This window comes from Falco biarmicus, chromosome 7 (assembly GCF_023638135.1).
Source record: "Falco biarmicus isolate bFalBia1 chromosome 7, bFalBia1.pri, whole genome shotgun sequence".
NCBI classification, from domain to species: Eukaryota; Metazoa; Chordata; class Aves; order Falconiformes; family Falconidae; genus Falco; species Falco biarmicus.
In genome coordinates, this window is record NC_079294.1 from 19471386 (window position 1) to 19615021 (window position 143636).

At 42.4% G+C, this 143636-nt stretch overlaps 3 protein-coding genes, 1 long non-coding RNA gene and 1 other non-coding gene across 12 annotated transcripts; 2 read left to right on the top strand and 3 right to left on the bottom strand.

Moving 5' to 3' along the window:
- Positions 1-5923: 5923 nt before the first annotated feature.
- On the bottom strand, positions 5924-42967 carry GPR176 (G protein-coupled receptor 176). 6 transcript variants are annotated; one of them, XM_056346887.1, is made up of 4 exons: positions 41686-41821; positions 13890-13961; positions 10596-10848; positions 5924-8940 (listed from the first exon to the last, which is right to left on the bottom strand). In XM_056346887.1, the coding sequence occupies exons 3-4, from the start codon at positions 10838-10840 to the stop codon at positions 7833-7835; spliced, it is 1353 nt and encodes a 450-aa protein (XP_056202862.1). In that variant the 5' UTR covers positions 10841-10848; positions 13890-13961; positions 41686-41821; the 3' UTR covers positions 5924-7832. The 6 variants fall into 6 exon arrangements, with proteins under 6 accessions (XP_056202862.1, XP_056202865.1, XP_056202863.1 ...); XM_056346890.1 differs by lacking the exon at positions 13890-13961 and adding an exon at positions 35869-35960 and having other exon boundaries at positions 41686-41794; XM_056346888.1 differs by lacking the exon at positions 41686-41821 and adding an exon at positions 14417-15160.
- A 3664-nt stretch (positions 42968-46631) lies between these two features.
- Positions 46632-84348, top strand: EIF2AK4 (eukaryotic translation initiation factor 2 alpha kinase 4). 3 transcript variants are annotated; one of them, XM_056345205.1, is made up of 39 exons: positions 46859-47101; positions 48872-48987; positions 50031-50133; positions 51485-51658; positions 52452-52532; positions 53040-53188; positions 54912-55027; positions 56000-56157; positions 56568-57103; positions 57467-57576; positions 58152-58309; positions 58650-59062; positions 59831-59900; positions 61011-61091; positions 62316-62438; positions 62928-63032; positions 63248-63305; positions 64021-64100; positions 64819-64920; positions 65508-65558; positions 66366-66602; positions 67227-67302; positions 68853-68974; positions 70204-70253; positions 70347-70515; positions 71010-71126; positions 71839-71904; positions 72452-72622; positions 73204-73338; positions 73484-73591; positions 74348-74476; positions 76067-76153; positions 77473-77585; positions 79080-79138; positions 80267-80364; positions 80724-80792; positions 81353-81397; positions 82495-82619; positions 83829-84348. In XM_056345205.1, exons 1-39 carry the CDS (start codon positions 46949-46951, stop codon positions 83881-83883), a joined length of 4968 nt encoding a protein of 1655 aa, XP_056201180.1. In that variant the 5' UTR covers positions 46859-46948; the 3' UTR covers positions 83884-84348. The 3 variants fall into 3 exon arrangements, with proteins under 3 accessions (XP_056201179.1, XP_056201180.1, XP_056201181.1); XM_056345206.1 differs by lacking the exon at positions 46859-47101 and adding an exon at positions 47341-47421; XM_056345204.1 differs by lacking the exon at positions 48872-48987 and having other exon boundaries at positions 46632-47101.
- A 700-nt stretch (positions 84349-85048) lies between these two features.
- Positions 85049-88552, bottom strand: SRP14 (signal recognition particle 14). The gene is made up of 5 exons (XM_056345207.1): positions 88412-88552; positions 87990-88062; positions 87507-87619; positions 86313-86345; positions 85049-85944 (listed from the first exon to the last, which is right to left on the bottom strand). Exons 1-5 carry the CDS (start codon positions 88433-88435, stop codon positions 85855-85857), a joined length of 333 nt encoding a protein of 110 aa, XP_056201182.1. The 5' UTR covers positions 88436-88552; the 3' UTR covers positions 85049-85854.
- A 14813-nt stretch (positions 88553-103365) lies between these two features.
- On the bottom strand, positions 103366-106999 carry LOC130152790 (uncharacterized). The gene is made up of 3 exons (XR_008823111.1): positions 106898-106999; positions 105582-105655; positions 103366-105036 (listed from the first exon to the last, which is right to left on the bottom strand). It is a non-coding gene; the product is annotated as an uncharacterized LOC130152790 (long non-coding RNA).
- Positions 107000-108327: 1328 nt separating this feature from the next.
- Positions 108328-108440, top strand: LOC130153324 (U6atac minor spliceosomal RNA). Its single transcript, XR_008823328.1, has one exon. It is a non-coding gene; the product is annotated as a U6atac minor spliceosomal RNA (small nuclear RNA).
- The last annotated feature ends 35196 nt before the right edge of the window (positions 108441-143636 follow it).

Here is a 143636-nt window from a genome sequence, read left to right on the forward strand (position 1 = left end):
AGAGAGCGTCCTTGTCCTCCCTCCTCCCCGCAGGTAGTTGGGTGGTGCTGGCACCGCTGCTGAGAGCGCCCGGGTCAGCGCGGCGGGGCCGCGAGAACAGGGGAGCCGGTCTCGGCGCCCGGCTGAGCGCGCCGCCTGGACGGGACGCAGGGGGATGGCGCCCTCCCTGCGGGTGCGGGTGTCGGGGCCCTGGGGAGGCTCGGCGGGGGGGCGCGGGAGCAGGAGCGCCTTCAGGCGGGGCAGGTTCAGTGAGCAGCGCTGCCCGCGGAGGCTGAAGCACGGGCTGCCGGGGGGCGGGGCGTGCTCGCCGGGCTCGGGCCTGGCCGGGGCGGGGGGCTCAGCAAGGGGGGCCTTTAGAGTCGGTGTTAAAACCTGCGGGTGTTTACAGCCGTCAGTTGCAGCCGTTTTCACGGCAGCGTAATTCTCCCTGCTGCTGCCTTCCCCCTTCAGTGAAAGAGCCGGGTTTGAAATGTCTAACCCGACAGAAGGTGGTTACGGTACTGAGCCTTGTAAAGAAGGTTACCTGTGCTGTTACTGTTGCTTCTTTTTGGTCGTCTGTCAAGTCTCCTGCATACATTGTGTCGTGTTTACTTGTAAACAAGGATAGCTGGATGACTTTTAAATAAACTCATTAAAACTTTAATATTGTGGTCACCATTTTTTACCTGAATACTTGCTGGTAATAGGGAATTTAATTAAATTTTTAATTAATTAAATTAAGGAGAGTGTAATTACCTTCACGATCCCATCCCTTTTTATTTCTTCATTTAAATAGGATGTGGGGATTCATTCCTGTGTTCTGATTAACTTGTAAGAACTGTAGAGAGAGTTACTGGCCCCTTCAACTTCCTGATACCCATATATGTTGAAATCAGGTTTTCATTGGTGGTAAAATTTTACAAGAAAGTTTAAAGAGACAAATCTGATCTTGTTCAAACTGACAGATTTTTCTGCTAAAATAGAATTGCTGTCTGCAGTAGAGGTTTTTATTGATGCTTACAGAGCACGGCATTTTACTGTCGCATTAAGAACAACTTTTCCTGGTATTCAGTGTACTAACGGTGCAGTGTGGTTTACAGGTAAGAGCTGAAGACAAAGATAGAAAATAGACCAGTGAACCACGTGTGTTTTTGCCTCCTCCCTAAGCATGCTGAACTCTAGGTATGTTAGAATTTTTAACATAAATCCTGCAATTGCTAATGCAATACCATAGTGGTGTCTGGAATGTATGGTGCTTTCCAGGTGGTGCAGACCACGAATTGAAGCAAAAATAGGAGACTGAATGTTTACACCCACAAATTGAGTATTTAAGGCCAGTAATGACAGTGAGAAAGCAGTAGAATGGACAATATAGCTCAGAACTCCCTAAACTAAAATCTGGCTTTTGCTGTATTAGGAACTATATTGGCTACGAATAATGATGTGTGGAAAGCAGCTAGGTATAACTACGCCAATATTTATTTCTACAGTAGAGTGTGTATGTTTAATAGCTGACAGAGTTTGACTTGCTATCAGCTTCCCATATTGCAGATTGCCTACAACCTCAGAAGAGCCCAAGAAAGGAGACTGTCCAGCTCTGCATTTGGTAACAAATGGACATAAAATGACTTTGAAAGTGGTGCAGGAACAGGCTCCTTACTGCTGCTTGTCCACGTGGAATCAGTGAAGGTTTTCTATGAGGCTGTCACACCCAAGAGTTAATAATAATGGCTTAGCAGGGATATCTCAAACCATAGTTGATCTTACGATCTATTGGTGTTACGTGTCCTAGAAGACCCAGAGAGGAAAAAGAGGAGGTTCGTATCTCAAACCCTGCATATGAGGCTGTAAGTCTCCATCTCCAGTAAGAGGACTGAACTTTGTAAACATCATTAAATATGACAAAATCTCAAATATTGTTACAGGTGGTAGGTATATTTATAATTAAGGTTGAACTAGAAAAGCAAAACAAAGGGTGTGATTTCTTTTTGCCTTTCTGGGAATAGGTCAGTTTTGGTTCCATGATAAACTAGATACTGTATGATGATTATTAAAAAAAAAAAAACAAAAAAAAACAAAAAAAAAAACCAAAAAACCCACAAGCAACTAGGGATGAACTGGAGAAAACTTCTATCTAGGAAGGGCACAGCAGGAAAAGCATTCCAAGAGCTGCCTTTCATCCTAAAAGACAGGTTACAATATGGAGGCAGTGCATTTAGACAAGTTGTCCTGATACTCAGAACACAGTCGCCGTAGTAACAGAATTCACGTATCCAAAACACTTTCATTGCTTCATACAGGTTGGAGGGCAAATTATCAAGAATTTGTTTAATACTTATTTGTCTTTGATATTTTTAATATTCTTTTGTATACTCACCCAAAGTAGCTTTTCTTTACGACAGACAATATTTTTAATGCAGACAGTAGCAGTTCTAGTACTCAGATCAGGACAAGCACAGCTAATTTTCATTTTATTAATTCCCCTAAATGTTAGGGAAATAAACTGAACTTTTTCTTGCAAAGGACAAATAGATTATGTATGAATATCTTCTGATTAGCATATGCCAAGTCAAGGGCAAAAAGCCAAGAATTTTGGGCCATATTCCAACTTTTCCAGAAGCCCTTGGTGAGGATGAGTAGAGTTCTGCAGTGTGCTCCATCAACAACAGTGATACAGCATAGTAACCTGTCAGTTGAGGAAGAAACGCTGAACTAAAATGCAAAGTCCAGAGTCAATGGTAAAACTTCCACTGTGTTTAATAAAAGCCAGGTTTTCATTCTTTGACTTGCATTAGGAAAGGTCCTGCCTAGACAAGACCATCTTCAATGCTGCCACCACCTCCTTCTGCTGAAGAACACCAGAGTTCAGGAAGCATGAGCTCAAAATGGATTGTGCTGTGCTGAAATGTCTCAGTGCTGTGCAGTAGTGTGTTGGGAGTTTGCTACTGGACACGTGCAAGGCGACCAGAAGAATGAGATCCTACAAGTGTCTAAGGACCTGCTGTGGCTTAGGATATGATACAGGCAAAAGTAGAGGGTTTAGTTTTACAGAAGATGAAGGCAAAGAAGATAAAATGCTGCTTAGGGAAGTACTGTGCACAAAAAATCTTTTTGGAGTAAATCACCATCTCAGTGCATTGTTTTAGCCACAGGGAACCTCATAACGCAGAACAGCAGCAGTGTAGGGAAGCCCTAGTTTGCATTAACAAATGTGTATTCAGAAATTGGATCTAACCTGATATTTCTTGTGCTTTCTTTAAAAAAATGCCCACTTTTTCCTCACAGAGAAGAAACAAGAGAACTGCTCCTATGCACATGCAGAGAGGCTTTCACTGACAGGAAGAATGCTTCTACCTCACACTTTTGTATTGTTGTCCCTGAAGAAAGCAATCAGAAAAATCAGCCTCTACATACTCTTCACCACCTTTGGCTGGTTTAGCAGCTTAAAAACAGACGTGGAACAAAGATCACTTTGGACTGGTTCCTACTGTTACCACTCTGAGTCCTCCATGGGATGGGAGGAATCAACTTGCTCATGAGTGCAAGCATTTGCATCTGGAGTTCTGCAATTTTCTGCAAGATGTGTTTTTTTGTGTTGCATTGTGTTTTCCTAAACTGTCCTTGAATTACAGATTACTAAAGATTGCAGTGACTAACCTTGTGGTCCCAGTTTGTTGGTTAAAGACACCATTATAACTCATTTAGAAATCCTGCTAATATCCCTATGTTGCACATAGAAAGTCACTTCAACTAAAATAAGCAGTCTTTTGAAGAGGTAAGCATGTTTTAAGTTTGAAAGCAATGACTTCAACCATATCTTTTTCAAGGGGCGAGTCCTTTATGGCCCCAAAAAAGAAAAAAATCCTAAAACCATAATCTCATACAGACTCCTACGTAGGTTAACACAATGACACAGTAACATATCAAATAAGATTAGAAGGCAGGGATTTTGCTTTTTTTATGTTTACATTCTTTATCAAGTTATGCAATGCAAGGTCAGGTGACAAGAATGAGAGGAACTACCTGAGTTCTGTCGGATGTATAATCACTTCCAGAGCTGGTTACCTTCACAGCAACTTATGGGACAGCTCCTGTTTAGCTGGAATGAGCTGCCAAGTCCCAGTTCTATGGATCTGGAAAGACAGCCTGACCTTCCTCACCACTGATACAGGAATATTTTCCCAGGAAACAGGGAGCAGAATAGAAGAAAACTCACTACAGAAATCCCGCCAGCCTTTTCTGCAAAGTATTATCTGTATGTGTATTTTTAAAACCAGAACAAATGCATTCATTAAATTACCGCAGCTTCATAACAATTAGATCTGTTACACGGTAGAATACTTGGAGAGTTTGTAGAAAACAACTGCTTTTGTCTGGAAGCTTATCCTATTGTGCAAAATATACTGTTGCCAAGTAGCCAACAAATAAAGCATTATTTGGTGCTGAAGGACTGTGGGGTTTTTTCTTCTTTTAATTTTTGTATATTTTTTACATGATTTCTTGAGGATGTCTAGGAACAGTAAATTGGCATTGTCTCCATAATAGTATTTTCATCCTTTTTAAAGGATTTCTTCCTTTAATAGGAGCTCCATTTTCTATTTTTCTCCCGTAAGTGCCTGAATAATGAGTTTTAACTTTCCTGCAAGTTTTCCTCCAATAGTAAGATTTAGCTTTTAAATCTATTTGCACAGGCTGAATTACCCCAGGCTTTCACTTCTTCATTTCCCATAGCTTTGCTTTGTACTTTTACTTTCTTTTATCAATAATCTGGAAAGAAAAAATTATCTTACCAACACCTGTGGTGGTTAAAAACAACCATCTAAAAAAACCCAAACACACACCACTTTTGCTGATGTTTAAGGTGATGATAAAGAAGAAAAGTCTTGAGATTTTTTTTTTTTTCATATTGGATGCTGGAGAACAGTTTGCCCAGTAGAAATCATTTGAACAAGTCAACAGACAGCAGTAATGGAAGTTACCACTGTCTTAGATGAAGTCAAATATTCCATTTTGCATAAAGAGATTCCTGAATTAGTGTTTTCTGATGACAGTTCTAGCACAGAGCCTGTACTATGAATTTTACACAGATTATTTTTGCTATGCAAAGATGGGCTTTTGTGGTTGTTTTTTTTTCTTATTTCCCTCAAACATTCACGTGGATAAAGTGTTGGAAGAGGGACTAAAATAAACACTCCCAAATAATTGTTCATATATGCAAAACCACCTTAGTTAATTTCTTGGTGAAAGGTTTCAATGTCTTCAGATACAATCTGCTAAAAAAAAAAAAAGCAAGTTTTTACATGTGTCCTCTTTAAAAAAAAATACTTGCCTCAACAGTCAAAAAACATTACAAACCCTTTGCTTTCCAGACATGATAGAACTAAATTCTATGAGATCTGGCTTTTTGAATTTATCATTGGCATTTCATTCAACATGAGATTTGAAAAGGACAAAACTAAGTTTGCTTTCCTCAAAGGAGTTCAGATCCGAGTCACCATTTATCCACATTCATTAATCACAGAGACTTTGACCACTATCCACATGTAAGTGGGCCATAAATATTAAATTTAATCAAAATTCTTAAGGAAACTCTAGCTCCTACTTTGTTTTTGAGGTTTTCAGAATTTATGAATAACATCTGTTCTTTCAGTAACTTTGGGAAAAAAACCATTATTTTTTATCAACACGTAACGTGTCTGCTATGGTACTACTCTGCCTCTGCCACAGAAGGAACATCTTTTCCTGGAATATTTCTTCTCTCTGATTTCAGGCAAGCTATGTCTGCCTTCTCATCTTTGTATCTAAGGACCATGGTGGCTGGGGTTCCCACCACCCGTGTGGACCCACTGAAGACTGCTCCTCACTCCCAAGCTGAGTTCTTGAACTAGCACCAAGTACACTTAAACTAAAGAGGAAATGGATAAAAACATAGTTTACACAGTAATTTATAAACTTTTAAATACATTTTTATTAAAACATTTGCTTTTAATGCCTTGTAGAAATCTACCACCTTGGAGCCATCAGAAGCTGCTGATGTTCTTCAAACATAGAATCATAGGATGGTTTGGGTTGGTAGGGACCTTAAAGATCATCTAGTACCAACCCCCTGCCATGGGCAGGGACACCTTCCACTAGACCAGGTTGCTCAAAGCCACATCCAAACATGACAAAGGAAGAACAGGTACATCTCCAAATTCTGCTTCAGAAGAATTTTTTCTCACTTTGAACATTAACCAGTTGGATTCAGTAAGTTACTGGCAACTTGGCAAGATTCTTCTCCTTGTCCTTTTAAAAGTATGCTTCAGAGAAAACTACTTTCATACACAGAAGTTAACTACAGATACAGGTTCAGCATATACCAAAGGGCTAAAGCACAGGAGGAACCACAAGGAGTACATAGATGTTACTAGATGGTGCTTTTAAGAAACTACCCACAGAGACTACAGTGAATGCAGATAAGGAAGAAGGAAAGACTACTTGCAACTAACTGAACAAGGATTAAAATGCCAGGGTTACAGTAGCTTCAGGTCATCTAACAGACCAATGTAATTTAAAATTCACACTCAGGACAAACGAGACAATATGCCCATGATGACGCAGAGGAGCAAGCTGCAGTACAATGCCTGAACTCATAGAAAGGCTGGTGTGCTCATACCAGGGACGGCATCACTGATTCACTCAGGAGTCAGGCACCAGATTTGAAAGTCTCATGTTCATATACTGGCTGGTCTACTCTGTGAGAAAAGTGAAGTAGGACGGTTGGTATCTACATCTGTGACGGTAGAAGGGAAACCCTACCTCTGACAATAGTGAGCAACAGCATTAATAAATCTTGCCTTTTGGGGTCTGTTATCAGGTTTCTCACTCAGCAGTTCAGTACAAGGCTACCAGGATTTCTGACCCATTTCTTTCTTTTGCTAGCTTTCCCATAAGAAAACAGCAAAGTGCACCAGCAGATGAGTCTATTTTAAGGTTGACTGCTTGGTTAGTTACACAATACACACATTACACTGTTGAGACATTTGTATATGCTCTTTATCACAGGATCAAAGTGTTCTATTTATGCCCTTGGCACATACATACTTGTTTACTGGAGTCAGGATTTGTCCTGTATGGTCTCCAATCCAGTTTTTACTTAAAACTACAAGAATATATGTTTTTTTAAAAAACCATCTTTCTTGTGTTTGACACACGATGATTTGGGTATCCTTGGCTTTGTGGAAGTTTAAGCCAAAAACCAGTGGTTTTAGCTTTTAAAAAACTTTAGATGTTTGGCAGATACTTGGTAACTAATTTGTGTAAAAAGCCCAGCAAGTTTTATTTTTAACACTGATTTAAGAAATGATCTTAACAGAAAATAGATGTACTTAATAAATAGTCCATCTTACTTCATTAATGAAATGTGCAGAACCCTGCTGTGTCTATCTAAAAGTGGTCAGGACTTACCCATTTTGCATGTCTTCTACTCCCTACAGCCCTACACTTGTCCCCACTAACTAAAGTTACTTTGATACCCACAGTGTGTTTTAATATAACTTGAGGCTGCCCAGCAAACTGACTGCCATATTTCCATATTTCAGCCATAAAAAGTGTCCCCAAAGCCATATATACTTTTTGAAAGTTAATCAGGCAGGTATCATTGTAGGAACTGCACACATAAAACTAGGAAACACCATCTTTTGATACATTATTTTCATGAAAACATATTAATAAGGAACACTTGTATATACGCTTCCCTTTTGTTTGTTTAAATTATATTTGGGACAAAAAAAATCAGCCTGTAACAAAGATCCATGGGATCACACAAATAATAGAAGGGGACCTTCCTCTGTCACTTAAAGCTCCTGCTCTTACTAGGAATCCACCTTGGGAAAGATACTGACTTTATTGTTTCTGCTGATTTTTCTTTCTGCTTTACACTTAGGCTGTTTTGTCTGGATTAGCTCTTCGGGGGTATTCCCCAAAGGAGGCAGGAGTCGCTTCTTACTGTTTCGGTTTTCTGAGAGCCACTGTGGAGGCAGCTCAAAGGGCCCAAAACCAAACTGCATGGAATACTTGTCATTTAACATATCAGCTTCTGTGGGCACTACTGGCACCACCTGTGCTGTGGAGTCTGCAGTCATCTGTGGTATAAATTTGTGAACCAAAGTCTCTCCTACCTCTAAACTGGTGGTGGGAATTTCTTTCCGTTGAAAGTCACCAGAGCCAATGGATTTGGTCTCATTCTCCTCATCTTCCATTGGCTTGAAGATCTGTTGTTGCCCGATATGAAACATCTCCAGAAGCTGGCTCCCTGAACGGACACTGGGCTCCAGATTAGTATCTGTAACACCACCCGAGTTGACAATGTTTCTCCTGCTATACCTTCGGTGCAGCTGTACTATTGTCCCCACTAAGCACTTCCGTACCGATTTGTTAACAGTTAAAAATAACAAAGGATTGGCCAGCAAAGAGACCTTGGGCAACCAAATGGCAGTGAGAAGCAAGAAGACTGAAATATCTGAAATATTGAGTATGGTGCGATAAATCACCAAAGTCACATAGGGAACACTGCAGAAAATAAATATCATAACCATGGAAAGCAGCATGGCATGAAGCTCAGCTTCTCGCTGGGAGGCATAAGGAATAGAAATTGTATTCTGAGGGGTCCTTAATGCAGCTATGATGACCTTTTTCTTCTGGCTGGCACTCAGTGCCCTGCGAATAAGGATCATAAAGAGGAATACCACAGCCACTGGTACAATCACAGTGGTGATGTTATAGATAATGACGTATATCAGGTGGCCAAGGGAGTAACTCCAGGATTCAGAACATGTGGACATGGCATAAATATCAGAAACATTGGTCACAGCAAATACTGGAATGCTGGCCACTATTGCGTGGGCCCAGATATAGATAACTAGGTCTCGGGATTTTGCATCAGATATTTTTCTTTCCAGAGGGTACAAAACAGAATAGTACCTGTCAAAAAAAAAAAAAAATATTACAAAATTGCAACTGATACAATGCAAAGGGTGAAGTCTACAATGAGCATACTGCTTATGAGAAGCCTCTCAGGAGCTGTCTGAGCATAACGCCCCAAATTTCTAACTGGGTTGCCAAATGACTACCTGCTTATGAGAGAAAAAACCCCACCCAACGGCCTGCCTTTGCAGGTCTGTCTGTAGAAAAAAAGCTGACTATTCAAACTTCAGGATCATATTATTAGTGGTGAACAATTCTTTCAGTAATTGGGACTATATCACTTTGGCTGATGTGTATGAACACTATTTTGAAGATTTCATCATTTTCTTGTAAACTGGACAGTATACTGCACACAGCACAACATTTCACAAAACATGATGGAGGTATAGGTATGTCACATTGAAAGGCCAGACCCATAGTTAATTTGAAAAGCTGCTTTATGATAGATTTTTTTTCTCTGGATATTTGGAAAAAGCTGTTGGTCACAAATTACATGTATGCATCTACTGGAAGTACAATGGGGTTTTGTTTTGTACAAGTTCTGGTTGGCAGGGCCCTAAGCAAAAGAGTAGTCAAACACTGAACATTCTGTGAGCACCAAAAAAAAAAGTGCATCTCTGACATGCACTTCAAATTTCAGGCACTGATTCATTGTCTGCTTACTAGTATAGACTTAAGCTCACCGAATTTTCACGAGAGACCTATCCTTTTACACTTATCATTATTATCAGTAACCATTTGCACTTTTTGTGAGGAAAATCACAAATTTTACTGGTGAAGGGGAAATTATATGCTGTTCCAGCAGCAACACTGGCATGCATTACAGATGGTGATACTGCATTTATCGAGACGTTAACACTAAAGTAAGGGACATATCACTTTATTAGGTATACAGTTTCTTTTTGTAGAGATAATTATTCTGTGGTGAGACACAATAACAGACTAACAATTTTATCTAACTTGTATAAATCCACTGTTTTACTGTATTAAACCAGTATGTACACTTCTCTAAAAAGATCTGACTTTGTTACTGTCCAGATGATAGAGCTGTGCATTTAGGTGGGATCAGTGACCACTAATGACAATAAGCAAAATTAATGGAATCCAAAAACTTAAGACAGTCCAAAGGGCCACTTTTGGTTTAGACTTATCTATGTACAAAACCTCTCTGAATTCATTCTGGCTGTATTAATATTGTTTGGGGTTTTTTTAAACAAATCTACATTTGAAATTTGAAACTGACAGACAATCTACCTCAGGCATTGGTAAATTCTTCTAACAGGCAATGGCTTCCACAGTTAAACTTCCACAGTTAAAAAAGCGCACCTTGTCTGTAGTCTAAAGTTGTCTGCTTTCAAATTCCATTACTCAACAAAAATTACTAATGGGAAGAAAGAAAGGACAAAAACTTCTCTGAAGACAGATCTATTGACTCAAAGTCCTTTAAATGTCCAGAGATACCAGAGTAAACTGAAAAATAAAGGCTTTTAATGTTAGAGAAGAATATAAATCCCAATAAATTCTAGAAAGAAGCTGTACATTGTGAGCAGAGCACTGGAACAAGAGCAAGACCAATATGAAAGGGAGAAAACGGTTTCAAAGGGAGAAAGAAGAAAGAAAAACCAGGGATATAGGCACATTTGCTCTCTTACCTGTCAAGAGCAATGGCTGGAAAACTAAGGATGGTCACTGAGCAGAAGACTTTGTGCAGGAACTTGGCAATTCTGCAGAACAGCATCGTATAGATCCACCAGCAGCAGTGTGGACTGGCACTAAGAGCAATGTCAAAAGGCACACAGACTAGGCTGGCACAGATCCCCGAGCAGGCCAAATTCTTAATGAATCGGTTTGTTACAGATTTAAGTACCGATGTTCTGCAAGTTGACCATAGCACCATGATGTTACCTGCAAACAGAGATAGGAAGGCTAAACAAAGCAAAAAAATAAACAAAAAACCCCAAACAAACAAAGAAACAACCAGCCCCAAAACACAACAACAATTTTAACAGATCTGAATGTTCCCTAGGACTGCAATTTAAATACTTCTTTGTGCCAGAAGTCACTGATTTGAACCATCACACTACTCAAAAAGTCTGTAATAGCTAGTGGCTTTATAAATCAGATGACTGGAAACAACTACTTCCCAACTACCTCCTCCCAGCTTAGAGGAATGAATGAATTCGGGAATTTCAGAGGCAAATGCCTAAGCAGGATATCCAAACAATGTCTTTAGATGCTTATGTTGGCTCCTGTGTAACTTTTTTTAAAGTTTAAAAAATACTGTAGGCAAATATAAGTGTAAATAAAACATAAATATAAATAAATGGGTTTAATCTGTTTGTCTTTGTGTGTACATGAATCACAACAGCTTGCTCTTCTTTCCACTGGCCACTTCATTGGCACAGACAGGCCTGTGTGAAGCCACATCCAGAAGAAATTTGTCTTTTGGTTTTAGGGTTTTTTTCCCCAAGAGATTCTATATATACATAATAACATGTAATTAAACAAATGGGACAGGAAAAAAAAAAAGACTCTATTCACATAACTTCACAAAAGTACACACAGAATGCAACCCACTGTTTTGGATATTCAAGCCCTAAACATATGTTACAAATAGGGTGAATGGATGGCAGTGAAACAGAAGTACAGAGAGAAACCAGCATTAGCTACGACAGTATTTTTCCTCTATTGTTGTAGCTTATTCTAGCCAGATCTCAGAAAGAAATATCCTATCACAGAAACAAATTTTCGATCACAAATTTCCCTATGATTTTAACTCACACAGCAACAGCACAAGAGTAAATGCAGCCATCTGTTTTTACTGCATGCAGGTCTGGGCCCCTTCTAATGTATACCACGGTGCCAGAAAACTCACACTCAGAATATAGGATTCTTTTTCTCTTTAAAAAACTGTCTTTAGCAAAATGTTTGGGGTTTATATTTTTTTTTTAAAAAAAAAAGTGCTAGTAGGGAAAAAAAGGCTTAACAGAACTGAGCAAAAATGAAGGTTAACTGAATATTAAAGTCTTATCTTGAAAGTCATAAAACACCCACAATTGTCAGAACTTTTGCCACTTCCAATTAATACTAGTTAAAGACAATACTATAGGTGAGGGAAATGTAGGCATTCACTTTATGACCGCAGAAATGCTTCCTTGTCCAAGTGCAAGTCCCTCCCAAAGACAGGTCTGCCCACAACAGCTGGCAGTGAAAATCACACCTCTACTTAATCACTTACTGCAAACTGCCTGGAGTATAGTGAGCTCCATGGACCTGACATACGTGGAAGTACACCACAGGCTATCTCAGCAACAGCTCTTTGTTGGTCTGCCTTGGTCTGCTCAAACTGAAAATCCCTTTCCCCTGTGTCTGCATGGGCAAAGGGGAGTGATCTTAAGGAGGGAGAGGGCACTGAGAAGCAGACAGCCCATTGAGGCTTCCCTGTTCCATCTTCTTGGCTCTGGCTTCACCCTCCCAGGGCAGGTGATGCCCAAGAGGCAACAGACTTACACCGATCAAACACTGTGGCAGACACTTGCTGTGGCACCCAAGCACATGGAGACAGTGCAGAGCTAAGAAGGCAGGAGGATCTCTGCTAGCACACACATTCTACATCACGTAACCCGGTCCTGGCTTTCCACCCGTGTCTCCGCAGGCACCCTTTTGGCTCAGGCTCCAGCACCTAACACTGGAACATTTTAGCACCACCTTTGGACACTGAAAGCGATAGGAAATATAAACTTTCAAAGTGTGTTAAAACTGGAAGGCAGCAGATGAATGTTCAAGGCAACCAGAGCAAGTTAGAAGCACACTTTTTAAAGATACACACAGATCATCTATTTCTAAGCAAGCTGCCCAACTGAAACTGAAACATTCCTAATGTTTCAGCTAAATGTTTGTCGCATAAAAATAAAACCAGCACAAAAACATGAAAAGTTTTCTTGGAGGTTTCACGAGTATTCTTTTTAGACTTACAAGGCATCAGAGTTATTTTCAGAAAGCATTCATTCTTTTATGAAATGATCTGACAAAGAAATGAAAGCGAACATACATTACAAACTTCCCCTAGTAGTTCTTCACAGGGGTTTTAATGGAGAAAAAATTCTAGTGAAGCACATATCTCTTGATTATACTATCCCCTAGCTCAGGAGTCCTCAAACTACAGCCTGCAGGCCGGATACGGCCCCCCAGGGTCCTCAATCCAGCCCCCGGTATTTACAGAACCCCCCGCCACCCCCCGCCGGGGGTTGGGGGGGAAAACCAAGCAGCCGCAGATGGCTGCCTGCCACTGCATCCGCGCACTGGCCCCTGTTTAAAAAGTTCGAGGACCCCTGCCCTAGCTAATCAATTCTAATGTCATTTATTAAATACCTCTCTTTCCATAAGACACTAAGCGATAGACAGTCATTAAATCATCTTACCAGACAGCAAATCAAGATAAGAATAAAATGTAAGAGCTCAGTGCATGAGACTTGATTAAACTATATTTAAATTTTCATACTGAAGAGATACCACCATCATTCTTTGTTATCCAGTTCACTGTGCACCACACAAAAATTGCCCTGAATAACAGGTATTAGTGAATTAATAAAATTCTCAGCATTAACCAAATTACGCAGCTGTGCTGGGTGCCTAACTCATGTGTGAGCTAGTTGTTTTGCACTAGCATTAACTACATGGTAAAGGCCAGTATGATCTTAATAAAATGTCATTCTCCTTTATTTTATTTCTTCTGAAGACATACTGTGCAGTACCTCCAGATCAACCAAAGCATAGCTACCAACATAAAAATATTTCTTGACAAGACCACTCCATTTACTCTGTTGCAGCTGGACAGCATGCAAAGTAGAGTTCAGCTTCCTGCCTCCAAAAAATCTTATGTTGTTGTTACTGCAGACTATATCAACAACCACATGTTGTTGATACTATATATTGTTGACACTTACCAGAAGCTCTTTTGAGTTGAAGTGTAATTGATTTGTGAGCCAGTCAGATCTGTTAGTGTTTTTGTAGGGTACCTACAAATATACACAGTGAGAGAAAACAGCATCTTAAGCTCCTGATAAGAGTTACGAAAAAATCACCTGCAGTCCCTGCCACTTTCCTCTGTTGACACTACCAGTCTTCAGCTTGATTTTTCCTCTAACCAATTAAAAAAAACTAAACTTTTATTTGCCAAGTAGTGTTTTCCCAAGGCTGCCCACATAAAATGCTAGCAAGATCGTATTATTGATCATATGGCCAATATGTATACCAAATGGCAAGTACCAAAAAATACTAGAAAGTCAAGTTTAGCTTCTTGATAAAACAGTGCACTGTCTGTAATAATGCAGCATTAACTTTAAAATCTACCTCACAGATGTACTACTTAGGTCTGTGGTACTTGAATGTCACCTGGAATTCAATTTTCTATATATTGTGTCATGTGTCTTATGCAAATTCCTTTTAGGTAGGTGAAAAAATATTGAGTTACCTATTTACTATCTGATGTGTTTTGAAGAATGGAATCATCATCTGGTTTTGGCAGGTGCTTTGGGCTTGATGATATTTTCCACAGGCAGTATTCAATCAGTTGTATTTAAAGCTTCCTAAGTTGCTAGGAGATACTCAGTCAAACCACTTGCTTTCAAAAATATCTCTAACTCTCCAGTTATTAAAGTATTTCTCACATAGCAATGATACATTATTACAATGCCCTGGAGTAGGGGAGAAGCTGGGACATTTTCTTTGGTTGGGTTTGGTTTTGTCTAATTTAAATCTTTCATCTGGTTTGAATTGCATTGATTTTATAACCTTACTTCCAAAGCAAGTTTCACCTCCATTAGAACTAATATAAATGAAGAATGTAAAAATAAAATAAATCAGAGGGTTTTTCATAAATACTTCAGAAGAGAAGCTGCTAGAGAACTTCTGAACTATTCTTCAGGGTCCTACAGAGGAACTTCATTCAAGACTCCAGGCTCTCAGCTGTTGAATTGCTTCTACAAATTATGTCATATTGTCATTTATACATCAGCTGACTGATACTACATGCAAGTGGAAAGAATGAAGCATTAAAAAAAAAAAACCCCGAAAGGTTCTAAGATGAGGAAGAACTCTTTAGAGAGACAAAGTCAGAGCCTGAAGGGGGAAAAAAAGGATAAGCAGACAGAAATATCCACTTGGAACAGTGGAAAATTAGTGAGTGGATATCCCTCAGGGAAACATTCTTTTTCCACTTGCAACTATCAGTAACTTGTGTATTAATGAGCTACTCTATGAACCAGATCAGCTTCAACATAGACTGGTAGATCTTTCTACTGATGCCTTCAAATCAAGTATTTCCCTTCATACATCTCAAAGTTACCCACTCAGAGAAAAATTACACCAGAAACTTTGCACAGCATTAAATATTAAGAAGCTTCAGAACAAAACTGTATACATTTCCCATTTCATTGCTACTCACCTTTCCCCAGCACCTCCTTTCCTTGGAAAAGGATAACAACATTCCAGGCAACAAAGTAATTCAACAAGCATTATAGCAATTACACTCTGAGTCTTTTCACAATGTCTAGAGGCACTTTTATGTTCTGTACGTATTAGTCATTCACTGTCCAACCCGTGAAAGACACTAGTCTAACACCAGTATCTTCCTTGGCTTAGAACTGTGCTAGGCTGTTGCACATCCTCCTGGTGGGGCAAAGCTGTCACTTTCTACCATGGGTTAGGTTCTGAGGTGTTTCTGTTGGATAACATCTCTTGGGCTACAACCTTGGATTCAAACTTTGTAACAGGACTGGGAAGCTAGGAGGCATCCAGGGAAGTTGGAGTGAACTAGCAGCTGGAAAGTTTCCTGTAAGTCAATACTGCCTGGGACATGAGTGTCACATATAAACAATCACATGTGACAAAGCATATCCCATACTGGCTGCACAGAATTCCATCATTAAAAGCAAAAGATTAATTGTTTTTCATTTAAGAAGTGTATCTTTGGTCTTCTCAGACAACAAGCTATGTTTATGTAAAATCCTTACTACAACTGACGTTAGTTGACAACCTTCTCAGTACACAGACTGAACGAGCAGGAGATAAGTATTCAGCTTGTCTGTGCCTCTGAAAATTTCTCCAAGTAATATGAGGAAGAGGAAATACTAAAGGTAACCACTGCATGAGTAGCAGCTCTTTTCACGTTAGAAACAAACATGCTTAAAGCCTGCTAAACAAGGTCAAACCGAGTTCATTTTATCCTCCTTGCCACATAGCAATTCCACTGTGCTCAGATGGAAGGACAGCTGTTTCCAGTCATCCCCTACACTATTTTTAATTGAGAGAAATATCACAGATAAGCAGCCACACAGTACATGAAGCTGCACAGAAGTACATTGAGAAAGTAAATACAACAGTCCAACACTGCATGCTGCCCAGATGTTCTTCTAGCCTTTATGGTATTTCAAGTTCACTGTACCTGCAAGGAGTAACACTCTCTGAGCATGAAATGTTATCAGGCTGCATTAGCCTGATTCAAACAAGCAAAAAAAATTTTTGCTCCTATTCCAAGTTGTACCCTCCTCAGATTTCATTGCCAGACACAAAGTATTGATGTAGGCATCTACAGCTGAGATAGTTTTAAAATACTAGCTCTTAGCAATAACTCAAATAACGTGAAAGATTCTTAATAGTACCTTTAACAAGCAGAAGGACGATCCCCATAGAAACCAGAGACTGTTACCTAAAATGAATGCATGTGCTATGCAGTCATTAAAATAAAAAAAGAAGAAATAGTGCTCTTTGTCAATTAACTCATGGAACCCAATCCATTAGCTGGGCATGACATTCATCTTACCTTTTTGTTAACACTAATTAGCATGTAATTGAATCAAAACAAGGTCCACACTCTAGCAAAACCCTCCTCCTCACAGCCTGCCTTCCTTTGCTTGCTGGTTTCCCTCCCATCCAGACAGGGGTTCTCAGGATCCAGCCAGCCTTCCCAGCAGAAAGCCTCTGCGTACCCCACTCACGCTTCACACAGTGTTACAGGGAAGGAGCTGGCAGCCCTCTTCATAAAAAAAAAAAAAAAAAAACCCAACCAAAAAAAACAAAGCAGGAAGCAATGAAAAAGATTAGAAACTGGGCTTTAGCCATTAAAACTTTCCATTAAAAACAACTGAAAGTCACAGGTTCTGTCAATACGGTAAACAGAAAAAACTTCTCTTGTTGAAAAACCAGGATTATTACATTCCTAACCCTCAAACTCTCTCTTTTTTATTATTTTCTGAGGTATTTTGAAGAAGGTGTTTTCTGCAGAACTTAACACTTTTAAAAGAAAAACCTCACTCAAAAAGCAGTTCACTGGAAACATTTTTGGCAACCTATGATAGCTAGCTATCAAGTACCCTTAAGTTTAAAAAGTATAGTTATCAGACTGACAGAATTGCCTGTATAGATAAAAAAAAGCCACAAAACAAAAACAAGAAGTAAACTTCCTGAAACCAAATCCAATCTTTCTTAACATTCTAGCTACCAACTTCAGAATTCAGTGATAAAATAACAACTGCACTCCAGTTAAAAAAGACTGGGCAATAATTTCATTTTTTGTTTTAACATTTCTTTCATTTTTGGTTTGTGCACATGTGCAACCAAACATTTTATATCCAAGATGAAGTGTCTGCTGCAAGAGAACTACCTTGAAACAAGGTTTGCTATATACCAAACAATTTTCTCCTTCATAAAACAAGTGAGCTTAATTTTAAGGTAATGTTTCTCACTCCTATTCTTAAGAGTTCTCATTCACACGTTCCTACTTACACCATAAGTATTGATTTAGAAGTATAATTATGTAAAATATTTATAAGTATGGAGCTCTGGTCACCAAACTCAGCCCAACTGAACTACATCAAGCATGAATTTGCCCAGTACAAAGTAGTTACCTGTAGAGCGTTTCAGCATAGATGTAAATTATATTGCAAGTCCTTTAGAGTGTGATACTTGTCTACATGTTTCTGTTCACAAGAAAGTGTACAGTTACAACGTAGAAAACATTTTAGGGAAAAAGCTAGTTATGCATAGCAGCTTAGTCCCTGAAAGTAAACGTAAGATTTCCTTGCAGGAACAGGTAAGTCATTGACTTTTGTTGCAGTATTGCCTAGGACTAGTCCAAGGCCAACACCTGCCTACACAATCCACTGGCAGCAGCTACCATGAAGTGAAGTTGTGAAGATGGAGTGTAGTTAGAAAACATGTATCATGTAATATAAGAAAACATAAATAAAACACAAAACTTTTCTTACAGCAAGCCTAACTTGTGTGATATGATGGTATTTGTAATGTCAAAATTACTATGGGAAATGATGATTAACGTAATTCCATTTGTGATGTTTTTTACTCTTGTCCTCAGTATTTTATAAATCTACTGTCTGTAAGCAGATTCTAAAGTAACTGCACCATGCTAAAGTCTTGGATATATTGTTTCTCTCAGATATACCTATCTGAATGGAGATAAGAAAGTGCTGGGCTGATAATTCTCCAGTTCTTCATACCCACTGCCACTTTCTCCCACCTCACTTTTTGTAGTTACTATCTTGTTAAACGGACAGAATTTCTGGGCACGAACAATAATTTTCTCCCTTTCAATAAACTACAGTCCTTCCAACAGCCACCATGATCATTTCAGCAAATCAAGGAAATAACTAAACCTGCTTATTTTGAAGTACACTTGACTTGTTGAATTCCTTGCCTCTAATTTAAAACCAATGTCCTCAAAGACCCTGAAACTCTTTAAGCTCCTTGGAAGGAAAAAAGTTTAAAGAATTTACATCTGCAACATCAGGACCTTGGACTGTTCCCATTTCAAGAAAATGTGACCACTGTATAGCATTACCTTTGGAACCTAAGCTAGGAATGTCCACATTTACTTCTGTAATCATAAAAGGAATATAAATCTTTTCAGTTATTAACTTTTTAAATCACAGTGCCTATGGGACCAGCTTGTTTTACTTACTGAAAAAATATAACCGAAAATTTTTAAACCCAAGGACTTTACGTGACCCCCATGATGGTTTTATATGCAGGAAATTGAAATTAAGGAAATAGATACAGAAGAGGTAAAAACACTGGATGTCCACATCATCATTAGCAGAAGTACTGGATCCTACATCTCCTTTGCCAACCAAGTATCACATCTGGTAAAACATGTGGCCTTTCTTACACCAGGCTTTGTGCCAGTTCCCCTGTCCAGGTTTCAGCTGGGATAGAGTTAATTTTATTCTTGGTAGCTGGTACAATGCTGTGTTTTGGATTTAGTATGAAAATAACGTTGACAACACACTAATGTTTTTGTTGTTGCTGAGTAATGCTTACTCTAAATCAAGGATTTTTCAGGTTTCCCATGCTATGCCAGTGAGGAGGTGCACAAGAAGTCAGGACAGCTGACCCAAACTAGCCAAAGGGATATTCCATACCATGGAATGTCATGCTCTGTATATAAACTGGAGGAATTTGGCTACGGCCTGCCAATGGCTGCTTAGGGACTGGCTGGGCATCAGTCAGCAGGTGGTGAGCAATTGTATTATGCATCACTGGGTTTTTTCCCTTGGATCTTACTCCTGTCTCCTTTTCATTATTTTTTTTATTTATTTATTTCAATTATTAAATTGCTCTTATCGCACACCACGTGTTTTACTTTTTTCCCTGATTCTCCTCCCCATCACACAGAGACAGGTACTTAGTTGCTAACTGGGTAGGGTTAAACCATGACAATCCTCAGAGAGCAAATCTGATGTCATTACTGAAACACTACAGGGCCTGTGATGCAAGCAAAGCAGGCAATTTTTCTGAACAGCCCATCTCTCTGTTCTTCATCTTCCTTAGTAGAAGAGGAACAGCTTTTGTAATTTGTTTTATAAAGAAAAGGGCCATTTTGAACCTGTATGTCAAGAAATGACTGAAGGGATGCAATAGTGGTACTTCTTACACAAGGGGATGTCGAGCAACACAGCAACTGACTTCAGCTTCCCTGACTGCTGTGCTGAATCTAATTGTAAATAGCAGTCTTAACACAAGGAACAAGTATGTTCAAGATTCGTTTTTAAGTAGCAATGTTTATTTGTAAAAAGCCTGTAGCCACTTCTGTTGGTAGCCTCATATGTACGTCCAGACAAATGCTTCTGTTTTGTCTGACTTTGCCCACATGCACCTGCAATTCATACGCAGGCGTGCTGGTGCTGTTAAGGAGATGTGATTATTAAGATGTGACTTTTCACATCACAGATGTGGCTCAGCTTTGCTTCATTTAGAAGGCCAGCCCCAGTCCCTACTAGGTTCTTCCAGGAGAAACCTGAAGGACCCCTGTCCTCTCTGCACAACATGCCAAGGTCAGATCCAGGAGGAGACTTGACAGTTTTGCAGTTGTGAGGCTGTGGAAAAACTTAGGTCTTTTACAGCCACTCCAGCATCTGCCCTGAGCTGTAAGCTGCTCCAGCATCCACAGCAGACAGGAATAACTTTCTGCCTTCCACTCTGGTCCTGACAACCTCCTGTGCTGTTCAAGAGTCCTACTCCCTCCTGCCTTCACACCTATACCCATACAAAATGCTACCAGACCAGAATGCAACACAGACATAGCCCATAACATTGTAGTTGTGCAAAATTAAGTTTTTTCTGTGTCTAATACTTTTCCAGTTGTTCACTCAAGATATTAAGACAAAACATAAAATAATTTAGTTGCTGTGCTGTATCGTATTATAGTGGATATTTAAGATCTGTACTGTCTGATAGTATACAACAAACCGGACAATTTGACTAAATTACTAGTTAGCTGATTTTCCCTGGCTTATTTACTCAGGAAAAAAGCAGAAATACACACAACTTAAAACGAATGATACTTAACAGAGGAGCACAACTTTAAAACCCTGTGGTAATTACTAGTAGTTGGAAGACAGACTTTCTATTTCCCTTGGTAATTGAGGCCATCTTGCACACTTGATTAAAAAAAATTATTCCTCTCCATTAACATCAATTTTCATCCTCTGTTGCAGCTGAAATTATAGAGTTTGTAGCTGAAAGCCACCATAATAACAGCTATTTCATAGAGCAGAAATTATTTCTGGCCTACCCCACAGTCTTATGGCACTTTTTCTCTTTTTGCTTTATACAAGTAAGAAATAGCTGATGTCATTTCTGCATCAGTTTGACTGTGCTTCCCTCTCTCCAAAGTGCCAGGTTATCAGAGATAAAAGTTTATTCTTTATACAATTTTGCCATGTAGCCATTCACCAGGTCACCTACTGGCTATATTTGCTCTTGATTCTTTATACACAGATGTCTTCAGACAGAAATTACATATGCTTAATATGTCCTGCACAGTGAGATTAATTTACATTATATTTGGAAATAAGCTTTTTTCCCCTCCCTCCCTCCACAGCTGACACTGTAATGAATGGTTGTCTCCACTCCTCCCAGCCCTGTGAATGGACTGAAACAATACTTGCTAGGAAGAAGGAAGTAGAGCTCGAGACTCTGACACACATCTGAAACACCATGAGTTATAACCTGAAAAAATCAGTATGACCGTAAATCAAATACTATAAAAAATAAAATTAAAAAAAAACTGTCTAGTTACCAGAGTGATGCATTTTACTGAAGAAATATGAATTTACAGAGCCAAATCAGATTTATTCCAACTTGCCAAAGGGAAGAAGAGATGTGTTCCCACGGGATACCTCAGGGCAGGCAAGGTGCTTCACTGTCAAGATCACATTGACATTTCTGGCCTTACTGAATACAAGGGGTGGTGTTTTGGTTTGGGTATTTTTTCTTAAAACTTACCCAGCCCCGAAGTAAAATTTGAGATTTTGTTGATCAAGCACTTGACTTACAAAAACTGTTCTTGATTAAGACTCTCCCCAAATTTCCTCTCATTTTTCTACAGTCCCCAACCTATAACAGAACTCCAGTATAGGTCTTTTGTAGTGTCCACTCTCCAGTCTGCTTTCTTTTACTCCTGTAATACTGCAGTTCCCTTTTCTTCGCTAAAAATCCTCCCAGCAAGAAACGCTGCTGTTTCTAGGCCCATTTTCTGCAAGAAAGCACTGTTAAACCCAGAACAGCATTAGGCTTAGTGAAACGGGCCACAATCGTTTGTCATTTGAATCCCTTTACAGAAAACACTATGAAAAATTAGTATTATTACTCACCCCTTCCCTTTTATTAAAAAAAGTTGGAAATACAGCTTGATCCACGTTTTGTATCTCCTCAGCAACACCAATGATCACCTAATCAAGACTGATGACTCAAAATCTAGAAAGACATGTAAGTGTCCAGGATTGACTGAAGTAAAGCAAGCCAGATTCAGTTACACAAACTGAAGAAATACTGACATTTTTCTGACATTTAACAATAAGAAAAGGTTTAAAAATTCTAGGTCTGAACACCCTCTAGCAACAACATAGTTCAGAGGGTAAGACAAGCTATAAAACTGCACAGCATTCACCCCAAACATACCCCTGAATGTGTGGAAAGAATTTTTAAGCTCTCTTTTAACCTTCCAAGAATCCAGATGACTGCCCTACTAGAAAAGGAAGATAAAGGAAACTTACAGAAAAACAACCATGTTAATTCCCTAGTGTTAGACATACAATTAGGCCATCCATATTTGGACTTCATAAGTTGCTGGGCACAGCAGAAGATACGCTACCCTGAAACCTGCCATAACACTGCTAAGACTTTGCCATATGTTTCCTTGCACACTGATGACACAAAGTGCCTCATCAATCATCCATATGCCGCATAAAATTTTAAACTTGTATTTTGCTGATAGGTGCCGCCAAAAAGAATCTTTTTGCTGATATATGGGATTTTCAGGTCTATTAGCATATTAAAAATTCAGTATGATTTTTCAATATGAAAAAAATTGGTTCAAAGCTGGGACAACATAACCTACAATTAGGTTTTAAGTTTATTTTCTGAAACTAAAAAGTTATTTCATTGCCTTGCTACACACATATAACCTGATAAGGTCTACCATGGATTAACCATGCACATACAAAAATTAAATGAACGTAAGACACATGTAGCATACAACTAACCCCACTAAAAGGCAGCAGTCACCATCAGAAACAAGAGAGAACCATGTATGTATATCCTACCTCTTCCACGAAAGAGAACTGCACCCAGGCAGTGACTTGCTTGATTGGGGCGAATCAGCATCTGTATCAAATGACCTACAGCTTACTGTGTTTTCCTATACACATATACCAATACATGCTCATTAGCAAAGCTTGACAGGGTTCTTATGTCTGTTCTCTGCAGTCATCTGTTAACCAACATTTCTTGTTATGATACAGCCAGTAAACCCACAAATAACCAAGATGTTAGTTGCTCTATTGTTGACCTCTGCTTATTAAACATACAACCCACCTATTGCTACAAATCAAGGCATGTATTATTTCAGCAGTTTTCTTCTGCATTTCTTACTTCTCACCCACTAGACATTCTCTGAATGTATCCTCTTTCTGCCAAGTGTTACTTTTTTGAACATTATTAACTCAATTTACTGACTAATTTTCCATTTTTACCCTATTTGAATTGTTTATGGTTGTTTGTTGGGTTTTTTTAAATACATTTGAAATATTGCTAAAATTTTATTCCAGTAGTCATGCACATTTCATGGAATTGTTCTACAAGAGAAGTCTTTGTCTCTTTTCAGAGGATGAAGCAGAAAAAAAATCTCATTTCGTTACCATTTCGGTACTACAAACACCCACAAGAACCACAGCTCTGCAAAGTAATGAGAGGCAAAGACGGTACAGGAGGCAGTATCTTATATTAAACCAGCTGCAGAAGTTGGGGGGGAATAGAAAAAGAAGCTTTCAGGCTGAAGACAGACCTCTCTTGTACATCAGAATTGTTCATTACTCTTTGATCTCTATTATTATTTACAAGAGCTCTTTTTTATCTGGTTTAGCACAAACCTGGAAGGATATTTCTTACATTTACTGAAATGCAAGTAAACAAACTGCAAAATAAAGCAGAGTTTATGACAAATGTGAATACTAAGTGATCTTCAAAGCTAAGTTTTGTGACTCTAATGTGACTCTTTGTGATGCTGTTATTGAGACAAATACTGTGTTAACACTGTAGCATGTACACAGCTCACCTGTGTTGCATGGAATAATATTACTCAGCTATTTTCATAGGCACTTTCCAGCATATTTACTTAAAACCTTTACTTTAAAATCCTTTAAACTTAATTTTATCTATTTGGATTATCATTGCACTTGCTCCACACAGTATTACGCAGCATGCAATCAGAGCAGGTGAAGGTAAAACTCCAGTGCGATTGCATTATTTTTGTTTAGTACCAGTGGCAGGATCATCTGGAGTCCTCTATTTTTCTTTTTGTGGAAAAAAGTGATTTACACTTTCATGATCTTTAGCAAAAAACACATTTAAAAAGCACAAGAGAACATATAACAATCAAATTATTAGGGAAATCTCCCATATTCTTCACTCCACACCTTTCAAAATAAAATCTTGCCATATTTACTGGGCCAAGAAAGGCTTAGTTCTGATCATGCTAACTCAACTGAATTAAGAATAAGACACTGAAAATAAACTAACTTGATTAAAGATAACCTCTAACCTCCTTTTTACCCTTGAGAAGTTGAAAATACACAAATTGACAGCTTTAACAATGTTTTCTAAGAACAAAATTTCCTTTATCATTAAAAACCTATACAAACACAGAAAAATGTCCTAATAATGCTAGAAAGGCAGGTTGACATTGCTTTTTTTAGAAACTTTAGGCCACTCCAAACTTCATTAACCTGCTGGAACATAAGATCCTTACAAAACAAGCCCTCTCAGTACTGCAACATGATACAAAGATATTTTTTTTTTGCAAGAAACAGCCATGAGGAGTCTAAACGCTTGGTTCTTAAGCACAAATCACATCTGTGACTTCATACTTCTGGATGCAAAGGATGATAAAACACTTTCAGCATACTTCCACTCTTCTTTGAGTCCACACAGATGGGGGACAGTAGTCCCATTGCTCTAGGCATGACAGAGTTTCTTGACACCTACCCATTTTTGCAAGGCAAACCAAAGCAAACTCCCATACTTCGTTACAGTTCTGAGGTCCAGGTTGGACCCATAAAGGAAAACTCAGATCTGCCAACAGTTCCTGAGCTCAGATGTTACAACAAAATATCAGCTGCTGTCCTTTTTAGAAGCAGTAAACAAATGAAAGGTTAGCCAGTTATAAAGTCACATTTATAACTTTTGAGCACCTGTTCTATTCTGTTCTGAAAACATTTTGCTCTGATGACTGACTTCCCTATAAATATTCCATGAAAACCTTCATGAAAAGTAACCAAGGCCTTTAACATGAACCAGACAAACGCATGCAAGAACATAGAACCTGGTATAACATCCCATAAAATAGGGTGGCCAGCAACTTTATTTTCCTAAGACATTGATTTGTGGTAATAGCTGGTAGTAAATCAGCAAAATGTTTCTTTTCCAGACATAACAAAAATACAGGGATCTCCCTCATTCCTACTGAAACATCACCAATACATTCCAGCTCCAAATAACAACCCCATCCGGTCTTCTGCACGTACTTCTATTGCAGAAGGAGCCTCTCCTACTTCAACACCCTTTCTCTCTGCACCTCACCATAACACTGCTCTTTCTGTGTCACTTGTTAGCCAGTGTAAGACTTCTCTTCTTAGGTAACAGAGCACAGAAATCTCTCTCAGCCCTCACCGTGATAAATAGTGAGAAAGCAAGCCATGTGGCAGGCGCTGGTTTCCTCACCCATGCACGGGGGATTCAGCACCCACATCACCTCTTGAGCCGTGCCAGCCCCGGCTCAGCAGTGCAGCTTGTGCTAACCGCTGCACTGAAATTTCAGTTGCTTTCTTTTACCAGCTACTAGAAGGTACAAGATGTTGCAGAGAGTGGAGAACACTTTTTTCCTTATCGGGCCTGAGTGACCAGAGCAGGGAGAGGCAAGCATGTTACAGATCTGGGTGCACTGCCTGATGAGTTTTCAGCAAGCTACTGCACCTATCACTTTTCTTAACTTTTTAAGTAGGGACAGAGTCTGGGAAAGATTGGGCAAGAAAGGCAAACAGAAGGCCATCCTCTACCAGCCAGAAAGGTGTTCTAACCACTGCCATTAACACTCATAGTAGGGTTACACATACCTTCATACAGACATAATGTCATATATTAACATTAACCTTGCTTATGTGCTTTTTGCACATAACTGTAAAAGTAAATTTCACCGACTATGAGGGCCTTTAGTGGCCCCAACTGGCCTCATGTGGGACCCCCAAACCCCTGCCCATGGCTCCAGCAGCTGTATTCAAGCTTTGACCTGGGCACAGAGTCCTGCTATCAGCTATGCTACAGGTGCACCTGTCTCCCATCTCTTGCCCTGTCTCTCGGTGGATCTCAGACCTACATCACTTCATCTTCCAGTTAAAAAAATAAAACATTGCATGCTGCCACTTTCCTCCTCCTTAAGAAAGAGAACATTAAAAAGATGGCAACTATCTCACACAGGATCTACTCTTAACCTGTACATAGCTTAATTTTTTGGTTTGACCAGACAAGCTCCCTCTCTACTCCAGCTGGGGTAGCTGTCTCTATGGCAGGTTTCCTAACGTGAAAGAAAGCTAAATACAATAAATCAAAACTCCTCATTTATATTGAAGATCAAACCCAGGTTCCCCACTGCTTCACTGAAATATATAGCACTTTCTAACACATGTTTCTTGGGTAAGTATTGCTGCAGTACAGGTCTATAATTTCATATTCCCTGCTGACTGCTAACACAGTACTAGTATCTGTGACTGCTATTACATGCTGCTATTGCAGTAGTTACCATGCCAAAAAGATAATTATCAAAAAAATATCTCTGATTGTACTCAGAGGGTTTAGCAACAAAACAGAGTCAAAAGGTTACAGGGAAAAGGAGACGTGAGGAAACTCTTCAGTCTGACTGCTGTCCTCTCCATAGAACAGAGTAATAGCCTATAACTTACGTCCATAACAACAGTCAGATTTCAGTCTTTATTCCATTTTTTATAGGCTTTAACTGTCAGAGTTCAAAACGCATTGCATAATTTTTGTTATTGCATGCTCCTGTGATGGTCTCAGTTCATAATCAATCTTTTGGGAACCCCTGAGCAGCAGCAAATTGTTCAAAAGACTCCCCCAGTCGTGGCAGAATTATTCCACACAGTGGTAGTATCCAATTAATCAGAACAACTGAAAGTACTCAACAGCCAGCACGGATTTTCTAATTAAGACTCTTCCATGTAGTGAATCATTTTGCAAATCGAAATTGATTTTAAAAATAACTTAGCTGAAGCAATATAGAAGTGGGGAGTTTTTTGTGTGTGGTTCGGGGTTTTTTAAATCAAGAGTACAAGAAAATTTGATTTCCAGAGATTCCAAAAGTACAGCCTGGCCACTGTCTAGTGAGAGACCAGAAATGAAATTAAGATCACAGGGTTCCTTAAGTAGCCACGTTACCTTTGGAATTCACTTATGGCCCAATTTTGCAAGAGCAGATAATGATTCTGCTGCTTCACATCCTAAGCCTGATATTCAGGAGATGGTGAACACACATCTGTATGGCTTCTCAGGGCAGACAGCCAAGACTCACAATTTCTGACCATTTCAGTTGTATGCACATATATGCACATCACAACCATTGCTCCTTCTGCTATAACCATCACATGTTCTAGCTTCTTTTCCTGCTTCCTTTGCTCTTTGGACTTTAGAAATCTAAATTACAAGTTCTTCAGACAACTTCAGGCAAAATGAAAAGTAACTTATACAGACATGTTGAAGGCTTCCAAACGTAGAGGAAGCACAATTCCAAATACTGATCTATAATGAATAATACAAGCTCACCTTGAGTTTAAAACTTAACTAAAATTATTAAGTCAAGGAAAATCAAAAGAACAGTAAATTAGTTCAAGACATAGCTAAGGAAACCACTCTAGAAATCAGAAGCTTTAGAGACATGAAGCAGACTGTTACAGCAAAAAGCAAAGTTACATAGTCTTGACTAGACTGAGCCTGGCCATGTCTAGAATGAGAGACCAGAAATAGGTTTGGAAACTTTGTGGTGTCTGAGCAGTTTCCATTCACTGCCCCAAGGATGTTGACACTGGCTTAAGTGCACAAAACTTTATTCATGGTGTCCACAGCTGATGACATACATGGACTCCAAAGTTAATTTGGAGATTAAAAAAACAAAGGCGAGAAAAAGAGAGAGAAGGGTAATACAAAAAACTCTGCCCTGTGGTGACATGGAGGGGAAGCAATGGGGTCTCAAGACAAATGTCCTCCACTTGTTGCCCTTGCCAGTGCAGCGGGTGGTAATGGTGAAGATGATAAGGCTGATAATGACTTTCACCATGCTCTTCCCTAGTAAAAATAGTACTTTTAATCAGGACCAACTCAAATGCCCTGTTTCCCACACATACAACACTCAGTGCTGCCTGGAGCATACCTCATCAGGTGTAAGAGCTGCACAACACTCATTGCCACACTTTGTCTACATAAACAATTGAGAGATTCTTATCAGATATTTAAATAGCTATTGCCTACTTGGATATTCACCAAGTCTTGTTCTTTTCTCAGTGTTTAAACTAAAGGTTACAAAACAAGAGGTTGGAGAAGGCAGAGGAAAGAAGGGGAGATTTTTTTCTGTTGGTGGCAATCACTTGTGTGTGTGAAATTGAAGATGTTAAACAAGTTTAATGATAAAGGTATCAAAGTTCAAGAGCAATGATTGTGCTATGAGATTAAACTGATTAAAGCACCTGTCACTTAATAAAGCCAGGCACCAAAAAAACTCAGCACACTATGCCAATATGCTTGTATCCAAGGTGTGGTAGTTTCGTAGCTCAGGTGCCTCCCCACCACAGGATGGTTGGTACTTCATCAGGTGTGAAAGACCATTTGAACATTAATTTCATTTTAATCTGAAGAGAGGTCCTGACACTGAGTAAGAGTGATCATTTAAAGCAGGTTTATGTAAACGAATGCAAGTAAACATGGGCTTACAAATGAGAACATACAAATTACCTAGCATATTGCCTGAATAAGAGACACCAGATAAAAGCTTTGCTCTTAGATATGACAGGTAATGTATTAGGTAAATAATCTCAACTATTACTTCGCAAAGCAAAAATGTGTACAAAGATGGATACTGCTTTTTTTTCTTTCTTTCTTTAAACAGCAAATTATCCCAAAAGGCCAACCTTCCTATCTCCCAGAAAACACATCTTTAAAAGACGAGTAGATAAACAGATTTCATTTGCTGCACAGCAAAAGTAGGTTCTTCTTTAGTGTGCCTGGATAAGTCAGTGGTAGAGCCCAACACATCAAGTCCATGTCTAAAATAAAATAATTTGATAAATTCTATTCCTTAAATAAAATAAAACATACTTCATTTGAAGAGCTGCTGCTACCTTATACAGATCATGCTGTACTTTATGCTAGTAACTGAGAATATATGGAAATGCAATACCGTTTTTGCCACCTGAGGCTCCAACACAGACTGCATAGAGCCATTTATTTGCAGCATGGTATGTGCAGTATCAGTTTATGTTCAGGCTATTCTTATTGCTTGGGTTTACCCATTCTTTCTACCCTGCAGCAATGTAAGACCCAAAGCCATCTCACCCAGGCTGCCACACCAGTCTCAGAGATAACCTGCTTTCACACTGTAGCTGGATATACGGGTCAGAAAGCCCACAGAGTCAGTTTTCAACAATTAAAAAAAGGAGTGGTCTCATTCTTCCAGACTAGTATTATGATATATATATATAATTATATATATTAGACTTCCACACAACATATGAAGATGGCCTTGACTGAAGACTGAAGCAAACTCAAAGACCACCTGTCTTCCAGTCCACAGAGAAGCCTTGCAGACAGCCTGCAAGCAGCCTAACCCACCCTAATTCACCCAGGGACAGACTTGAACCAGGTCTCCCTCCACCCCTCCAAACAAAAATCAAAGAAATTATCTTTCAGACATCAGAGTCTCAGAACTGTGAAATTATCTGCTCTCTCAACATAGCAGAATGTAACAAGAGTTCATCAATGATGCAAAGATACGTAATTGTAACATTATTAACAGCCTACTATGCAAATAGCTAGCACCTTTGTTAGCTCTCTACATTGTATTAAATGAAGAAAAGATCACTTGGTAGCGACATTGTAGTGCGTTTGCATGGCAAGGTTTTGGTAGCCAGGGGGCTACAGGGGTGGCTTCTGTGAGAAGAAGCCAGAAGCTTCCCCCACATCCAACAGAGCCAATGCCAGCCAGCTCCACCACAGACCCACCACTGGCCAAGGCCAAGCCAACCAGTGACAATGGTAGCACCTCTGTGATAATATATTTAAGAAAGGGGGGGAGGGGAAATCTGCACAAAAAAACTGCTCTGGAAGAAAGGAGTGGGACTATGTGACAGAAACAACTCTGCAGACCTCAAGGTCAGTGAAGAAGAAGGGGGAAGGAGGTGATCCAGGCACCAGAGCAGAGACTCCCCTGCAGCCCATGGTAAAGACAATGGTGAGGCAGGTTATCCTCCCGCAGCCCATGCAGGTTAACAGTGGAGCAGATATCCAGCGGCAGCCCATGAAGGACCTCATACCAGAGCAGGTGGGTGCCCGAGGGAAGCTGTGACCCCATGGGCAGCCCACACTGAAGCAGGTTTGCTAGCAGGACTTGTGGACCCATGGAGAGAGGAGCCCAGGCTGGAGCAGGTTTGCTGGCAGGACAGGTGACCCCACAGGGGACCCATGCTGGAGCAGTCTGTTCCAGAAGGGCTGCACCCCGTGAGATGGACCCATTCTGGAGCAGCATGTGAAGCACTGCAGCCCTTGGCAAGGACTCATGTTGGAGAAGTTCATGGAGGACTGCCTCCCATGGGAGGGAACCCCACACTGGAGCAGGGGAAAAGTGTGAGGAGGAAGGAGCGGCAGAGACAACGTCATGACCTGACTGTAACCCCCATTAAGGAGGTAGAGAAATCAGGAGTGAAGTTAAGCCCAGGAAGAAGGGGGAATGGCAGGAAGATGTTTTTTCTGATTTGACTGGTAACAAATTAAACTAATTTTCCTCAAGTTGAGCCTGTTTTGCCCATGACAGTAATTGCTGAGTGATCTCCCTGTCCTTATCTCAACCCATGAGCCTTTTATGTTCTCTCCCCTGTCTAGCTGAGGAGGGGAGTGACAGAGCGGCTTTTGTGGGCACTGGCATTCAGCCAGGGTCAAACCACCACAAGCGTATATAGATACCAGAGGTTGTAGGACTCTATTTGCCATTCCTAGACATTTCCACATATAATTTCTTTGGTTTAGGCCCTATCCCACAGAGATATCTTTGACCATGTAACCTGCGTTTTTGGTCAGAAAGCAATCACCTCTAACCATCGGATTAGCCTCAGCAAATATTAAGGTATTCTGAGACAGCTACTTGTTGCGACGGAGGGAAGACACAGTCGCTCAATATGAGTGATCAGCAGACTTCGTTTATTGTCCCTTACAGTCACCTTTTATGCCTTGTTATAATTAGCTCATACATATTACAAAAGTTAAGCTCATTATTGGTTAGTTGCCTAAATACCAAGCCCGCCCCTTGTTTCTCTTCTGTAGTTTTCTGTTCCCACCTGCAACATTCTTTTCCCACCAAAATCTTCCTGTTACTGTGTAACAAGGACAGCCAAAGACAGTGTATTTTGCTTTACTTCAGATAAGCTGAGAGCGATGTGCATTTTTGTCCAGCCAGCTGGACTATGTCTATGTGACCCTTTTCAGCTAGCCAGTTATCCACAGCTACTTATTCAGATCTGTCCACATTATGCTCTAAGAAATTCTGGAGAAACAGAATCCAAAGAGTAGTTCAGTGTTTTTCAGCTCCTTTGGAACCTGAAGTACAATTTTACATTCTTAAATGCTTAAAATAATCAATATAAGTCTCCAGAGGCTGGTACCACATCATGCAGTATCAGCCTTTGCCAACTGCATGGGTGTTTTAGTATCTCCTTTAACCATATTCTTCTCTTCTGCTGATGGTATTTTAAAAACTGAGTAAAACAAAAGATGTCTTTGCTGTCCTTTACAGTCAGAAAAATTTTAGTGTGATGGCAATTTATTTCTTTGTTCGAATTAAACTGCAGACATAGAATACTGAACTTAGCCAAAGCTAGCATGAACACCAGAGAACTGTACTGGATGAAAATAAGGATAATAGACAAAAAAAATTCTAAGTGAAGTAAAATAGCATTCTGTAATACACCTTTGAGTTCTGCAGCTTTTCCTGTAAGTATTATAGTAATTCTGCTGACCTGTACATTATGTTCTTTGCAATGTTCCATTTTTGTATTAATGCATCAATGTTTAGGTGGAGTGGGCAACATAACAACTGTATCTTTTAAAACATGCTCCAAAAAAAATATGGACATGTTAAACAACAGTATAAGTCACAACATCCCACTATAATTTCCTGATGATTCGTAGTCACATACCATACACAGTGTCACTGTACACATACGTGTGGTTTCCTAGACTTAACCCACACAAGATGGAGACACGATGTATCAGCAAAAACCAGATGGATGTTACATCCAGCCATCACAGGGTATCTGTGCACTCCAAACAAAATAGGATGCTTATCTCTCTGTGGTGGGAGTACATATAGCAAAAGGCAACTGAATAGGACAGGTGGCACAGCTGTTTTGCCCAGGAAAGACAGGAACACCAGGAAGGCAAGCAAGATTGGTGAGTCTGGGGCTGGTCTGTTTCCTTTGGTGGCCACATGCTTTGGCTAAGTGGAAGTTTGCTGAGGCTGCTCTGAGTGTTTGCCAGGCGACTGCTGCAGAGGATGTGAGAGGGTGTGATGCAAAGAGGTCTGCAAGGTAGTCCCTTGACCTTGACAAGGGGGCTGAGTGTACCTGGGATGGAGGCAACAAGAAGACAAAAAGCAGAAGCTAAATAACCAGAGGAGTGTAGCAAACAGAGGCAGCCAAGATGGAAGAGTGCACTGGAAGCCTGCACCGACAAAGATACAGAGGAGTTTGCTTCTACACACACACTCACATGTGCACACACTCACTCAGTTTACCTCGTATAGGCTACATTTTACTTCACTGCTAAGCATCTTACAAAGGGTACAGTACCACACTGGAAAAAAAGACAAGCTAAACTAATAATTTTTTAAAAAATTAACATGTTTAGCTCAACATGCAGTCAAAGTTCAGGAACAGACAGACAGTGCTACTGGCCACAGCACAGCACATGTGACTATCTATTCAGGGACCAGTTTTCTGGGGGTAGAGGTATGTGTATAGTACAAGGAGTTCCTGGTCCTCATACTCTTCAGGTGGGAATGGCCAAACAGGAACAGCAAAGAGAAATAAAAAGGTCCCAGATGAGGCCTATAGGAACACTTTTGCATAGTCTCACCTCCACTGCAGCAGCTCTTGTGCTGGGGATGCAAGTCTCAGGGAAGGACAGCATCCATCTGGGCAAGAACATGCTCTTGCAGACTGGATGCATCTGCAGTAGAAAGGACTCCAAGGACAGAAAGCAGCAGTGGCAGGAGGTTGCTTTACTAGGCACAGAGCTAGCCAGCTTTGAGACACTGGAGAAGAACTGCGCAGTAACTTACATGTAAGATGTGAAGGAAGCAGACCTGGGATCTCCCAATAGCTCACAAGGAAGAACAGGGTCAATAGTCAGCCTGTATCAGCACTGGCCACACAGGGAAGTGTCAGAGGGGTGTTCTGGAGGCTCAGTTCAGATGACCAACTAGGATACTGAGGACCAGGATCTTCATAACCACTGTCATTAAGAGACTTATTAAGAGCTCTATATGCTAAGAGCAGGCAGAAATCTGGAGTCTCAACATATGAATAAGATGGTGATGCTGAAAAGGGGGTTTTAATTAAGAAATTAAGAAATGGGGTACCTTTCGGGATAAGACAGATCTGTAAAAGGAGGACAGGCTGGCTGTACCTTCACCAAACTGGAGTCAGGCTGAAAATTACAGGAAAACATTTAAACTAAAAACTAGGGAAAGCCAAAAGGCACAAAGGAGCACCTGATTCAGACTGACACAGTCCCAAAGCGGTTACAGCTAATGCTCCTCTGAAAAGGCTAAGGGAAATAAACAGCTTAATACAAAAAAATAGAAAAGGCAAATCAGACATCCAGTCACTTAGTTAAACAGCTCTGGTTCCCAGCTGTCATTAAAGTGTCCACACAGAGACAACAGACAGTAAAATGACTGGTACCCATCAGTTTCATCCTAAATAGCCATCAGTTTTAACATCCTCAACATACACAATGTCTAAAGACACTGGTTAATGCCCAAGCACGTGTATGAGGAACGCTCTAGCATGCAGTATCCCCAGAGCATCAGGCTCTTGTATTTCAGGTATAAATCACTGCATTATTTTCCCAGCGCCTCTCTTTTAAAACATGACGGCGATATCCGAGCAGCCCCTCAGCCGATGCCAGACAAGGCGCCTCTGCAGAAGCACAGGAAGAAGAGAGGTCTCCATAGCAACAGGGGCCACGGGGGCTCTCACAACCCCTCTTCTGCACCCACTCCCCAAACTCAATTTTTCTTCCAAAGAGAATTGCTTAGTAGTTCACCTGAAAACACATAAGACCTATTCCAGACAGACTTCATCAAGACTGCAACCTGAACTGGGTTTACTGCTGAAGGGTCCATTATTCCTGAGGCTTGGAACCACACACACAAAAATGCAGGAGGAAATTATTTCCATAATGTTATTATACTGTAATATGTTATTACTATGCAATCATTACATGCAAATATTACCACTCATATAATTAAATTTGTCTGATGCTTTTTATTAGACTTGTTTTTCAGTCACTTTTTGCTTTGCCAAACTGTAACTATTCCAGCTAATCAGCAACAAAGTTAATCTATGCAAAGTGCCTGGTTTAGAAGATTTCATCTAAAACAACCCAAATTTTTCCAAGGATGACACCAGCAGAAACAAAACATCATCCTCCCCATCCCCAGACCTTCCCCCCCTCCCCCCCCCCCCCAAGATGGTTCTACCCTTTTTGGGGGCAGAGCTACAAATTTTTGCTGGAGCTGTTGCAGACATGCCCCTCATTCTTTAAAAATTCTCTCAGTCCAGTCTTTAATCATGTACCTGCAGTATTTTTTACTGCAAGATCTCCTGCTTCATTCTTTATAGAAGATGCCTGTGGCAAACCTCACTGGTAGCTATTCCAAGCTACAAATATTTATTCCTTATGCTAGTATACATTTATCTTTACAAACACATTACCTAGACTGCCAGTTACTTTAGGATTGTATCTTAGAAGGGACCTATCCCTTTATAAATGAGGTGCTGTAACAATTCCATTTTACATCTCTGTGCACAGGTGTCAAGGCAGGGAGCTGAAAAATCAGTTTCAAGGGCAGGGAGACAAACAGCTCATGCGAAATCCTCAGGAAAAGGGGTAAGCCTGAAGCCTTTCCTCTTCTTGTCCTGCAGGCCACTGGGAAGCCAGCACAAGTTCACTTTTCACTTGGAAGTCTGGTACCTGTTTAAAAGCGCACTGTTTTCTTTCAAAGGACATCTCCCTTTGATATCATCACAGCATGGTTAGAAACCAGGAGGTGACCAATCTAACCCACAGCTTCCAAAAAAGTACTATAACCACTAGAATAGAGTTCAACTGTATCAGAGCATCCTCAGCCTTTCCAGTAAAATTTCTGTGTAAGACAGATTTGGGAAGACCAAAGAGCAAGTAATAAATAATTGGGGTTTGGGGAATGAGGCTCTTTGAGGTGCTGATCTACAAGGTCTGGGAAAATTTCCTGGATTTGGGGTTATTTGGGAAACTTTCTGTGCATTTTTTACTCACTGTAAGAAGCATATTCAGTTTAGCAAGTAGGCACTGGCACTGTAATTGTAATTTTCATCAGGTGTCTAGTGTGGGGACTTCTTCCTAGAAGCCTGAAAAGAATGATTTTTTAAAAGAAGAAATTCATTCATTTTTATCTACATGGCTAACAGGAGCACATACAGACTCTCAGACCTGGGAAATACAAAATACGAAAAGAATAGAAACTACAACTCACGATAACAGGATATAATCTCACCTAAGCCTAACATGACATGAACTACATGGTAGCACATGTACATCAGTAAAAGCACAGCTCATATAAGCTCTGCCATTTAACTACAGTCAACGGTATGTAAATAAATGAACTGTGGAAAAATCCATGTCAAGAGTGACAGCTAACATTCTGATTGCCCTCAAAACTCTTATTCCTGGTCTTCCTTCCCCTTCTCCTGAGAATAACAGGAGGTGCTATTGTCCATTGCATTTTGCAATTTTATCCCCCTTTCAAGCTAAGCTCACTGTGCACACTGGCTATAAATCCTTGGGAGATCCTCTCCTTCATTTCCAGGATGCCCTCCCACTGCTTGCACTCAATTGAAAGCAGCTGCAGTCACCTCTAGCAACCTTTCCCCACCAAAGCTCAGAAGTAATACTCCCTCTTCCTTCTGTCAAAGGTTTGGTTGCTGTGCTAACATAGTAATTAGTCTCTGCAGATTGATTACCTCTAATGGCAAGAGAAAAATATCCTTTGTGGAGCAATATTGTTCTATTCCTATATTCACTGCTAATCTGATCTCAAAAATCTTCTTTGATAAAAACAATGCTATTAAAAATTTACTCACTTTTGACAAGGAGCCCTATGTCATCCCCAGCTTTAAAAAAACAAAAAAGCATCTTCGAATTGCCATTCATCAGTCTGTCACCTATTTAAAAGTCATTGTCCACGTATATCCTATTTCAAACTAGTGACAGCCACACAAGTAAAAGCAGTAACTCGTATTCTTCTGATTCAAATAGCTCATTTTTTTCACAGTTACCATGTTCAAATAGTCTATTTTCATAAACTGTTTATTTATTTTTGAATAGCAGCCAAGAATATACTAGAGCTTTCTGCTGTTTTCTTTTCATGCTGGAGGAGGGGGTAGAGGGAAGAAATTATTTGAATTAAAAAATACTGTTTCAGGTTAAATCCAATGAAAAACAACCTGTAAGCTTTGCTCTACCCCTTTGACCTCAGACTGAAAGATCTGAAGCCTCTATTTCTTCTGACTGTGATGAGTAACACCAACAGCATTAGTGATCCCCCTTTGCAGCCTGGCTGCTCTACTGTGCATTACTGAAACACACTGCAGTGCTAGTTGCAGTCCTACCATACTGTATTTAATCCACACAGCATGTTTTCTATATTAGAAGCCCAAACAGCTTGAGATATGCCCCCAAAAATGGAATTGAAACCACTGCATGAGCTCCATCTCACTATATGGTCATCATGATAAAAGAACGAACCAGAGAAAATTTAGAATGCACCCAGTTTACACAGGTCTCAGGAGGGGAAGAACGGAATTAAAACCCAAGAAACAGTTTCCTAGGGTAATATAGCAATTTCTGTGCCGCATGCTTCTCAAATGGTGGAAATTTCTTTGCCTTAGGGTCCTCTTATCTGTAAAGCTAATGCAGATACATCCACACAGCCCAATGTAGCTCCCAGTCTATTAGTCACTATGGGAGAAGCCAGCAGAGCCTCACTTCTCTGGCCCATGGATCTCAGTCAGCCAAATCAGTCTTCTCTTCACCCCAATAGCAGGCAACAAAAACTGGTTTCCCCTTGAATGGATCCTGAACTTCCTGGTTTCTGTGCTTGCCCTGTGAGAACAAGCAACAAGCCCTACCCATACAGAAAACCTAGCACAAGAGCGTCATGGGCACAACCATCAGCAGCCTGCATTGCTCTGGGACATGCTGACCATTATGGTAACAACAAATCATCAAAAGCTGAAGTTTAACTATTCTCCAGCAAGACGAACCAACTTCCCATGGGCATGAGAACACCACAAATTTTCCTTCTCTACCATTCCAATGGTACTTGTCAGTCCTCTTCCAAATAAAACCCTACACAGTCAGCAAAACCCATCAAAACTCTTTCTTTGATTTAAAGGAAAAAAAAAAAGAAGAAAAAAAACCAAGCAGAACTTCACTCCTGCTTAAAGAGGAGCAACTTCAGAAACTGCACAAAAACATATGCTTTTCTTATGAATTTGTATCACTGATGGCACTCTGCTATTACAAGGCCTTCTAGCCTCAAACATACTTGGTACCTCACCTTGTGCATTTGCGAAATAAGTTCACCAACCTGTGCGAAGCAATTACGAAGGTCCCCGAATCGATTCCCCAATTCATGCGCTCAGCTAAGCACCACAGACAGAAATGGATTGCAAATCCTGAATAAACTGCTAACTTTTCCTTCACAGAGGCAAACGGAGCTGCTGATCAGGATAACTGCATTGACCAAATTCCTCTCTCCAATGCCTCGTCTTGTGCAGAAACCTCACAGTAGGCTACAGCCAAAGGAGCATGCAACAGGTAGTACTAGTTGGGTTCAAAGTACAGAGATGCAGATTTACCCTCTTTTATTTTTCAGCCTTTCAAGATTAAAATCATAAGTGGTCTGCCAAACGAGAACTTCCACAGAAGCAGTGGAAGAGCAACAGCAGGAAGTTTGTGCAGACTCAAAGTCACATGAACAGCTATTTAAAACTGTAGCATTTAAGCACTTTATAGCCTCATTAACTCCGTAACTCACGACCAAGTTATATGAAGAACTCTCATCCCTAACTGCCCTCAATTATAAGAGATTTTTACACTCATAATTATGTTTTGTCCATTCCAAACATGGAATAATCTGATTCTTTACAAAATCAGCAATTTTTAACAATGAATAATTTCTACAAATTAGGACAAAAAACAATAGAAAAAAATCTGCCGGTTAGAAGCCTCTTCTTGATACTTCTGGTTGGTTCTACCAGTCAGATCCTCTGAGGCAGGTGTTAAGGTCACACCCTGGTTCAAGCTCTGGCAAACTTGTAACAACTGCATAACCCCTTTCAAAGACAAAAATTCTAGAATCTAGTGTTATCGTTATTGCTAGCTAAAATAAATAAATAAATTGAGGATGTGCTTTCAATATATTGTAAGGTAACCATACAGAACAGTTTGACTCTTTCTTGCCTCCAGCAGGTATCATGAAACACTCACCATAGCACTGTCCTTTCACAACTTAGTGAAAATTAACACAAAATTTCTCCTACTGTTACAAGCCTCCCTAAAAGTCTCTAATAATGGTCTTAAACAGGAGGAAAAAAACCAGAGTGTCCATCTCTCTTACAACTATCACTATCACATTCTTCTGCGCAGCAGAAACCCTAATTAAATTCACAACCCTGACTGTGACTCTTCCCTCTTGTAGGACCTGGAACTCTCCATGCCATACACTGCTGAGTACTGGGGTCTGACATAAACATTATCCAGACTGAGGCATATACCCACACATCCTGCCTCCCCTATCTGTGCTTCAGGGGGAAGGAGAGTCCTAATTCCCCTTGAAGGGTTTCCCCTCTGCAAAAAGAAATCTGAGACTTCCTGGACCAAAGAACTGCTATTCCTCCACTCAACTGCAGGGCTCACCTGATGGAGAAGAGCTGGATGCCACCCACGGCTCTAAGGACCATGGCAGTAGAACAAATGAAGAGGAAAACTTTAATTAATGGCCTTTGTGTAAGCCTAAGTGTGAGGTAAATATCAAGTTATTCTCCCCTACTGATGCAGAGATAGTGTGCAGCATGCCCACAAGCAAAACTTCTGGCACATATAAGGGTTGAGCATGCAGGTACCAAAACCCTAAGACCTTCTGAAGAAGGGGGCTTCAGCTTCTTTGTGGCTCTGTTTCCATTCAGTAAAGAGGGAACAGCCATACATTCATAGGGGTGATATGGGAAGACATTTTTAAAGACCTCAAATTTTCAGCTGTTACAATAGCATATCATAAATGTTCTTAAAATAGTGTTTCGGGGCAGCAGGGAGACTGGAAAAGAAGGTAGTTTGAAAAAAATAGTTGCTTTCCATCACTGTAAATTCATGATTTTTCCATCACATGTAAATTCATGGAAACACTGCTAACATCTGTCATTGATCTGCTGCGTTTTCATATTTAAAAAACAACATGATTTCTCTCCTGTTTTGCTCTTTGATAGGCCTGAAGAAATTACTGATCTGGAAGCTTGATCAGCCTCCCAGCATCCAATCTGCTGATAATCCCCCTGTAACAGGTCCAAATCTTTTCCCAGAGTCCACCTCTCAAAAGCAAATTGCTGGAGTGCCAAACCATGACTTACAGTAGTCTTGCAAAATTTATAGCTATGGTATTTTTTGGTTGGTTGTTTTTTAAGAACTCCTAGCTGCTGAAGGCATGACTACACAAGAGCGTGTGCTTTCTTCTTCAAATAAAGTTGGAGGATCCATGCTCATGAAAGTAAGACTGGACATATGACCCAAATGACTCTTAAAGCTCAAAACCCAAAAAGTAAAGAACTACAATTCTGACTTTTCTCATCCAAATTGTTATTTTTAGGACACTATTTGCTGGCTATCATTTTGCGTCAAGCACTACCCAACATACAGAAAACAAGAGTCATTTCCCCACACTACCTACGTGCTAAATAGAAAAAAAGCAAGAACCATGAGGATTACTCCCACTGTACAGAAGAACAGCTGAGGCCAAAAGTCTCAGTGATTTACAGGAATAATCAGTTTCGCTGACTGAGCCCAGAGCTCAATGCTGTCCCAAAACTAGGTTTACCATCTTCTTAGCAACAATTTAAGTGATAATAAATATTACCAAGAAGAAATGGGTATTAGAATTAATTACCATGACTACAGAAACAGATTCTAGCATTACTCAAGATCAGGGAAAGCAGAAACAAATCCTTGATAATAACAGCCAGTGACCATCAGCAAAGTCCTACTGAACTCTCCTGAGAGAGCTGGAGGCTTTCCCAGTCAAGCCTTGTGTGGAAAGCCTCATCATTTCCAGTAACCAGCTTTGAATGATTTAGATAGTAGTGGCATGTTACTGAAATCTGCTCATTGATCTCCCAAACAGTGCTAACTGGAATCACCATAAGGCTTATTTTGCATTATTTTTTTTTTGTAAGAAATGCACATGTATTCATAACAAAACTACATACTATAAGCACCTTGAAAGCAAATGCACACACGCATTTCTAAAGTTATATGGCAATATATTGCTAGTTTACTACAACATACTTAAAGTCAATGATTCCTACTTTAAGGCTAACAAGTAGACAAGATTGGATATGGTTACGCATATTTACAGCATAAAGTACTTCCAAAGAATTAATTTAAATCTGCAGGACACACAGAACTAGTGCAGTGTGAAACAGAAATTCAGTAAAACTTGTTTAAAACACTCCACACCCTTTTCTATAGTAAAGAGAACAGATCCCGTTACAGTTGAAAATAAGGAGGTAAGCAACCCACTTAATTTTTGCTTATTTAAGTTCTGGTAGAAAAGTTTGCTAAGTAACATATGCATGTAATGTACCAGTTCTCATCTGTGATGAATAACATTTCACAGTAATAGCTTTTTACACATCAAAAACCCACAAGGAACTTGAAATCATACACCTGAGGACCTAAGATGCAAAAAGAAGAGTCATTAAGACAGACAGAAAATCATGCTAGTTACTGTTTGGTCTGCAGTCCCTGACCACAAGGATAAACAAACCACATGAACAAAAAACTCCGGTGACACACACTCACCCAGCAAAGAGCCTACGAAGATGACAATTTGCACCGTGGTAGTGAAAAGCCTGTAGGTCTGCTCTTCACCGTGCTCCTCACGCTCCACGGCGCCAGCCTCGCTGCCATTCCCACCCTGCCACACCATTTGCCCAGCCGAGGTGTTCCTCAACTCCAGAGCTCTGGTGACAGCCTGGTATGGGGCGTGCTCGCTTCCGTTCCTCGAGATCCAGCTTTTGTCGTACCCCATGGCCAAGTTCCTGCCTTCCCTGCTGCCACCTAATAACCACAGGTTATGGAGCCCTTGCCTTTAATGACTCAGTGGAGCCAACCGGCAAAAAGGTGCTTCTAAGGATAAAGCCCCGTCTCTGACACTCCGTGGCACCTTCACATTTCTGTGTCCCGGAAGGCAGGGCTGGCTTTTCACATTTCTACCTTACAAATCGTGACAGCCGGTACAGAAAAGCAGAAAATAAAGCAGGCTCCTCCTTGCAATTAGCTGTCCCATATTTCTCACTTCACCACACCACAGCGTTTCCTTTGCACGTTTTACTGCGATAAGGGTGAACGAGGACATTACAGTCCCCACGGCAGCTCGTCTTCCCAACCCCACCAGAAGGTCACCTCACGCCCGCCGCGCACACGCTCGCGCGCTCACGGACTTACTATACGTTAAATCCATTTTGGAAAAGTTGATGGACCGCAAGCTGTGTCCCCCCCACGCCACTCTCAGCCTTGGCGCTAGCCGTTCTCACAGCCCTGGCAGAGGACGGACACCTCTTTCCCCGCTGTACATCTCCTAGCGCTCTCCTCCCTCCTGCCCACTCCTGTGGTGAGACATGGCTCCGTCCCGCGTCCCTCCTTGCTCTGCGCGACGCTGGACGCCCAGAAGACCCTTACACAGCGTCCAAGGAAGTAAATGACCGCTCAATGGCTTCCACTGCACTCCAGCTATTTCTCGGGGAAAATTAATTTGGTTTGGAATCCCAAGGCGGGGGGCACTCGAGCCCCCAGTCAACCAAAAAGCCTCCGTACGATCCCGCGTGACCCGCTCTGCGCGCGCCCGGCACCGAGCGCGGCTGGCGGTGGCAGCCCCGCTCGTACGTGAGACAACATCGCGGCCCGACCGCACAACCGCGCGCCGCCGCCGCCGCCCGCAGCCCCGCCGCTCCACACTGCGGCCCGCCGCCAAGCCCCGCCGCCCGCGGGAGGCGGTGGCCCGGCGGGGCGGGGCGGGGCGCTGAGCTCCCGCCTCCGCCGCGCTCCCCAGGGGCGGGGGGGCCGCCATCACGTGGGCGCGGCACTCGGAGGGGCCGGCGGGGCCGCCATTTTACTGGGGAGCGGTGGGGTGGTCGCGGCTGGGTGGGCAGGGCGCCCGCAGCTTGGCGTCGGTGGGCGGGTGGTGTCTGGAAGTCTCGAGTTTCTAAACCGGTATTGTAAAACGGGTCCGTAATTCTGAGGACAGAATTTCAAAAGACCGTGCTAGCTTCTAGATATATGTATTATTTGTTAAAATTGAGATTTTTTAAAATACATAATGCGTCGGAAAAACGCCTTCGTATGCATAATGGGTTTGGGCTTTAATTGTGTAAAACGTGTGCATCCGTATAGTGGGTGCACATTCGCCTTTAACCTGAAGATTTTAGGAGGATGGCTAGTTAAAAATTGAGCCAGAAAGGGGTTTTCAGCTTTTGGCCGGCGAATCTGGGAGCGCCCCCCCGAAGAACGGCTGCCCGCGAGCATCGCCCCTGCACAGCAAGACCCCGACCTGACAAAACATACTTCTGTGAGGTGTCTTGTTTCCTGAGATGTGAACTGGGATGATAACGGGGAAGGGCTGTGTATTCTGCCACAGGTTCAGTGCTGACCTCAGGGGAATGGGGACTGCCACTGCCCCATCCCACCACAGGCCCTGGAGGCCGTTGGCCAAACAAACCTCCACCTGCACCTCCGTGTGCTTGGGCCCTGCGCTTTGCAGCTTCCTCTGTGGGTGTGCAAGTGTCAGGTCTTTGCTCCAGGCTCTTCTCCAGTAACTCATGTATTCCCCACTCCCAGCCTGGCCCCAGGCTTACTCACCCGCCTACCCTTCCCTCTTGCCCCTACTCCCAACCCATTCACCTTGTCCACCCAGTCTCAGTTTTTCCCACATTTCCCAGGCAACATTCATCAGCTTCCACTGTGCATTTCCCTCATCTTTGTTTCCTGGGACTCCTCAACTGGCTTCTTCCTCCTTTTGGTTCCCCCAATGTTCCTGTGGCCATTTTGGCCAATCTCCATGACCAGACTGACCTTCTCCCAGCCACCTGCAAGGCACTTTTCTTCACAGGGCCACCCCTTTCTGCAGCTCCTCCCTCTGGGACCCTTCCCCTCTCTTCTGCACTTCCCCTAGAGAGACTCACCTCCCCTCAGCTGTGCACGGGGGGGAAGTGAAAGCATGCTCTCACATCGTTAAATTTTAATAACTAGAATTACATTTTAATGTTGTGGGATATGAGGGTTTGAAATTTTCTCTTAAATTTTGGCAGGGTAGCTTCTGTCCCGATGCAGTCTGGCACATGTTTAAGGCAGGTGGCTCTCCGGTAATTGTTCACTGTAGTCCATAAATCTGTGCAGAACATGTGAATATTCACTCCCACCCCCACCCCAAATAATACTTGGTTTACTTTATGCAGGTTTTCACAAGGCTAGCTGAGCAAAGCCACAGCACTGAAAAAAGTTACCTCTTCCCCCTCACCCATCAGATTTTCACACTTCTGCTAGCGTGCAAGACTTCTTAAAAGAAATTCTCAGAATGTTTTTATGATGATATTTTTCTCTGGCTTTCTTCTTAGAAACATCATTGTAGAAGAAATTAAGAGAAAAAATAAAACAGCCTGAGGTAGACATCTGGTCTAGAACATTTAATCCCAACTCGTTAAAATTTTGCCAAGTCAACGAAGAACCAGAACAGTTGGGCAGCTATAACAAGGCAGAGTTACCTGACCCACCCATTGTCACACAATGTAACAGGGGAATAGTTTCCCATGTGCTGGGCTGTGTGCCTTACGCAGAGTGCTTGGAAAGCATAAACCCATCAATTCTGTTAAAGAAAATTTTACTGAAGTTTCTTAATTACTTACTGCATCATTATCTCAAAATTAGCCATCCTTGCTGTGTCTTTGTGTGGGAGAGAAGATGAGTCTGTGACCTAGAAACTTTTCTTTCTAGTCTTTAACAGAGAGACTATTTATACAAATTGATAGATGAGCATACCCAACTGCACCAGTGGATCAACTGTAGCAGTTACTTCTAAGAAGGTGCAAGAAACTCTAGTGGACATCACATTTGACTGCGTAGAAGGAGATCTCTCTTGTTGCTAGATAAACACTACACAGCTTTGGTCACGTTTCCCACACACACTCAACACAAAAAAAGATAAGACAGAAAAGTGCTGCTGCTAAAGGTACATTCCAGGCCCCAGGCATGGTAAGGAACAGAGAACAGAATCAGAACAGCGATACAATTTAAGATTTGGGTTTTGTTAGATACTAATGACGTTATGAAACTACCAGTTATTAAATAAGTTATAATCCCAGATGGGACCATAAAAATTCAGTTTAACTGAAGCTGAAAAATAAACAAAAGTATGCATGTAAGAAGCTTTCAATTTCAGAAGATCAAAGAGAGGTCTATAGAAACTATTCATTAGACTAAGTCCCTCCTTAAGTGGTCTATTTATAACAAAAAGTCAGTTTCCGAAGGTCAGGGAGTATAGTAAAGATCACCAGAACTCCAATGATCAACAGACCTTGTCCGTAAAATAAAGAGAAGCATCAGAAGATTTTTCATGCAGTTGCAAAAGTAAAGAAAAACTGAGTCCATTATACTGTAACAGTAGAGATTTAAAATAATGCAAGTATGGCTGTGAAACCTATTTTATTTGTTATCAATTAAGATGATGGAACTTGATCTTTAGGGAAAAGGTAACTAATGGGGATCCTGGTATGGACATGACTAGGTCTAAGGCAGAAGGAAAACTCCAAGATTAATTTCATTCCGTTTCAGCAGTTCACACTGGTTTCCTACATTTTATAACAAATGAAATCACCTAAGTATAGTATATGGGTGCATGACAACAAGCTGCAGACTACTGGAACATTTTTCTTTGCCTGGAGGTTACACACCTAATTAGATAAGCATGTATGTATGAATGATCCCAAAACTTTGAAGGCTACATCATCCTGTGACAATCCTTCTGTCCAGTAGATACCACACGAAGTGACTGAAGAAAAGCACGTTTTTGCCCTGCTCACCTGTACTCCCCTCACAGCCCCCAGCTGCCTCCCCCCGGCAAGTCCCGCCGGGGGCACCCAGGGGCTGATGGGGCACTCACAGGGTCTGGCCTCACTCAGTGTCGGCGGTTCAACCAGCCAAGGACTAAGGGGCTGCTTGTGCTCCACCTCCTGGCAGTTATTAAAGCGATCACTGGTGGAAGCATTTTTTAGTTTCCACATGAATTTGCAATCTCCCCCAGCTCTACATGAAATCCATTCTGAATCTTGTGGCTCTTTTTCCCCTTTACAAATCTTTCTCAAGGTCTATTGAAAAAATCTATACTTGCATGTGGTGCGTATCTCTGCATTTGCAGGTGTACCTGGAGGCATGTCTTGGGAAAGGTCAGACTGGACATTAGGAAAACATTCCTCACTGAGAGGATGGTTGGTCAAGCAGTACCAGCTCCCCAGGGAAGCGGTCATGGCACCAAGCCTGTCAAGAGTTTGAGGAGCATCTTGGTCCCATGGTCTAGTTTTAGGGAGTCCTGCAAGGAGCAGGGAGTTGGACTCGGTGATCCTTGTGGGTCCCTTCCAGTGGCGCTACACTATGGTTCCATGAGGTACAGCTACTGGCCTACACAGCTGCGAGGCCGAGGCGCCGGGGACAAGGCGGGGGGCACCGTGAGTGGCCGCAGGGGCTGAGCGGGCACGCCGGCAGCAGCGGGCGGTATGCTGCGGTCCCTCACACGGCGGCAGCGGCCCTGCGAGGCTGCCGGGCCCACAGCCCTGCACGGCGCGGAGGCGAGGGCTGCGGGACCGTCCCCGCCTCTTGCCGCCGCCGCTAAGCTCCCCACTAGGCCCCAGGCGGGGCTGGTCGACCCCGGCCGCCCGGCTCCTCCTCTCGTCGCCGCGGAGGCGGTGCCGGGGCGCAGCGGAGCGCGGCCCCCTCTGGGCCGGCGCCGCTTCCACGGTGGCAAGTGCCGCGGGGCTGCCCGCCATGGCTGCCGCCCGCCCCCGCCCGGGGAGCTGACATGGCCCGGGCGAGCGGCGCGCAGCAGCTGCCGGCGGAGGCGGCCGCGGAGCCGCCGGAGAGCTACCAGCTGCGGCAGGAGAACGAGCTCCAGGTGCTGGAGTCCATTTACGGGCAGGACTTCCAGGATCTGCGGCAGAGCCAGGCCTGGAAGGTAGCGAGTGGGGCTGCCGCAGCCGGCCGGTTCCTGCGCGGAGCCCGTGGGGCGGCCTAGGGGCGGCGCGGCCCGCAGGCACGGCGCGACCCCTCGCCCGGCGGCCGCTCCCCCGTTGGCGCGGCCCGCAGGCGCCAGCGGGGCAGAGCCGCTCGCAGGCCGGCCCCGGGCGGGCGGGAGCAGCAGGCGGCAGAGCGGGGCCGGGCGGTGGGAACGCGGGTGCCGAGTCCCGGCGCGGCTGTTGCTGCGCGCCCATGGCCCGCCCCGCCCCGCGGCGGCCCGGTGACCCGCCGCCCGCGCAGCTAACGCGCTGGGCCGAGGTGTGTGCGCTGTAATTACAGCTGTGCCTGTAACTTACATTGCAATTAACTGTCAGATTTTTGTAAAATTGCCTCTTAATTATAATTCAACCCTTAACCGGCTAATTACGTTACCTGCTTAATTTATTCATCTCGTCAGTATACATGTTGCTGATCTTCGCATGTTCATTATATGTTGTGGTTTACTCGAACTGTGGCTGTTTCCGTAATAACATAATACTTTAGTTTTCGGATTTATAGTTGGCTTTTATTAATTACAGCTAATTAGTGCTCAGATCTAGTACTCTTTTTTTTTTTTTTTCCCCATTTCTCTTTTGTGTCCACAATGTCTAATTAATGTCTTCCATCTGCGTCCGTGGCACTGTTGTCCTGTACCTGGAGGTACTGGTCACTCTTTTCCATTCCCCACCTTCCCTCTACTGTCGTTTCTTCTAAAATTCTTTCGTCTTGAGTTTCTACAAAACGTATCATAGCCCCCCTGCTGTCATTTTGCTGCGATAAACCTGAATTTCAAATTCTTGCAGCAACCTATAACTTCCCCCCTGCCCGGGGGTTGATGTGACCACTGTGTAACTTGGCTGGGTTCTCAGCAGTGTTCCAGACCTCACTCCCTATTAAATCATACCTGACATTCTTGTGACTTAACCTGTTCTTGCCCCTGCTGGAAATGCAAAGGGAAAATAGAGGGGGCAGTGACCATCTTTTAACCTGTTCCTGTATTTATTATTCCTTGTCTTATTTCCCTACTTGTTTGTCATGTCAAGGTCCTGTGTTGGGTTTTTTCCAAAAAAATCAATTTTCTAATTGAAAAGAAAAAGTTTAAAATGTTTATATGGGCATGTTTTTCTTTATTCTGATTTTGAGTAGGCAATTTGAACAGGATAAGGGGGAAGGGCAATTGATAAAATTATTTTTTAATGCCAAAACCAAAAATGTAATACCGAAAAATTACTATCCATTTGCTTGGCCACACAAGGTGTGTATATGGATGTGATGTTATAGTCTATTGCCATGTCAGAAAATAAAATACTGACTGGTGTGTGTTGGTGATCTAAAAAACCCACGAAATAAACAGTATTGTTCTTATAATGCTTTAATTTGTGATATCATAAATAATCTGTTGGGTTTTTTTCCTACTACTAGCCTACAATAAGCAGAATACATGGGTTTTATTATAAAACCTCATTTTTGCTCATCCTGAGTCATCTTTCTAACAACTGTAACTACACTTATCTGAAGACTTTGTAAAAATACACTGGATAAACTGGATAATCAGCGAACCAGTTCACGCTCATTGAGCAACGTCAATACCTTAATAGATTTTTTTTTTCCACAGTTTGGATGGTCTAACCTGAATTCTGCCATAATATAGGTTGTGAGAGTTGTGTGCTTCCATTAAAACAAAACAAAAAAACCCCTTTTAAATCAAAAGTTTTGTTTTCCATTTTAGGTACGACAACCTCCTGAAATTAATTTAGTTCTGCGTCCTCAGGGATTGACTGGTGATAATGAAGTATATGCCAAAGTTGATCTGTGGGTCAGGTGTCCACATACTTACCCCGATACGTGAGTGAACATTAAAATCTAACCATTTTTCTCTGTTTTCCATAGTAAGTATAAGTTGAATAAATGTTTAGTGTTATTCGTCACTCTTATTGTTGCTTTCTGCATGTCAGTATTTGTTAAGCCTGTGGTATTTTATAATAGGCAACTGTAATATTTGGCACCTGAATTGGATGTAGTCTTTTGTGCAATGGAGAATAATGGGGATGCATTTGTCAGTTCAGGACTGCAGCCCCAGTTTGTTGTTTGGAGAGACATAAACACAGGTGTACCTGCTAGCATCTTGGTGCCCTTTTTAAACTTCTTCAGCTCATGACTTGCTGAGAGAGGGACTGAATCTTCATTTTTAAAGCGATATGCTGTCTCAGTTGTATCCGCTGTTCCCGTTTTCTCCTGGATTAGCCTTTTGAAAGAGTTCGCCACAGGGAATGTGAAAAGGATTGCAGATGATCCATTTGTGCTATGGCACAAGCAGTGTATGAGGGAAGTGCTATTCCTTACCAAGTGATAGCTCAGTTATAACCTGTAACACAGGATGTTAACAGCCACTCTGATTTTTTCTGATTTAAGGTAACATAGCTACAGACATTTTAATTGTTTACTTTGATGTTAAACATTTTAAAAATATAGCTGTTATTTATTGCATATATTTCTTTAGGTTTGTGTAACTTCTGTAGTGATAAGTAAATCTTAAATACCTAAATGTTATGCTAGTAATATTTTTAAAGGATTGTTAAGTAAATTACTGGTTAAGAGCTGAATTATGAGTCTGCAGGGTTTCTTTCATAGTTCTTCTGTTGAGTATAACTGACAGGTAATCTGCAGCCAGAAGGTTTGCTGGTAAGGAATATAAAACAGTATTTCTGGCTTTATTCTATATTGTATATGTAATATTTATGTACTGCTTATTAAGCATTGACTAATTGCCAAGTAACTATGAACTCCATTCCTTTTCCCTCACCCACTGTTTTTATCAACATTGTGTTGCTTTTTACACTCAATTTTTCTAAAGAGGACATTCAAATGTTTTTGTTGCTGTCCCCCAGTGTTCCTGAAATACAACTAAAGAATTCAAAAGGCTTGTCAAATGAGAAAATAAATGAATTAAAATCCAGACTAGCTGAACTGGCAAAACAGCGCTGTGGAGAGGTAAGAGCTTTTCACTTCTGTGAGAAATATACTCTGGACCCAAGTAGTTCTAGAAATGTGTGTGGTGTAACATAATGGAACACATGGACATTAGAAGTGTAAGTTGCCGTTCTCTTAAGGAAGGAGAGACTTTCTTGCTTAAGAATGTTTTAATTAATGAAAGTTTGCAATATGCATGCTCGTAATACAGTGCATGTATAAATAGTGCAAGCTTTATCCCTGTTTATAGGCAGATTTAAAAGTTCATGTTATTCTTAGAGTTACTTCACAGTATGAAAAGCAATACTAGCACTAAAACTGAAAGCTTTCTGCACCTTACAGATAAATTTGAATGTTACAAGTGGCTATACCTGTTTGGGCAGACAGTGATTAACACGGGGAGGTTTTCTGTGTAATCTTGTTCATTTAATGCTGAATTGATGGGCAAGAGACCTTAATTATAACACCAGCTGAACAGTTGACTTGTGTGGCTGTAGCACTGTCACTCAATGCCACTGTGCCTTTTCTCCTGCTGTGTTTAGGACTAGCGATACTTGACTTCCTCCCCAAATAGGATAGAAAGAGAAAGATGGGGAAACACAAGAAACTTAGAACTTTGATCTATTTTAAGGGATTTTATAAGTCTGCAGGCATGTTTGGTATTAAAGATACTTTTCCATTGTTGCTGAGGGCTGAAACAATTCAAAGAATTACTGGCAAATATTGAATTCTTGGTGAAAGCAGGTTTTATGGTATGTTTTTTGTGACTATTTGGAAATGTTACATGTGTACGCATTTGATCCGCTCCATTTCTCTTTTAAAAAGAAAGAAGTGCACAGCTGTGGAAGCTGTTATATGCTGAAATGGAATCATAAATACTCTGCTTTCAGTTTCCTAAGCCTGTCAACTTTACATGTTTGGAAGGGGTTGCCTGTTGTTCAGTTTTGCTGCATCAAGCCTTTTTTTTCCATTTCCTGCAGATACAGTAATAGACAATTGCAAAGGATTTATTCTGTTGTAGCTCATGTGTCATAAACACGTATCTTTGTGAATAGAAAAATACGCCTAAAAGAAGATGAGAAAAGGAACGTGGTTTAGGGTTTTTTTAAATAGAAAAAGATTATGTTTGAAGTTGGCTGTCTTTCAGTAATACTTGCCACCTTTGTTACTGTGGTCAGGGATTTTTATGTTACAGTTTATTAATAAATAATTCTGACAAAAAATTAGTGAAATACGGTAAATTCTCCCTGATAAGTAACAAAATCAGCAGTTACTGTGCTGCTGTATTGCTTTTTCAAGTTGGGTATTATTTTACTATGCAATCTACTTGTTCTTTGAACTTCGCGTGTCATTCACATTTATTTTCTTTCAGGTGATGATATTTGAACTTGCTGACCATGTGCAGTCATTTCTCAGTGAGTACAATAAACCACCTTCCAAGTCTTTCCATGAAGAAATGCTGAAAAACCATCAAAAAGAAAAAGAAAGACTGGCTCAGGAGGAATTGCGTAGAGCACAAGAAGTTAAGAGAAGAGAGGAGCAGGAGGTAAGAGAAGTTAAAATATGAATAACCCTGTATTCTTAATAAACTAAACAATCATTATTTTGTAAGTAGTTCTGCATAGCAGTGGGTTTTTATGAATTATTAACTCGTCAGGCCTGTCAGTATGAGTTGATCAGTATGTAGTACATGATCTGCTGCTGCAGTTGTAATATTTTAATAATGTGATTTTGACCCTGAGAATTACTTATGATTGAAACAAATTTTGATTCCTGATCCTATAAGGATCACTTACAAATACGTCCTTATACAAAAGTGTAAGCAAATATATATATGAAGTGCATTCCATCTTAGTGACTGGAACGTTCGCTATGACAGACTTCTCCAGAGCACAATAAATTTAGTCTAAAGAGACCTTGGAGCCACATACATTCTTCATTGGAAACGAGGGGATTCATCTGTGTCTTGTGGAGACTAGAAGTGTGGAGTCTCCACACTGTGGGAATGTGGATAGAATAAAAAAAAAATTCTTTAAAACAAGGAACGGTTTAGCTTATTTCTCTGTCTTTTCTGTGTATGAAACTTCATTGTTGCGTCTTGTCAGTAGGAGTAATTTTCTGTTGTCAACAGCTCTGTACTCCTGTATCATACAACTGATGCTTTTAATTTCCTCAGGAGAGCTAATGTGACTCGTATTTTTTGATTCTTGTGAGATCCAAAGGTCCTCTTTAACACTTTTGAAATCATCATAGCTTTTTTTTTTCCCTAAACCAGGGTAATGTTAACAGTTGTATTCTGTGTACTGTTGCATCTCTAACAACACCAAAATTCATTTCAGCAACGTGAAATCCTTAATGAGATTCAAAGAAGGGAAGAAGAGAAAAGAGAAGAAAGAAAAAAGAAAGAGATTGCCAAGCAGGTATTCTTTCTAAGCAGGTGTACCAAACCCATCACAATAGCTTATTCCCAGTACGGTAGCATATGCTTCTGAAAATTTGAGAGGTTTACATGACTGAATTGTCCTGGACATCTTTTCTCGTCCAGTGCTTCTAATAGATCTGGGTTACAATAGGTTCTTGATTATATGGGATTTATTTCTGGAATAAAATCAACTGTAAGGGAAAGTAGTTCAATATATTATCATCGTAAGTGTACTGAGATGGGTATTTTCAAAGAGACATAGAAAAAAGCTAGTATGTTAATGTTCCTTGTTCCACTGTAAAGAAGCTTTACACTCTTGCCCAGGGACAGCAGTGAACTGTACTTTCTAATCTCAGCACTTCTTCCTCAGCCTCATATGTAGATTTCTTGTGAAAACCTGTTTCTTCTGTGGTCTGGGTGATTTTGTAGAATAGTAGTTAAATACTCGCAAATTTTAGGATAGGAGCCATTGCCATACTTATTTGGTGTTTTTCATCACTCATAGGAACGTTTGGAAATAGCTGCTCTGAGAAGTCAAGATAATTCTCACAGGAAAGATACTGCAGGATGTAAAGTTGTTTCCAGTGTAAATGGGAGGTGTTTGGAACATGGAGTGACTAGTAAACACCGACCAAATTCAGCTGGACGTTCAAAGTAAGCATGTCAGGTTTGTGTGTGGATTCCCGCACACACACACACCTGCCCACCCCATTACATCTCAAAGTGAAATTTGAAGGCGAGAGAGCAGTGTGCTGTGTTGCTCAGCTGAGTGTTTTGGTCCTGTCCCTCCACTTCCCCGCTTTCATTTGGCATGGTCCAAGTAATCCATGTGTTCTCAAATTATCCATAACTTTCCCATTAGAAGAGTCAGCTTGGCCCTTAGTTTAACTTAGAAAGTATTTGGCAATCATTGGAAGGTATATTCAGGGCTTACTTAGTTTCTTAAAAGTATGTTGGAAGCTGCAGGAAAAAAAATGAGTTGATGAATGTTTTGGAATAGCACAATAGATTAAAGCTCACATTCATGTCAAAATGTTTTCTGTAAAGACGCACCAGTGTAAAATTCCCTGTTGCAGAGTCAGATAATGCTGATTGCATTTGCAGAGCAACTTACTGGAGGGAAAATAAGAATTATTGGAGGGTTCTTTTGCTGGTATATAACTCATTTGGGTTAGGATTGGTGATATACAGGTAGGTTGGGGGTTTTTTAGGGTGGTTGTTTTGGGGTTTTTTTGTAACCACTACTACCCTCACCCCTGTTTCCTGTGTTCATAGCTGATATAACTGTCAAGGACAGTGGAGATGTCCTGGTTCAGATTGTGCCAATGACTTCTTTTTTTGACTGTTGTTTTAATGGAAATAGTGTATTCCTGGGTTTTTTGTTGTCTGTAGAGTTAAAATTTATTTTCACATTATTTATCAGCAACGCTAGATACGTGACCCTTGCTGTCATCTCTTCCATTTGCCTATTGCGAGTCATATCGGCAGTTGTTTCTGAATAGCGTTTGTAGTCTGTAAATCTATCTCTTGCTAATTGTAATATAACACAAAGAGGGACTCTGTGTGTTGAACAAGGTAAGTGTCTCCCAAGTTTGTTTACTGTGTTTTAACGTGGAACACATACAATGGACTTAGTAATTTTCCACGCAAATTCTTAACATTCTGTGTTATTATTATTTAAAAAAAGGTCAGTTAGCAGTGGTGAAATAATCAAAAAGGATTTTGAAACATTGAAACTTCTTGTGGTGCCATGTTTGTAGAGCTAAACAAAAGCTAGATGTGTTTAGCTCTCTGAGGTCTCTTTATGCAAGATATATACATATGTGTATCTTACTTGCTTATATGTAAGCATACTGACTTTGAAAATTTTTTGCAAAACTTGCCTTTTCTTGAAGGAGGAGTTTAGAGTAGTAAAGGAGGCAAATGGGGAAACACATTTTAAGTTAGGAAAAATAACTAAGTTAATGCTGGAATAAACTTCCAGAATTGCATATATTTGCTTTTTGTAATGTTTTGAAAGAGAACGCTAATCAAGTCAAACTGACATATTTTTCAGAGCTGTAGTATGTTGACTGTTGGGTTTTTTTTCTATCCACCCCCCACCCCACCGCCTCAGCATGCCATCCTAAGATGCAGAACTTCTAAGGTTCCTGGCTTTAAATAAAAGAGACCAAGTGCAGTATGATGTTGCTACTGAAATGCTGGATTTCTAATCAGATGTGTATCTGCACTAACTCAGTATTTTTGAAACATGGTTATTATCATTGGATACAAGTCTCTGAAAGCTAATGCTGTTGCAGAATTGGTATCTTTAGGGACTGGGGACTGCAACAATACTACCTTTTTGTTGGGGAAAAATGTTCTGTTCACATTGCAGACGAGAACGCCAGCTTTCTGTTAGTAATAATGAAGAGTCCTCTAGGAATCACGAAGTTTTGAACTTCAGCACAAGTGGTGCTGGACAACTTACTGTCCATAAAGGGAAATGTCTAGGTAAGAAAAATAACAATTGTTGCTTGAAATACTGGGTGGTTTGGTTTTTTTTTTTGAGAGGGGGAACTGAAGCAATGTTAACAAGCAGCAAGGATGGAGAGAATACTGTGAATCATGAAATAGCACAGTCAAGAGTGGGAGAGAGTAATATAAAAAGTTACTTTGTGATAAATATTTTATATTTTCTTAGGACTGTTTTAAGTAAAAGTTTGCTCCTGCTACAATTGCATAACTGAGTAGCCATAAAAAAATAACCCACCCCACCTTCTCAACACTGTGTTCTCTACATAACTAAAATAATACTGAAAACTGTATGCTTTCAAATTTAAATAGCTAGCTTGTCAGCTATGCAGGCTACCAAACAAGAAGTCATTTAGCTTTCAGTGAAATCTGAAACCGGTAATAAGCACGGGGTTAGAAATGCATACTTAGTCTCCTTCCATTGCTGCTGATAGCAGTGGCATAAAAGCAGTGGGTTTGGAGAGAACAATACAGGCAACTATAGGAGACGTTCAGAGCTGAAAGGCCTCCAGGATGTGCCCATATGTATGGGCCATCAAATGTTTGTATTGTTAATTTTCAACAGAGCACTTCCTCAGTGGAAGGGTGAACAGCCTGAAAGTCTCTGGAGCAAAGAGAATTTTATTGAGGAAAAACAATTATGTTACTGTGTGTAGAGCTCAGCATTTGCTCCGGAGGAAGACTGTTTATTAAAACCTGAAATTCTTTAAAATGTGCAGCAATTTTTTGCCAATGTGCTGTTGCTTTTATTTGCTGCTACATAGCATTCAGTCTCATCAGACTTGATAATTTCCGTATCTGTCATGTAGGTGTGGATCTTGTTGAGTTGTAAGTAGGTTTGTATTTCTGAAATTGTAGAAAGCAGGCTTACTGGTGTTCTTAGAATTTGCAGGAGCTCTTGTCAAATCATTAGGAAACAAAAGAAGCTCTGTTCCTCTTCTCTGTATACAGGCAAGGATGAACAGCTTGGTAAATCAGTCTACAATGCCTTGGAAATTCGCAGTGGAGACTTTGTTTTAATATATGAGTGGGTACTACACTGGCAAAAGAAGATGGGAAGGTTTCTTACCACGCATGAAATGGAAAAAGTTGAGAAGTGTAAGAAACAGGTAATGCCCTTATTTTGCATTTAGCATAATGAAGGTTAGGTGAAGCTCAGTGTTTTCCCTGAGGCTGCTAGTTTATATTAAGCTTGGGAGGGTGGTGATGAGCTAGAAAAGACCGGTGTTTTGAGTATCTGCACCACAGAAGATGGGTGTGTTGGAGTATTCAGGAGTTCATTTACAATAATACAAATGCAAGAAAGTGCATTTGCAAGTATGCATAAACAAAATACTTAAATTCTGAAGAAAGAGGGAATCATGCTTACCTGGCAGAGACCAAAATTGTTCTTGTGTACAATACTTCCTTTTTAGCGAAGAACAAAAATGTTATATATTTTGTATGTGTTGCATATTTTAGTAGTGGTGTGTTCATGAGATATGACACAATGCATGTTATGTTGTGTTTCTCTTAACAGCTTCAGGGTGCAGAAACAGAGTTCAGCTCACTGACGAAGCTAAGTCACCCAAACATAGTGCATTATAAATGTATGAACCTTAAAGAAGGAGATGATTCAATTGTGGTGGACATCTTAGTGGAGCACATAAGTGGTTGCAGCCTTTCTACATACTTACACAAAGAGACTCCAATTCCAGTTGAGCAGTTACGCCATTATGTGACCCAGATCTTGTCAGCTCTCGACTACTTGCACAATAATTCAGTAGTACACAAAGTTCTTTGTGCTTCCAGTATCCTGGTAGATGCTGAAGGTAACATTAAGGTGACAGATTACAGTATTTCCAAGCGCTTAGCTGATATCTGCAAAGCAGATGTTTTTGAGCAAACCAAAGTTCGTTTTAGTGAGGATGGTCTTCCCAGCAAACCTGGAAAAAAAGGAGATGTATGGAGTCTGGGCTTGCTTCTGCTTTCACTCAGCCAGGGCCAAGTAACCAAGGAATATCCAGTTGCTGTTCCTACCAATTTACCTGCTGACTTCCAAGACTTTCTGGAAAAGTATGTTTGTTGTGTTCCTGTATATTTTTCTCTTTTATGTTCTTTTTTTTGTTTTTAAAGTCTTGAACAGTTTTTTGAAAGAACTCTAGATCCCCCGTGTCACTAGTTAGTTTTTAGAAAAGAGGTGGTTGCTTCCTCACAGCTCAGGCTGCTAATCTGGGGTTCAAGAGGACAGGTCTGGTGCTCTCTTCTCTGCCCTGCTGCAAACTGTGTGTTACTGTGGATGTCTAGTCTGTGTTTTGCTTCCGGTTCCCATCTGAATGATAAAGGTGGTAGTTTCTTGACTGTAAGGAGACCTCTCTGTGCATTTAAGCCTGATACGGAATAGATCTTTGAACAGTCCTGTTCTTGGTTTGCTAACAGATGCATTTGCTTGGAAGATAAGGAAAGGTGGACTCCTCAGCAATTGTTACAACATAGTTTTATAAACATTCCACGAATTAAAACACCTGTAGCTGAAGAAAATTTAGATGGTAAGAAATTTGGTTCTTTCTGTATTCTGCTAAGTGGAATATGTGCCTGCAGTAACAGAAGAATGGAGCAGTGCTAGAGCTTCATAAGACTGCATGAGTGTTTTATATTAACTAACTTAAAAGCTAGCATGGTCTTTAACTTCTATATCCATGACTAGCTGGGGTGGACTGACTCTTCAGTGGAGCTGTTGTCTCTTCAGTAGAAGCAGCTGATGCTTTAATTAAACCTGTAAACTCAGTCCCTTCCTGCATCGTGTAAATGTCAGACTTAACTTGGTCTGTGGAAGATACTGTTCCAATGAGACTTCTTCCCCCCTTACATTCTCATTAGAATGAGTTCCTTTGCCCAGCATAATTGATGTCAGTTATTAAAACTATATTGAGGTTTATGCTTGTACCAGAGCTGAACTCTACACCTTAACTCTACGCAGCAGAGCACTTGTGTATTTTAGGTTTTAGTTGTGCTTGAAGTTATTTAGGTTTTATCTTCTTCCTGATGCTTATTTGACAGTCCCTTGTGCTTTGTCCCCATAACCCCATGCTGCCATCTGTGGTAACTGATATCCCTGTTACAGATTTGGCAGGTATAGATTGCATCGAGACAGTTGTACCCAGCAGTCAGATATCCAGCGCATCATTCTTCACAGAAACACAAAGACAATTTTCACGCTACTACAATGAGTTTGAAGAGCTAAAATTACTTGGAAAAGGGGCTTTTGGAGCAGTTATCAAGGTATGGTATAAAAATTATTTCCCTCTGTGGAATCATTTTTGGGGATGTGTTTGTGTTCTCTGAAGCAAAACAATATATTCGGTGTATGTGTGGTTTTACTTGTTAAATTCTAGTGTTCTGTGCCTGTGTTGTGGGTTTTATCTGGAATTGAATAGGCTGGGAAGTTTTGTGAGAGGCTGCTGGGAGCCTGAGGAGAAGGCTATCAGTATGGGGAAGCTTGCATTTCAATTGTAGTCATTTCCCAGGTGGAAGGAAAACTTTCTCTTCTATGAAATTATTCTGGCAGTACTTGATAAGGCATTTATAAGCATTTGACTTTAGATTTATTTGAATTTTGCAGGTGAGAAATAAGCTTGATGGTTGCTATTATGCTGTGAAACGTATCCGCATAAACCCTGCCAGCAAGCAATTTCGGAGGATTAAGGGGGAAGTAACATTACTTTCCCGCTTGAACCATGAGAACATTGTGAGGTATTACAATGCTTGGATAGAAAAACATGAAAGTCCTGTTCCCACTGTGTCATCATCTGAAACAACCGAAGAGAAAAGGTTGTCCGCCAAAGCCAGTGTCTTCATCCTCACCACAGAGGAGACAAATGATGTGGAAGCTAATGCTCCTCCTCCGGTTTTGACAAGTTCAGTTGAGTGGAGTACTTCATGTGAAAGATCCTCCAGCAACAAATTCAGTGGAGCTGATCAGGAGTCCAGTGATGACGACGATGATGTTGATGGGGTGTTCTCGCATTCAATTTTGTAAGTAGGCTTCAGGATTGGCACTAAAGGAACCATGAGCATAGTGGTTTTTTCCAACTGTGCTCTATCATTCTCTCTTCCTTTGTCAGAAGTAGTTTACCATATTTTTGTTCTGTCCCCTGGTTCAAAAACAGTGTATTTGCCAGCAGCCAGAAAGCCAGGGAGAACAAAACGTGTAGCTTAAAAACTGTCAGAGTAAGAGGAAAATTTTGGTTTAGGCTTCTAGAAGTTTATTCCCATTTGTGTCTGAATGTGTGACTGTTTATGTTGGACTGCCTTTTCCAACTTTGAGAGTGAAGTTTTTAATAAACACTAACAGGAATACTACAAATCCTGGAAAATACCTTAGTTGTCCTCTTTTTTTTGTTTGTTTGTTTGTTTGTTTGATTGATTTGTATTAGCATACTCACCTACCTGCCTCTGTGTGGAGTGGTGCTTGCACTCATGTTTGTTTGTTTGTTTGTTTGTTTAAGCAAGTAAGTCAACTTATCTCTGATTTGCTTATTGAATATAGAAATTAAATTTTATTAATGCACATATGTACCTTCCCTTTAAGAGACTGGGCTGTCAAAGGAAGTGTTGCTTTGCAAGCAGGATACTTTTTTGAGTTTGATTTTGGTTTGGTTTTTTTGTTTAAGGCGTATGGAAGGTCTTCAGCAGAAACTTAGATTTTCTTTTTTTCCACAAATAGTTTCCAGATTTCTTAATAAATATTTCTTGGTACCCAAAACTTTTGTATTTTTTTTTTCTTTCTCTCTTTTTAAACAGGCCAACCACAGATTCTGACAGTGAAATAATTTTTGATAACGAGGATGAAAACAGTAAAGGTCATCCTGTAGTAAGTATAAAGATAAAGCTAGTGAAAATGAAAAGATTGTAAAATAGTCTTTGAAAAGCAAACAGGTCAGCTGGGAAGTTTTGTTTCACTTCAGATGTAAGTACAGAACCATATAACCTTACGTTCCATCAGAGCAAATATTGTGCCATCATGAACTGCATTCCATAGAAACAGATCTGATACAGCTAACCTGGATTCTGTTTCCCATAGTGTTTATTGAGCTAAGTGTGAGTTGCACTTTTTAGTCATGAGCGTGGTTATTGCAAGTTTAACACTTTATGTACATGATTTATCAGTTAACCATATGGATTGCCTAATAGCCTCTGAAAGCTGAAATTCTGTTCTGCTTTTAGATGATATAAAACAATATATTTGCTCATCCTAGCCACTTCTTCAAAGTGGTGACAGTGCATATTGCTAGCAGTCAGAGACAGGAAGTCAGAATAATGTGTAAGGTTTTAGTTGATTTTAAGTTTTTTGTATCACAGCACTTGCACTGTATCACTAAAAAGTATCAGTGCACTGTATCACTAAAAAGTTAATGCACAGTTTTCTACAGCATCTAGAATCTGTCAGTGCCAATCCTGATGGTCTGTAAAATGCTCTTACTAAAGCTTCATCTTCTTCCTCTTTCTGTTGTAATGTGCAGTGGCATGAAAAAGCTTTCAATATATGATTTAATAATAGGGCGGTGCATTTTTGTCACAATATATACACCATATCAGAATTGTTTGTTGGGGGCAGGGCTTGCATTATTAATTCTACTGAGTAAGCTTTGTATATTTTCATTTCAAATTTTTTAAAATGTGATACGCTTTGATATTTAGGTTTCATCCAGATCTGGAATGTTTTTCCTTCAGTGTCTAATTGTGGCAAAATGTTACTCATTCCCACTTAGAAAATGAGAGTCAGGTTACACCTGTTTTTATAGTTTCTTTAGAAGCAGTGGCATTAAAGAAGTGGCAATATATTATTTTGCTGTTATTCAAATCTAGCCATAGAAGGCGAGTTTTCATCAATGTGTTGCAGCTGTTAAAAAATAGTTATATGCATAAAAAACCCCTCTGAACAGCTTCCTGTAACTGCTCTATGACTTTTATTGTGACAAAGGATGAAGAAGGCAATGAAAAGAATAGCCACGGAGAAGACAGGGCACCAGTCATCCAGACAGTGCATTACCTGTATATTCAGGTACAAACATGCTTGCAATTTCAGCTGAAATGATACTGTTCATTCCAGTCTGCAGAGGTTAATTGCTGGTTTTCATGAGAAAACTAATGACCTTTAAAAAGTGCAGATGGACTAAGTTCGATGTTGTTTTTGCAGTGGACTGGTTTTCTGAAAGGCTTGGCTGGTGGAAGGCACTGTGCAGTGCACACGGCTCGTTATGCTTTCCAAGCATCTGTAGTTGTTCCTGGAGAGAACTACAAAGTTTTGTAGTGCCATAATGTGAAATGGGACCATTGTTGCTGCTTGTGTATCAGTGAAAGTTGGCAACTCCTGACCTAACCTTAGAACAATCCAACCAACTAACCTTTTTGGATGCATGGCTTCCAAACTGCTGTCTTGCCTTGTGCTTGTCATTTGTTTAGAATATTCGTTCCAACCCCCTAATGCTGTAGCTGGTGTTCTTGGGTTTGGTTGTTGTGTTAATTCCCAGGGTGGAGTTGAATTGTACTGTATGAAGTTGTATTTCGCAGATGTGGAAACTTCCTCGTTCTCTTCAAAGATGATATACTGTGTATGCACTTTCTTTTAATGGAAAACAGTTACCTGCAAAGCCATTGTATGGCCCTAACAGCAGACACTGTTATATAAATAAAATTCCTGCAGGTTTGCAACTTCAGGCTTTACTACTGACAATATCTCCTTTGTATTAGGAGTTAGACTGTTTCTGGGAGAAGTCAGCTGTCATAGCTAACGGCACTGTGGTGATCTGCGGTTTATTTAGAGTGCACTTAATGCTAAATCTTGTCTGGAAGGAAGATACAATTAGATGGAATTGGATTTTAATAAGCTTGTTTGCATGTGTTATGTGTACTCATAAGCAGTTAAGACACCAAGTGAAATAAAGCCTGAGATTCTTTAAAGTTTAAGTTAAACATATATTACGGCTTGACTGGTTTCACCTTGGTTTTGACATTTATGTTAGAGAATATATTACTCTACAGGCTTGTACCATTGTTCCAGAAAATGGGATAGGACTCATAAGTGAGTGTGTGCTTTCTCACTAAAAGACAGCTCTTGGGGAAAATTCGAAATAACTGCATGTTTTCATGATACTATTTGCTCCTGAACTGAGTATTACAGAACCAGGCATTAGTATGCACACAGATGCATATTTCTGATGGTCTGTTTTCTTGACAAAACTGCTCATTCCTCCCCCCTGTCCCCTATACATATGCACAACTGAAGATGGAGTACTGTGAAAAGAGCACATTAAGGGATACTATTGACCAAGGGTTATATGAAGACACCAGTCGGCTTTGGAGGCTTTTCCGAGAGATTTTAGATGGCTTAGCTTACATCCATGAAAAGGTTAGTAAATATGACAGTTATACCTGTATTACACCTCTTTCTCTATGGGTTTCTTAATATTCTATTCATTTTGGGGTGTTTTATTAGCAAGGTTTGTTCCTTGCCCTTTCCAATATTAATCCTTTCTAGGGGTTTAAAATGTTTTATCATAAACTTGAATTTTATAATGAACCACTTCACATTTTTGCCTTTGTCACTAAAATCTGGCCACCTTCTAAAAGTGCTTTGTTAGGTATCTGGTAGCACTGGAAACTGTTTCTAGATCCTGGGCTACATACTATAGTCTTAATTCAGAATAATCATCAGTAATGTTTACACATAATACTTAATGCATAGACTTCCTACCATAATAAAAGTACGTAATACAATTGATTAGTCTATTATAGAGTTCTATTTTGAATTGTGTCTATTGTTTAATATTTATTTATATATAATTATTTAATGTATGTGGGGTTTTTTCTTTTTCTTTTCTTTGTTCTGGTGTAACAGGGAATGATCCACAGAGACTTGAAACCTGTAAACATTTTTTTAGATTCAGATGATCATGTCAAAATTGGTGATTTTGGTTTAGCTACAGATCATCCAGCAAATGCAGTAAGTACAGCTGAAAGTGAATGAAAAAAACTTGAATTTGGTGTTGTAGTAACATGAAAGATGAAAATAAAACATAAAAGCATAGTGCTCATGGGACTGAATATTGTGAATGCCATAATTTTTTTTTATTTTCTAAGGTTCTAGAAATACACCATGTACTGCCAACCAAAGCATTTCAAGTGCCACTTACAGTATGTCTGTTTTCCTGATTTCAGGTGGTCTCTAAACAAGAAGGAAATCACTCTGATGGTTGTGCTATGTCTGACCCATCAGGTTAGTTTATATAGTAGCTTATTCTAAATGATTTTAAGTAAAGGCTTGTGTTCTGCGGTCTTGTATACTCTTAGAACTTCCATTCATTCTTTGAAAATAAAATCTTTTTTTGCAGGGGGGTGGGAACAAACCAGCCAACAACATTTGGGTAGATATGTTACATGTAATCTGGCAGTTTTGACTGTTCCCTAAAAATCAGGTTGCTTCCACTGCTAGCCTTCTGCCACAGATCATGATTTTCCCATGGTGAGGTATATAGAGATCCTGTATATCTGTTCCATCTGCACTGTTCTCTTGCCTGTACAGGACAATTTCAAGACTTCAGGGATTTTTGGTTGGGTGAGTTTGGGGTTTTTTTGACATTTTCTGTAACAGGCTGAATTTTGTGTTCTGAGAAGATTTTACTACATTGTCTGTCTTAAGATGGGTGTAATGGAAGTGAAATTTAGTTGTATCATTTGTCTGCTGACCTACTACAATTCTGTAAGGTAATAGGTTTAGCCACTACAGATAGACACAGGTACTTGACATGTGAAGGTAAGAACTGTCTGTTTTGCATACTCGACTGTTTTTGTTCCCAACTGTGTCCCTCTTAATAAGGACTGCATTCCCACCTGGAAGAAATGAGGACAGAAGATGAGTGAGATTTTTCTTGACTTTGCTGCATTTTTCTCCTGCTTTCTTGAAATTGGTACTCTCCACTTTTGCCACACAGGTAATTTGACAGGGATGGTTGGCACCGCGTTGTACGTCAGCCCAGAGGTCCAAGGAAGCACTAAGTCCACATACAATCAGGTACGATTACAGTAGACTTAATAAAGAGGTAGCATGGAATCTAAGATACCACATACAATTTAGGTCATTCCTGCTCAACAAAGGTGAATTCAAAGTGGAACAGGATGTGGTGGAACTGCTGTGATAAGCAAGGGAATGAGAAATTCTCCTTTGAGAGGAGACCAATGGTTAGAAGGATGTGGGTAGGTGAATTTTTCTGCCTGTGCTATGACCAAGACTAGGTGCAAATGAGTTGAAAGTAGGTAATCATAGAGGACCTTTATAAATTATTAAGACAGAAATCTTACAGGCTTTAGTTAAGGTAAAATGTCATCATTGGAAGTATATGTTGTTCTCCTGGATTCCTATACGGTGATTTTTGGGAGGTGGGGGTGCACTTCTTCATCAAAGAGGAACCTGTTTACCTGCAGAGACAAGCTGAATTTCAAAGCAAGAATGTTTTCAAAGTAAGAATGTTTTCAAAGTGGGAGTTTTATGTCATGGCAGTGCTGTGATGATAGAAAGCGTTGAAGTCTAACAAATCGTAATGGAGTCATTTAACAGAAAATTAAATGAAAAAAACAAAAGCCAAAAACCAGACTCACAAAAAACCCACCCTTCTCTCCAGCTGTAATACACTCTAAAACTTAGCGAAAATATTTTTTTCTCTGCTGTCATCTTCTGCAGAGAATTCACAGGTACTACATTTAAGTTTCCATTTATTTTTTTTTTCCTTTAGAAAGTGGACCTGTTCAGTCTGGGTATAATATTTTTTGAAATGTCTTACCATCCCATGAGTACTGCATCAGAAAGGATCTTTGTTCTTAGTCAGTTAAGACTGGTAAGTACACAGATAAAAAAGATACTAATTCTGTGCATCGATTAGTTTGTTAAGGGAAGTACAAGGATGCAAAACATAGCAAAAATGTTTCCCCAGGGAGTATTTTAAAAAAAAAATGTTTATAAAATACATAATGAAAAGTGAAGAATAAAATTGGAGCTGGTACTGACATTCCCTTAATGCACTGTGGATTCCCTTAATGGTATTGCCATCCATCAGTGTTCTATCTGTGAAATTAATTTTTAGAATAGAAAATATTATTGGTGTAATTGTCAGATAAAGGCATCATGGCTTTAGTGTACATCTAGGTTTAGACCTGGTGGGTCTTTCTCAGGAACCAGTTGGTATTTGTAGTTGGTAAATGCTTGTGATTAGGGGTTGTGTCTTCATTGTACAAAACCTCATAAAAGCATTTTGGTGACATCCTTTTCCTTTTAGCTCTTGGGGGGTTTTTTGCTTGTTTGTTTGTGGTTTTTTTTCCAGTGGGCAGTAAAAATGCTTTGTTTCAGAACTTAAAAATAAGACTAGCCTGAGCCAGCTGGACTGCCTGTTATAATTCAAATGTGTTTTTTGTTTGTCTTTAATAGCCCACTATTGTGTTTCCTAAAGACTTTGATGAAGTCAAGCATGTGAAGCAGGTAATTTTGAAGACATTTTAACTATTAGGTATTCCCTCTCAAAAACATTAATTACTAATTTAAAATTAAGTGAGCAAAAAATACAATCTCTGCCAAGTTCTTACTTTGTTCTAATGTCATGTAATAAGGAAAAAAATAATCTTGGAAGAATATACTAAGTTGACATGGAAATACACTTACTCACAAAATTCCCTGTGCACTGTCATGAAGAAGTGCAGAACTGGCATACCTCTTAAGGTCTGAGGGACAATTTTGACTACTGAAGGCTGAGACAAATGGCAGCTATGTTGTTTAAATCTTAACTTAAACTTCTGAAAGAAATCTGTCACAGAACAGAATGTGCAAGCTAAATTGACTGTAATTTACCTGTTACTAGTACCATAAAAATGTTTCCATCTTGTTCTGTTTACTTGAGCATGCCAGGAAGATTCCCACTTCTTTAATATCTGTAACTCTCAATTCTTTGCTGTTGTGCATGTGATTCTGCTTTCTCTTAACTTGGATGAAGAGACGCCAGAACTAGCATAACATGGAACAAAAAGGGATACTACGTATTTTGTCATCCCAGGAGGCACACTGCTAATATTTTTTGTGCTTTAGTACAATTAATTCAGGTAATAACACAATGAAAGTTATTTAGAATTTAGTAAGCAAAGAATATCTAACCCAAAGGTTCAGATCCTGTGTATTATGTACCCTGTAGAGTCTCATAGTTTTTTTATTAATGTGATATGACTATGAAGTTTGTAAGTATTGTTAATACATAAAATTTTTCAATAAACTGTAAAATTTTGATTTAATTTGTAGAGATCGGTTATTACATGGCTCCTGAATCATGATCCCGCAGCACGACCAACAGCTGTGGAGCTGTTAAAAAGTGAACACCTTCCACCACCACAAATGGAAGAGTCTGAACTCCATGAAGTACTCCACCATACCTTAGCAAATGTGGATGGAAAGGCCTACCGGACTATGATGAGTCAGATATTTTCACAGCGTATCTCTCCAGCTATAGACTATACCTATGACAGTGATATGCTGAAGGTTTGTAGGTGTTTAAGGGATGTGTGGGGGTTTTTTATCCTGTTTTCATGTTAAAAAAATGTTTATAGGGGTAAACTCTTTAACATGTTTGAGAGAATTGCATTACCTCTTAAGATTAACCTTCACATTAGTTCCCATTTAAAGCTACAACCTGTACTGCGTGGGCTTGAATAACCACTTCCCATATGAGCCTTAAATTCATTCTTCAGTGAAGAAACAAGCAGTGTTTGATTGTGGCAGCTAAAACTTTAAGCTTGTGTCCAGATGATCAGTTTCTTTACCCTGAATTTCTGTCAAACTAATGTTACTTGCATCTGATTGCCAGCAGAATGTGTTGCCTCAAGCCATTTTTTTCCCCTTTCTTATCATGGCAATCAAAGTAATCCTTCTCAGTTTCTGAACTCTTAAATCTTTCTAAAGCTAAAGAAATACAAGATAACACAGTACAATAATGCTTTTTGTAGCTGTAGTTACTTTTTTGCTCTGTAAGTGTTACAATTTATTATATTTGGACGAGATAGGAGAATGCTTATTGCCTATATTACAGGGAATGATCGCCTATATTACATGGAGTGTTCATCGCATATGAATTATATATGTACTTTTTATTTGTGATGGTTTCAGGGTAGTTTTTCTATTTGGGCAGCCAAGATACAGCAGCATGTATGTGAGATTGTCAGCCGGATATTTAAAAGACACGGTGGGTGTGTTTACAAAAGTAATTTGTTTCATTTTTCATGATTGAATGGAATAGTTTTACTGCTATCACATGAGTTAGAAAGTACATTCAGTAGTTACATGTCACTTGAAGTTTTACGTTGTTTTTTTGCTGTTATTTCATCATTCCAGTAATAGCTGATAACTGCAAATCAAAATTATTTACGTTTTCTACAGAAAAAAAAGTGAAAATCTTAATTACACCTCCAAATGTATTTGCTTTTTATGATAATTCTGTATGAGCTTTTAGAGGGAGTGTTATGTAGAATCTAGATCTGAATATAAGGGTGGCTCTATAGTGAAAGACCAAGCATCCATGTAGTATGGTAACCTATCTTTGGACACAGCCAGAATGGGAATAGCCTAAGAGCGAGCATGGAAACAGAGCAAGTGTATAGTGGTATTTTCAGTGGTACTGCTCATGGCAATGATTTGCTGTTAAGGAACTTCTTGAGCCAGAGCAGGTGTCATGGTGGCTATTCTTTGATGTTTTTTCTTTCCAGGACTCTGTCCAGTCATTAGTAATAGTATTTGCTTAAAATGAGTTATTAAGAGAGGAAGAAAATTTATACATCCACAATCACATTTGAAATGTTATAAATTGTATTGTTTTATAGGTGTTCAGGATACTATTTTACGTAAAAATAGACAATTTTAAAATATAAAGTGGGAGATTTCCTAATATAATCTGATTAAGCATGATCAGGGTTTGGCAATACAAAAGAATGAGGAAGTGAGCAATGTGAAGTCAAGTAAGGAGAAGTTACACACCCTACCCCCATTTAAAGCATGACAGACTTTGGAATGCGTCATCATTTCAGAGATAGAAATATTTTCATTCTTTTGGAAGAAAAGGGGGTGTTTAGTTATATATTTTTTTCTATTAGATTGAAGCATGTCCCTGTATTTGGGACTTTTTTTTTGTCCCCGATTTAAAAGGGTTTCTGTTGAAATCTAATAGAAGATGTGAGTAAAACTATAATGAAATAACTATTGGAGAATCAGTAGAGAATTTTAAACAGGAAAGTGTATTTCAGTGATGCTATTGTTAATAGTAAGGCTTCAATGAAGATTGGATTCATACGGATGAATGGTTGCAAAATATAGCTGGAAAAGAGGTATTTATGAGGTTTCAAAGTGAGCCATGAACGTTTCAGGCTGCATCCTCTGTTTCAAGATTCTGCTAATCTCAGCAATACTTGTTCTCTATGGAAGTGCCTCTAGACCAAAACAGTACTACTGGTATGTGCAGAGTTTCTTACCTTAGTTTCGTATGCATGCTGTTGTGAAAGACACTCTGTTTCTCTGTGGGCTGCCTACTGAGCCCAAGAGTGCAAGACAGAACATAAAAGTTTGTTTGATGGCTTTCTCTAAATGGTGGAAGAAGAAAGTCTGTTGAGGACACTTAAAGTAACATAATTTTTAAAAGGTATTGATTGAGATGATCATGCCCTGCAAAGTTGTTCATGAGCTTGTAAAAAGCAGATGTTACTTCTGAAATGGGAGATAACAGTATTTACTGGTTTTGTGCAGGAGCTATCAAGCTGCATACTCCACTGCTAATGCCCAGAAATAAAAAGTTATATGAACATAATGAAGCTTCATATTTCATGGATCACAGTGGGATGCTAGTAATGCTTCCTTATGACCTCAGAGTAAGTAGTATCATCTCACAGGCAAAGCTGGGTTTGAAGAGTGCTGTGGTGTTTGTAGATAACTTTTGATTCAGTGGTCACAAATTTGGTTTAGCTTTGTACTACTTCTGATTGCTGAAGTAGTGTATCTTTCAGTGGCTGTTCCTTTGTTCCTTAGGGCTGTACTCCTGGTCTCAGGGCGGAAACAGACTTTTTTATCCTCTTTATTTTTTCCTCTCTTTTTTTTTTGTTTTGTTTTTTTTTACCTCCTGCCCCCCCACCCCCTTTTTTTTTTAACATAGATGAAAATAATGCCATATTGTAAATGTGATAGATCTCACTGCAGGGGTTTGGGGTTGGGGTTTTTTTGGTTTGTTGGTGGGCTTTTTTCTTGCTTATATAAGAGATAAGACTTTTTCAATAACCAGTGAAAATTCTAACATTCCTACCCCTTTCATATTTATATGTCTATTTTATAGAGTATGTGGGTAACGGTCGGTCCAGTTTTATGTTTCTCAAACAGGTATCAGGGGTCATTGTACTCGTGAAAGGAATTGCTGTTTGCACAGTTAACATTTTACTGTCTGGGATTCCTCTATAATACCCAATTGTGTGCAAAGTTGGCCTAATTAAATTACCTTGCACTTAAATTTAACATCTAAATGCTTTAAGTTTTTTGGGTTTGATTGTTGGTTTTTTTTAATTATTGATGGTTAGAGAACCTGATGTTTTGTATTCCATTTCACTAATTTAAGGTCAGTTTGACTTATTTTTCCTTTGCATTTATAACATCAAGCTATACAATATGATTCACAATTGAGGACTTGTGCAGGATTTACAAAATTGATCTTTCTTTTGGAATTACTTGTTTTGGAAAAATGTGTTGACCAAAGATTTGTTTTTAAAAATACTCCTTTATTATCTTTATGTAAACAGCAAAATACCTGCTTGTACATTTTAATACACTCATAGTCAATTTATGATGCATTTTGGATGTGTTAGGGCAATTATGAAAGGTCCTTGTGTCCCTCTCCAAGCCTTTCTAAGAACTTGGCAGGGGGATGTTTTTAGTGAAAGCGTGCAGCAAGGGTGATTGGATTAATGCTGCTTGGGTATGGCAGATATTTAAGGCACCATTACATATGTGAGAGTACAGATGTTACTGCATGATAGTTACTAATCTCCAGTTTCAGAGCATAGTTAAAGTGAATGTTTTGTTTCAACAGTGTTCATGGATTTTTGTTTTTCAGATTCCTTTTGCAAGATTTGTAGCTAGAAATAACATATCAAATTTGAAAAGGTAAGGGACATGGAGATAATGTTTTGCACAGATGCCATGCTTTACGACGGTGACCACTGAAGATGCTGATATGTTCTTCAATGTTTCCTTTAGATACTGTATAGAGCGAGTTTTCAGACCTCGGAAATTAGACCGCTGTCATCCCAAAGAACTCCTAGAATGTGCATTTGACATCATTACGTCTACTGGAAATAGCTTTTTGCCTATAGCAGAAACAATTTATGCCATTTCAGAAATCATTCAAGAGTTTTCAGTGCTGCAGGTAGATTTGCTAATCATCCCCTTTGTTCTCTCTTCAGTCCTAAAATTTTAATCTAAGTATTTAGTCTGATGTGTTTAAAGAGGATAGTTCCTTTAACCTTAACAAGTACAAAACTGTTTTAACGTTTTAGTGACAGTCAGTTATAGAACACTGTCATTTATATCAAAAATACATTCTGTAGTTAAACTTCAAACGAAGCATAGGTTTGTGGGCAAAGGAAATATTAATTGAATCCTTCCAGTGCCATTGAAATGATATCTGTCTTCTGTCGGGCAAGTGATGATTGTAGAATGGGACAGGCCTTACCATTCTTTAGTTGTAGATAGAAGGTAAGTGGTGGAAGGAGAGGTCTGAAGCTACCTTTGAACTATTAAATGTTTAGGAAACTTTTTCTTTTTAAAGCAAAATGGCATCCAAGTAAAACTTTTTTTTTTCTTTTTTTCTTTTCTTCCTTCTTTCCTTATTTCCTTCCTTTTTTCTTTACCCTTCATTAGGAAAGAAATTACAGTATTTACTTGAACCATACTGCCTTACTGAAAGCTATACTTCTGCACTGTGGGATACCAGAGGATAAACTCAATCAAGTCTACGTCATTCTGTGTGATGCTGTGGTAAGATGTTAGTTATTAATCTCTGTAATCATCACTGTAAAGTATCTTACTTTATGGAGCCATCTCCATATGTGCAAATACAGCAGTGGGCAAAGATGCTGTCTCATTGCCAGCATAGCCAGGAATATCCTGTTGATATATAAAAAAAGCTGGCTATCTTTGGACTGTAAACTTAGATGAATTACTTTTCTGTTACTTCTGGATTGGGATGTTTTAAGATTATTCTTAAATGTGTGTTTATGAGAGAATTATTCATATGCATAATTAAGAACTGCTAGGCTATTCAATAAAAACTTTAAAATCTTAATATCATGTTCATCTTTTATACCTTATAAGCAGAGAAAATAGATGAAATCAATTTGAATAATTAAGGTAGTACTTAAATCCCAACAAAATGTCTTTTTTATTTCCTTTATGTAAATTAATAAACAAAAAATTAAACGTTTCAGTATTTATGAAGTGCTTTTTAACAAAGTTAGTATTTTTATAGATTTTGTTGTGTCATGAAACCAAGCCAAATATGGCCTTCCTACAAGATTGGTGGAAAATGTGTTATTTATTGTTTTTGTTCTTTTACAGTATTATTGCAGTTTGTAAATGCAGCCTTTAATTAAAGGTATTGGAAAGTTGTGTTTTAATTCTTCTCGGCAATAGTAATTTATTTTTTTTGGTAACTTGAATTGTTGAATACATTTGAATCTTTCTCTTGTAGACTGAAAAGCTAACTAAAAGAGAAGTAGAAGCCAAATTCTGTAATCTTTCTCTCTCATCAAATTGTGTAAGTAATTTTAATTCAGTGTTAATTTCCCTGTAACTTGCCATAAGTCAGTAATACTTTATTTACTTTGTGATTTAATCAACCAGAGTAAGAAAAATAAATTGTTACATCTACTGTTAGAAATAGATCAGTCTGCCTGGAAGTGGTCTGATTTTGTTCTTTGTTCTTTCTGGGAGTCAGAATTGCAATTGTCCAAGTTTCTTTCTTTTAAACGTATTTTTCAGACTATAGAAACAAAGGGTAAGTAGAATACTGCACAGTGGTATTTAGTAAAACAAACTGAGAGAAACTTCTTTAAAAAATTGTCTACAAATATTGATGAATGCGCATAAGGAGTTCAGGTTAACATTTGGACACCCTGATCATACTCTTACCTGGCCATTCCTTTGCTCAGCTCACTAGGTAAAAAAAGGCCGCTAGGCAAAACAAGCGGAAAAAAGCAGGTATTTTACTCACACCAAGTCAAATCTTTTTCATTTTTTTAGATGTGACCTATTTATGACCACTGTCAGTGGTGCTACTTACAGATATTTTTTTTTGGTTTTAGCTTTCTCGATTGTACAGATTCATTGAGCAGAAAGGAGAAGCAAGTAATGTATTTGCATTTTTAAACACAACAATAAAACAGAAGCCGGGTGTCACTCAGCTGTTGAAGCATGGCATGAAGGATTTAGAGGAAATCATTGGTCTGTTAAAGCAACTTGGAATAAAACTTCAGGTTTGTAAAATACTCTGTGAATAACTTAATGGATTTATAGACTTCTGGGCCTTATAATTTGCTGGGCAACAAAGTAATATTTTAGAATAGAAAAAGCACATCAGAATGTCTTTTGATGGCAGATAATAATACTGGCATTGATGTTTGGTTTTATTTGTTTGAAGACTCATTTTAAGAGTAAGACCTTTTCCAGTCAGAAGTCTCTGGCTTAATGTCTAATGACACACAGACTTTCCCCCACAACCAGGATTGAAGGCATTACCTAAAGCATAAACAATTTGTAAAATTTTGAAACAAACTAGAAGTACTTTAAAAATGCAGAAAACTGGTGACTACTAAAAGCCTCCCCTGCTCTACCTTCTTTGAGGCTTGCTGTTTGGGTCTTGTGCTGTAGGTCTGTTGAGATGCTTTAAGATTAAAGTATCATTTCTGTTTTAGATTTTTGGAGGTAAGGGGGTGTTTCCATATGTCTTCCTTATGTGAGAACAGTGTTTTCCATCCATATTGCTAATAGGAAATTAATTACATTAACCAGTAGTACTGGCAACAGTCTTGTACACATATTCATTTTTATTTTACAGGTTTCTATAAATCTGGGGCTAGTTTACAAAATACAGCAGCACAATGGTGTTATCTTTCAGTTTATAGCATACATCAAAAGAAGGCAAAGAACTGTACCTGAAATTCTTGCTGCAGGGGGCAGATATGATCATCTGGTATGTGCCCATATCTTTTCCATGCATTTAGGTGTGGTTTTGTTTGTTGGGGTTTTTTTTAAATCATGAAAAAATTAAAAACCTTTTTGACATTTTGCAGAGATAACTATATGGGTCTTCTACTTTCTTTTTGTTTTGTTTTGAGATTCCACAATTCAGAGGGCCACAGACGGTAGGACCGGTTCCTTCAGCTGTTGGAGTCAGCATAGCTATAGATAAAATAACTGCTGCTGTTTCCAGTGTGGAGGATTTTGTAAGTCTGGGGTTTTGGGAGGTGGGAGGTTTTGTTTGTTTGTTTACTCCAGACAGTTCAGTAACCTAACAATAGCCACAGATGGGCAAAAAATAAGATGGTCAGATGTGTTCCAAAATAATACCATACTGAAATAGACCGCAAATGTCAGGATGACCTGTTTGCTTCTGTGTTTCTCTACACAGAATTATTTAGTAGAGTAAGAATTAGGGGAAGAGAGGATCTTCAGGCTTATACTGTTTTATTTTTAATTTAAATGGGACATTTTTCTCAGCCTGTGGATTGTTTCAGATGGAAGAGTACAACTGTAGATATTTAGTGAGTGTTACTTTGCTGCTGCCATTTCTCCCTTTATAAATAGAAGATGAGGATGGAAGGAAGCTTAAGAAAATGGACTACTTTGTACAGTGTGACACAGTTTCACTTGGTTGTGGCATGTGTATTTTATTAACTTTGCTTTATAAGAATTAGCAATGCAAAGCAGCGTGGGAAGGAAAGAACAGAATAGGCTAGGATACTTTGCAGGCTGAGACAGTACAGATGCTTTTTGCCAAAGGTTAAGCTTTAGTGACTTTGAAACATGCTTAGGTAGATTATAGCTCTAAAAAGATGTGGATCTAACCCCTTTTTCCAGCTTGATGAATTTTGAAAAACAGTGGTATATTCATCCTTCTTTGTTACTGTAACTGCCTTCTGAAGGGGGAAAAGGTGGTCTTGTGGCTAATGCTGTCCCCCTTGTTTTTACTTTCCCTTCAGGTTTCTGTCAGCTCATGTGACCTGCTGGTTGTAAGTGTTGGTCAGATGTCAATGGGTAGAGCTATCAATATTGTTCAGAAACTCTGGACTGCAGGAATTCCAGCCGAAATAATGTATGACTGGTCCCAGGTAGAATTTCCGTCTCTGGGTGTTAACTATATTACTGTTTGCTAAGATTAGTGCAACCTGAGACCATCCTTTTTTTAATTTTTTTCTATTTTTTACTGAGTTACAGACTTACAGAACTGAGCATGTAGGGTGCCGTTCAGCACCTGCAATGTTAAGAAAGTCTCACTGGCCTTGCAGCACTCTTCCTCTCTACCTCCCAGAGTATTTTAGTGTGATGGAGGATCTTTATGCATTCCTCAGAGCACAGAGGAATTAAGTGACCATCCCCAGTTGTACACAGAGTGTGGAGTCCAAGGCCTATTGAAATCAAGGGGGAAGTCACATAATGAGTTTAAAACAAGGCCAGTTAGCTCCAATTAAGTGAAGTGAGGATGCTTCAAAGCAGAAGCATATTTTCTACCAGTAAGGCAATATATTTTTCTTTCGGTGAGGGCTGCAAGTAGGATTCCTGAATTAATGATTCAGCCCTTAATAAGGGGCACATCTGGAATGGAACAGTAGCACCAACTTTTAAATGTATCTAGATAGCTGAAGGCTATCAGATACAGAGGGAATACTGACATCATTCTATTGTTAGAAAAACAGTTTAGTCAACTGAGCTACTAGACGGGCTGTGGGGTCCCCATGTAGTCCCTGGTGAGATGTGTGATAAGAGGGAAAGTGGCAAGATAAGTTGTGCCCTTTTTTCTCCAGTTGAAACCAAGCAGAGCTTGAGCTGCAATCATTTGACTGGAGTAGTGAGCCACACAGCAATGCTGAAGTCCCTCTTCATAGTGGTAACAGTTACCTGAGGAGTGTGACCGGTTCACCTTTTAAGTATGCCAGCTGGTGACTAACAAAAAGAAACACTGTGCAGTTGCTCATTCTGAGTTCTGCTGCAGGACATTTTGAGCTCGCTTACTTAATTGCCCCAACTTTTTTGTAATCCTTTGCAATAACTTTTCCAACAGTTTCAGTTGCTCAGAATTTAAAAAAATCCAGATTATGCTTTTCCTATGATCACCCTGGGTTCTCTTCTTGCGATTCCTAAAGAATGAAGATTTGGGTAGCTCTTGCCTCTGTCTAATGCTGTCCTGCAACCCACTGCTGAGATCCCATAGCAAGCTAAGAGCCCCATAGCAAGCTCAGCACTGAGAGTGACGTAAGTCAGCCTCAGGTTTACGTGAAACCTAGCTGCAGTCAGCTTTCATGATGGGTACCAGTCATGCAGAACCGAGCTATTGCTGAAAGTTGCAGACAGTGGGGTGTTAACTGTTTGTTTGATGTTACACGGCACGTTTTCACAGTTATCTAGATGTTGCTCTTCTAGTTGGCACATGGAAGGGCTAGCTGGATCCAGGACTGCAGGACTAGGCATTCTCTGTCTCGTGTAGACTTAGACAGATCTCAGATTTTAAGGAGCATTAGGTGGATGCATAACAAAATTTCACCACCTGGACTACTTAAAGCTTTCTTCTTGGAAGCTTATATAATCAGTTTAATTGCTGTATTTCAAGTTAGTTTAAGGATAGGAGACTTTGATTACTTAAGTGATCATTTCATAATCTGTCAAATGTCTGTCCCATTCCCCTTCCCCTGTTCCCATTTTAGTCCCAGGAAGAACTGCAGGAATACTGCAGATGCTCTGGGATTACATATGTGGCTCTTGTGTCTGATAAAGAAGGAAGTCACGTGAAGGTAAGTGTGGGACCAGAGGATACTTGATGATGTTTCAGATTCATAATCTGTTGTTCTACCTTTTTTTAAAAAAAAAAAAAAAAAGACCATGGTTGTTTTCAATTAAATAAATTTAAGTAATTGAATTCAGTTGCTGTCATAGAAAGTTCTTCTGGAGAAGCCTGCTTTTTATTCCTCTGTAACACTTATTCACAGGCCTCCCTTCTTCTAGCACAGTCCAAAAATTAGTGCAAACAATGCTTAACTTTGTCATTGATGTCTTTACATAGAAAAAGGTTTCTCTTGTTTCTGATTTCTTTGAACCTACAAAATTAATTAGTTGACTTGGTGATCTTTCCAGTTGGCAGCTTTCCGTGTTACAAAACAAGTATAATTAAAACCTAAATCTAAAACAATCAATGTAGTTCAAACAGGCAGAGTCTGAACCACACTCCTCATCTCTGTAAGCTAGGGTGGAAAGACTGGACTGTGTCACAATGCCGTCTGTGCTCCACAGCCTGTGGTTCTGGTGCCCTTTTAGAAGTTAAAACTTCATTCTGGATCATTAGGAAAAAGATCGTTACTCTTTGAATAAAGAGTCATCATTTGACTGAAAAAACCCTAACCATATGACAGCATCTGGCGTGGCCATGTTACTTACCTAGCCAATGTATATAAAATATTTTTTGCTTTGTTTTTTCACTCTCCTTGTCATTGTAACAGAGTTGGCTAATAACTGTATGAACAAGTAGATTTTGATTATGAGAATACAATATATCAATGTCTTCCATAAGACTTTACAGAGTGTTCTTTTAAATATGGCTTTATTGAAGCGAAACAAACAAAGAACACGCCAATGAGGCAAATGGTATTGTTAGTGACTAATCTCTTGCCAGTAAAGATGGAGCAGATACTTTTAAGTTTTCAATGTTTGAATCTAACTCCTGCAAACTGAAAGGCAAGCCTTATTCTAACAAAATTCCTACTCACTAAAAGAAACAAAGCCCAAACCCATATATGCTATTACTAATATGGTATTTGCATCTACAAACCATTCTGTTAAAAAAAAATAATTATCACATATTAAATACAAGTAGCCAAGCTAGTTTAAGCTTTGGGAATGCAGAGAAAATCAGTTGGGGAAAAAAATATTTGATATTTAATTGGTAGTGATTGATTGGTAATGATGATAGCTTCCTTTGAAGAAGGAAGAATAATGATAGAAACCTTTGACTGTTTCACTGTTAATGGGTATGATCCAGTTTGGTTTTGATTAAATTTGATAAGTTTATTCATATGCCATTTTAAGAATTAACAAGAACCACTGAACTACATCATAGGTGAAATCCTTTGAGAAAGACAGACAGACGGAGAAAAGGATTTTAGAATCTGACTTAGTAGATCACCTGATCCAGAAATTGAAAACTAAAATCTGTGACGAAAGGTGTAGTAGGTAAGTAGCATAACATGTCAACCTGAATAGTCAAAGTCAGAAGTGAATGTATATTTGTTTTAATGAAGTAATTTTAAGATGTGCCTAGTTAAACCTCAATTTTATTTTATAAAGAGTAAGAGCTTTGCTGAATTTCTTTGGAGGGGAAAAGAAAGCAAAAGGCTTGGTTATAGAATTTTACTGAGATTAAGACGGAGTGATTTCCCTAGCTGTTGTTATATTCAAATATCCATAGTGCTTCATAGATTAAAAGGCCATGCAGTTATTCGGCTCAAATGCTACTAAAACACCAGTACTGTTTGCGTGGCAGGACTGCCTGCAAAGTCCCTGTTACTGACCAGAAGTCTATTACACTCATGTGTAATCAAAGAACTAAAGCGGCAGATCCCTTTCATTCTGAGGCATTGTTGATATGGCAGAAATGAAGACGTAACTGCAGCACACCGGTACACTTTGGCTGTCACAAGTGAAAGTAACACCTGGCAAAGACTTCAGGTACACAGCAACACCCAATCATCCTGTCTTTGAAATTACTATTTATTGTCACCAACAGAAACTAGTATGGAAATCATAGGAGAGGCCACAGTGCCACCTGTGTGCATAAGCAGGATAGCTGTTACTCACACATATCCCTCTGTAAATACATAATTGTACACACATCTATAAATAATACATGTGTACATATATGTGTACGCATGTACTGGCAGCAGGAACAAGTATGGTCTGGTCACACAATCCAGAATTCAGAAACTTGACATATTTGACATCCATAGTACTTCTGAATAGACTTAACAACAAAGGAAACTGTTAAGCTGGGAAATGCTTAACTTGAGCAGTAGTTTGTGCAGGTGGTTAACATCTGCTGTGATCCGCCTCTTCCTTCTCCTTTTTCTGGCCTCAGCCAGTCTTGGCATTTAACTTGGCAACTAACCTGATTCTCATATGTTTTATGACAGACCTACAGGATCTATTAGAAGCTGTGAAAGAAAATCATTCTTTCTAACAGTTAACCTTATTTCTAGATCCTGATTTCTTTGTTAATTAATCCTGAATATGGAAAGGGTTCCAAACTTGCTATTGAAAGATTCTTTGAATCTGTGTGATCTGAAGTGTAAATATTACTGTGGTACTTTAGTATTATCTCACTGAAACCTGTAAGAAGTTGCAGATTAATAATATAGAGAGAATATTCTCATAATGTATTCTAGTATTAGGATCTGAATCACGCTTGCGTGATGAGGGAGTACATTTTTTTTTGTATCCATAGGAAGCATAAAGATTGCTTCTAGATCTGATTTTGTAATGTAATTTTGCAGGGTTTCCTGTCTGTTCCAGAACAGAACTTAATCTGCAGATAGGTGCTGGGAAGTATCCATAAATTTCTCTGTTGGAATAAAATAAGTATGTTTGTATAATAATCTGAAACTGTGTCTTATTACAGTATCTCTTTGTTATTGTAAATATGTTTCCCTAACTGTCTTCGTTTATTTTTAGAGAAACCTCAGATAATCTTTCAGTACCAAATCAGAAGGGATCATTTACTAATATTTCAGGTATGTAGTCTCTAGTTACAGCACAAAAACTGTTTCTCTTTCTGCTTAGAAACTACTTTATAAGAAAATATTGCTGGAACATAAACTTTAGAAGTATTACCAAAGACAGAGCAAGAAAATGTTTTCTAGCAGTGCCTCTCGTTAGAGACACTTCCTCCTAATCTCAAATGTTATTCTAAGCAATCTGAACATGACATTTTTTCCAAACTAACGAAACAAGTGGTCGGATCTATAGACAGAATATTCACATTCAAGCTTTAATGCACTGTAGTGATTCAGGAGGGTGGAAAAGGAAAAAACCATGAAGATTTCCTAACTGAGGAGAAACTAAATGTAATTTTTCATCAAAGTGACGTGGTCTGTGATTGTTACAGTGTTGAGACCCATGTACATTGACCTACTGTTCTACTAAGATTTTTTTTTTTCTTCACATGAAAATGCCTTTACATTTCTAGCTACAGATTTCCACTCCTTAATCTGATAATAGAAGTTTGTATATAAAGAATAATGTTAAGTACTTGTTGTGTGGATAAAGTTTGGCTTTTTGGATAATTATTTGAAGTACTGATAGAGTGTGTGGTGATCGGTGAGTGAGGTGGCCGTGCTTAACTGGGGGTTTGGGGGGGTTGTTCTTGTGTGTGTGATAACAGAAGTGACAATCCAGATTTCAAAACAAGCCATTTCACACTTTAATTATTGTTATTTGGGGAAGCTGAGGACTGGGGTTTATTGTTTGTTTTGTCATTGACTCTGCTGTGGGACTGAGCATTAAACAGTTCCCTCATTCTTGTAATCACTTTTTCTTGTTTTGATACTAGGTATGCTGCATTCCTCTAAAATTCTGCAAGCCGTTTGGAACCTTTTATTAGTTTCAGGGAATGTTGATATAAAATACCAGATTTCTTTGTCTTACCAACCAGTCTTTCATAGCCATAAGTGAGCATTTGAGAATTTACATGAACATGTTTTCACTGTCCTATCGATTTGATTGACTTCAGAGTTTGTTAGCAGCTTTTTGAACCCTGTACTATACAGATCTTAGCTTATTAATATCTATGAATTTTCTGTTTCTTCCTGCTTTTTGTATAAGGAAAGAATATAATCTAAAACTGTATATTTGCATTTTAGGTGTATTTGAATCCCATGGACCTCTTGTAGTGCCTAATGTTAGTGTTATGACTCCTGAAAAATTATCTGCCAGTGCTAGGCGTCGTCAAGAAATTCAGGTATACACACATCAAATAAGTATTAAGAAGTGATTCTTAAAAGTTAAGGAATGGTAGAAATCATATTTTCCCTGTCTCCTAACTTAAACAAATATATCCTGTTTGTTCTTTATTCATAGAATAGACTATGAACAACACAAAAGGTTGAAGGCAAAGACCACCTTTTTTTTAGATCTTGGGGATTATCTGTGACATTGTGGCTGAGCTGTCATTGTACATACATATTAGAGTCTTATTTTATTAGGTGAAGTGTGTAAACAGCCTCTTCTGTTCTCATCATCTATGAAATACAAAATAAGTGTTCCCAACCTGTGTCACAGAAGCAGTGTAGTTTACTTTCGCTCATCTTTTGTTGCCAGGTACAAACAAGACTTCAGACATTTGTTTCTAGCCTGCAACAGAAAACAAATGAGATTGAGATTTTAGCAGTAAGTATTTGGCAGAAGCCTGAATAAATTTCAAATTCTTAATTAAATTGGAAGATGCAGTTGCTATCTAGAACAAGCTATTGGCAATAGAATTGCTTTAGAGATACCAAGTGAACCAGACTTCTGGTTAAATAAGACCCATGGCATGTTTCTTTAATACTTGAAAAGTATCTCGAATTGTGTAAATTCTTAAGCTGTACTTATGCTAACTACTATGGTAGACTTAATAACTTGTTCCTGCTAGACTTGCTCTTACATTTCAACTAACACAGCTTTTGTTTGTACATAGCTTTTAGACTTCACTGACCATGTCACAAAGGACTTTTAAAATGGTGGATGCTTTTCAGGAAACATACTGGCTATTTGCCTACGTCCATTTGGAACTTTCCGTAATGGAATCTGTCATGAACAGTTTGTTTAAAACCTTGGTAAATTCCCAGTTCTGTCAGCACAAGTGCTTCTTTGGAAATAAAAAAGTCCGTCTCCCTTCAGTACAGCGAATACCCAGCTGGCGAACTGAAGAACTGTTAAGTATTGATTTCTTGATTATGTTTTTACAGGTAGATCTGCCAAAAGCAACTGTGATACACTTCTTATCATTAGAGGTAAGCAATTCAGTATTGTCACTGAAACTTTAATTGAACAATAGATGATAAATTCTGTTCCTAATGAAGTGGAATTTAAAATTCACCCATCGTAGGTTTTGTCCTTCAAGGAGTTTGAATTAGGTTTTAAAACTTGAAAGGATTTTTTTTACCCAAGAAGCTTGACTGAGGCTAGAAAAATCTTTTTGTCAAATGCCCAAGTTACACAAGACACCATTAGAAACTCCTAATACAAAGCTCTGTGCTTTTTCCCAAGAGCAGTTAACTGAAATTGTCTTACTGCTCGCTTTCAGAAACCAGTAAGCATTAACAGTGGTTTCAATGAAGTTGTTTCTTGAAGCTGTTAATGAAGGAAGACCCAAAATACAGAGGCAGTTGTTTCAAGTACAGTAGCTGAAACGTCTCCTAGCGAAGCCAAGATAAAAAGGGGTATGACACCTTTACCAACTCAAACTGCTAGATGTGAGGGGGAAAAACCCACCAAAGACAAAGGTCTCTTCTTTCTTCCAGTGACAGTAGTAGCTTTAAAGTCCGGATATTTTACTAGTGAGAGGGTTATCTCCCCACCCCACAAAAGAAGAGGAATGGCATCCTCCCTGAAAGTGGGTTTAGCACTTTCATACCTTTCATTTGCTGCTCTGAAGCAGTGCTAGTCTGGTAGTCAGACCCCAGTGAAACATTTGAAGATATTTCCAAAATATTTAAGTTTATCCAGTCTATCCAAATGACAGAGATTATTTATTTATTAAAGGTGATAAACTAAGACACACAATCAGCTTTTTGACCACCGTTATACCACGGTTCTCATATTCTGTTCAGCATTGCAAACCGGGTAGAGTCCTCTTTGTTGCTTACACCTTTTTATCGTTAAATCACCTGTGTTAAGAAACTGATCACTAAATTGTTAATACATTTTCTTTAAAAAATTCTAACAAAATCAAGTTGCATGTTACGTGAATTTTGTTTGAAACCTTTTTAATTAAAGGAACATGAACATTACACAGTGTTCAGAAAACTGAATCCAATTGGGAGAAGTATTTCCTTCATGAGAGAATGTAAGACTGTATCATAGCCTCTTGTCATTTTTTTTTTCTTAGTTTGATGGAGATAGACAAGCCTTTGATGCTACCGTGAGACAACTGATGTCACGATGGCCAAAACAGAGATGTTCATACTTGCAAGCAATTTGTGATGAAATTTACAGTATCAAAATGGAAAAGAGGTAAATTTGTTAAGCTCTTACAAGTGGTACATAAAACACCTCAGTTATGCTTTCAAACTTGACTAAATAAGCTGGTTTTAATTTGTCCTCCCCTTTCCCTCTCCCTGAGGAAAACAGAAATATTCAGGAAATGTATATAGTTCCCTGAGTACTATGGGAAGAGATTACTGGTCGTGTAATCATCACTTGTAGTAAATCGTAAATTCTTGGCCATGTAAATTCTTCATTTTTACAAGCCTTTACAAAAAATTCTAAAATGTACTCCCACTGTGCTCACTTGCTGCTTTGTTCATAACACTGAATAGCAAACAACTACATATATTGAGGTATACTGCTATTCTATATATGCTATATAGAGAAGAACAACCCTCTTTTCTCATGGGAGGGACTCAGCTTGCATTGTAAAACTCAGATGCATTTAATTCCTCCTGCTCTGAAGGAATTTGATGGGAATCTGGCACAGCTGACAGACTACCCAGCTTTAAGCAGACACAGTGTATGCTCTCTCAACATGTACAGTGAAGCCCATTTCTACTTTCTAAACAAAAACATTTGTTTGGCTTGTAGTGTCCTTATTGGATTCTGGCAAGGCTGAAACACAGAGTCTGGGCACATCCAGTTTTAAGCCTCAGATTTTCAGCTGTTGCATGTACTGGTACAGTTAAGTGAGAGCTGGATATTTATGTCCTATTGTGGGTTTCATTGGTAGTATGTTTTCTAAAACCTATGTTCAGCTTGAAGGTACTTAGCATTTAAATGAGTCTAAAAATTGACCGATTCCTTTTTCTTAGAGATGCAGCAAAATTGCTTCAGTTTCAGTTATGTTTACTAACACAACTAAATAGCAAGTGAAGTGGGTTTTTTCTTCCTGTGGCTTGCAAGGCTCTGAGCGACAGAACCCAATTACTACATACAGATAATATTCCATACAATGTTGGGTGTGAGCATGATGCAGTCCCTGACAGCGTCTTCCTTTCCCGTTTGACACCTGCACACAGAGCACTGCTTAGCCGTAAGCCTTCAGATCACTGCATAAAAACTGAACAGGCTAGGTAAAGGGGAAAACTGCAGTCACAGCCAAAGGCACTAAAACTTCCTGCTTTTCTGCTTAATCTTTGCAGTTAGCTTGTTGCCAAGATTTGCGACAGACATTGTAGCTTTTGAACCTAGTTTCAAAGTTTAAAAATTCTCTTTTCCTTCCTTCTGCAGGGTTCCTGCACTTATCCTGTACAGTTACCCAGATGAATACAAGGTTTTGTTTTAGTGCTTAAAGCAGCTTTTATGGAATGCTTGTATAATAGGAACAGTGTTTTTGTCAAAAGGAATTTCAAAGAGCTGCAATGCAAGACAGGCAACTAATGCCTTTTTACATGTCCATATTGAATTTTATGTGTAATATGAAACTGTAAATTTATGTCAAAGTGGAAATGTGTTTTATAGACAATTCAGGAATGTCTGACTACCGCCACAGATATGTATTATAATGTAATTCTTTCCCTTATGCCAAGAAAGAGATTACCAGCTGTGCAGGTGTAAAACTTTTTTTTAAAAATAGTTTCAGAATGCCTTTTACGTCAACATGCAACAGTAGTACTGAAATGAGAAACTCAGCTCAAGGATTAGAGGATAATTTATCTTCAACTGTAACACAGTTTTAAACTTTTTTGAAGAAGGGGTTTTGTGTAATAAAAGGTTTGGCTACTGCGCCTTCTTGAAATACCTGTTACAAGCTTTTTGTGGTTTGTGTTTGGTTTGCTTTGCTTTTTTAAACCTACTGTTTTATACAGTGATTAAAAGATGGTAGATTTCAAGCTGAGACAGTCGCTGCAAGCCTGGCTGCCTGCCTGTGCTTGTCCTGCCTCTGCTTTTGCATTCAAGTCAAGCAGAGGCTTCCTGGGAGATGAAGTAAGACTGGTACAGGAAAGGACCTAAACCTAAGACTGCTCTCCTCACATGCATTGTTGGCTTAAGTTTGAACTTAAAGCCATAGTAATAATGGTAAAATTCCCATGATCTTCTTGAAGCTAATCAGGAAAAGCTGAGCAAATCTGAAGGTAAGTTCCAGCAGCCATAGTTATTTCACATCAACCTAATCAAAATACTCAAGTGAATATGCAGAAAAGAAAATACACTGGTGTTTACCCTCCCTCCCTCCTGGGTACCTTCTGTTTCTTCAACTCAAATGACTGCCTTTAGTGCTGCAGGCTTACTGCATTAATACCTACTTCTATTCTGCCCTTTGCCCCCCTCTTTACTATGAGAAAAGTTAAAATATGTAAAGAGGTAACTAAAAACAAACTCAGTAACTTCTCTGAACTGTGAATTGTTCCACCACCCCAGGAAGCAGCATCAGGGGAAGCAAAGGCACAAATAACCACACCATTGCTAGCAGTTCACCAAGACAAGTCACATCAGTCATTGCAACCAAATGCATTTCTTATTGTGTTTAATAGGAACAATTAAGTATTCACCTTTTACATCTGCTCATACAAAGGAGCTACTTTAAGATGTGAAGTATGGGGAAATTCAGATCCCTGAATATACTGAAGGATGAAGCTTTAAAAAAAAAAAAAAGTTTAGGTAACACAAGCTAAAAATTTTCAAGCCCTGTCTGAAGGGAACATGATGCAGAGTCCTGCCCTCCCCCCATCCTGAGCCAGGGTCAGCGCAGCTGGAGCAGCCAGTGGAACAAGGACACAGCTGCCTAGCTCTGTAAAAGCTCACATGCTGTGCTGGCTGCCTTAGGGGTATCTGCACTGCATCACATAGACACCTCCCTCAAACTAAGAAACAGGAAAGCTGCTGTTCCTGATAATACATTGGCACCCATTTTCCCTAGCACTACTGCGGCTTATCTGTAAAACTGAACACCTGTCACCAGACTCCTGCTCCAGTCTTGGTTTGCTCCTGGTGTATAGTGCATTTCTCTTCACCTTGTGTTACCCCCCAAACAGGTTTTACACTGCCCACTTGTATAATACAAAACAAACATCAGTAAAAGTACAAAACTAGTTGGCAGCTGAGTGTAAAGCTATTTCGGTATAACCCTGTAAATACTCCTGCCATGTAAGAATCCACAGAAAGCATCTTCTGCTCTCAGTTTAAACACAAGTACTGATCACATCCCAGTATCCTGCTGGAAGGAAAGCCAAAGACAAGTGGTAACTCAAAAAGAAATGGACTTTGCTTTGAGCAAGGGTCAAAGTCTGTTACAGTGATGGCAGGACACGTTCTGTCACTGTGTTGCTTTACTCTTCTTGTTTTTGCTTTTCTTGTCTTTTTTCTTCAAGCCATCCATGTTAGCTCTCAGCAAATTTGAATATGCCTGAAACAACAATTGGAACCATTAAAAGAACACATACTTAAGTAATGATATACTAGAGATAACATTTTGCATATTGCTTATGGATAGATACCCGCATTTTCTCAGTTAGAGAATGAATCATGCTCTTTCCAAGTGTAGGCTGTAACTAGTGTTTCTAAATCAACACAAAAAGTCAGATAAAATACAGTGGGATTTATTTATTTATTTATTTCCCCCCACAAATAGAGATAGATGGATAGTTTAAGGTTAATCTGTATGGCAGTTCAGTACTGAATCAACCCATTCACAGCTGTCCAGTGCTTCCTACTGACCACTGACCACTCCCCAGTACCTCCAGAAAAGGAAGATAGAAGGCACACAAAACTTACCATCTGGAATTTATTTACTTCCTTTGAGCTCACCTACAAAAATAATACTGGAGGTTAACCAAGGAAACACTGGTTTCTATTACAGACCAAGTATCAGTATGTGTTTACCCACCAGTGACCATCAAGTCTAAGTTTTAACAGCAGCTGGATCAACTCAATCACATGAAGTGGTAGGTAGGCTGTACTGACATGTCATAGGACTTCACTGATTCAGAAAACTGAAAACATTCCGTATTTAACAAAATCCTCTGGAGGCCGTTTGTCCTAACTCTGTGTGTTTTCCAATGGGAAGAATGGCAAGAAACATTCTAAGGAAGGTTTTATTTACTTGTAGGGCCATAAAAATGTTGCAGCCCAGATTCTCTTCAACTATTTCTCAAAGAAACGTTTTTCCTTGGGTTACATCACAGAGGACAGCTGAAGTCAGCTAAAGCCTTTCCCAATCTCTCATTCCAAATAAATACACATCAGGTTTTCAACTTCTACTTAACATTTCCTGAAATACTAACAGCTCTGTAGAGAAAAAAATAGGTATGCTAAGCAAAATCAAGGCTTAAAAGAGTCTACCCGCACCTACACATTCTTGCCAGCAAACGAGGATCCTGTTCCTACTGTTTCAGAGTCTGGGAACATTCAGTTCTTCCCTGGGTTGTAAGAACATTCAATAACTCCATCAAGGTCTACAGGAAAGTACTTGTCACCCGAGTCTTAAGTGTACACGTGCAAGACCTTTCTTCTCCTCAAGCCACACCATTTGTCCTCATACTGCAGGTTCCTTATTTGCCCTGCATCCTCCTGCCCATGTCTCTATAGAAGCAGTTTCCCCTTTTCCCTCCAAACAATTTCACCTGACTCAAAACACAACGGCCAAGGTTGCTGAAACAAGCAGAGTTGCTTTCTGCTGTCCCACATCACCATTCTGAAATGGATTCCAGCTTACAGAGCAAAACTATGAACTATTGTCCCAGCTGTAATGCTGAGTGTGAGCGTTAAGATTTCAGGTAAGGGCAATACTTCAGCATCCCAGCTTCAGCTGTGTTTAGCTACCATATGGTTTTTCTGGAATTAAAAGGTCAGTTCTCATGAAATTAATATAAAGACACATTTCACTTAAAATATGGGACATTAAATAAAGATATGAAATAAAAATATAAGTAGGGCCACTAATCTTTCTAACCGAAAGTTGTCACTTACCACTGTGCTGATTTTCTTCTTTCCATCAGTTGCTCTCAGAAGACACTTATTGTCTGCTGGTTCAAAACTTTCTGCGTGGCCTTTCCGCGGGACTGGTTTTGTTCGGCCATCATCTGTATGGAAAGACAGAGAACATTTATTCGTGTTTCACTAAAACCACCAGATGCCTCCTGACATGAGATGTTCAAAATTGCTTATGAGGTCTGTAAAACACCTTGAAATTCAAGGCTGCCTGATGTGACATTGCACACATTGTTCCCAGAGCCCCTTCCCTGTAACCGCAAAAGGACCAGTTCCATAAACTACATCTACCAGGAAAAAAAATGTAAATCCTTGCCCCGAACCACTTGCTTCAACGGCACGGTTTTAAATGCACACCAGGCTGCAGCACAGGGCACCTGGCTTTTAATGTACGTGCCAGCAACGCGCCAGCTCGGTTTGGCGGCACAGCCTCCTCAACCCAGTCACGGGCTGACAACTTACATTTCTTCAGCGTTATGAAAACGCTCCCCGAAGTCCTGCACTTCTGAAAAAGCCTGGTAAGCTCCGTCAGGAACTGCAAGAGAGAGAGACCCCGTGCTGAGCCGGAGGCCGCCACAGGGGCATCGCAGGGGCACCCCGTTCTTCCCCCGGCCCCTCCGGCCAGCAGCGCCCATCTTCCCCCGGCCGGGGCGGCACGGCACGGGTCCCACCCACGGGCGGCCCGCGCTGCTGACTCCGGACAACGCGGCCTGAACCCCCCAGGCCCGCCACGGCCCCAGCGCTTCCGCCCGCCGGGTACGGCGATGCTCGCCGCCGGGGCGGGCGAGGGGGGCCGGGGCGGGCGAGGGGGGCCGCGGCTCTGCGGGGCCGCCCTGTCCCGGCGGCGGGGGAGAGCGGCCCCGAGCCCGGCCGCGCGGCCGCACCTGCTCGCTCTCCAGCAGCACCATCCTGCCCCGCCGCCCGGAAGCGCCGCGCGCAGGCAGCCGCGCACGCGCGCCAGGGCACGAGGCGAGCCCGCGCACGCGCCAAGGGGCAGGGCGGGGCGGACGGCGCGCGGCGGGGGCGGGGCGCGGCGGCGAGGCTCCGCCCCGCGGGGGAGCGCCACGTCAGCCCCGCGCCGCCACCGCCAGCGGCCCGAGGCGGGTGGGGGCGTGGCCTCGGGGCCCGGCCGGTGCCCGATCCGGGGCGCGGGGCCGGCCGGCGAGAAGGGCCGGCCCTGGGTGCCGCCGTCACACGCCCCTTCCCCCTCCCTGCCGCCTCGCACCCCCGGTGGCGGGCGTGGTGCGGGGCGTTCCCCGCGCAATACGCGGGAGCGCAGCGGCAGTCTCAGCCCCTCTCACGGGCCGCCTCGCAGCAGCGGGGCCGGGAGGCCGTGGGCCGGCCCGAGCCCCGGCTTCCCGGTCCCCGGAGCGGGTGTCTCCAGCCGCGCGCCTCAGCGCCCGCAGGCACCGGGAGCCGCCGCGCCGGCGCCGGGAGGCAGCGGGGGGCGGCGGCGGCCGCCGTGCCCGGGGTGGCTGGGGCGGGGGGTCCGCGCTCAGCGCGCCTCGCAGGCGTGTGGCGGGTGAGGGGCGTGCGCGGGGAGCGGGCCCCGGGCCCCGGGGCCTGCACAGGCGGCCGGGGGGGCAGCACCCGCGGGGCTCGGCGCGCCTGAGGGGCGGGCCCGGGAAAGGGGCAGTTGGCTGCCAGGCCCGGGTCAGCTGGGCTGGGAACACGCAGCAGCAGCCCTTGCTCTAGCGCCTTCTCTGCGCCTCGCTAGGAAAATTCGTTTCTTTTTCCTCCGTGGACCTAACAAAAGCGGAAGGTAACGCCGCCTGACACGCAGATAAGAGGCAGAAGCTGCTCTCGGGCCCGTAGGTGCTTGAGCGCCTGAAGAGTCCGTACTGCTGGTTTAGGAGCTCGGGGCTGCGTCCTAGACAGAACTGAAATACCTTCTGGCGGTTTCATTCTCGCGGTGGGGGTGTTTCATATGTAAAACACCACTTCATAATCGGAGAGTCTCGAAGTCCTTTTTAAGAGTTTACAACCGGTCGGTGTGCTTTTGCAGGTTGAGTGAGAGGCGGTAGAGGGAGCTGTGATTGCACACACAGACATGAAGTTGCCTGAAGAACGAGGAAACAAAATACCCGAGAAGCAGATCACCACAACACCGCCAAGGTTTATCAAAGTCTTATCAGTTTATTAAATTAACTCCATTACGTTGGAGTCAAAGGAAGTGCAGAGATCCAGCACTGCCTTTCCCTACCTGTGGATGGTATTATCCTTCCGATGTTTTTGCACTTACATTATTTGCAGTTGAGGAGGGCTAACTTCAGAGAAATAAATTTAATTGTTTCTCATAGCATTAGAAACCGCATACAAACTGAAGTGAGAAATGCGTGTAATTAAAGTCTTCTGAAACGGGCATTCTAAGGGGACATCATCAGTGCCGTGGTCAGAAGTACTGATGGGCCAAAGCCTTGTACAATTGTAGCAAGTGATGGTGCCTGCCCCTAAAAGCCTACAGTCAGTCGGTGTCCACTGCAAGCGAAGACAGGTGGACGTAAGGAGTCGTTGCTGACATACTTGCTCTAGCCCTGCCCGGTTGCAGGAGCAGTCATAACAAACTCCTAATTACAAGAGGTTGTTTTCTCAGGGATCAGAGTAGGGCTGTGCTTTCAAGAGATCTCTGAACTAGGACGATGCAGTAGCATTGCAGATTTTCATAGGCAACTTGTGAAAGAAGAGCAGAAATGGAAAAACTAAAACAATTGCAACATACCCTCCTTTGGAAACTACCATGGTCACAGACACTGGAAGGCAGAAGAAGTGCATTTCCACTCGTGCCTGCCAAAAGAGATGATGGGTGGTCTCATAGCTGCAACACAGGGACTACGACTCTCACCTGAATTCTTGCTCTTGAATTCACCAGAGAAGTCTTATATTGCCTTGAGCCAGTCCCATAACTTCCCTGTAGCACTGCTCTTCTTTCATAAACGTGGAGAAAGATATGTAGTTATTCTCTGTACCTTTTACACACCAAAAAGCATCAATGCCTGCAAGATGAGCACCATGCAGTTTTTTTCTCCTTTTGCAAAAAATTCTCAACCCACTATTAGAAGCTGCTTCTCTTGCTGAGGTGTGCCTTTGGTACGCTGTGGACATAGTCATGCCCACCTTAATGTACCTGAGGTAGCAGTAGCAGTGTAGCTATAGCATCAGAGACTGTACAAAGATGTTGGGTGTCTACCTGTCTGGGTAGGTTCCTTGCAGGAACCAGCTTCTAGTTCTGCTGTATGCTGGAAGAAGAGACAAAGGGGAAACCAATGTGAAGAACTCCAGAGAGTTGCATAAGGTTTACGTTTTCCAAATCTGTTGTTTTATCAGCAATTTTTCTGCAAAATATATTTGTCTCACTGCTAATAAAAGAAGTGGCTCCTCTGAACTGTTGAATTTATTTCCATGAGAAAGAAGGAGGATTTTTTTTGTGTCTGTGTGTGTGTGTGCTAGCTTATCTTCGTATCTTGAAGTTGTTTTTCAAGCCAGAATGTCACAATTTAATTGGAGGAGAAGGCTTCATCACAACTTGCAAACAAGGTGAAAATGGAATACTTTTAACGATTCTTTTCCAAAAAATAGATGGAACAGGGGAATGCTGACATTGCTTTACTTTTGCCAGAGGCTGCCAACACTCAGGGGGAATAAGCTATTCAGCTGGTGAAAAAGTGCTGATCAAACACTGAAGGAGCTAAAAGGGATACTCCCAATCATGATATACTTGCTTTTCACTGTATCTCCTGCCCTGGTCTAACGCCTTCCCCCTCACCCCCTGCCCTCAGGCAAAAAGGGGGGAAAAGGGGAAGAAAAAATAAAAGGAAAAAAAAAGAAAAGACAGGTTCGATTAAAACAGTAGCAAGAGGAATTGGTGGATCCTGAGAGTTGGCAGGAGTATTAGTATTTTGTAACCTGATCTGTCATGTGACTAGAGCCAGGCAATAAAAATAAGTCTCCTACCAGCCCTCCTGTTTGCTCAACTTTATTATATGGTGTCAGTAGAGAACTACTTTTTTTTGGCAAAAACTTAGCAAATGAAGCCACCTGAATCATTAAATCCTGAAGGAAATCTGGCAGAGAACTGGAGGAGGTTGTTGCTGCGTTTCCAAGTTTTCCTGGAAGCAAGCATGTACTGAAGAGAAAAAGAGAAGGTGAAACCTTCTCCTCTCCTAAATGTGGTGGGAGGGGCAGGAAGCAGAAAAACAAAATTATTAGAAGTAAATTAAATTCTAGATCAACCTTGGTAGATGTTGGCAAAGATCTATTTGAATTAGCTAGCAAAGATTACTTCTCGTTAAGGACTACCACACACACACACACATTCAGCTGCTGCACACCACAGTGAGCAGAAATGTAATAACATACTGAAAATTACAGTTTGCTCACCACAGTGCTCAAGATGAGTTAATAATAGATAATGGCCCACAATTCACAAGTGCATCATTTTGGTAATTCTCTTTGATCTGAAAGTTCAAGCATACCACGTCAAAGTATAGCTATGCACAGGAAAAAGAGCCAGTGTTACAGCAAAACCCCAGTAACAGCCTCCCCCCGCTTTACGAGTCTGTCATTAGCACTGTAAAACCAAAGATGTGCACCTCACTGCCTCACTGGCCTCACCAGATCTGAGATTAATGGGCAAAGGAAAAGCCTTCAAGAGCCAACATTTAACAGCGGCAGGTTGGGCATAAAGACTATTAACCCCGGAACAGCTACCAAAACACCCCGGAGCTCTGTGCCAGGGAAGCGATGAAGAAAAGTTTTAACAAGAGCAATGAAGAGTTTTCTTTTTTTTTCTAGTGTTAGGTGGATTTCCAGCAAAGCAGTCAGCAGGTTACATGGGTACAGGTGAATGCCAGTCCCAAAATCGAGTCTTAACCTTCTTTGTAAGTGGCCTTTGTGAAAAGAGATGAAGGACATGTCAGGGGACGATGGTCAGAGAGCTGTTGAACAAGATAGATACAGTGCCACAAAGCAGTGTTATTTGCCTGATCAGCCTGATCATGGTAACCATGAAAAAGAGAAAGATTCTGAAAACTTTATAGATTCATACAGAAAACTAAAGAAGGCATTTTGGAAAGATTGCTATGAGACCAGGATACGTCACCAGAAAGCTGCTGAGCCCCTGGTGAGAAGGCCAAATTCCAGAGAGAAGCGCTCTACAAGAAGCAGGAGGTCATCTCGCATGTCTGAGGAACCAGTTCACGTACCTTGAGCTCTTTTCCTAAATGTTCCTGTTAATCTTCATTAATTCCTCCAGTTTTATTTAATATTATTTTTTATTTACACAAAATTAGTTTCAAAGATAGGTCAAGTGTAACCTTGAGTTCAAAAGGCGCTGACTTGCATTGTGTAATAGCGATGTTAACAACGATTTATATTTTGTGAGGGAGACCAGGAAATAGATGTAGATATGTTTCTTAAAACTCTAATGCACCACATTATTACTGTGGTGCAAACCAAAGCCTATCTGGAGTGAGGCACAAAAAGATTGTTTGTTGGATAAAGGGCTTCATGGGTTTGAAGTACCATCCAGATTTTAGAAAGCTTCTCTGTCAGGAAAGATAAGGGATGTATATTTGCTGTATTGTTAAGTGTCCCATACACACTCAAAATGGCTTTCTGACAAACCCCCATCTCACAAATAAATGGGAAAAAAGGCCAAAAGAAAGGCAGCCCAGATGTGGAACTGGTCATCTATAGAAATGACAGTGTTGTCTGTGCTCTCCAGGGAAACCCTGTGGCACAGCTCACCCTGTGGACGATGCAGCAGAGAGAGTGCATCCCCCCAGTGACATGTATGTAATGAATCTGTGACTAACGCTGTAGTGCATGACACACTTCTGGGAACAGTGAAATTAAAGAGTCACTTCAGTTAACTCCCAGAGTATGAGGAAGGGCCTAGGGAGAGGCAGCAACATGTCACCAGATGTGTTTACTTTTGAAGGACAGGGCAAACAAAACAGTCTCACAGACCTCCAAACCCAATGCAAAACACTGCAGTAAAATGGTCAGACAAAAAAAAAAAAAAGAGAGAGAGATGCAATGTGGGCACCCACACTGTGTTTCGAAGGTACATTTGTCCTGATAACTTTCAGTTGCGAGCACAGCAGAGGGAAGTGTGAGAACAGCCTGTTCTTACTCTGAAGGGGTGCACCTGCGAGGTGACACAGCTGAGCTGTCCCCACTGCTGCTCTCCTGTGGCGGCCTGTTCTTGGTCCGTGGCTGCCTGCACTGTACCACATACATGAGCCAGAGACTGTGTGGCCAAGAGTGCTGTACCACACGGCAGAATAGGTCTTTAGAAGTGACTTGGCAATAGCATCGGGTTTGAGTTCAGATAAAGGAGACATTCATACAGAAACAAACAAAATGTATCAGAACGTCCTCATATCCTTACAGCCCAGAGATGTCTGCTGTGGTTGAACTCCCAGTTTATCTTCTCCATGGCCAAAATGATAATATCTTGGTAGTTCTACCTCATATTATTTGTTACTTTTAAAAATAATATATTTATTATTTATAATACATTATATATACTATATATACACTATATATATACACTAAATTATTTAGTATTTTAAATTTTTAGGGGTGTGAAATTAATTTTTGGTGTACACTTCACATTTTTTGAGGGTTACAGGGCTCCTCAAATGGTGGATCTTGGTCTGTGTTTGAACCAGGAGTAAGTTTTGCAAGGCATTCAGGCACTCCACTTTGGGGTATGAACTTTCACACAAGAGACTCAAAGACTTTCTGGAAATAAACTATCAAATTCTTCTTCCTTGCAACTCCACTGGCATCAGTACAGTCGTAGTGGTATACAGGAGGTCAGAATATGGGAGCTGTTAACATAGCTCTGTCTTTGGCGCTGTAAACTATAAACCACAAATTCATTTGGGTTAAAATCTTTAAACCAATTCTGTGATAGGAGCGTTCAGAGTGGTGTCATTGGGTCTTTGTAAGTCATCTGTGAACTCCAGTGGTACAGAATCAGGCCTGTACAATACAATGCACCTTATGGGTGCTCTAGAAATTATATTTACCAAACCTTACAGCTCATCTTTCCAGCAGGAAGAGTATATAGTCATCACTTCATTTTGTATGGTAGATTTCTAAGCAGACACAGAATGTCTGGTTAAGAGCTGTGCAAAGCATCAGGGAGGTAATTAAGTTGGAGCTCAAGAGTAATGAGGTGACAGAGATTGGGTTGAGCATCATTTCTTTCACATCGATGTGTCCTACTTTCAGAAAGACAGAAATGCAGTTGTGAAAGATTTCCACCAGACGCTCCCAGTGAGGTTACAGGATTATTTTTTTTTTCTACGTATGTATCGAAGAGGCAGAATGAAGAATATCACACCACGTTAAAAAAACAAGTCAATGGGAATTCTAGGTCAGCAGAACCACCAGGGAGGACAACACTGTCCTTGATACCAGAGCACACCAGGGAATGTGTGATTAGAAAAAGAGCCACAAGGTCTTTGCTATCCTCCATTTGCAGTCTCCTCAGAAGGGCAGAATCCCAAGCAGTACATATTTTCTTGATATTGTGGGGTACTGGTGTCTCAGGAAGAAAAGGGTCACCTACCACCTCACTTGCACAGTTTCCTGCCTTTGCTGAGGCCGCCCAGTGAAGTGAGACCTGGCTGGACTTCTGAGGTTTAAGGATCACAAGACAAGATGCAGTGCCTGTAAAACAATGGTTTCTTTGCAGCTCGAGTGAGGATGTCTGATACAAGAGCAGCACGGCACAACAAAGAGACAGTGAAGTTAGTTACCAGATGAGTGAGGTGAGAGAAATTGGCTTAGGCGTTATTGTTCTGCCTTCCATAAGCCCTAATTATGGAAAAACAGAGACAACTTTGACCGTTACCACCAGATATTTCCAGTATGACTGCCTTCTTGTAAAAGCTGCCAAGTGTACCTGCTTATTCAAGCTTTACTGGTATTTCTTGCTCTTTCCTAATGCTCTTCCAAATGTCCAGACACTTTCTAGGAACAGGGTGGTGTGGGGAGGCCACAGTGCACAGCCAGCAGCTGGGTCAGCGGCCGGAGGAAGCGGTTTCCTGTTTTGCTGGTGCTCAATGCCACTTAACAATAGGGGGAAAGAAAAAAACTGCAGGATCTAAGCATTGCAAAACTGTTTTCTACATGAGCTGTGCGCCTGCCTCTCTGCTCTGCCCCAGCTGCCCCCGACCTTGCACACCCACCCTGGCTGGTGGGCGGCAGCAGGGGAGGCAGAGGCAGTCAAGGCAGAGGTACGCAGGGCTTGAAGGCATCTCTGCCATATAAACAGCCTCGACCCCTTGGCAGCTGGTCTGAAACAGCAGGCTGAATATTACTAGTTTGTATCTTTCCTTCTGCATCCCGTGAGAGAGAAAATGAGATCCATGTGCAGCACTTCTGGAGCATCAGTGTCAGCAAGAGTCACTCATGCCTTCTTACAACACCTAAAACATCTCGTCTGCCCTAGCAGATGGTTTTCAGCACTGTCCTGAGATAACCGTTTCCAGCAGTGGTCAGTTCATTAGGGTAGGAACAGCACTGGCAGAGATTCCTTACTCTGCCTTTCTGAGCAACATCCTTCTCCGCTAATGGTTTGCTCAGTGCCAAATCCTTAATCCACTCTTATCAGCTCACAGAGTGCTCTTACTCTCCTACTCCCCCTACTACTGCCTGCCCACTCAGGCAGCGTCCCTTGCAAACATGCCAGAGTTTGGTTCTCCTGATCCCTGTCCATACCCAAATCCTACCTCACTTACAGGCCTTGCTTTGCAGAAGTTTCTTCTGAGATTAAGGATTGCAGGAGGTAGCTCTGTAAAGCAGATTAAACTAAGCATTGTAACTGTGACTGGAGTCACTCAGAAACAGGAAACACAGGTACCCAAACTGTAATCTGAGTTTGTTGCTATCCCTGTCCCTTTATTTCTGCAACCCCCTCTCTGTTTCTGAATACATGTTGTCTTCAAAGGCACACAGAGCAGCAGACAGGAGCCCCAGGCAGATTGGAAGTCACAGACTCTTTGTTAGGGCTCAGGCTATAGAAATCCCAGGTGAGTCACCCCTGCTTGCAGTAGCAGGTAACTCAGCCATTGCCAATCAAGCTCACAGAGCCTTAAATGCAATCCTGCCAAGGAAATTCTCAGAAGCAACGCGGGTATTATAAATGAAATTCCTCTGTTATGGCCTGTAGCCTTAAAAACCTGTGATAATTGAGTTCTGCAGCTTTTAGAGTTCAGGAGTGGCATTGCTTGAAGATATGGCATCCACGTATTGCACTAGGTTTACAGAATTGTGTGCCAGAAACCTCCACATGGAAGGATTTCTTTGTTAATTTTTTTCTCTTTTTTTTTTTCTTTTTTTTTTTTTTTTTTTTTTAAGAGAAAATGCACATAAGAATCCCACCTGTTGATTTTGGTTTGGGTTATTTTTTTCAGACAAGTTATGATTGGATTATAGTGCCGGTAAAAAGCAGGAAAATTTCCAGGACTTAAACTGCCAAGCATACAGTGAAGTTTTGCATAAAATTCAGTCAGTGAGACATAGTAATGTAGAGCATCTATCATGCTTAAATCTTATAATGACCCAGCAATGTTTTATCATTATCTGAACACAGCAGGAGGGCTAAAACTCCATTGAACTCCACTGGAGGAAGAGTACTCTAGGTCTTTATGAAGAACATCACAAAAAGGACATGTTAAGACCAAAAAAACCCTCCCACAAATCCTAGGATCTATGCTAAAGGTTTACCTAACATTATTTTGCAATCAAGGTATGATGTTCTCTCATCGTCATCTTTTCTTTGTCTGTTTTCCCAGACAAGATCAAAGAGTATCATTAACACAAGTTCCTCAGAAGGCATCTGTCACCTGTCATACATGTTTATATATCCGTGCCTACTGTCTGGGAAAATCCCATAGTGGTCTTGAGGGAGGCTAAAGAGCACAGGCATGAGCAGTGGCATGACACTAGCTACACAGGGAGCAGCGTTGTCTTGAATGTTGTGTTGCACTCAGTGCTTTTAGGACAAGTTAATTACCAGGTTAGAGGAAGGTAATCAGCATAGGAAACAACATCATTATTCAGCAAGACATCAAATGCTATCTCAGGTGCCTGTTACTCTTGCTTGACCAGTTCAGTTGTTACCAGTGTATTAGTCATCTGACCACACTGAACATCAATCTTCCACTCCTCATTACGCACTCAACTACAAGCTACAGTATAGGCTTGCTCTATCCTGTAATTACAATATATAGCCATGCTATAAAATCTATTATGTCTAGAGGTCAGACTCAGAAACAAATTAATTAATTGCACTTTCTCCACTTCTAAACTAAGATAAGATTTTTTTTGTTGCTTTTCAATAGAAGGCTCTGGTTTTTCCATAACACAAATGGTTTGCCATAATAAGCAGCTTGTCAGCAAGAAATGCTTCACACAGAGGCAAGCAACAGGCATTTTATCATCGCAGGGCACCTGATTATCATTATTATGAAGTTATCTCATGGCAGAGAAGTCTTGGCAGCAAACAGCCTCTTCAATCTGACAGAGATTAGCAGCTCTGCACCAGGCCAGCGCCGAAGTGACAAGTCAGCCTCCCAGTGTGTGCCGTGGTGGAGCGCTGTATGGGGTATGCACCCCTCTCCACAAGTCAAGTGCTTTTCCATTCGACTTCGTGACAAGGGCAGCACTTCATGCCTTTCAAAGGCGTACAAATTGAAATGCTGGATTTAAATCAGATTACATGATTTGTCAGATGGGAAACGCCAGGGTGGCCTTTGGACTGTTTGAACACAAGAGCCTGGAGAAAGCGAGTGTTTTGGTGGCTCCATAAATAAGGATTTTCCTGCTCTGTGGAAGACAGGACTCCCAGACCAGTTCCCCAAATTCTTACTGCTTGGGGTTCAATAGTATGATCCTCCTGGGGACTGGGACTGCAGCATGACAGGAGAATGCATCTGCGACAGGTCTTGCACTCGCGGGTGCTTTGGTTAGATGGCGTGGGTTCAGAGGGGCACCAGAGAGACAGCCTTGCCCCAGCTGAGGAAGATGCTTGTTCTCCCAAGAATGATTTTGCCTTTTCTTTTCCTATATACATTTTTTTTTGGGGGGGGGGGGGGGTGGTGGTGGGGTGTTTCACTTCAGTATTTCCTTCAGTTTTTCCCCTCTTGTTCCCCTCTCCCTCCTCTCTCTCCTCCGCATCAGTCACTCCCCTGTCACCAGCTGCCATTCTTCGCTACCCCCTGCCATGTACCTGGCTGTCACCTGGGATGGTTTTCGCTAAGCAGGGCAGTGACTTCACCAACATGGGGGCTCGCCTGCCACTACCCGCCAGCACGAGCACTAATGCCAGAGCTGGGATAGCCATGGTGCAGTTAAGCTTGGAAGGCGAATCTTCTTGCTGTCCAAGATGGGACAGTTCTTACATGGTAGTGACGTGAGAAGAGGCAGCCGTTGCTGAAGGGCGAGCTGTTGTGCTGCTTACGGTGCAGCATGGAGTTGTGGTGCAGTGGGCCTGGGTTATGGCAGGAGCCAGCAACGCCTATATATAACAAAGGTTCCCTTCCCAAAGTACTCAGTTTAAGTGACTTTCATAAGCCAAGAGTGCTCAAAATCTCTAGCGAAAGCTGCCGTGCATTCAAAGAGCAAGCTGGGGAAGTCCCACACTCCGCAGAATGAAAGTCCCATCTCCCCAGGTGAGGAAGAAGACATATATCACTTTCTCTCGTTTTCTCCACTGTTTTGCTGCTACTTGTAAGCTACAAAACAAACCCAGGATTGCAGGGAACATTCAATCTGCAGCTTGTTCTCAGCTGATCCTGTTGCAGGGAGCAAGTTCCTGGCTGATTCACGAGCAGTAAAAATAAACACAGTCTGGGGAAGGCAGGGAGGAGGGAGGGAGACTGGTGGGTATGAAGGAAAAAGTAGGAGCTACAGCAGCTGGTGTTTTCTTTGCTGGTTCTTTTCAGGGGATTTAGGCAGGTTGGAGATGTAAGTGATTAATGGAGAATGATAACACCTCACCCCCCTCCTCCTCCTGGAAGGAACATGAGTCTTTATGCGTATCACTGGTCTCTCAGCTTTAACATTTCCAAGATTTACATACTCCATCCACTCCGATGCAGTGCTGTGGGGCTGACAGCACATCTGGGTGTATTAACTGTACGCTCTGCGGTTTTTACAAATGCTTAGGGTTTGTTCTCAATGTTTGGAAATGCTGCACTCAAAGCCCTGAGACTTCCCCCGTGGAGTTGACCAGACTGAAGACGATGAACTGCCACACAAGCTCGAGACTTTTTTTTTTTCTTTTCCCTAGCCTCTTCCATGCTTGGAGTAAGGGACACTGATAGATATTGCTGAACCCCGGTAAAACATGCCTCCACAGTGGCTCCCAAGGCACGTATGGGAAGAATGCACAAGTAACAGAAATCCTTTTCTGTCCCCTCCATAGGTTTGTCTACTGCTTTGCCAAGTACATGTAGGGATCCTGCCTTCAGCTCTGCTCCGGGGTGATCACATCATGGCATGCTTCTGTTCTCTGCTGCATGGTTAAGAAATCTGTTTTCCTCTTGCCTTCCTTGTGCTGGAGAAAAAGCATCTGGCAGAAATAGACGGGCAAAGGTGCATGCATAGCTTCTGCCACTGATGAAAACGAGTTGCAACATAAGTTTTGTGTTATAACTTAAGGAATGAGGTTCCCACCACAAATAGCATAAGGCGAAAGTTAAGGAGCTTTTATTATCATTTGTCTTAAGCAGGGCTGATGGAGGCATAAAAGTAGTAGTAGCAGTAGTAGTAATAATGTGCTAATGAAATTTACTGAAGATGAGATGTGTCATTAACAGAGAGGATGAGTAAAATAATCAGGAAAAAAATCTGATGACTTCAGAAATTCACAGTGCAAAGGTCATACACCTAGGCAGCAAGAGTTCCTGCTGTAAAGACAAGGGGCACAGCATTTGGAAGAAACAGTGGTGAAGGAAGACCAAAATGTAGTCATCCATTACAGGCTAACAGCCACCAGTGTGGCACAGCCATGGAAGAGGTAAATGCAGTCACAGGATGTATTAGACAAGATACTTCAGCTGATTAGAAAAGCATTACTGCCATTGCTTAAGGCAGTATCAAAATGTCATCCAGATCAACATATATGGAATTTGTCACCCATATTTACAAAAAAAGACAGACCAGAACAACTGATGATCAGGGCAATGAAGAGTCTGTCTTAGAAGACTTTAAAAGAAAATGACTTACACAGCAACAAACCAACAAGAATGGATAAGCAAGTACAGAAGCCTTTAAATATGTCAGAGGAGAAAACAACAGGCAAAGAAAAGTAATTATTTAAACTAAACCATGACCTTAACACAAGAACAAGATGGTATAAAATAATGACATGGGGAACAAGCTTATATAAAAATATTTCTGTTAAATTTAACAAGGGGAAAATAGAGAGCAAGCCTAGGATGAAGCTTCGCAAATTATTAACAGCGTTTTATGATGTGGAAGGCCCAGTCAGACCCTTTCCAACTGAAGTCCTGGCGTAGACTTTATAGACGTGTATGCATGGATGGTTTACTCATGCGGTGATTTAATGTTTAAGATCAGGACAAGACACTGTGAGGTACTGGGAAAGAACTGAAACCTGTCATATCTTGGTCCCCAGTTGAAATCCGGACTGGGCTGAGTGTGGCTGAAGGAGAATTAGTGCTTTATCACCTGACTTGGCTGGTGGCTTCTTTGCAAAATGAGCTGCTGTGCAACTCCTAGTGGGTGGGTTTCTGTGTCACAAGATCATCACCGGCAGAAGTGATAGTGGTAGGTTTTGCAGGCAATCTTTCTAGAAATGCCAAAGATTGCCTGGACAGGAAAAGCAAACAAGCCAGTAGCTGGGTACGGTGTAGTGGAGGGTGGTGGGTGGAATGACATGGCCATCAGCTGGTGTTACCTGGCCTGAGTACAGGGAAGGACCCAGGACCCTACAACTTCCAGCAAAACACTTGCTCATTTGATTTCCCCACTGAAAACACAGATGAAGACCAGACTGAATAGCAGTGGCCTCTTACTGTCCCACAGCTGGTGGCGTCAGCCGCGATCTGCCTGTGGGGCGCATGCTTTACACAGTAACACTTCCCATTGCAGGGCCCTGATTTACGAAAGCATGAACTACGTGCTTGCAAGGCAGCCACGTGGTGCTGGGTATGGATGCCCCTCGCTTGCATCTCCCCAGAGCACACCACCACCACACCACCACACTGCCACCTCCTCCTCTCATGGTACGGGCTGGGGTGGGCGGAGAGGAGGCCTGGTGAAGGCTGAGCTAGTCACGAACACACTGGAGTTTCCTTCAGTTTTAAGATCCAAGACTGGCTTTTGCCAAGACAAGTGCTGGCACACCCCGCAGCGAGAGGGAGGAGGAGTGCAACGGAGCTGAAGGAGCCGGGTGGAGAGGGAGACCAAGAGACACAACCAGTTATCTTTTTTCCCTACTATGCTGGTCCTGTGAGATAGGGGGAATTTATAATGCATGTACATACTCCAGGTTTTTCAAGGGCTGTCTTTAGCTGCATATCATATTTCCAGGGGTCAAATGTTTATGCATTTTGTCTACAAAAGTAAAAATGTGTATTTTTAATAGGGAGTGACTGATCACATGGGCGAGCCAAAGTGCAATACATTACAACAAAGGCCAGGCGCTTCGCTTCTGCTGTACAGTTAGCTAAATGGTGTAGGCTTTCTGCCCCATCTGTACCAGCGCTGGTTTGTCACTCAGACCGCAACACCTTGACTGCATTGTGTTCTTACTTCCGAACAAAACCAAACCACCTTCAGCAACACCTGATGAGACTTGTTTATTAGGTTTATACTGGTTTTGAGAATTCTTACATCTTTTGATATGTAAACGCTTTCCCTCACTCAGTCTGCCCACATCACTCATTTAACCCACAAGATGCTGCAGTTGCAAGCAGCACACCACTTATCCATACAACACACGTGCCAGTGATGCTGTAGCCATGCTGGTGAACTCTGTCACACTGGAAGGGCACTCTGCAGAGAACATCTGGAACACAACTGAACTAACTGGCTATCTATAAAAAGTGATGTAGCTTTTCTAAATAAGTTTTGAAGGAGTAATGTAGTCAGATCTTCAATGTTGAGAGGAAGAGGGGAAATTAGAAGATTACTGCATAGAGAGCTTTTTACTTACTTTTGGAAAACAAGAATTCCCAAGCTCTGTTTGAATGCATTTAAGACTATCACTACAGGCCACTGAACACAGGGTATTACCCAAACAGGTTATGCAGTTCCTTCTCAGGAGTCACATCACCCAACCATCCCTATGTAGGGTGAAGGAAGGATCCTTGCTTCAAAACATAAACACTACTTATGACTCATCTCTGTTGAGCAAGTTTTAGGGAACAAGGTGGGACTTCTGCTAAAGCCAGAAGTCACGTTAACAGCCTGCAGGGAAAATGAATAAACATTTCTCACAGGGTAAACTAACTGCTTCTTGCTGGGCCTGCTTTATTCACCACCTCGAGGGCACACAAAGATAATTTTGTTATTGTTTATTAACAGCCTGTCTCAGAGCTGATGGGGAGATGCTTCCCATGCAATGGAAAGCCCTGCAGCCCTTCAGGCTGCTCAGTCTTCCTGCACAGATCAAGCATGCAGCAGACTCAACAAGCCTTGTAGCGTTGCCCATGCCAGCTCAGCTGTCTCCTCCCGACACCCGGGCTGCCTAGTGCTGCTAGGCATTTGTTTTCCATGCTCAGCCAGCTCAAGCTCTCTCCACTCGGAACTGCAATATGTGGGGCCTTTTTGTAGCTGCCCTTAAAACAGACTCATGTAGTCTGTCCCGGCTTCGCCTCGAGTATCCTACTGGGTGACCTACTGCATGCTACACAAACACAGGAACTTGCCAAGCTATCAGTTCAGCAAAGAGCAGGCTGAGGTGTGAGCTGCTAGATGCAGAGGACTGCAAGAGCTGACAAAATGCTTGGCACAGCACAAGGCACTAAGGAAGACAAAGCCCAACCTCAGTGTGAAACCTAACCCAACTCCCATGTGTGTTTGTATAAGGCAGGCAGCTCTTGAGGACAGTGTCATGCTTTCATGAGTGTTTATGCAGTGCCTAGCACAACAGAGTCCTAATCCAAACCGGAGCTCTTAAGTGTCACAGTAATGCAAATTAAATAACACTAATAATATGCTTTCCCTCTGTGCTCACCAGGTCAGGCATGAGGGAGGGACACTTATTGTCCTTGTTGGGAAGGGCCAGGGCTTCACACCAAGCTGAGACGCACCTTCAGGCTAACCTCAGTTAGCAAGTTACTGCCCACCAGCTGAGCTGCAATGCCTGACCTGCAGTCGCATCTCCTCCCAAGAGGTGAAACATGTTAGTTTATACCCAAGAGAAAAGTTAATGTCATTTATCTCGTTCTTGCCTCAGCTAAAAGCACGTGTTTGTACAATTACCAGGGTTCAGCTAACACTGGTATTTTAGCAAGCCACAGCAACTTGGCTGTGTCAGAGTCTATAGGCCCTTTTTTTAGAAAATAGATAAGATGGAGTTGGTACAGAAAAGCTTTCTGCAGACAGTTGCTGGAAGTGTTTTCCCTAGTGCTTTATAAAATAGTGTGAGTTGTCACAAAATGTAATGAAAATTTTAGAACTTCTAACAATATTTTAGACTCTAAAAGAAAATGTTTTGGTAATTTGCACCTATTCTTTAATACAACTTTATTAGTTGGCCCGTCTCCCACAGGCAGAGTGCTGTATGGCAGGTAATCCTACAGACGTTAAGCTTGTAACAGAGTTCACCACTTGCCATGAAACTGTATTATAGTGAATGAAGAAACTGCATTATAGTGAATGAAAGCTAAGGATCTGTACATAAGTGTCCATTTCACCTCTTCTAGTTACAGGAGGCAGGGAAGAATTATTAAAATAATTAAACATGCACATCTACATTGTTAATCAAAACCAAACTTTTTCTAGACATTTGACAAACAGTATTTGACCACTCCCTGAACTTCAGCTGACAGTAGAAAGCCACCTTCACAAATAATATCAATGCCAGAAAAACATAATTAGATACCTTATCCCCAAGTAATATAGAAAAGAATATATATAAAACAAATGTGCAGCATTCAGATAATTGCATCCAACAGATGTCTTCAGTTAGCTGTTCACATAAGAGAGATATAATTTGAGAAGAGACTCCAGACACTATAAGAGATCAGCATTGTGCCTTTTAGCACTGCAGAGTTTTAAATAGGGAGGTTTAAGAAGGGAAGCAAGATGGTAGTTTTTCTTCAGTAACAAGTAACAGCTTTTTTGAAGGGGAGAAAAATGAGCGATGCTAGGGTACGATTAAAAGTAAGTATTCTGGTAGGACATTTGCTGATAAGTTCTGCAGGTAAATGCGCTGGGTTAATGGTCTCTTTCATATTGTAAGAGTATCCTCAGTGGGATTTGCTTCCTTGGCCGCTCTCGGTCCCCTCCCCCAGCACTGTGAAATGAGAAATGCAGTGTTTTTCGTGACTGGAGCAGGAGGGATCTTGTTATTGTGGCTGCATCACCCCTCCAGGACACAGTTCAGTGGAAGTTTGTCATGTGGCTGAGCAGAAACGATGAATGCAGGTTTTATGAAGTTCATTCCCCAAATACAAAGGAACAGGGGGAAACCCCCCACCACCACATTCATGGCTACAGGCTGCGAGAGCACACAGTTCACAGCCTGAGCTCTACATTGATCACTGTCAAGCTCCTGGGCTGCAATGCACCTGCGAGCTCTCCCCCGCTCCCTGAGCACAAGCCTTTACCTGCACTCCCTCCTCCGCTCACAGCACCCCCACACACACAGCTCCTTCTTTCTAGCTCCTCTCCTTTTCTAGCTAGGGGCACTGGGTGCTTTAGTGTTCCCCTGACACCTAGCCTGGATCTGGGCAGAACTGAATCACCCCTCTACTTAGAGGCAAGTGGATATTCACTAGTTAACACACACACACACCCCTCGCCTTGTTTCTCGACATCTCTGCTGCCCTTGCCCCTTACCTCGGGTATTGCTTCATTTCCTGTTTGCTTCCAGCAGCCACCTCCTTTGCTGTAGCTGTGTGCCATTATGCAGGCTAATATCAAACAGGTGGAAGAGGTAAACATTAAAAAAAAACCCAACAACCCAACATGTCCTTCCTCTCCTCAATGGGCACGATGATATTGTCAGGAAATGGGTAACAGCTGCAGGTGCTAGAAACGAGCTACATGTATAGGAACGCCTGGAGTTTGCGTGTCGAAAACACACAGGCAGCTATTTACTGTGAATAGGTTATTTTCAACGGGTAAGCACCAATACAACGTCTCCTTGAGAAAACACCCTGTGCACACTCCTACTCTAAGAACAGCCACCTTGCACTGACCAAGCCCCCTGCCCCAGGGGTCTGGCGCAGCCCCCCCAGCACACAGCATCGCAGAGCTGACACCTGGCATGGGAACTGCCACCCCACCACTGCCCTGGCTGCAGCCATACCCTGACCTCCCTTCAGTGTGTTTCTCTCTGCGGGATTTTGGGGCTTGGTTGCAGGAAGGAGGTGGCAGTACTGGGGAAAAGTAAATGTCCTCCTGCTGTGGTGGGTCCGTACACAAGTCTGCATGTACCTACATCTGCATGCACCAGTCAGATCTGACCATTAGAGGTTCATGATTGCATCAGATGCTGGGCTTTATAGACTAGGCGCTCCGCTTAACAGTTTTGCTACATGGGCCGGATTATTCCATTTGTTGACATCCATGTGACAATAACTAAAGGCACTCATCTTCTCTAGGAGGAAGGCAAGCACAGCATGGTGATCTCAGGACTCGCTCCCTTGGCTTTACTTGTTCACTCAAGTCTGGGAAACCATATCCCTGAACCCATTTCACCAGCCTCTTTTGGAAATCAGTATCATTGTCAGCTGTCAATAATTCACTCCATTTACTGCTCTCAGCTGCTGAGGAAGGACACAGCAGAGCCTAAGTCAGGTAAGGTTACTGCGTGATAACAGCAATTCTTAAGTCAACGAGTATAATGAGGCTCTCCCTAGACAGTGACAAGCTTTGGATTTCCTATAGAAACAAGCGATTGTGCCTGTGTCTGTTTGTGCCTGCTGTGTTGCGGACTCCCCCTCCTCTCCTCCCCAGGTCTGGCTCCCCAGCGCCAGCCCCAGCCCCAGCCCAGCGGTGGTGAAGCTGAGCGGCTGTGGGCACTTGATGCTGATTAAATTCTGCTGACTGAGGAAGATGTCAAATTCTACCCAAAGCAGAGAGCCGCCAAGGAAAAGCTGCTTTTCTTTGCTTTTGACAGCTGGAGCCATGAATTTAAGCAGAGGTCTCACCTTCAGGCAAGTCAACAGCTGGGCAGGGAGCAGTCTTTCTTAAAGAGACAGTGTGCTGCATTTTCTGGAGTTTAGTGCTGCCAGGAGGTGAACGAGTTGAAGTGGAAGAGAATATTTATGTAAAAACCCAGGTGCAGCTGTTTTTTTTGTTGTCTTTTTTTTTTTCCTCTTTTACTAGAGGAGGACCAAGTAACAAACAAGAAAGAGGAAATGAAAACACAGTCTTAATTCCCACCCTTGGTGTTTCTCATCTTCCATTTCCCCTGCATTACGTACAGGGAGGAGACGCAGCCCACATCTGTATGGGAAGTTCCCAAAGTCCTTTCCCTAAGAAGACCATGCACTGCGTCACATCTACTTCTATATTTGTGTACCAGCCATGCTTCAGGAATCAGTGGCTCTGTGGACCAGTAATGGGGTCTGTAAGACCTTTCCCTGTTTTTAAACCTGTCTGTGTACAAAAGCCATCCAAACCTCCTACTGCTGAGGAAGTGCTCGCTTGCCTTTGTGATGTGACACCTGAGGACAATGGTCACACAGTGGACACTGGACAGGAGTCCCAATAATAAAATATCGCTGCTATAACTAAATGCCCATCACTGCAGTTCTTACTGGAAGTATCACCTAGAAGACTGAGGACTGAATGGTACCGAAATATAAGCAGGCTACACTCCCACACTGTACCTGCTGGGTCCAAAAAAGGAACTTTTTCACTACAGGGCCAGGCTTTGCAATACCAAATTTCCACCCCAATGGAGCAGAACATTGAGGAGGTTCAGACCGCCTAAGAGGCAGGGATAGACACACAGAGCTCTGATCTAAGTGCAGAGGGAAATAGGTAGTGCACAGTTGCATGGCCACTGTCACATCACGTAATTCACGTGTGTGGAATCTGAGCAGCTGCAATTGGCCAAAAGTGTGAAATGCAATGAAGCCTTGCTGTTGCCCTTTCCTACCCCTCTGCCCCCCCCCCCCCCCCCCCAAAGCCACAACTGCTTAGAGTACTTTGGCCACTAGACAAGAGATTTGGGGGTACTCCCAAGGACTCTTCTTGGAAGGGCAGCTCTGGGAAAGAATTAGAAATTAGCTGGACCAGAAGAAAAGTATGTAACTGTCCTGGGCTCTACATGTTGATCTCAGGGATGTTTAGGTACTTCATGCAATAGCTGCTTATTGCAAAAGCAATTCTGAGGCCGGGCAAGGAAGCCAAGCCAGCAAGTGCTCTAGCCAGTAAGGCATGATAGCCATAACCACTGTTACTCTCTCTGACAGTGAGTCCAATTTTCTTTCCCTTCCCTGCTGGAAGACCTACAAGAGGAGAAACATCCTACCCCAGTCTCTCCCCTGATCATTATAACATTTTATAGGGAGGTGCGAAATGTGAATTTCAGGCCCTTCAGAAAGGAATTATGTGCATCTCCCCAGTACCTTAGAAATACGAAATGAGAGCAGGACAGCACTCCCCTTGGTTAGGATGGAAGAAGTCCTAACGGACTAAACCATGTTTAAGGCTGGCACTTACTTTGTGGCATCTAATGTATGTCCTGGGAAGATTGTCACAACTGCCAAGCTCTTGTGTGAAAGCACAGGATCATTGTCATCATCATCACTGATGCTTTGAGAGGGTGGTGGTGGGGAAAGGCAGCAGGTATCATCATCCAACCCAACCAGGAAAGGGAGGAAGGGCTGGAGAGAATAAATGTTTTCTGTCTGTATCTCCATTGACCTGTGATACGCAGTAGAAGTCACACTTCTCTGACCTGCAAACACTGAAGTGCTAGTAAGCATGTGTAGATATAGAACTGTAAGTGTTTAAATGGGATTTTTTGGTGTTAGGAGTTGAAGCACCTATTGAAAGTAGGTATTTGCAGAGTTAAGTAGTAGCTGAGGTTACCAAAGCTAAAATATAGGGTATAGGAAACAAAACTCCACCCAGGCCGCAACCTTAATACAGGCAGGCCTTCCTTGGATTTAGCCAATGGATTAGATCCATTCAAGCAATTTTTCCTAAAATTTTTCATCTTTACTTTAGCTCCACCAGTGGCAGGAAAAGTGGAAGCTCTTGAGGGTAAGTGATTGTGAATGTCTCGTCTTATTTATCAAACAGACAAGAAAGCAAATATATAAAAAAGTTTTCATAACTATTTTATTATCATGACATAGAGGGAAGATAAAATTCCACTTCTGCCATCATTCCAGCTACCACCCTAAACCACTGCTGACACTTGTGCCAAATGTAAGCTTTCAAATGGTTGTAAGTGCAAAGGCATTTGGAAAACCTGCAGAAGTTATATTTCAAGTAGAATTGAAAGACAGAGGCTAATTTCTGCTCTGCTTGAAAGCAGAAGGCATGGAAATCTGGTGCCAGACTTCTTTCTTACTGGATTTTCTGCCTAGTTTTACAGCCTCCTACTGTTCAGGTGGGGCTCTGTAAGAGTGGAAACTTGGATGGCTAAGTATTTTTCTGAATCCCATTTTTAAATGCTTAAAGAACATCCACCATCACCATTTCAAGTAAGAAAGATCCTGGGTACAGTCAAGACCAGCCAAAGACATGAAATGAAAAAGCACAGTTTGTTGTGAGCGTGGCAGCTAGAACTGACAGCTTTGTGATTTTAGAAGAGAAACTTAACCGTCAGCACATCATGACATTTTTGGTGTGATGCATGATGATGTGTGGGTGGATTGCAATGCCACATGTTGTTATTTTAATGCATTATCATTATCAGGCTTTATTGGAGCATTGCTGTGTTTCAGCAGAACTTCATTATCTCCTGCAGCAGCTTCAGCTCAGCCAATCCTACTATAGGTTAAAAGATATTGACTGTATATAAAAAAAAATAATCTACTTTGCCTAGATTTGCATCTTGGTATTCTAGTGAACCAGATAACTGGAAGCAGTTTCATAGAAAATGATTTTTAAAAGTAGTTTATGTATACATTCATACTGGAGGCCTGATTGTCACATCAGTCTTTTCAGAGAAGGGAAACATGCCTTCTTAGTTTTGCAAATAATCATGCAGTTTCCATTTCAGACAATAATTGTAATTAAATAATGTTAGAAGAAACAAAACAGACAATTTTCTTCCAAAAAGATAGAACTCTCCTAAAAAAGCATAAGTTGTGAATTATTGTTCTAATTCCCAGGTACCTAATGGACCCAAAGAATGATCCTGCTGCAACTTTTTGTCAAGGAGAGATGCAAATAGTATGATTAGCTTGTTACAAAAAATGGATCTGATCTTGGAATACTGGGGTAAATATCAACTATGCCTTCCAGACACAAAGCTTTAAACTAGCACTAATGGCAGTCGTAGGATGAAAAGTCGTAGGATGAAAGCTTTCCAGGCCACATGGAAAATACGGGACATGCAGTGCACAAATTTAGCTGAATCTGAAGGAGAATCCAGAATATTTAGTCTGTAGCCATTTAAGCTAGGATCTGTTAAGCACAGTTGTGTATTCATTTGGATAGTAGCTTCCTACACAGGCTGTGTGTCCTGAACTGTGCTGAGATTATTTTATCTGCCTGAAGGACCTCAGTGTCCCTATTACCAGGAAATAGTTAATATTCTTTCCTACTGGGGCCCACATGCACCTGCACAACTGTGGTGTGTGGTTTCTTCTTGCAGCTGCATCTCTGACTCCGCTGCTGCCTGTGTAGAGGTTTTAAAGTGTAAATGGAGAGTTGGTGAGGCTACCCTTCAGTGGTAATGCAGCCTCAAGGGCTGCTGCCGAAGCAGCAAAACCACTCTCTGAGTGAAGAAGCAGTTTCAGCAAAGCGTGTTTCTCAGTTGTTAATATTATATCCCATCTTACTCTGGAAAATTCAACGTGTATTATAAATACCAATTAGTGATATATCCTCACAATGCCATTCTGGAGTCACTGTTCTTATCTTGATTTTTCCAGAGGAAGAGAATGAGGTTGTGAGACCTTAACTTTTTTTCCTAAGGTCACTGAGAGCAAGCCTGTGGCAGAGCCAGATACACGATGCAGATCTTTCCCAGCCCTGTAGTTTGGCTGCTCAGCCACCCTGCTGCTCCCTTAGTTTGCTGTCCAAACTCCTTGAGCAAAAGGACTGTTTTTGTCCCAGTTGCTAAAACCCATTGTTCACAATATCTGCTCCTTCTCAGGAATGAGAGGATTGTGGGGGTCAGTAATCAGAAGAGAGAGTTATCAGCTAGCCCTGGGCTCCAGGAACGGTGATTAGGATCATCTGTTATTAACCACCCCAGACGCATGCTCTGGAGCAGAAGTGCTCAATTCCCCTCTGCATTCAAGATCTGTCTGGTGTGAGGGTGATAGATGGGAGGGAAGAGATTGTGTTCACTGATACTACAAGGTGATGTGATTTAGAGGACCTAGGTGGTTGTTTCACTCTATTCCCATCATGTGATCCCCTTAAGGTTCATATACCACTGAAGGATGGCCAGAGCCAAAGGACTGCTTGCCCTTTGCACTCCTTTTTTGCACTGTTCCTTCCCCTCCTAGCACGCTCCAGTGGTGGGAGAGCGACAATTGGCACATGAGCCAAATCTGCTGCCTTTGGGCTGAGGGAGATTTTTCTCTTCCAGGCAACATTTTTAAGCCAAGGATTTCAGTGTCAACCTTGCTTTTAAGAGAGTGTGTGCTGTTATCTTTAGGTTTACAACTTTCTGAAGCGAAAAGGAGATTTATAGAAAGAAAATGAGAGTGCATATGCGCACCTTATCATGCAAGACAGGCAGACAAATGTATCCACACAAAGAATTACTGCAAGTGGTTGTTAGTGCATGGTTGCACAGGGAGTTTTACCTCGTGTTGACGCACAAAGCTGCTTATTTCAAGCAAAAATACTACCAGAGTGAGAGATCATGTAAGTGGAAAGAGATGCTGGCTGTGTTTTCTGTGTACCTTTTGGTGTAAAAATCATAGAATCATGGAATGGTTTGGGTTGGAAGAAGCCTTAAAGATAATCTAGTTCCAATCCCCCTGCCATGGGCAGGGACACCTTCCACTAGACCAGGTTGCTCAAAGCCCCATCCAATGTGGCCTTGAAACACTTCCAGGGATGGGGCATCCACAGCATCTCTGGGCAACCTGTTCCAGTGCCTCACCACTCTCAATAGTGAAGAATTTCTTCTTTATATCCAACCTAAACCTACCCTCTTTTATTTTAAAGCCATTCCCCTTGTCCTATCACTACATGCCATTGTAAAAATTCTCCCTGTCTGCTCTAACAGTAGCTGTATTCAGGTTAAAAACACAAAATACCTCAGCATAAATCACCAAGGTTTTTCTTTCTTTCGGAAACTTGATTTCCCTTCTCTCCCCCTGCTTCTTGGCCTTGTTTTATTTAACCTAAAATAAGTCTCCTGAATTTTTTTTGTGAGTAGGAAAAAGCTGTCTTCCCATTGCACAGCAACTGACCCTCACTTTTTCTGGTTTGGAAGAACAAAAGTTTAAGGAAAGTTTCCTGGGAAGTGTCTTATCTCTGCCATAGCCCTAAGCCTTGGTCGGAACCACATCAAGCTGATACACCACACATATGTAACAGGTGGCCTCTGCTCCCCAGCAACCTGCTCCCGAAGAGAATGAGGCATTTTCTCACAATATTTAGATGCTATAAAGATTTTGAAACTCTTGCTCAGAGCCTTCACGCACACAGTGGAACCTCTGCTCGGCAGCAGCTCCCCCCGTGCCCCCCCCCACCTCCGCCTATGCTGTCTGCACAGCTAGGCCATACTGCAGCAAGTTTAACTTGGAAGAAAGAAGACTAGGGGACAAAGCTTCATGGTCACCTGCCCTTTATCACCCCCAGCATTCAAACATTAGAGCTTCCCTTAAGGAAATTAAGGACACACCTCTGAATTTCTCTGCTGGTACCTGGAACCTCTGAGGAGAGCAGCTTTGACACCAGGCTAATAGATGTTGTGGGCAAGTCACTCGTCTGTGGAAACTTTTCCACTTGTTAGAACTTATGCACAGGGACTCAACACTCACGCAGCTCTCCTGCAAATAAATACCCTCTGCAGGAGGGAAAAGAATCAGGTTTTTTTTCTCCCTTTTCATTCTGTGTCTGGCCCATTTTAGGCAGAAGGCAAGAGCTTCTGCAGAAAGCAAATGCTAGTGAACCTTTTGCCTCAACTGTGGAGCACCTGGATCCAACATCTGTTACTAGCCAGTCTGAATAGGAGTTAAAAAAAGAGAAAGATCGCACTGCTCTCAAATCATGGTGGGAGACTCAAATCATGGTGGGAGACAGCCAGCTTGGACACCTAGCTTAAGGAGAGCCTCAGAGGTGCAAGTGGTGAGGGAACAGCAGTTCTTCTGCTCTGGAGCTAAGGCACTTGAACACTTTCAAGAGACTTGAGGCTAAAGATTGTTTGTTGGCTGGCTTGGTGGCTCCTCAGGCCTTTGCTGGACCCTGAAGTTCCTCCTCCCCAGCAAGGAGAAGCAACTCTGCCACTGCCTGGTGCGGAAAGCCTCAGTGCCTGCAGGTCGTGCCTCATCCTGGGCCTCTGCCCAGCTCTGCCTGGAGGTCAGGTGCCGCAGCAGGGCAGCTTCATCCTTTGCATCTGCAGGGCGGTGGTCACAGGCTTGCTCCCCAGCACCTCAGAGGATGTCACTTTTTATCTGTGCCCCATGCATTTCAAATCTGATATTAAATGCAATGAAGCTGTCTTGCCTCTGGCCACACTGAAGAAATTCATGCTACTACCAGTAACACCAAATAAGGCAATAAAAGACATTGCTTAGTTTGCACAACCTTTTATTTTCCTCCCTAGAACTATTTTTAGTTAAACAATTTTCTGCCAAAAAAGCTCTGTCTGTGTCCAGAACTGCCCTGGTCATCGGCACTGTTACCAGGGACTCGAGCTTTATGGCCCTCATAACTCTGGAGGGCGAAAGGTCGAGCTGTGGAGCCTTTGTGTCAGCTCCACATTTCTCTTTAAACACATGTGAGAGACAAAGCTCCCCTGAGACCCCCATGGAAACTGCCTCCAGGGGAGGGGAGAGGGTGAGAGAGCACTGGCCTGGCAGATAAAAGCAACATCAAAAGGAGCAGGGAGCAGCTGTCCATCTGGAGAAGCAAACTTTTTTTTCCCCCCTTCTTCTTTTAGGAGAAAGAGACTGTCTCAAAGGATAGTCTCAAAAAATTTCGCATGGAAGGAGAAAAAAACCCCACAACCAAACAACCAACCCACCGGCAAGGGGGAAGGCAGAAAAGCCCCCGCAGCAAACAGAAGGAGGTGCTGCTTGGCAGAAATCCCAGGCTGAATCATTTAAATCACTTTTAGTGCCTCCAAATGCCAGTCGCTGCCTCTGTTTATAGAGTCACAGTGAGAGACCTGAAGAGAATACATTTCCCAAAGCAACATCTGAGCTCGGGAATGAATCAAAACTCACTTCATACGCTGCAAACCCCCTTCCCTCTGACCAAGCTTTTGTTCTGTTGCTGGGTTTGGTGTCAGCCTCCATCCCCACAAGAAAAACCCCACAGCCTGATGACCAGATAGCTGAGCGTGTTTACGACAGGGTGGGTTTCACCACACAGGCTTTCCAGTACCTGTTACTGCCAATGATAAACAGTCTGATACAGGTAATTATTGATCAACACACCAGTATAGGTATAATCCTTCAGTTCTTGAAAACGACAAATCACACATCCTTACCATCAGATTTACAGACACAAAAAGCTCTTCTCCCAGGCTGTAACTATTAAAATAGTTACTCAAACACAACACATACCCACCCCAAAATCAAGAGAAAACCTCAGTCAAACTCAACAAATTCAGCAGCAAATCCCAGTCTGCATCATGAACGGGGACAACAGGGCTGCCCTCGTCCAAGGTTTCCCGTCACATCTATTTGCACCTGAAGTCACTCAGGAAGATGCTGACAATATATTTCCCTTTCAAATATCGGATGAAAATACCTTTGTAAAAACAGACAGTGAGTGATAAAAAAATCAAGAAAGTCTAATTCTTGTTTTTCACCAATCCAACTCCCTCAGTATTGTGAAGCTGAAGGTCTGAAATCGAGTACCCAAGATGTTTTCTGCTTCAGTAAAGTGAAGATATTGCAAATGGCCTGTAACACATGTCTATTTATCCTGTGTGATTTGTAACATGAAAATACCTGGCAGCTTCCCACATGTCCAGCAAAGTACCTTGTACCAAAGGGAGAAGGGATGAAGGATGGATACAACAGCCCTGCATCCTCACGAGGTGGACAGCACCCTGAGGTGCTTCCTGCCCACGAAGTCCAGCACTGCATCTCCACCTAGATGCAGGAACGAGATCTTCCTTCCTCTCCACACTGTGGGTATGAGCCATGGCCAGACGCAGCTACCTGGCTAACTGGACCTGACCAGCAGCCTGCCCTACAACGGCAGTCGTGGACACCCTGTGGGGTGCTGCTCACACATGCCTTAAAACGACTCAGCCTATGTCATAACATTCATGCAGGGCTTCTGCATGTGCAGGAAGGCAAGGGGGAGCATGACCCCTTTCACAATTCACCCTGGGACACTCATCGGCATCCCTTCACACCTGACACAGCCTCCTGCACTGGCAGCCTTGGGTGTTCCAAAAACCTGTGGTGGCATGCAGAGGGCAGGGGAGCGTGCTCTGTGTGGCGTACTGCAGGCAGCGCTGCAGATCCCAGCAGCCTGGGAGAAGAAAGCAGGAGCCATGGGGGCATCTCCTGGGAACTGGGCTGAGATGTCATCCTAAGCAGTGCAGAGAGAGGGCAATGCTCCCACTCCACACTGGTGGGGATTATTTTAGCTGACTTAGGACAACGGGCACCTGTGGCACCCTGGTGCACCTTGAGAAGACAGAGATGTCCACCCGTAGTGCTCCCGTGGCATACTCCTGCTCTCAGTTTAGGTGTCCCCTGCACTGATGGCAGAGCCAGCCCCTGTGTTCCTTGCAGAGCCGACTCCTACCTCACACCTCCCCACTGCTGGGATAATAAATACCTCACGCCTGAGCACAGCGCGCGGCCAGGCTGCTCTCCCACTCCCCAACGGCACGTCCAGGGGAGGCAGATTGGCAGGTTGCTGGAGGAGGCGAACCTCGTGGGCTGGCGGGCAGCCAGGCCGCCGTGGCCTCCTGCCACAGCCCCTGCATCTCGCAAGGCCAGCCTGCCAGACACGTCCCCCCGTCGCGTGACAGGCCACTGCGTTGTCTCACACGCTAGAAAAGATTTGAGAGGTCTGCCTCATCACTGAGAGGCCCATGCAGGGTCCCCTTTGCTGTCCTCATCCAGCCCGGGGTTTAGAGGGGCTGGTGGGTGAGCTTCCTCCTGGTTTTGGTCCAGAATTGGTGCCCAGAGTGCTGCAGAGGACTCCAGCTCTTCATCTCCCCTTCTTTCTGATGGGATACTCTTGTTTGTGTTTTGCAATCTGCTGCCAACATTACCAGGGCAGAGAGGTTCCCCGTCGGCGCAGGAAGGCTTGCCGCCCAGGAGAGCCCAAGACCCACACCAACGCACCCATGGGGACATCAGTGCAGGTAAGCTCCTGCCAAAATTGGGTGCAGAAAGCCAGTGGTTCTTCATGCGTGAGGTGTGTCCATAGCCGCTGGCTGGTCCAAAAATCTTTTACGTGAAAGCTGGGTTTTATACGAGTCCCTACATGTCAAACTGCTACTTCCAGCCCCACTGTCCTGGCACGTCTCCAGTCCCAGCTGCCACAGTGGAAATAAGCACAAAGCCTCTCCTTCCAAGTGGCTCCAGTGCCCAGTCCCACTCGCAGCCCCACAAACCCAAAAGTTGGCTCTGATGTCCTTTGTGAAGAAGAGAGCGCTTTTTTTTCCTCAAGAGTGGGCTATCTGCCATGAACCACAGATTCAAATTGTGGTGAAGACTAGGTCTGCCCACACATCTACATTTTCAGATAAGTCCTCTTTTTCTACACATAAGTATCTCCGGTTGGATCATTTTGGACTTTTTTGTTTGTTTAAGCTTTATAGATTTCTCATAGTTTTCTGAATATCTGGTTTGTCCATCAGGTCAGAAGCCCCTTACTATGCTGCAGCACATCTCAGAGTCTCAGACAGGTGCCCAGAAGTCACCCACAAGGTACCCAGGAGTCACCCCCACAGGGTGCCCAGGACAGGCAGCACCCCAATTCACACTGTTGTGCGCATGCACTGTGCTAAACCAGCCACATGAAGGAAGTCCGATGCACAGAGCTACTGCATGTATACCGCCTCATATATCTAAGTATCAGCCTAAAAGTCTAAAGTCTAAGGAATAATTGTGCAGTGCACATGTGGCACATCCAATGATACTTCCTGGAAGCGCCAGGCTTACTTCCACCACGTGTTTACTGTGCATCTGTCTGCAAAATCTTGAACAGAAATACGGGAGCCCTGCAGGAGAATTTGCTGCAAACGTGTTACTCAAGCCTGTGTGGTCTGTTCTTAGTGTCTCCCCATTTGTAGTAATAGGTCACATTAACAGGTTGGTACTCACACAATCTCTTTGCTTCCTCACCATTATCTCCCAGTTGTGTCTAGAGCAGAAGTTTCTGACATTGCTCACTGCTGTTGTGGCCACTTCTACCCATGTGGTGTACACCATACTAAGGCTACTCATCTAATTTCCGTGACCCCATGGCACAGGACTTGCACCCCACAACTCCCATGGCTTAGACAGAATTATTCCAGAGATAGCTGAACATAATTTTCATCACAATCTGGCCCTTATTTTAACTGCATTTAGCTCTTGACTATGTTTCAAGTATGTTTGATCTTCCGCAGACCTTTAAAATGCTCTTGTGTTTGCACGCTGTTGTAATGAGTACAGCCCAGATCAGCCAGGCAGAAGGTGTGGGTGCAAGACAAGGTGTTTCTGATGGCTGGACCAAAGCTGAGACATGTGCCTCTACTGGAGAGCCATCAGAGTCTGAATCTTGCCCTCTTTAGCAAGCTTCATTTGAGCATGTAAAAAAATTGCTTGCAAAAACAACATCTGAAAAAAATCCTCCCAATTTTAAGGGTAACTGTCCAGAATGTTAATTTATTAAAGAAAGTCCCACCAGACCATGCACAGGCTCTGAAGAAAAGGCCCAGAGGAGCATAGTGGACTGAGAGGAAAGCCCGAGAGGAGTTTGTCAGAGCTCTGGTAAGAGTTGCTTTTTTGCTCTTTCATCATTGAGCACCCTGTGTGCTCTGCAAGATTTGAAAGACCCTGAGAAAGATGTTGTGGCCTGTCTCTGCGTAATGAAAGCACTAGTGTTAATGCAGCACCTTTGTCAAGCACGTGAGGCTTTCCCCAGGGCCTTGGGAAGCCCCTTCCCTGACTCTTTGTTTTGCTTCGCTAAAGCTCTGCCTGTGCTGAAGGGGTTACTGTCTCGTACAATATAACAGTGGGGCTGACTTGGCTGGAACAGACATTAACTTCCACAGTAAATCTGGCAGGAGCTGGTAATTACAGAAAAAGCAGCCAGGGGTCATGGCCAGCCAATGCTCTGGAGTAACAGAGCAGAAAATCAAAACAGAGGGGGAAGGGAAATCATATTCATCATAGTCTTAGGGCTGAGGTCGGTCTCCTCCAAACTATCAGGAGCCTGTCGTCAATTGTTATGTTTAGAAGGAGCCTCTGGAAGATGAGGTAATAATAATGTTAAACATTAACTTGTTAGTGCTCCCGCTGCACTGGAAATTCACCTCCACCCCAGCACAGCTGGGAAGGGGGAACTAACGCTCCCTGGAAACAGCCGGGAATACGGTTCGCTAATTGCACTCCTGCATTTGTCCCGTTTCTGGCAGGTTTCTAGCACTGACATGCAACCCAAAGGTTTCTGCTTTGTGGGTCCTGTGTTCTCTTGTCCAGTCCTGCATTGCTTCAGAGTCTTCCAGCACACGCTTCTCCCCTTGCTGCCGCTCTGGAATGCAGGCCAGCAGGGTGAGCGCTCTGCCTGCCTGCAGTGCTGCCTTCTGAGCTGGCAGGGAAAGCATGCATGCAACTCCTGGACAGGGTGGCAGAGACTCACCTATGGAGCAAGAGCAACCATCAAACACGTACATGACACCCAGATAAAGCCTGGGAGAAAAGATGACTGTCAGCATTACTGCTCTTCTATATAGCTCCTCACAGCTCTGCACTCCAACTTCTCTCCTTACAGCCAGAGTTAAATCAGTGGCTGCCCTGTAGCCGTACCTGTAAGCAGGCTAACATTACCTCAGAGCACATCCATGAAGAAGTGAGGTCATGGCAGGATGGGAAGGGCTGTAAAATGCAGGGCAACTAGCAGGTAAAATAGTTACTTTGCCACTGGGGAAGCCAGCAGCACTTCAGTGCTTATTTGGGCTTCTGCCTGGGCGCTCATATGCACGCAAATCATCACGCCATCCTGCTGGGAAACCCCATCCCTTGACACAGTTGCCTGGATTAAACAGACAACATCCCATTGCAGAAACAAAGAGAGGAAAATGGGGCTTTATCCCTGGCCATGATGTATCTTGGCACGTACCCTCTGACGGCTGCCTGGCCTCACCCAGCCCTTCTGTAAATGGGAGGTACAAAACCTGCCTTAAAGATGAGCTGAGGTTTAAATAATCCACAATTACAGAGCACTGCTGACACCTCCAGAAGATGAGAGCCACTAAAATGGAAAATTCAACCGCCAGTGCTATATAAAAGAAATTGAGGTTGAGCTGGCCCCTGGAAAAAGTCATTGGCACAGGTCATATCACGTGGGCTCACTTGCATGGCCCTGTTCTGCTCCGAGAGACAAGCCCCTGGCCAGCTGCTGCAGAGGGGGGCCAGAACAAGAGCCCTTTTTCTGCCAGGCTTGTGTCCCTGCTCAGGCTGAGTGATCCTGGGTGATGCTGGTGAAATGGTTTGTTTACTCATTAAATGACTAACGAGGTGGCCCCTACCTGCCTCTCTGCATGTTGGGTGGTGCTCAGTGGAGCAGAGATGCAGCAGGCGAGTGGCCGCTGCTGTTAGACATGGTGGGCTACCCACTGGCTCAGAGAACAGAGGGCAGGAGTCACTTAGAGCAGAAATTCGTCTGCCAGCTCCAACCCACTGGTTGTATCCTGCTAACAGTTTACTCTCAGAGTAGTGCTAGTGTTGCAGTAATCCCATAGGCAGTGCGCAGGGTGGTAAAACAGACACCTGTAAACAGATACAACACAGCAAAGTGTAAATTAAGGCTTTTTTGCATGCACAGTATCTTCTACCTGCCCCGCTACAGCTCATCTTTGCATTCATAAAAACCTATAAAAAATGGGAAACAGAGGGATACTGGGCTCGGACTGTTTTTTATCTGCTGGTAGCCACTCACTGCTGTACCGCACACACCACCTTGCAGGTCACCCTGCCCCAGCTTTCGCATTCACTTTAGCCATCTAACACACCAGTTACCAGTTTAATTTGTGACTGCGTATGGAGGGAGCCTTGGTAGCTACCTGTCACTGCTGCTGGGTAACCAGAGCATGTCTTCGCTTAAGCAGATGTGATTCAGCCGGTAGGACATACAGTATGGTGAGGAGCATGGGCAGGAGGTAGCCCTTGTGCTGGTGGGCCAGGTTGCAGCTGGGTAATAACCAAGCTGTGGCCCCAGACTATGATGTACTTGTATTTCCAGGCTGCTCAGCAGGCTGCAGTGCACACCTGGGGCTGGGGCTCTGGCTCCTTTTCTTTGTCTTTCTGGTCAAGTAAGAACTGGGAAGTACAAATATCTATTTTCAGATTTCTAGCCCAATTTTTGCAGGCCCAGGGTGTTGACATAAGCTTCAGGTGTACCCCAGACTCCAGAGTGCTTCCCTGAATTGCTTCTGTTCAGGTGCATGCCACGCCATTCATGGACAACGTGAGCCTGTGCAGCTGCAGCCCCCCGGGACCCACTGGTGCTGTGCCACCCAGGCTTTGAGGAGGCCAGCCAAGCAGTGGCACAGGAGGACACACTCCGGAGCAGCCTGAGGGAAGTCAGCACTGTAACTGCCCACGCAGCTCTCCAAAGTCTAGGCACAGTTCTTCCCACACAGCGTTAGCAAGCGTCATTTGGTAGAATTAAACGTGTCCAGGGTAAAAGGTTCAGGTCTGGACCTCTCTGGGGAGGACCAAACCAAGTGCCACTCGAATTTTTTAAACCATAAAACATAAGGACACACAAAAATAATAGTCCAGGAATCTTCAGAAGATGTGGGAACAATTCTTACTTTAAATACAGATGCAATTTTCTCAAACCTCAGTGTCATGATTCAGCATTTCTAAAGTAAATAATTTACAATAACAAAAACAAGAAACTAAGAGGTTTGTGTGGGATCAAGGTAAAAATGAATTTTGCAACGTGAGAGAGATGAAAGGTAGATTATCATGAAAACAGGACATCTTGATCCTACCACTGAGGAAAAGCTGAATCCTCCACCACAAAACCTAGTCTGAGTCATTGTTTAATGAACCGAGCATTGCTCGCAAAAACTCGGCTCTGAGGTCTTTTTTTCAGATAATAAAAACAGTGCTGATATTTTTATATTGAGTTAATAGTCTTGAAGAAGAGCCACAAAATTGTACTTTGCTGTACAAACTCTACAGAAGAGAAGTAAATCTGGAGGGTAACAAAAAGATTCTGGATGCACTGTTTATTTAACCCCCCCCGAACCCCCACTTTCCCGCCCACGCAAGCACCTAAACCCACTTGTGTGCTTGCTGGGAATTACAAGGTCTGTTCTCAGGGTTGCAGGGCTTTACAGTATGATTCAAAGAAAAGTAGAAACCGTCCTGCACTCTCCTCGTGTTTGCCAGCTGTACTGACACTGAGGAGGAGGATGCCAGCATAGCTTAAATCTCAGCAGACCTTTACAGAGCTGGCTTGGTGTTTCTATCCACATTTTACGGCTGGAGAAACACGTTCAAAAGCAGGAACTTGACAGTACCCGTGTGCTTTTACAAAACTGATTGAGCTGCCCTGGAGTTAGCAAGATGAGCCCTGGCATAGGCAGGTCTCCTTGTCTGGCAGCAAAGTCATGAGGACAGTTGAAAGCCGCCCTGTCTACAGCCATCTCCCAGCAGTGCCGACACTCCTGCTCCAGCATTAGCGAGAAGGGGTTCCTAGGAAAATTTTGTCCAGGTCGGGTGAAGCTGAAGCGATTTGCCCAGGACCAGCGTACAGGTTAGTGTCAGAACCAGGTAGCTGAATCTGTGGCTCCCTGCAGTTAAGGATGTGTGTAGACAATTGGGCTGGGAGCTTGTCATCACCTCTTATGAGGAAAGTGAAAGGGGGAGGCCTCTTGGAGAGCATTAGTGCTTTTATTGCAGAGAGATATTACAAAAGATTGCACAGTGGAACATGTTCCAGAATCAGGAGGGAACTCAACCCTAAATCTTTTGATTCCTTTTGCAGCTGGAAACATGTCACAGCAGGATCCACTGCAGGTCCTAGTGCTGGAAAACAATGGAGATAAATGGTAAAAGAAGGGTTTTTTTCTCATATAAAAACAGCAGGTTTTTTTCTAACATTGAATTGTTTTCACACCAGGCCTTTCCCTGACGCTATGAGAAGGAGAACGACAGGCTGAGGGATGAGTAGATGTGGCATGTGACATGAAGGTGGAATTCAGCAGTCGATTGAGGAGATGTTGATCTAAATTATACTTCTTCACCGCTGTGTGACCTTTTTTCTTACCCTTTGACAGGGCTTTCTGAATGCTTCCAAGACAGATTTCCATACATGGACTGCAATGTTTCAGATACCTGCAACTGCAAAACTCGGTGAGGAACAGCCGGAGAGCTTGACTCCCTCACCTTGAACCTCCTTGGATGTGGTCAGGGGCGTAGCCAGCCACTGATGTGTGAAAGCCAGCATTTGCTTGCTCACTCATTTGCTTTCAACCTCCACCCCCCATAGCCATTGAAATGTTGCTTTTGGCAAGAACTGGGGCACAGGGGAGGGACAATTACCACGAGCACTCATTGTTTGCAGAATGTTTTTCTTAATGCCTTAGAAAAAAAAGAAAAGGGTTAGGTTGAAAGGTCAGCCGACCTCTTTGTTTTCTTTGGAATGGGAGATTCAAACCCTTCAGAAAATGTTTTATTAGCTCTTCTGAATTTCACTTTCCACAGAGGTTTTCTCTCCAGGCAATGTTTAGAGGCACCAGCAAGGAGTGCCCATGCTCATCAAACTGAAGGTGATTTAAGGAGAAGAACAAAATCTGCACCTTGGCTAATGGAAAGTAATTCCTTGCTTAAAATTGTGTTACAAAAGAAAAAAACCACTTGCTTGCTGAGGAGGAAGGAGCTTGGGGGGTGAGCACTGGGCTGCGGAATCGGTTTTACCTTAGCCCTGGCCAGCGTTAACTAGAAGATTCCACTGTTTGACGCAGCCATCAGCTGCTCGCACCAGGACCACTTGCAGTCTCATGCACAGATAACAAATGTTTATAGGACAAGCCCGTACAAGTGGCATTTCAGCATCTTGGCCTCGGTGGCGCGGGGTGGGCTGGCGAGGGCACAGCCCTGTCCTGGGAAGGCAGTGTGGCAGCAGGCTGGCACTGAGTGGAGCGGGGCTTGGGCTGTGCCTGTGTGACCCCTTTTCTCCCTGTGGAAAAACACAGAAAATGAGATTCCTCCCCTTTGTGAAGGCCTTTCAAACCTAATGACAAAAGGCAGTATTCAGAGTTGGAAACTATTATTGTTTTGCTCTGGGGGCATTCAGTCCAGGACAGGTTGGGGATTCAGCAGTAAATAAGGATAAGGAATGCCACTTACTATAGCATATATGTGAAATAAACGATGTAATTCCCTTAATTTTGGCAACCTTACTGACCGCAGTATATTTGGTAAGGTGTGTTTTCAAAGCCATCCAGGTAGTTCCATTCATAGTAATGGCATTAAGAAAGACTGATTTCTTCCTCTTTTTCATTTCCAGGGTTGCAGCCATTGAGATGTAAAAGGAGGGCTCCAAACAGAGATGTTCCTGCAGTTAGGGCCATCAAAATGGTCTGGGGGCCCTCAGGGACGAAGCTCAGACCACAGTCTTCTCGCCATGTATGAATGAGAAGAGGGATTTAGCATACAGCCTCCCTTCTTCAGTAGACACTGAAAAACCTTGAGTTTTTCATTCATACTTCTCAAAATGTTTCACAGCAGGAGCAGGTATCGCTTCCCCCTCCACCTATACTCTAGCGCACAAGTGCCAAGCTCACCTGACATTGCTAACATGTTTGTAGCTTATTGTGGGGATGTGAGTTGCAAACACAGGCATGTCTGTGCATGGCAATGAGCAGACCCATGTCAGAGATCCAAGAAGCAGCTCTAAACCAATACACCACCAGGTGAAGAAAGTAGCTCAGCTCTTGGAAGCAGGACAGCTGTGTCAGCAGGGTATCCACACTGGCGGTAGCCCAGCTGATAAACCTGCTACCTGACGTTGCTGCAGCGCTCACCCAGCACAGCTGCTGGGTTTCCAGGCTCCAAGGTGATGGTTCTTCTGGTCTGCGAGAGAGCTCAGAGGCTGCTGCTCCACGATCTGTGAAGTAACGCAGACACCATGGCTTTGCATGTGGGAACTGGGGGGATAACTTTTACCACCTGTCCACCATCCCCTCCTATTTACATCTTCTTCATTACTGTGTCTGAGTGACAGCTTCTGCCCAGCTCAGGAAGAAGCTGGCTTAGCAGTGGCTTCCCGCAGGTGTCAGCCAACCCCAGTGCAAGCCATTAGGAGGGTTTTCCCTCCTCAGCAGACCTCCTGCCTGTGGATTCAACCCCCAGCTCAGAAGACAAGCCCAGATAAAGCTTTTCTTTACAGAGGCACATCTTGCTCCCTCACCCAAAATGGCACTGCCCTGCTGCATGGCCTGGCTGTCCACTTTGTGGTACCACCAAGCCCTGTTTCACCCAAGGACACCAGAGCCTCTGGGTGGTGGAGAGGACAGGGATGGTGCAAGCTCATCCTCTGTAGTTTCCCCAGACAGGCATTTTGGACGACTACCTCGGTTTGGGATGGCAATTTGATCCTGCCGAATAAACCTACGGAATACAAACCGTAGCGGCGTGAGTTTCGGAGATAGGCACCCTATGTGCATGCGAGCTACAAAAACAGAGTCCTGACCCTCTCCTCAGGCAGGGTAACCAACGCCCTGGCAGCTCGGCGAGCGCTCCAGCTCTGTTACCTAATCTCCAGCTGTGGGCTCCGCGCCGTGCCAAGTCTCCTTTGGCTCTGTCTAGTAATAATCGTTTCTGGAGTCCCGCCAGGGCCTCCTGCCAGTTCCAGTCACACTCTACTAATGCGAGAGGCAGAGTTTATTAATTCATCGCCAAGGCCCATTGTCTGGGACACTGCCTGGCTGTTTATTTACTCCAATATGGTCTGTATTTACTCAGACAGAGCAAGCGAGGGGACTTTGTTTAACTTTGCAAGACCTTCTGCTGGAGGAGACATGTGACCTTATGCAGAACTTCAGATAAATGTTCTGAGCTCGGAAAGGACCTTTTTTTTTTTCAAGTGTGGCCTCAAATAACACCGGTAGCCAGTATTGACAAACTGTAGCAAAGTGTAATAAAGGAAAGGAAAACATAACAGAGTTCTCATTCAAAATCCATTTGCGAATGTTTTGAAGATAAAAGGAGAAAAACAAGTGTGTACCCTAGGACTGAGGCCACGAGATAGGGATTTGCAGCAAAGGGAAAGGGCTTTGCTTAAAGAAAGGGACAAGCCCAGACATGTTAACCTGAGGCCACCCTCCCCTTTCCACTGACCTCCAGCGGTGTGCGGCTGTGGGTGGAGGTGGGAAGAGGCTTCTGCAGAGGACACGGAACATCACGTGATGGCAGCATGCTGGATGTGATACAGAAGGGCACACAAGCTGTAAAGCCCAGCAAAGCTTTGAGTGGGTTTTTTTTCCAGGAAAAAATGGTATAACCCTCAGTGTGAATTTCTGTTGGGAGTAAAGGTGTCTTCTGTTAATGCAATTGAAGCTGAAGATGAAATATTATAATAATATAACAAATACAATAAGGTATAGTAATAACAAATACAATTAAACCAATTGAAGGAACTCCTGCCTTCTTGTCCTTGCCTGTCACCTTTGCACTTTTCTCAGTTGCGCCTTTGTTTGTTGTGAAATTGTGCTGTAGACTGAATCTTTGCAAGGGTCGCAGTTTAGGAAAGAAGAAGAAAAAACCAAGCCGTTTCCCCAAACCATATGGTATTTGCCGCCCTAGCTAAAGCACCTTCATGTACATTTATACTGCGTAAGCCCAGTCCAGGGAAAGGCTACTGTATTACTTTAATTCTTCTGGTTTATTTTGTATGGCAGAAATTGTGCATGCATGTATGTGTGTATACAAACATACACTACTTACATGCATGTGTGCATTTATAGAGACGATCCCCCTGGGAGTGGGGGTAGGGAAAAATACGGCAAGCTGAACAGTGCATGCTCTTGTCTGGCTTGTTTTAAGTCAGATCCTCAATGCTATTGTAACATGGTTTTGTATTTAATTTCCTGTGTTTGTAACTCAAGCCAACTTCCAGTGTTGCTTGTGTGAGTGTTTGTTTGGGTTTCTCTGAGGGCCTTTCTTTTGTTGGAAAGTGTGAGGATTTTAACATAGCTGTTAACACTGCACTAAAAAAGCTTGATGTTGTTTTCATAGGGGCAACTGCTAAAACACCCTTCTGTTTGCAGTGGGAGTGGCACTGGTTCCATGGTCCAGCATCAGCATCCCTGTGCACCAGCCCTACCTCCGACTGGAGACACCTTACAGCCAACCCCCAGGGGAGGTTTTGTTCCTGCTTTGCACCAATGTGAAAGACCAGTATCTCTTCAGATACTGACTGACAGAGCAGGTGGTTTTATTTCCTGCACCTCCAGAAGTTTTCTTACCTTTGCTGGAGGTGCCCCCACCTCTACAGGGAGGTAAGCAGGACACACTGCACCGGCCACCCCATGCCACTGCCTCATGCATTCATGCAAACCAACTAAATGTGCTCAGTTGTCAAGCCAGCACGTCAAAGCCCATGGTCTGTGTGCTTTTCTCTTTGGCCTTGCCAGCAAAGCATCTCTGAGCATGAACAAAAGAGTATTGCCTCCCCCCCCCCTGCTGCCTCAAGCCACCCCCCAGCCTGCACACACGCTTCATGCAGGGACAGTGGACCTCAGCATTGATGGCACCAGCCGTGGGACACCGCATTTGCCAGGGGATGCATGGGGGTGGTTTCTGTGGCTGCCAGCTGACCACCATGATGGCTTCGCCTTGGGCAATGCGCTGGCTTGGTCCCATTGCCCTGCCATACCACAAGTGGCTGAGCCGGGCTGCGGCATGGCCGTCCCTTCAGCCACTTCATGCCAGTGGGGCTGTTTACACACCGCGCTCCCTCCTGAGGTCTGCTGCTCTTGCCTGTCCTTCTCCACAAGCCAAGCTGCCTCTCCAAATACGCACAGTAGCTGATACCACTCGTTTGTTTACTGGAGAAGTTTTGCAATGGAGTGTGAAGAGAGGGATATAACTGTCAGGGTGCCACGCATGGGGTAGTGCCAAAATAGTGGGGGGATGGTGCGGGGGGTTGTGTCTCTGTGCAGAACAGCACACGCTCCCTCCCATTGGTTTTTCTTTTCAGTGGGAGGCAGCAGCCTCTGTGGTGGAAGGGGAAAGGTCCCACAGAAGTTTGGGACCCTCTAGTCTCCTGGCCTGTGTGGTGTAGAGCACATTATACTTCTTATCCTTTGAGCTGCTTTCTCCCAAAACACTTAGAAGGGAGAGGATCAGTTCTTGGGAGGTGGGCACCTGGGCTGGGCAGAGCCCAGCATCTCCCTGCCATACCCCACCATCACTGATGCTCCTTCCAAGGGCTCGTGCTAACACCTGCTGCCTCAAGCAGAGGAAGTGTGGTCCAGTGCTATCAGTAAAGCGTCCCCATATATATTTTCTATACCAGCCCATTTCAGTCCCAATTAGTGAATTTTCCATGCTTTCGGGGCCTGGGGCTGGTATTCCCCAGTGGTTTATTTGGAGTAGCATGCAAATCCTAGAGGATGTGTAATCTTATGTTGACCATTGGGCCTCATTTGTGTATTTTATTAGTTAATTTTTAAACACTGACCTAGAGCTCTGGATCCATTTTAAAATAATCCAAATTATAAATAAACAGACTGCCTAGCATGGGCTTGGAACAATAAATCAGGAGAAAAACAATTAAACACAACAGAAAAAAAATTGGTCTTGAGAGAAAACAGACACTGAAAGAAGAAAAGGCGCACCAACATATGTTCTAGAGGGAGCAGCAGAAACAGTACAAGACTGAAAGAGAAAGGTAAAGAAACTTCACATGGTCTAAAAAAAAAAAAGAAGGATTACTTTTAGGCAATAAGTAACACAGCATTAGCACTAACATCTCTGTTAGGCTTAATTACAACAGATTCATCTTAATGAAAAATCAATCCTCTAAGCAGCTCTTAACATTCACCTTCACTGCTTGTACCTGCTAACTGAGCCTGGGTGTAACAAGAAGAGCCTGTACACATATCACATGAAAGATTATGTGCAGCTGAGTTCAACCTTCCCCACTGGGGTGGTGAGGGCAGCCTTGCGATGGGGGTGGAAGGCGACCTAGGGAGCACAGGGAGCTGGGCGGCTGGGGAGGGGAGCAGGGGGGGGCCCTGCCCTCCCGCGCAAGCAGCCCAGGCTGTTTACTGCAGGTAGGGGAGGGAGAAAGCAAGGGTGGCTTTTCATATGACCGATTTATCTTTATTGTCTCTGAGTTTGGGACACAGGCAACAGCAGTTTGTTCTCACGTCAGAAAACACATTTAGCAGTGCAGTGGGTGATAGCCATTTGTTGCCACTGTGGCCCATTCACTCATGGACTTGAAATCTCATACCTACACACAGTCTGTTTATTCTGGTATCATCTCTCTGGCAGCAGCCAACATTTCTTTTTCCAGAAAATACAAGAAATCTTCTGCAGTAATCTGTCCTGGGGAAAACTGCTTCTCTGTTGCCAATAGCGAGAGTTTGATTTATGTTCTTCATATCACATCTCTTCTTTAATTTAATGTTGAAAGTCAATGTTCTTGCACAGAACCATCTAGCTTCATTTACTCATTCTTGGAAGCAGTGATATGGCCGTGAGTCCCACTGATTAATTACATACTACATCTGAAAAATAAAGGCAGTGCTTAGATGGCCCAGCATACCACTGGATCAGCAGCAGTGGTGAAAATGGACTGCCACCACAGCACTGAAAGGGGCGAAGTCACCGCTGTCCCTCCTGAGACACATACACTCATCACAGATCTGCAGACACAATGCCAAACTGGGCATTTCACTAGACCAGGGGGGTCAGACAGCACAAGGCATCCCTCATATCCCCACCAGGAGTGGCATTTTCACAGCATCCATCAAACTCCTTGTGAAAGAGCACAGAGGAATCGCTTCTCTTGAGCAAGACATGCTAGGCGTACACTGCCACTGCAGTAACACCAGAAGGGGGTCTGGTGGCTCTATTGGTCCATAATCCACTAAATTTATGAATCCTGTGATTTAAGTGGGCTACAGCAGTGTGTCTTCCTTCAGTTTTCCATCTCTTCCCCTCTCACAGGCAGAAGGGCTGATACATCCAGCTACATTAAGCTCCAAGGAGGAGTCCAACTCTCAAGAGACCCGTGGCAGCTCCATCACACCCCGTCCCAAAGCTCTAGGCCTGCGCCAGGGAACAGCTTAAATCTTCATGAGGTACGTGAAGCAGCATGTACAGCACATAACACACAGGTTTTCCCCAGGACCCTAAAACAAATAACCCTTCCACTTAATAGATCAATACGTAGACCATGGTGAGAGCAGTGAGCATCACTGGCACTTCCCCACCTCGGCCCCTCTGTACTGCAGAACAAGCTCCGAGCTGGGCTCAGGAAGAAGGAGAGTGTCCAGGCCCCTTTTCCAGCAGCTCATAGCTTGTCCTATGAATCACAGAGCCTTACTGTACACTGGTCCTACACCTACACACGCTCTGAAGCATGTTCCTACCTTCCTGACTAGTTTTCCTAACGCTCCTGTGTGGGCCAGTGGGTTTACCTGGCTCAGGCTCATCTCCGTGCCTTCCCACCAGCAGCAGCTCTGAGCCTTCCCTCTGCCATCAGGGCTCTCCCTGGCTTCCTGCGGGCGAGTAACTTGCTTCTCCCAGCTTTCGCCAAGCAGACCAACATCCCAGGGTGTTTCCAGCTGTAAGAACAGCCATTTCAGGAGGACACACTCTATTGTGCTTTAGATCACACCTGATGGATGCGAAGCAGTCAAGGCTAGCAAACAGAGGGGTTTGCCCATAACCTGGGCACTCCGTAAGGCAACACTTCCCCTCTCTGCCCCCACTGCTGCAAGCAGGGGAATCCCCAGTGAGAGAAAGATGGGTGCCTCCTGGTCCCCAGCCTCTTCACACAGGATGGAGGTGGTGTTCTAGCTGGGGAAGCAGCACCCCAGTAGTGGGTAAGGGCTCGCTAGGAGCTAGATGGCTTGCTCTGGATGATGGGAACTAAACTGAAGTGCCAAAGCTTCAACTTAAGTATTCCAGATGAATGCCTTAAATTAGCTAGGATGAATCGTGAGTTAAATACCATTTGTAAAACACTTCGGGATCACTTCTGCATTTCAGTGAGCTGCATGGTATAGCCAGCTCTCCCAAATGTTTAACCAACAGAACTGATAGGAGCAAGCATCCAGAGATTTGCTCATGTGTTACCTGCAGTTGTGAGGCTACCAAAGTGCTTGGCAGGCTGAAGGGCAAAAGAAAGGGACAAACTGTGTGTACAGTGCATTCGTGGCTGCTTTCTTCTGGGAAGCAGTGGCCTGCCTCTCCCAGCACAGTGCAGCATCTTGGAGCATAATATCCCAAAGCATCAACAGCAGCAGTCTACACCATGGAGTGCTCTCTGTCATTCACAGGAATATTTGTGTCTGACTAGATATCCCTGAACCCCATCATACAATGCATTTAGCGCATTAAATAATTACAAAGGAAGGCTTGAAGCAAATGTTCTCGGCCACCAGAGGTATGCCTGCTCTGCAACCTAAAGGCATGACCAAAGACTTTATAGCTGTGCAAGAACTAGCTTTAATTACCTAGCTCAGGTACTGATAATGTAGCAGAGATTAGCTGCTCAAATATTTGGTTTTCTCGGGCCAGTTTTCCACCCTAGGCTGAGTCTCACATACCACAGGCAGAGTGCTAGCCCTGGCAGACCCAGCCTAAACAAGCTGTGCTCCAGCGTCTGCCTGGAACTGGCTTCTCAGCTTTTCACTTCCAGACCAATGACTGGAAGCTGGTATGCTGTGGGAGCAAGCACAAAGCAATCCAAAGGCCCCACCATGCCACCAAGTTCTTCCCATTATCCCATTTCCCCCCGAGTACGCTCCAAAAGAAGCTCGGGTGGAGTTTTGTGAAAGGCAAGCACCGGCAGGCTGCCCTTTCCCTCCTTGGCCTTGCGGGTGACCTGGCGTCTCTGCCTCCAGCCCGACGCACCTGGTCCCCCCCATGGGTGCCGCAGGGGTGGCTTTGCCAATGCACGTGGGGACGAAGGGGCTGCGGGTGCAGCAGCCGCTGGCCCAGCCAGCTGCCGAAGCGGCCCCGGCACCAGGAGCCGCAGGTGGCACGGCCAGGGGGGCAGCCCCGCGGCCGGACGGTCAGTGAGGGAAAAACTGCTGCTTCAGCATTCGCAAGCTGAAGCAGAGTAATAAATAACTACTACAAAGGGTTGAGCTGGGGACTCCAAGTACCTGTAACATGATAACGTTTGGAAATGAGCGGCCTCTGGAAGCACTGAGTAAACAGCTCAGGAGGTTCAGTGACTTCACGCGTTGGAGAGACTAAAAATTGCACATTGCAGGGTGAGGAGGAGCCAGGCCCGGCTCCTCACTGGCCACCAAACAAAGGCCAACATGGCGGCGCAAGCGTCATGCTAGTCTGGATTCGGGACCAGGCCTTTCCCAGCGGCCTCCAAGCACCTGCTATCGCCTTGTTATCTCCTTAGAGGAAAGGATCAGGCTTATTTGTCTGAATTTCCAGCTACCTTTGCTGAGGATCCGACTGCCTGGGTTTTCTTGCATAGGCAGTGGGGAGCGGTTATTTGCTGGGTCAGCTTTAGATCCCTGGCTTCTCGATGAATCTCTCACTGGGCTACTTCTATTCTCAAAGAGCCTTCTAAATACCATATACAGTTTCAAGCCAAAAGGGAATTATGCTGTCCAGGCAGCTGTGGTTTATTTGTGTCAAGGTGGGGGCACTAATGTGTATTTGGCCATTCAGAATCACAATTCTTTCAACAGTCTTCTAAATCTCAGCTTCATCATTCCTACAGAAACAGTGTCTGGTAACTATTCCAACACCTTAACTATTACATTGCTGGAATTGGTTTCCTCTTTCGCTGCCTTTGTGTATACATTTTTTTCTCCCAAAAGGTTAAAAAAAAAGCGTGCACATGATTTCCCACCCCAGGATCAACATGACAGAGATTGCCATTTTCATGCGGTGAATAATTTTGATGTTAAAAAGTTGGGTGCAAAAGTATATCTTTGAAAAGTTGATGTTTCTATGCTGCTATCATTTCTCCAACTAATATTTCCTTCTGTTCTCTAAATTTTCTTTCCTTAAAGTTTTCATCTTGTGGCCCTGCCAAGCTGTCTATATTTTCTTAAATTCTCATTTCCTCTGGCAAACATTTCTTGCTTATAGTTACAGTAACTAAAAAAAAAAAAAAAAGAAAAGACAGAAAGACAGAAAAAAAGATTTTGCACTGAGCCCAATTTCCAGTCTGTAATCTTCTTTTTTAATATTGCTTTACCACCCTTTTTATTCTCATGTTTCTGCTTGCTGCAAACTTACCTGTTAGGTTTGGAAACTATTAATCCACTTCATTTTCAGAGCTGCTCAAAAAGAACTGAAGCAGCAGCATCCTGGTCTGACACCTTTTATAAATTTTTGTTCGCTGCACAAAGGCTTAATTTGTGCTTTGTTCTTGCTGATTACTCAGGGTACCACCTCTCTTCCCTCTTACACCTCACTCTTTTTCACAGCACCAGTGTTTTTGTGTTGCTCTGCCTCTTCCTTCCTTCCCCCCTTCCGAGTATAAGTTGGGGGGTGTCTCTGTCTGTCTCATCAACACTTAAGGCTAATTCCTGCAATGGATGCCAAAATTTCTGGGAGAAAGGTTCACACTTGGCACAGTGCTGAATTAGGCATTCAGAGCACCAGGTTAGATAGAAAGGTGTTTTGTGACTCAAGATTTTTGGGGGCTACATGAGCATTCCCTGCATATGCAGGAAGTGGCAGAAAAACAGTATTAGGAAAAATGCAATGATAGTAGCACTCCTTTCTTATGGAGCGCTAACACCATGAATGAGGTGAATGACCAAAGATTTAATCTATAATAGCACTAGGAGCAGCCGATTTTCCCCAAAACACTTTCTGAGGTATTCTGAATCTTCACAGTACTATGAAAAAATAAGTAATTTTCAGTCATTATTTACAGAGATAAAGTGAGTCATCAAGATGTTATTGCCCAGACTTTCAAAACAACAAGTTCATAATTTGTGCATTGAGTTCTCTGTGTGCTTACCTAATTGCAGACTTAATCACAGTAAGGATACACACAGGTACATGGGAGGCATAGCCAGGGATGCTCCCATTTCCCTGAAAATGCTGCACCCGTGCAGGTGGCAGAGAAGAAGGACCTTGGCATCCAGCTCCCTCAGGCTTCACAGAAGACCTGCACTGCCTTCACTAATGTAATGTACAGTCAGAACTTGTAGAAGAAGACTTTGCTTCTACCAGTCTCTTTCAGCATGCAGGAAAAATAGTGGCAAGATGATACTGTTTTCCTAAAAAGTCTAAGAGGAGGAACATAACAAAACCAGCTGCACCAAAGCAAGATTACCTGTGATGAAGGTCAGACCAGAGAAGGACACCCTTTAAGGGGAGCAGGGAGACAAGCAATAGGAGAAGAAGCAGGAGATGATAATTTTTACACTTCATCTAAAATTGTAACTCTCCCCTTCCTTTAAACATTGAAGAAGTCTGGCATCCACCACACATTTCCTTCGGGCAAGGCAGCCTCGCCTCCCTGACACAGTACCGCAAGGTGAAAGAGCAGGTGGCAAGAGACTGCAGAGTGCCCAGCCAAAATGAGATCTTGCTGCCCACTTAAAACCAAAGTGTGTAAGGAACACCCCTGTGCTCCTGGTCTCTTTTGAGTGCACATCACAGCTTGTTTTAGCGACTGAAACTTCAGAGCTGTGGGCTTTCAGCTGTTGTGTTTTCACTCCTGGTGCTCATAAAGCCTGCTCCAGGCTTGTTTACTTTCTGTCAGAAAGAGCTGCTTCTGTTAGGAAAGCCTCTCCCCAACAGCCATCTCAAGTATTTTCAGTAAGCTTTTCTGATTAAGAAATATTAGGAAACAGGTCCAAAACTACAGGTAAATCAAACTGCTCTACCTAAAAGCAAAGGACATTCGGTTTTGTCTCCATTTTAATATCTTTTGCTCTGGTGATGAAGGAGCTGATTGTGTTTTTAATTTTATGTGTACTTATCATCTTGCTGACTTGAACTGTTGCAGAGAGAAGGAGATGCTAAGCTCCCAGCCAGGAATTACTCAGCAATAGCATCTCCTTTCAGAGACAAAGTAGAAAATCTCTTTAAGGCTGAGTTAGAAAAAGGTGGTAAAGCATAAAGAGAAGGCAAATATACACAGCATAAACCCCCGAGGTGAATCCTCCTTGGATACAAGCCTACAACACAAAGCTGTGCTCTGATGATATCTATTACTTTATGACCGTGGTGCCCTTAAATGTTTCTGAGTCAAACATTCTTAAGACATTTTCCTCTTAGTGATTTTTCTGTATATATTCAATGCACTGCAAAGAAAGACCAAAATCCCATATGTAAGAGACTTGTGAGGACACTTAACAAGCAGATCTCAGGAAACACTGCTGGGAGCTGAGGTGCACTCTCCTGGGTGGAAATGCTTTGGTGGCTCTTGCAGGAAGAGTTATAGTGACTATGCAGAGCTCTTCCTGAGAAGACCAGGTTTCTGGTATATTCAGAGATCTTGATGGGGAGTGAAAGCTTTTGATAACTCTATAGGAACTTGGCGTCTATGCATTTTTTACTCTCTCTCTTTGGATAAAGTTTTGGCAGCTGCTCCAAGTCTATTTTAAACAAAGCCAGTGATTTCTGGAGAGATGGAAAACACATGAAGGGCACAATGAAAAACAAGCAGAAAACCTGACTGCAGGACAGGGGGAAACAAGAGTGATAAAGAACACTGCTTCCTCCTCCAGCAGGCAGGCTGGCAGGCAGGCAGGGCGAAGCCCCCTTCACTGCACACCAGCACACCAGGGCTTCTCACTATGCTGCCATGGTACGTCCTGCTCAAAACTGAAGAGCTTTTCTCTGCTGAGCTGCCCTCCCCTTGCTGGTGACCCATGCCGCACAGCCCTTGTCCTGAGCATCCAGATGCTGCTGGCAGCAGGAGATGGTAGTCATGGCAGAAAAAGGGAGCAGGAGACACAAACAACAATGCAATGGCCAGGTCCATTATAAAAGCTCTGGTACTCAAACCAAAAATAAGTTATTTACAAAGAATGTAATTATGGTCAAAGCCATACATCTGGCCAAGAAAGATCTGTTTATAACTGTCAGTATGTAGAGAGATGAACCTGTAATTTATGTAGGCTGAAACATTGTAATTTTTCATCCAGAAGCCTCCTTTCCTGTTGAAAAGTTTGGTAACTAAACCTTGGTCACTCGGATCACGTGGGATATCCATGCAAATCCTTTTACTAAGCTCAGTTTAAAACATTATGTATGCATGTAGTGCGACCAGTGGGACATGTCTTGGCTTAGTGACCTGTCCTGGGCTGTGTCCCTCTTGCCCCTGACACGGAGTGCTTCCCAGGGCTGTGCAATGGGCAACTCCAAAAGGCCAATAACACAGATGAGCAACTAATATGGCCTCAAATCTGTCTTTAGGTCCTGCCTACACAATCCATATGCTCAACTGCCTCAGTTGCTTCTCATGCGCACACAAGATTGCTGTTACATGCTGGGTAGCCTCTGTTCGCACTGTAACCTCTCTGGGACAGGGAGGCTATCTTTGCTTTGTTTTGGAAGGCACCCAATTTGCTTTCAAGCATTCAACAAGCAGTCAAGAAATGATTCAGATGAAGAAGCAGAAACATGACTTGCCTGGGCTTGACAGCATTTCTTTATCAGTTCCCTGTTCAAATCAAATTAGGCTGGCAATGACCAAGAGTAGTGACTGTCTGGAGAGTGTTTGGTAGCCCTCAAAAGCTGTTGCTGTTTTGTTATTTTGGTACAATTCTTTCAGGAGATGGCCACAATAAAGAAAAAAAAAATCCTATCACATCTGCTACTGGTTGGTTTCCTTAGAAGCCATCCCAAAAGACAGATCAAGGACTGAATAAGCATGAAAACTTTGGAGAGAGGATTAGATGAAGGGTAAGATATATTAGGTTTGGCAACACTATAACCTACCACAAATTTAAAAATTGTGAGTCACTCAAAAAAAACCCAAAACCACAAACAAAGCCTACACTAAAAAACAAGACTAGAAAATGCTTTAAAAAATCCTTTTTCTTTTTTGTCCTGCCTTTCCATTTCCAGTTCTACCTGCCCACTCCTAGAGTCCCTGTCAGTTTACTAACATTGCCAGCACTCCAAAATGTCTTGCAAGTGAGGCAGCTTTGTTGAAAATTGAACATCAGAAATCTTCCTGCTATTCTTGGCTCTGGGAGCAGATTGTGGTCTAGTGGTTACAAGCCTCATGGCCAGCTGAAACACACCCATGTTTGGGTCATCTGCAAGACATGAACCATGAATGTCTGGTTGCAGGAACATGAATTTCCAACCTTAGGGCAGGCTAACGAATCAGATGCTAACACAGAAGTAGGAACAAGGTCAAATTGCTTCACAAAGTTCTCTTGCAGCAGAAGGGTGACAACATGGCTTGTAGAAGGTCCTAATTCAGGATTTCCTTTTAAAAGGCTATGTAGCAAGTAGCTGAGATGTAGTTCTGTGAATTAGAGAGCTGGGTACCATTCCAAGCTTTGATTAAAGTGTTCTTGAGTCTCTGAGCTGCAAAGTGGACTGCTAACCCTCCAAAGCCTTCATATAGGGCTCGGTGTGCTGAAAGACATCTTGGACAGCATAGGTACTGTAACTGAAACTACTGCTGACACAGCTCTGCCAAGGCCTGTGTCTTTTAATAATTTTTTTTTTCCCCTGAACTGTCAGGAAGTAAAAATTGTATCATCATCATCATGGAAATTCCTGCAGCAAGGGACAAAACCACATTCTTTATGACAGCTGACTACACTGGGTTAGCACAAGATTTGTCCTTGAGCTGTCTGTTCTGTGTTCACTTGAAGATAAACAGAAGTCTCTAAACTTCCCACTGAGATTCCCACTCATCATTATGTTTTTTCTTTAAAAAAAAAGTATCAAAAAGGTAGGGCACCTGTCCTTATGTGTTTTAAGGGCACATTCTAAAATGAGCAAGTGATGACCCATTTTTAAACCCACTTAGGGCATGCTTCTACTCTATATAGAGCATACATTCCTCTATCTCCTCTGGTAAATGTACAGAAAAGTGTTGAACCTTTCAGTACAGCCAATTAATCACTAGTTGGCACAATGAAGAAGTGCTCTGGACAAGTACCAACCGAAAGAAAAAGAGACATTAGAAACCATATCTTATCACAGACAAAGAAGTGCAATGCACAGAAGTAATGTCCCATTATAGAACTGTGTCTATTCCAGATTAACAAAATGTACTACCCTGTTTTGCACAGTAGTAAGTAGAAGCACAAAGACAAAGGGGAATTAACGTCCTAACTTTGAACTCTGCAACACCCAACTTTTAGGTGCCTAGCTGCTCCATTGGCTCCACCTCCATGAACTGGGCACCTGAGCTGCCCCTCAGGCAATGTAAGCAGCAGCAGACTAAGAGCAGAGGCCACGCAGGCTGGTGTCCTCAGCAGGAAGCCAGCGGGGAGGGCCACTGAGGCACAAAGAAAATGAGGAGTGTCCAGTAAAACACTTCTCTCCAGAGTTTGAATATTTTACAAGGAAGCCTCCCTCAATCTGGTTCAAAGACTGAACCCTCAAATTCAACTGACTGTAAACAGGAACACAGATTTTACATTTATGTCATGCTTTTGCTAGCCCTAAGATGGTTGTATTCAGTCTCTTTCCCTGCTCTCTGGCCTGCAAAATATCTGTTACAGCTTCAAGAGGAGTTCAGAGCAATCCATCCTTACATGTGTAGGGCACTGCTCTAGGAGCAGAGAGCACCAGGCTCAGCTGCTGTCTGGCAGCAGACAATGACTCTGGATGAGTGCTCCAACGTGAGTTATTGGCTGACAGCGGAGAAAGAATCACCCTCCCCTGTGTCTTTTGTGAACCTTGCTTTGGTGGCGTGCTCTAAAACAGGCTGCCCCAACAGATATCTCAAATGAGAGAGGCAGAAAAACACCGGCTTATGGATGACATGGAACTTGAGCATGAGATTGGTCCTGAGGCATCCAGTGCCTCCAGCAGCATTTGTAGGCTTTTGGGGAAGCTGGATGTGAAAAGCCCTTCCAGGGTTAGGCAGCAGCTGGATGAGACTGTGGGTGTGGACTTCAATACCGAAAGAGACAGGTAAGCACCTCAGCCCCTTGCTGGACCTAATTTTGTGCCTTAGGTTACAAGAGAGTTTAACAACCGGGAGTAACAATTCCCTTGCCCATCTTCCTCCTTTTTCTGTTGTATCCACCCTGATACAAAGTGCTACATTGGTTGACTGACTCCAAGCACCTTTAAGTAAAGATCACAATACAGTGAGATATTAGCAATTGCAAGCGACGTTGACCATGTCAAGGAGAGATCTGCTACAGATGTGGGCTGTAGTAACCCCCCTCCAGCAAGGGAAACTCACCCAGGCCAACGTGATGGGTGGCTGGTGCAAAGCCAGGTGCTCTGCCTTGGTTCTTCTTTTCCAAAGGGCAAGTGAACTACCACAGTGGGAATGAGGATGGTTTTGTTTGTGTGGGTGAGACTACCTGAAGGACAAGTGCCTAGTTCAGGTAGAGGCATAAAGACCACATAATGTCAACTCCAAGTAACAGCTTACATCATTAAATATATCTTCTTCTGATAAATCCCTGATTAAGTATTTGTTCATGTTCGGGCACAGCTTGGAGCAGTTTGGTTTCCCCAGTTATCTGCCCCCAAGAACCATGACTCATGATCACACAGGGAAGGAAATGAAGGGAAATGCTTTACTACATCTGACTTTGCAGCAATGAATGTCATGTTGTTACTAGTAATACCCCAGGCAGGGATATTGCCATGCAGGGACACAGCCATGGCTGCCAGCCTGGTGGTACTTGGGTGGTGGAGCCAGGTTGGTGCTCCCAGGTGAGCTGCTCCCAGGACACGTGTACCGAATTGCCACTGGAGCTCAGCTCTGTATCCCACAGGCTGCTGGCCCCACTGGAGGAGCCAGTGCCAGCAGGCAGGGGTGCGGGGCACCTTCAAAAGCCTGAAAAGGATCGTGGGTTAATACATCCTGTTTTCCATTTCACTGAAGTCTTTAGTGGTCTCAGGCAGAAAGGGGATGAGGGCAGCAGTGAAAGGGCTGGGTGGTAACACTACCCAAGCCCTTCTGTGCTGCACCATGCTGGCTCCAGGGATACAAGCTTGCACCAAGGGGGAAGGCAGAGCTTTCCCTGAAAGCCGGCTGCAAACACGTTGAAGTCAGCAGGACCTTTTGCCCAGGAGCTCAGTGGGCTCTGGGGTGCATTAGTTATAGCAATGACTTTGGTATGGTTTCCTTTCAAAGTGACACAAGGACATACAACTAGGGTATTGGAATATAATTAAGAGAGAAAGAAGTTAGGATGGATATTGGGGAAAGCCTTTTGTCAGTGAGATTTATTAGTAGGTACAGCAGCCTCCCGAGGGAAACAGCAGAAAGGCATTCACTTGGGATATTTAAAATTAGACTAATGAAAGTGCCAGCAAATATTCTATGGGGAGCACGCTCACACTGACAAGCAAAAGGAGCTCCGTGACCCTGTCGTGTCAGAGGAGGGCTGTGCGCAAGTGTTACAGAGACTGGGCGAGCTGGCTGCTGGCTGTGGAGCCCCGGGGTTCCCTGTGCAAAGGGGAGCGCTGGGGGGAGCACCGGCAAGCTGCTGCCCTGGCGCTGGAAATGATGGGCCGGGTCGCAGGGAAGACCCATCAGAAGACACTGAAATCCTTTTCAGCACCTCCAGCACCTTCTTGCCAAACGATGAAAGGGGGGGGGGGGGAGCATAGCAGATGACCATGGGTAGGGTGGGGGTTACAGAGCAGCTGTGCCCCCCCCCGGACCACTCTGCCTGCAGTGGCACTGGCTGAGACCAGGCTGGCAGAGCAGCAGCCCCTGATGGAGAACTGCGCCTGGCTCCCAGTGTGCTCGTCAGCCAGTGGCGCTTGTGGAGAAGTAAACCTGGCTCCAGCTTGACAGCCTGTTTCAGCCACCTTGTCCTGGTTTCAACTGGGACAGAGTTAATTTTCTTCCTAGTAGATGCTGCAGTGCTGGGGTTTGGATTTAGGAGAATAATGTTGATGATGCAGTGATGTTTTTAGTTGTTGCTAGGTAATGTTTATACTAAGGCAAGGACTTTTCAGTTTCTTTGGCCCTGCCAGCAAGAAGGCTGGAAGGGCACAAGAAATTGGAGGGGGAAAACACTGCCAGGACAGCTGACCTGAACTATCCAAAGGGATATTCCATACCATCGAACATCATGTATATATGATATAGTATATAGATCCCAGTATATAGACTGGGGGGACTTGGCCAGGGCTGGGGGCCATGCTCAGGGACTGCTGAGCATCAGTCAGTGGGTGGTGAGCAACTGTATTGTGCATCACTTGGTTTGGTTTTTTGTTTTGTTTTTACCTTTGAGTTTTATTTCTTTGTTATCTCCCTTTCCATTAGAATTCTTCTTATGATTAGTATTAGTATTATATTTTACTTTATTTCAATTATTAAACTGCTATTATCTCAACCCACTGATTTTACCTTTTTTTCCGATTCTTCTCCCCATCCACTGGGGGAAGGGGGGGAAGTGAGTGAGCAGCTGTGTGGTGTTTAGCTGCTGGCTGGGTTAAACCACGACACACCTGCAAAAAAGCCGTTCCATACTGTGAATTAAGAGTGTTCCTGCCCCATTCCCTCATGTTCCCAAACCCGTTGCTGCTCACCCTGTTTCCTATGGGCTGCTGGTCTCCTCAGAAAGACCCATCCTCTCAGCCAGCCCCCTACTTAGCAGTCATGGCAGTAGGGCTGGTATCAAAGGTATCCAAAAATGGGAATTTCTCGGCAGTGTGAGTGACCCAGCTGTTCTACACTCACTGCTGGCGTAGCAGAGAGTTGTGGTCCAGGCTGATCACCATGACCAGCCCTGAAACACTAATGTAAGCCCCACTCCCCTACCTATGCCCCTGCTGCCTCGGATTGAGTTGGCACGTCACAATACCACAGTGGACTGCTACAACAAATCATACACGGTAATTAAAAAAGGTGGTGAAGTAAAATGATTGAAAAAAGCCATTTCCTCACAGATTCCATTAATTTTTCCTAGCTATTTATTTCTGTTGAAATTTTTGCAAAAACTTGTATGTTATAATAAGTCAAGCCTCATTGTCTTCTTATTAAGAGCTAACTGTCTCCATAAAAACATAGTTTCATGACTGTTACTGTCGTGATTTGAGCAGCAGACGTAAACAGGGTCATCTCCAGCCATAGTGGGTGGATGTTTAGTTTATAGCGCTGAGGTTAAGAGTGAAAGCGTGTGACTAAGAGCAGAAAACAGAGGAGCCTTTGTATACATCAAGAGCCCTGAGGCAAAACACAGAGGAGGAGAATGCTGACACAGACTTTAATGGAGAAAGAAAAGAGTCCATTATGAACGTTACAGAGAACATAATTCATTTAAGAGAAATCAAGATTTAAAGGACTTATAGAGGAGAATATGAATCTGACGTCAGCCTGTTGTGCCTGGTGGTTTGTTGTCAGGCTCTGTACATGTGTTAGGGTACCACGCATCATGTCAGGTGGAAGGCAACTCACTGCCAGAAATTATTGTCTGCTCTTTGTTAGATTCCTGTTGGAAACAGGTTTCTTTCAGTTCAAGCCTTTCAACAGGAACCAGCAATATGCACAATGAAGCAACTGCAGCTTTTGCATTTTAACACCGCTCTCCCAAAACTGTCAAAAATTGCTCTCCTTCCCAAATCCTACCTCTCCATAAATAGAAGGGGGGTGGCGTGGGGTGGGTGGCAAAAGGAGGAAATTGGGCTGGATTAATTCAGATTTACTCAGGGACGAGACCACAAGGAGAAAGCTGGTTAGTAGAGCTGCTTCCAAGCTTGCATATACATGGCAGAGACTAAGGACCAGCACATTTACTGCACCGTAAAACAATGAGTGCTTGAAAAATATTCCCCAACCCATATACAATAGTGGCTTCTAAACTTCAGCAGTCAGAGCCATGAAAACAGAGTGCTTTGTGCAGTAGCTTGCGCAACCAAAGAACTTTCTTGTCCTCAGAGTGCTTTATTATTTTTAACGAGACAGGCTGAGCACTTCTTGATAAACATTTTTTCCTTGAAGCAGTAATCCTACTTAAACTTTTTACCTTGTCCCTACAGCATACAGCTAGGAAGTTAATAACAAAACTCATTTTCCCTTAAAGTGCTAGTCATGTTAATACAGAAAGTGAAGGACATGTGATTGCCATGAAAGGGGCCATGGCTGGAAATAAATTGAAAGTGCCCTGTTAGTATGCAGGCTTAGTATTTTAAGAAGAAAGCTTTTCTGAAGTACATTTTCTAGGATATCCAGTTTCTTTCAGACTAAACCAAACAACAACAACAAAACCCCACCCAAAAACCACAACAAAAAACTATCAGCCTGCAGCGTTTGGTCCTGATGCCTAACCCTGACGATGTTTCCAATCACCCTAAGTCTGCTTTGCCACAGCCAGGTGACAGACAGCAGGTCATTATAGAGCCAAACCAAAGAGTCAGGATTAACCTAGAAGATCTCAGAGGAAGGGAGGCCATCCACACATCTGTGCACTTGCCTTTGCTTTGAGCAAGGTGCAATACATCCTGGGCTTTGGCAAATGCTTCTGGGGTAGCATTACAAACCATTCATTTTTAAAAGCCATTCTTCTCTTTGATACAAGAATTATTAAAGCTTTTAAGGGCGAGAGTTTTATTAATGGTGAGAATTTAATCACACAAGAATGAGGAAATTCAGAACCAACCCTCCCATCTAAGTCAATCTCACTTCTGTCCCCTTGTATCAGTGTGCTACAACAGGCTCTTTCACAGTCACATGAGGCTGGCCAGGGGACACACTTCTCACTAGATCTAATACAATGAAAAGAAAAACTGCCTTTTTTCCCCTGTGGTCTTAGATGCACATGTGGCTTTTCATACCACACACATCATGTGTTCTTGGAATGAAAGGCCCTTTTGTGACATGCACACACCAGCCGGGGCAACTTAACATCGAGTAGGATTGTTAACTGGGTTCCCTAAAGCCTCCCATGAACACTGTACCAGCAGCATCACACTGGAGGAGAAATGGGGTTGAAGGAATTTGACCAGCTGTATTATAAATAACGCGTGATACACACATCACCATTTCTGCTCCACCCAGGTTAACTACCGTTACTTAATGGAGGCA

Excerpts from the sequence above, each read along its gene's own strand:
- GPR176 (XM_056346884.1), bottom strand. The coding sequence starts at position 42,952 with ATGGCGGCCCCCCCGCCCCTGGGGAGCGCGGCGGAGGCGGGAGCTCAG. Across the intron at positions 10,849-42,564 it reads TTTACTTCCTTGGACGCTGT|GTAACATCATGGTGCTATGG; the intron begins GTAAGGGTCTTC and ends CTCTGTTTGCAG. Across the intron at positions 8,941-10,595 it reads CCAGCCATTGCTCTTGACAG|GTACTATTCTGTTTTGTACC; the intron begins GTAAGAGAGCAA and ends TTTTTTTGACAG.
- EIF2AK4 (XM_056345204.1), top strand. The coding sequence starts at position 46,647 with ATGCTGCGGTCCCTCACACGGCGGCAGCGGCCCTGCGAGGCTGCCGGG. Across the intron at positions 67,303-68,852 it reads CCGGATATTTAAAAGACACG|GAGCTATCAAGCTGCATACT; the intron begins GTGGGTGTGTTT and ends GGTTTTGTGCAG. Across the intron at positions 73,339-73,483 it reads GGGGCAGATATGATCATCTG|ATTCCACAATTCAGAGGGCC; the intron begins GTATGTGCCCAT and ends TTTTGTTTTGAG.
- SRP14 (XM_056345207.1), bottom strand. The coding sequence starts at position 88,435 with ATGGTGCTGCTGGAGAGCGAGCAG. Across the intron at positions 88,063-88,411 it reads TGCTGCTGGAGAGCGAGCAG|TTCCTGACGGAGCTTACCAG; the intron begins GTGCGGCCGCGC and ends TCTCTCTTGCAG. Across the intron at positions 85,945-86,312 it reads AAGTAAATAAATTCCAGATG|GCATATTCAAATTTGCTGAG; the intron begins GTAAGTTTTGTG and ends TTGTTGTTTCAG.